This window comes from Phoxinus phoxinus, assembly GCF_949152265.1.
Source record: "Phoxinus phoxinus genome assembly, chromosome: 7".
Taxonomy (NCBI): Eukaryota; Metazoa; Chordata; class Actinopteri; order Cypriniformes; family Leuciscidae; genus Phoxinus; species Phoxinus phoxinus.
In genome coordinates, this window is record NC_136882.1 from 9,123,321 (window position 1) to 9,255,091 (window position 131,771).

General features: G+C 40.8%; 2 protein-coding genes across 4 annotated transcripts; one reads left to right on the top strand and one right to left on the bottom strand.

Annotated features, from left to right (window-relative positions):
• The first annotated feature begins 7,305 nt into the window (after positions 1–7,305).
• On the top strand, positions 7,306–118,171 carry galnt13 (polypeptide N-acetylgalactosaminyltransferase 13). Of its 3 annotated transcripts, XM_079619939.1 has the most exons (14): positions 7,306–7,736; positions 11,705–11,949; positions 22,569–22,737; positions 25,919–26,085; positions 28,256–28,463; positions 34,647–34,817; positions 36,901–37,018; positions 37,201–37,381; positions 50,438–50,577; positions 51,263–51,361; positions 54,669–54,803; positions 56,168–56,197; positions 57,975–58,186; positions 77,073–79,000. In XM_079619939.1, the coding sequence occupies exons 2-13, from the start codon at positions 11,808–11,810 to the stop codon at positions 58,158–58,160; spliced, it is 1,746 nt and encodes a 581-aa protein (XP_079476065.1). In that variant the 5' UTR covers positions 7,306–7,736; positions 11,705–11,807; the 3' UTR covers positions 58,161–58,186; positions 77,073–79,000. The 3 variants fall into 3 exon arrangements, with proteins under 3 accessions (XP_079476065.1, XP_079476067.1, XP_079476066.1); XM_079619941.1 differs by lacking the exons at positions 56,168–56,197; positions 57,975–58,186; positions 77,073–79,000 and adding an exon at positions 118,011–118,171; XM_079619940.1 differs by lacking the exons at positions 56,168–56,197; positions 57,975–58,186 and having other exon boundaries at positions 77,073–78,999.
• LOC307001685 (uncharacterized protein) lies at positions 91,704–95,151 on the bottom strand. The gene is made up of 2 exons (XM_079618498.1): positions 94,491–95,151; positions 91,704–94,352 (listed from the first exon to the last, which is right to left on the bottom strand). The coding sequence occupies exons 1-2, from the start codon at positions 94,801–94,803 to the stop codon at positions 91,903–91,905; spliced, it is 2,763 nt and encodes a 920-aa protein (XP_079474624.1). The 5' UTR covers positions 94,804–95,151; the 3' UTR covers positions 91,704–91,902.
• Positions 118,172–131,771: the final 13,600 nt, after the last annotated feature.

A 131,771-nucleotide genomic window follows, 5' to 3' on the forward strand; every position in this document is an offset into this window, starting at 1 on the left:
GCCACGGCGGTGAAGACCCCTCGGATGGCCACGGCGGTGAAGACTCCTCAGGCGGCCACGGCGGTGAAGACCCCTCGGGCGACCACGGCGGAGAAGACCCCTCGGGCGACCACGGCGGAGACGACCAGGGTGAAGACGACCACTCGGGCGGCCATGGCGGTGAAGACCAAGGCGGAACAGAGACAGACCCTGGCTCAGGAACAGTCACAGACACCACCGGCTCAGGAACTGGAACAGACACCACCGGCTCAGGAACTTAAACAGACACCACCGGCTCAGGAACTGCAACAGCAACAGACACCACCGGCTCAGGAACTGCAACAGCAACAGACACCACTGGCTCAGGAACTGCAACAGCAACAGACACCACTGGCTCAGGAACTGCAACAGCAACAGACACCACTGGCTCAGGAACTGCAACAGACACCACCGGTTCGGGAACAGACACGGGCACCGGCTCAGGAACAGACACGGGCACCGGCTCAGGAACAGACACGGGCACCGGCTCAGGAACAGACACGGGCACCGGCTCAGGAACAGGCTCGGCAGGCGTGACGTGATGCTGGATCGGGGCCGGCAGGGCGAGCAGCTCGGGCGGGGCCGGCAGGGCGAGCAGCTCGGGCGGGGCGAGCAGCTCGGGCGGGGCTGGCAGGGCGAGCAGCTCGGGCGGGGCCGGCAGGGCGAGCAGCTCGGGCGGGACCGGCAGAGCAGCATGCCTAACCGGCGCGTCAGGGATGGCAGTCAGCTTTGGGATGGTCTCTGGGTTAGGAACCACCGGAGAGTCCGTTGAAGAGGCCTTTCTCCTTCTCCTCTTCCGTCTCCGGACCACCGGAATCGGAACCACCAGACCCGACTCAGGAACAGCAGACACTGGCTCCGGCTCTGGAACAGCAGACACTGGCTCCGGCTCTGGAACAGCAGACACTGGCTCCGGCTCTGGAACAGCAGACACTGGCTCCGGCTCTGGAACAGCAGAGACTGAAGGTCTAAGGGGCGTTTCCAGGATCCGAGCTAAACGCTCTAAATAGCCGATCAGTGACCCCCCGGCCATGAGAATGGGCATCTCCCGATCTGTCTCCGACTGGGCAGACGTGGCTTGAACCATCTCTGGCTGGGCAGACGTGACGTGCTTCCTCCTTCTCCGCCTACGATGGCAAGACGGTAGCATCGAGCCCACCGCCTCAGGCGAAGTTCCACTCACCGGCTCAGGTGTGTCGGTCATCTTCTCAGGAGACCCAGACGTGACTGCTGTATCCCACTGACTCCGATGCTCAAGGTATCTGGTAAAACCCCAAAAGTCCAAGACTTCCAGACCCTTCATTTCCCACTCCGGCAATGGGTCATCAAGACAGGTATTAAAAATTCCTTTTAATGCTGCCTCATTATATCCCATTCCCCTCGAGAGCGTCCAAAATGACTGAGCTATGCAACCCACCAGCAGGCCCTGCTGACGAAAGCTCATCATATTTTGGACACGCCCCATCCTCTCTTTCTCCGTGGTAGGAGGGAGGATACCGTACCCCATAATGCTGGATCTCTAGGTGACGGAGTCCTTCTGTCACGGAACACACACAGGAGAGAGAGATCCAAATGCAATATTTATTTTAGGGTAATCCGTACTCACAAAACCAGTCCAGGCAAGGGTCAAAATCCAATAGGGCAATCCAAAGACACAAAACATGAACAAGAAACAGGCAGCAACAGGAACGGAAGTGTGGGGACATTAAACAAGGACTCCGTGACAAACACTGAAACAGACAGGGTTTATATACACAAGTGCAAACAAGGTGACGAGAAATAGCTGAAGGAAATGAACAATCAGTGACAGACAGGATTATGGGTAATGTAGTGAAAATGCCTAGACACCGTGAAAACTGAGACCTCTAGTGTTAAACCCAGGGAACCACCAGACACTGTGACACCAACTAGATCTCTGAGCGAGAGGCAAATACTTTTTTTTACTGTTCTTCCTTGGTTAGTGGGCAGAGCATGAGACAAGCGCATAAATGTTGACGATTGGCTGAGGTAGAGTAAAATTTAATTTTAAGCCAATCAGAGGTAGAGTTGGGCGGGTGTTCGAAAGCACGCATAGTAGTGATGGGCATGCGGCTCTTTTGACTCAGCTCACTGAAAAGAGACGGCTCTTTTGGCTCACAAACAGCTCTTTAAATGACTTTGACTATAATATTTCAATTTTATTACATAATTATTTAATTTCTATAGGCTAAATTTGTAAAAATAGAGTCGTCTCTTCAGATATGCGAGTCAGCTCCCGACGTTCACCTAAAAGAGCCGGCTCTTAGAGTCGGCTCATTCGCGAATCGCGAACGTCCCATCAAAAGCTCATTCGCGAACGAGTCGATCCATAACGCTCATAACGCATAGTCGGACAGGACAGGACACACAAGGAACAACACAAGCCAGTCAGTCAACGAGAGACAGGTATGGCGACGAGCCCAAATAATCTAAAAGTAGCCTTCTCTAAATGGAAGTATAGACATTACTTTTTCCTTCAAGAAATTAGAGGAACGAATGTAATCGTGACATGCACATTATGCCCTGGGCAAAAGTGCCTATCCACGTCAGTGTCAAGTAATTCAAACTTACTCAAACATCTTTCAACGTTGCATGCTTCCACGAAATTAGTGGCCATGACCAACGAAGGAGAAGGAGACAGTGCCACAAAACCTAAGCAACTGAAGCTTGATTTTAAGGCCCCACCAAACATTTTGTCTCTGACCGAACTGAACAAACTGGTAGCCAGGTATGTAGTGGAGGATATGCTGCCATTATCTATGGTTGAGTCAGACTCATTCAGGGCACTAGTTGCCAAAATACTGGTCAGAGGAGGGGTATCCCTACCGTGTAGAAATAAGTTTTCAAACTATATAGACGCCCAATATTCTCAAATGAATGCGGAGCTCAAACAAACGTTTGAGAAGTTAGAATATGTGTCTACCACAGCAGACATATGGACTGCATGTAACAAGAGCTATCTAGGCGTAACGGCGCATTGGATAAATCCGCAAAGCATGGAGGGAGGTAAGGCAGCCCTGGCATGCAGGAGGTTCAAGGGACGCCATACATATGACAAAATTGCAACGGAGCTTGATCATATCTACTCATATGGAATATCATTCAAAATCACCACAACAGTCACAGATAATGGCTCAAATTTTGTAAAGGCCTTCCAAATGTATCAGATGGAGCGGGATGATGGTCATGAAGCCACTTACAGTTGCTTTAGACATTCTTCAGGGAGAAGATCATTGTTTCCATGGAACACTCCTACCCACGCTGGAGACATTGATATTCAAGACCCTGCAACTGAAGAGTGGCCTGCACATCCTAATTGACCTTCCAGAGGCAATTGTCACAGTAAGAACTTTAATTTATTTTAGATCTTCAACACATTACCCAATAAATTCATTTTATTTTATGAATTGGAAAAGAAACTCTATTCTATTCTAGCCTAGCCTTTACAGTTATGATACATTATGACTACAGATGATGGACCTTTAAAGCCTTGTTGTAAAGTAATGAATGTATAGGCATATAGGGAAATAAATATAGGCTAATGTAAAATTAAACATCTATAAATATGTTCATAATGGTCTATAATGCTCTCTCTCTCTCTCTCTCTCTCTCTCTCAGATAATATAATATTATTATAATAATTATAATAATATAATATAATTACATTCTTATGTATCATTTCAGGCAATCAAGACAAGATTTGCAGAGGTGCTGGAGAGCGAGTGTGCTGTCTTGCCTGCTGTGACTTTGCCCAAGTTCAAACTGCGTTGGCTGCGGACACAGGACAGGAAGGACAAGGCCAAGGCAAGTCTGCTGGAAGAGTGTCGGAAAATTGTCCAAGAAGACCAGCAAGCAGGTACCAACCCACCAACACGCCACCCCAGCACAGACTCTGCCACAGAGGATGAGTTATTTTCCTTTGAGGATGAGGATGACACCTCTGCTACTGCTGAAAGTCAAGTTGCAGACTATTTAAAATCAGGAGAACAAGGGATAGACTCTCTTAATGGTTTTGCACTGATAAAGAAAATTGCACTCCGTTATAATGCAGCGACTCCATCCAGTGCCCCAGTAGAGAGACTTTTTAGCCTGGGGAAGCTAGAGGAACAGGCTCTCTGACCAGAAGTTTGAGAAGCTTTTGGAATTGAGATACAACCACTGGTTCAATGACAAGAATGGGTAGATGGATAGCTAGATAGGGTAGCTTGGATGAATGGGAGAATAGAATGATGGATGGATGGATGGATGTATGGAGATAATAGAATGATGGATGGGGAGAATAGAATGATGAATGGATAGATGAATGGATAGAATAATGAATGCATGGATGAATAGATGAATGAATGAATGTTCAGGAGCTAAAGTTGGATACAGTATGTCTAAAGTTGTGTTGCATCTTTTTACATTTGCAGTTTTGCACTAAAAAGAGTGTATTTTTTTTGTTTTATACATTTTTGGTACATTGCTTAAAGAGCATAATTTAATTTAGATTGTCAATGGCCAGAGTACGAGATTTATTTTTATGGAGATGTATTTTTTTATTTTTTATGTATTACCTACCTGTTTATATCCTTCGTTTAGCTATATATTGCACTTTCCAGTTACATTGAAAGCACCTAATATTGTCACACTGTTCTACTTGAAGTACAGTATTTTTGCAGTTTTTTCACATTTTTTTTTGTTTTTTTTTGCACTACAAAGAGTATATATATTTGTTATTTGTTTTTGGTATATTGCTTAACAAGCTTAATTTAATTTTGCCCAGTTGTGGCCTGTTGAGGGGCAATACATATCAAAAGTTCCAAAACATCTATTGTGTTATTTGCATTGATCCACTACAGTATATAAACATAATATCTACATACATGGCATTTGATTGGAGGCTAGTCTCACTTTGTCCCACAGCAACATTTTTTTTTTTTTAGATGTGTGTACAATGTTTCATGTTTCTGTTAATAATGTATTGTATTAAGTGTCCATTTCATTATAATATTCAGATTTATCATAAATAATTGAACATGCACATGTATTTTAAGTTCCGTTAAAGAGGGGTAGAGGTGGGGTCACATTTGAGCATTTAAAATTTAATTTTACTTGAAAGTAACGCAATAGTTACTTTCTTAAGTAACTAGTTACTTTTAAAATTTGTAACTGAGTAACTAATTTAGTTACTTTTTGGAAGAAGTAACTAGTAACTGTAACTAATTACTTTTTAAAAGTAACTTGCCCAACACTGGTGAACGCACCATAAGACTATGTGCCATATTACTAGAGAGAAGAGTGGCACAACCCATGAAGGATACATACTGAAACCATTTCTTTTCAGCAGGTCAGGTCTGCCCCAAAAACTTTTCCAATTGTATTTGAACCTTGTATTATTCTGTGGACATCACTTAGACAGCCAGCCAGAGTGAGGACAGTCTGCCACGTATACTCATCACTCACCAGGGAGGGGGCCAGAGCATATTATACTGTCTGAATACAACATCATCATGCAGAAGAACAAATATTGCCTTTCTATGTTTACTTTGATGTGTTTTTTATGTGGACAGCCTCAAAAAAAAAAAAAAAATGTACATGCATCTTTCTATTCAGGAAACTCACTTGGTTGTTGTAGCCAGTGATCTCCCGGCTGAGAATAAAACTTAATTTCTGCAATTAAGAATTTACACGACACGCTTCATGTCAAAAAAAAGAAAAGAAAAAAAAAAGTGCCCGGTGCAGCTCTGAGCTCTGTTGGATGGGTTTGCTTTCACGCTTGAAAGAGTTTAGGCTATGTACAGTTTGTCTTTGTTCATGGACTCTTATTTTGATTATCTTTTGTCTTGATGTGCCTGTTTTCAGTTCCTGTGTATTTGGTATCTGTTTTCTTGTTTCCATTGCCATCTTGTTTGTTTCCATTGCAACCCTTGTTAATCTCCATGGCACCAAATCTTTTGTCATCTGTCATTGTCATCCTGTATTTAATCCCTCAGTAGTCTTCTGTTCATTGTCTTGTGCTGGTGTTTGTCTTTTATGGTTCCTGATGTTTATTACATGTGAGTTCATCGTTCAAGTTTAACGCTTAATTTCACATAGTCAATAGTTTCCCTCAACTGAAGCCCCATTAAGATAATGCATGTTTCAGCTTCATCAATTTACTGTTATCATTACATATAGCCAGATCCTGCAGTGCAGAACACATGGTAACACAGAATAACACCTGTGTAACTTGCCAAAATGTATTAGGACAATGTTTTTAGACGTTATGCCAGTCAATGCCAGAGGATGAACCTATTTAAAATTTTAACCATGTATGGAGAAGAACACAGCAAAAAAAAAAAAAAAAAAAAAAAAAAAATCTAAATTGGCAGTTGGCTCATGTATTTATGTTATTGTATCATATGTCTTAAATATTATATATCTGTTGGAAATCAATCCAGTCTAGATCATTCAGATGTTCTGAAATTTATTTGCAAATTTATCTTTGTAATATTTGTACAAATTTTGACCAGGAACATGAAAAACATAATAATCTGCGATGACTTTATCATCGTTTTCCGATCAGACAGCAGACAGTTCACAACCAGAAACGATGGGGAAATTTTTTTGTTGAAATATTGCATAGGCAGAACAGGGTAAATTGGACATTTTTAAAATATCATCTGCGTCTAGTTTCTACTGCGTACAGCAGGTGTCGCTGCTGTGTCTGTAAATTTCACTGTGGGCAGCAAATTTGTGAACCATGTATGGCGAATTTAAAATTAATGCAAATAATTATATCTTAACAATTATGTAAAAATCATATAAAATTATTGTAATCATTTGTAGGTTATGACACATACGATACTTGGTAAAATGTGCTGTCAAAACATAATCATGTCCCGTGAAAAAAAGTAATGTGGGTAATCAATTTCTATTATAGCCTATATCATAGCCTACTTATTATTATTTATTTATTTTTGTGAATTATAAATGGGAATGGGTATTATGGATTAAGTAGTAGCTACTGCAGGTTCTAATTAAATACAACAACACTACCCATATAGTTTTGTAACGTTTAATCGTGGGAAGAAGAAGTCATGCGTTTGCAGCAGTAAAAAATAGCCTAATATTAACCACTGAATTATTATGATTCTGAATGATTGGTAATAGTGTCATCATGTCATGCATCAGTAGAATTGTCTTTTTTTTCTTCAACGAGAGATTACTGCCATTAGAAATAGCCTACATGTACCAGATGTCCTCGGCGCACTTGCGCATTGGTGTTTTAAGATGGACACGCCTCTTGTCTCCAGTCATCCTAAATCCAATACCCCAACCGGAACGATTTCGACATCATATGAAAGCATTTCTGAGGACAAGCAAATGTTTTTTTTCTTCAAATGAAGACACAACCTGAGACCTGGTGCAGGACATATAGGTCCAGCATCCGCATCTGATTCCAGGAATGACATCTGGCCAGTGATGCAGTGGACAGATGCAGCATCATTTGTCACACAGAGCTGTAAGGGACAGCTCGAGGTGTATTTGGCCAAATAAATCCGGCCTGTTACTCGTTTAATTACTCATTCATTCTTTTTTATCGGGAATATGTCGTTGCTCGTACCAAGAGATAGCCTACACATGAAATCGTGTTGGAATTATAAATTATAGGAAACGGACGCAACACGTTGTTGGCTGGTCATCGGGAGCTCAAGGTGTCATTCAGCCTTTATTCAGTAAGTACAGAAGTGGCATTGCCTTACATGATGTAAATATATTGAGAGCACATTTCAGCATTCACGAATCGATCCAAAACCACAGATAAGCAGTCATCGTTTTGTTTTCGCGTGTAAACCAACCCACAACATTTATTTATTCATTTAATAGCTACAACCTGAGCATTTTATGTCTTTAAAACTTACCTTTTTTGGGAGCTTGTGATCCAAACATATTTTAAAATGATCACGTCATCAGCATTATGTTAGTTTGTGATTGTTATAACATTTATTGTCAAAACAATTTTGATTTTTGCAAAACATAACTAACTTAAAAATTATAATATTCGGGTTGTGAGGGGTTATTGGTGGGTGTGGACAGTTGCTCCAGTCAACTTGACAAGAGCTTGGATAATTTTTTGGTTGTTTACAAAAGATCATGTTTATCAGAAAGGAGTTAACATTAAATACAATTGGCTTTTTTATATCCTATTCCCGGATATATAATGTTATGATGAATTCCCCAGCTGTCATTTACTGAGAGAGAGAATAATTCTCAAATGTTGCCTTGGGCATCTGATGGCATCACTTACTTGAGTCAAACAGGTGTGTGTGTGTGTGTGTGTGTGTGTGTGTGTGTGTGTGTGTGTGTGTGTGTGTGTGTGTGTGTGTGTGTGTGTGTGTGTTAGTCATCTGATGCACAGATGTATGTCGACATATGCAGACCACCATCCCTGCATGAAAAAAACGCCTTAAGGAAAAATCGTGTTCGTCTTTAATTTGAAGTGAAAGCTGCTGACTCAGGAACTCAAGCACATTTTCTGCCACTGGAACTGATTTTAGTGTGAGTGTTTTGTAAAAGGAAATAAAAGCTAAAGGATCAGAGGATTAGTGAGTTAACTAAGCTCTGAGACATGCTCACTTGGTGACCTATGTAGATAACCAGGGTAGGCCTATGTCATAAACTGCTTATTTTTCTCAGATCTTGTGGCATATTCAATACTGTTATGTCAGTTGACTTTGGAAATATGTAGGCAATATTCTGCAAAATATGTGTAAATGATGCACTGTGCTGTTTGATCATGTCTGTGTTTTATTGTGTTGCATAGTTCTGTGCTTCTTAACCTTTGTGCAGTGATAGTTGTTATTTTGATACATTGAGACAATCTGTAAAAATCCTGCAGAGCTAAAATAGTCAGTTTGTTACTAGTAAACTCTTAGCAAATGAATCAAATAAATGATGACTGCAAATTAACAAGGTCTCATTTGCTACAAAGCTGTGACTATCAGACATTCAAAGGCCCAATGTGAAGTGAAAGCCTCTTAATTAAGACCCAATCAATGCTTTCTTTGGGTTTTCAATTTCAGGAGACTAATGGTAATAGCTTTGTGGTAACTGTACACCACAGTCTGAGTTTTTAGACTTTACACCAGTCTGCTGGTTAATTGAAACACTGGATGAAATCAAACAATGTAAACATTTAAAAGGAAATGAGTTCAATTTCATCTCTGTTATTTTATTAATGTTTAAACTTCCCAAAGAAAACGTGATTAGCCCTTTACCAGGTCTACACCAGATGAGGGAATTGCATTTCATCAAAAGCAAACAGAACTCATTATTTATAATCAACGAAGCTGTCCATACTGGAGTCCCGACAGAAAACAGTTCAGTTTTTAAACCATCTGGAATATTTTTTTTAATAGACGTCAACGTAAGGGCATTACTGCAGATGTTGTTTGTTTTTACAAACTGAGGGACAATTCAAAAGAACATCATAGATGCTATATTGTATTTTAAACATGAAGCATTCCTTTAATCATAATTCATAAACATGTCTTGGTGCTATGACATTTTTTATCTAAACGAATTGGTTTTCTGATAGCTTTCACTTTTACTTTTTGCAGCTTTCATTGTCAGCTTGTGCTTTAGAGTGTATATATATAATGGATTCAGGGGTTTGTGTTCACTGTGTGCTGTCCAGGCATTCCCTGAAGGAAAGGGACATACAGTCTGGAGTGAGTGTACTGTTTCCAGACTGCAGGAAAGAGAGAAGGTGGAGAGAGGGCACAGAGAAAACAAGAGAAGCACCTCGTTCATTATAACAGGAGTGATCTTGTGTCACACCTCTTGCTTGCAGTGTAGACAACTAATTAAAAGGAAAAAAAAGGATTTAAAACATTAATAATAACTAATTTTATAGTAGCTCAGCTGATGGAGTTTTGGTTCCTACTGTTGCATTTTTCACCTTTGTTGCCCTTTTTCACCATTGTTGCCATTGGCTTTTGGGAAGTGTTTTTTGCTAGTTTCAGCCTGACGCAGTTATCATTTTCACGCTTAGCACAATGTTGTTTAAGCGCCCATTTGTGGACCCATGGGCTGCTGGTCTATCAGGTGTGTTTTTGGCTCGTTGCTATGTTCAAGCAACTGAAATAGACTGCGCCAAAATATTTTTTTTTGTTATTTCAAGAGCGCATTCGTAATATGCGCCTATTGGAGGGTCCACAATGCGTGAACACTCTGCTTATTACACACACAGGGATGCACAGCAGCACACAAACATGCATTCAAAATAAAAGGATTACAATGTAAGATTATTATTGTGCACATAAAATTTATGTTTAATATATGGTGGAATCTGGCTTGTCCCGTAGATGGTCTGCTTGCGCGCTTTAACCTCGCGCACGAGCAGATCCGTTTGCGCTCTGGAGAAGCATTCAGTCTTTCTGGCTGCAAATTCCGTCACGGCAATCCACCATGGTGCGAGCACAACTGGCTTTTAAAGGGAATGAGAGATGAGACTCTGATTGGTTTATTGCATGTTACACGCAAAACACACCCATTACTCATTAAGAGAATAGGAACAATACTTTTTGACCATTTTTCCCGTCGTTAAACTTGCAAAAGCGGATTCAGACACGCCATAGACCAGTGCCCGGTTGCATAAAGCACCTTAAGTGAAATTTTCCCTTAAGTTTGCCCTTATGTTTCCCTTAAACCTAAGGGTGTTGCAGAAAAATACCCTTAAGTGTTACTTAACGTTTTTTTTAAGTGAAACGTCATAAACACTTCGAATTTCCCTTAAATGCTGTTTTTTCACTTAAGTAATCCCTTAAAAAGCGTTAAGTGTTGCATAAAACCCCATAACGGTCATTTCCCTAAGTATAACATAAGGTTTGGAAATCGTAACCTTAAGAGTAACGCAGACAAAAAATAAGACGACATGGCTGAATTTATGGAACCAGCTGAAGATCATTATGTGCCAAGAAGAATTTTTAGGGATAGGGAGAACCCTTTGGACCATCTTAGCAATGAAAAATTGTTGCAAGAATACCGCTTTGATCGACGCTCAATATTTGACATCACTAACAAACTAGACGGCGACCTTGACCGTGTCACACATCGCAACCACTCTTTACCTGCGGTGTTACAACTGCTTATAGCACTGCATTTTTTTGCAACTGGGAGTTTTCGACGATAGTGGGAGATGTTTTCCACGTTCACAAATCGTCTGTCAGCAGAGTGGTTCACTGGGTTGCGGGGGCTCTTTCCCGCTAGTGTTAGTGTTTTGCGTATCTATGGCAACAACAGACTTTTATAACGTGAATCCAGGATCGCTGTCGTGAAACACTTAAATGTTTCCCTTACCTAAGATAATCGTTTAAGAGATTATATGCAACACCCTTAAATTATTCTCTTAGGTAAGGGGAAATCGCCCCTTAAGTGTCATACTTAAGGGAAAAACTTAAGGTGCTTTATGCAACCGGGCACATGCACTTAGATCATTAAAATATCATGGTTTATGTCAGATCAACCTGTTATACTCAGCATATCTGCAATTATGTCTGTAATTTGGTCTTTAACTCTTGCTAGTCTTGTTATGTATCATTTCTGAAGACTAAATGAATAGTGTGTCTGCTCTATGTTATCTGAGTTTTGCAAAGAAGGATTTCAATCCTATAATATTTATGCATTTCTTGTCTTCTTCCAGTGGGATGACGTCTCAGCGTGTGTCCTGTCACAACTCCCCCTGTCCCATCTCCTGTATCCCTCTCATCTGCCCATCTGTGAGGTCCTGACGCCAGCAGGGGCTCATGAGACGCTTTGTGTACTGTAAGGTGGTGCTGACCACCTCTCTGGTCTGGGTGCTAGTGGACGTCTTCCTGCTGCTGTACTTCAGTGAGTGCAACAAATGCGATAGCAAGAAGGAACACTCGCTCCTGCCTGCGCTCAGAGGTGAGTCAGACCGTTTAACAGAATGGTATGGGTTATTCATTACCTCCAGGAGTCCACTGTTCATATTTACTGCCTCCTAAAGGAACACTCCACTTTTTTGGGAAATAGGCTCCTTTTCCAATTCCCCCAGAGTTAAACAGTTGAGTTTTACTGTTTTCGAATCCATTCAGCCGATCTCCGGGTCTGGCGGTAGCACTTTAAACATAGCTTAGATTATTGAATCTGATTAGACCGTTAGCATCTCTCTAAAAAAAAATGTCTAAAGAGTTTTGATATTTTTCCTATTTAAAACTTGACTCTTCTGTAGTTACATCGTGTAGTAAGACAGACAGAAAATTAAAAGTTGCGATTTTCTAGGCCAATATGACTAGGAACTATACTCTAATTCCTGCGTAATAATCAAAGAACTGTGTTGCCGTACCAGTATCATTGCGCCTGCTGGTACGACAGCAGTTCCTTGATTATTACGCAGGAATGAGAGTATAGTTCCTATATATTGGCCTAGAAAATTGCAAATTTTCATTTTCTTAGTACACAATGTAACTACAGAAGAGTCAAGTTTTAAATAGGAAAAATATCGAAACTCTTTGGACATTTTTTTGAGAGAGATTCTAATGGTCTAATCAGATTCAATTATCTATGCTAAGCTATGCTAAAAGTGCTACCGCCAGACCCGGAGATCGGTTGAATGGATTCGAAAACGGTAAAACTAAACCGTTTAAAAACTAAAACTAAACTCTGGGCGAGTTGGAAAATGAGCCTATTTCCAACAAAAGTGGAGTGTTCCTTTAAGATGGCTCGTTGTGCACCCGTGCAGATGTGTTTGTGTACTTACTTATACACTCACTTTGTAAATATAATGATACGCATACAGCCTGTATTTGAAAGGAATAGTTAAACCCACAATGAAAATGGTTACCATTTACTGTCCTCCCAGAGCTGTCTGACATTCTTTCTTCTGTGAAACACAAAATGTCAGGTTTTTGTTCAGATTGCAGGTTGCTTTATTTTATACAACCAATACCTCTGAGGGCAAATGCAGACCTTGCAACACATCCGTTTGAATGTTTTCCAAAGCACAAATAACATTTGAGCGGAACATTTTCAGTAAATAATGGAGGCAAGTGAGAACGATGCAGGAGAACGATCATTTTAACTAATTGATATCACCATACTTCGCCAGTGATGTTTAAAAATGCAAATGGAGCCTTATCTAATTGAAAATGGACTCATTTACCGGTACATACATTATTCCAAAACATATAAATCTGAACAAGTCATGTTACAAATTCTTACTTAATTTTCATATTAGAGTTATAGGTTTTTACAGGGGGGATTTTGAATATCTCTTTTTCTCACTCCATAAAATAAAATAAAAATATTGTAAACAGTCAGTAGAAAAAAATCACTGTGTTTTTAGAGAAAAAAATGTATGCAAAATATGAAAAAACTTTCATAAAAACCTTTAGAGAATAGATATGAATAAAAATGTAAAGTTGTATGCAAGTGCTACTAAAGTGGAGATTTCTGGCTCAGTGCAGGAGAAAAATAAACTGCCTTAAAAAATTGTATTGTAATAAAAATCTTCTGACACAAAATATAAAGTGTAATAAAATAAACAGTTAAATATGTATTTTGGATGTTTTATTTCCAGTAGTCTGAAGTTTTACACAACACAAGGGTGATCATTCCTTTAAATGGGCATAACAACACAAAACAAAACAAAACAAAACAACAATAATTTAAATCAAGATACTTTTCAAGCAGAACTTTCAATATGAAGTGAATTGTCATTGTTTTCTGGCCTTGAAATCTCCTGAAGTGTGCTCACCAGCTGCTCATTTCTCACTGTTTAATCCCAGCATCATCAGATCCTTGTCCTCACTTCAATGCTCTGCCTGGTAAACAGGTTTAACTCGTACCGTAAGCTGCTTTCAGGTTTAGATGTGGCCCACCAACAACCATAATCACAGTCTTTTTCTGAGCCTCATCAAATGTCTTGTTATGTATTCAGATTCTGTGGTCTGCTTGTTGCTTCTAATGAAGTGGACAAACAGGAAGCTTGTGTCTGTCTGAAATACAATCTGTATCCATGCATTCAGGATTTAATAATGGCAGGAAAGCAATTAGGGTATTAAACAGTCAGATGAGGTCTAAGCAGCCACAATGCTGAAAGAGCAGGGCTTAGAAGCACTGCAGTCTGTCGGCTATTTGCGATAGATTGCTTTTTTCATAAGGACGGACCAGCTTAAAGATCTTCTCTTATTGAGGTCATCACCACTGATTAGCTAGCCCTGATGGCAAGAGGTGGTTATCTAAAGGTTATGAAATACCTACTTGAACAGGTACAAAACTTGAAAGTTCAGTTTCAAGCTGGGAATTGTATACATTTCAGCAAGCCACCTGTACAGTACAGTGCAGATACCAACGTGCAGTAGGCCTATACGGATTTTAGATCCATAATTGCTGGTTAATTATTACCTTTATATTTAAGCTTGAATTCTTATTACCTACTGATTCTCTTAATTAGTTTGTTAATTATAGAGTTTGACTTCATTGGCTAGCAAATATCTTATATAAAAATGAATTGGCAGTTGGCACAGTTCTTCACTGATTTTCTGATGTGAATCTATCCTTATTATGCCTAGTCTTCATATTATTTCATAATGCAGAACTATGTTTTTACATTTTCTGAAAAAAAGGTGAATGGCTATTGATGGTTTCCGTTGCACAGCTCATTGCCACAATGCTAGTGTGTTGTCAGTGGTTGCTAGGGCATTACTATAAGGTTGCTAAGGTGTCCTGAGTGTATTTAGATGGTTGCATGAAATTTCTATAGTGATTGCATACTAACTGGCCCAAGACAAAAACAGCAACCCATGCTCATTGGGAAAATTGGGGAACACTGCTAAATGACATTATGGTGCTTCAATCGGGACTTTTAAAATGGAATGTCCAGTGAGTGGAGCTTAAGCGTTTTCAGTTTTATCCAAAACAGATGAATGTAATCTTCTTGTAATGTGCAAGCAGACTCAAAAATCAAGGAGAGATGTATCTAAATGCAGGTTGACTTTAATGATATAAATGATGAAGGTAACAATGAAGGAACGCAAGGAAACTAAGAGATCAAACTGAGAACTACCACATATGACATCCATGGAAGGATAACCACCAATTCCAAAAATGAACATGTGAAACACAGGGGTATATATACACAAGCAAAGACTCACCTTGGAACAATCAAGACTAATCGATGGGATAAACTACAAAGAACTACAAAGATGACACCAGGAACAGGATGTAACTCAAGGTTAATAAATGTTCAAACGCAACACAAGGAACATGTAAAAGGGCGGCTCAAGGAGCCAGGGTGGAGCTCCACTGGTGGAGCTGGAAATCACCACGGTGGAGCCTGCGACTGCAGAGAGCCAGGAGGCCATGGTAGAACAGAGATGGGGAGACAAGAGTGTTCAAAGACGGCCTCTGTGACCATGACAGAGAGCACAGAGAGTTCCGAAACGGCCTCCCTGGCCCTAACAGAGCTGTCAGGGGGCACAGAAGGATGGCCTCTATGGCTGTGGTGGACAGCCTCTGAACCAACAATTTGGAAGGATTCGCAGCATATGACGTTATGCCTACTTTGTCTGGATCCGAAGAGTTGGTGTTGACCCATCTTTCAGAATCAACTTTTTTTAAATCCAGCGTTGAAAAGCAGACAAAATGATTGCCGCAAAAGTATAAGACTTTAGCGATTTTCTTCGGGACATTTCCTTCTAAAAATATTTTTAACCACCATGTCCTCAGTGACTCAGTGATGGTGGGAGTCATTGGAGACTCTTATGTTCATTGGTGCATCCCATACCACAACACTTGTAATGCCTATTTGGCGCAGACACTGTACATCTTCAGCTGCTACAGCGAGGATAAAGAAATGGTGGACTCTGTGCTTCTCATTCAGGGCTGTGTTTGTGCTAATGGGGCAGATCCTCACCGTGGGGCAGATCCTCACTGTGGGCGGGGCTTCTCTCTACTACAATGATGTCATTGTAGGGGGGAATCTGATTTAGCTTGTTTGAAGAGACTGCTTTTGATTTATGGGAATTAAAAAAATATATATGTTTTTTACTATTATAGGCTGGTTGTTCTCACTCACTGTGGACACACATTGGTGTTCAAACATCTTATAAAATGGAATTTTGCATAATAGGTCGGAGGTCCCCTTTAAGACATGTTTTTTTGGGGGCATTACATAATGGCGAATATACAGTAAATTGATAAGCACAAACCTTAGTAAATCACCTTGCATGGTTCATTTAAATACTCTCCCATAAATTTTGCATCTGGAAGGGAATTTTCTACAAATGCATATCCAATAAGGGCAGCTGCAAAAATAACCATGTCCACACCTTTTCAGCACAATTTCTTTTCACTGTGTGCCATTAGTAGCCTAAATCCTGACAGTATTGTTTTTACGCCAAAAGAGGGTTTGCACTGGCGCAAGATTGTAGTTAATCTGGCCCTAAGTGTAGTAATAGTAATGGAAACACCACTAACTAATGTGATTAGTCTTGTCCAGTCTTTAGAGTTTCCTTCTATTTCATGTCTCTGTAAAATTATATCTACTGGAGATACATTTTCAAATATCCTATCTAAGGAAGATTTGACTTTTAGTCTGTTCAAAAGATAAAACAAGTTTTTTTTATTTTTAGCTTTACTGTGCAGCGAAATATGAAGTTGTTTTTGCTGCAGTAGATGTATCACAAAACAGCCACATTAAAGAGAGGACAGAGATTGCTACAAGTTTTGATCCTATTGCTTAATAAATAGTGTACTGGGATCAATATAGTAATGCAGTGGGGTATTGTTGCTTCCACATTTTAATTGCTACACCATTAAGTATACATCAACCTCTTCCCAGACTGAGAATGCAACAGAGCTTTACATTCTAATAAAACTGCTTAGTGAGTATTAATTATTTAACATATTTTATACATCTTTATGGGTAACTCTAGAGAATCTATTTAAAAGGGTCAGATCGACTCTTTTTTTTCACTTTGTCTGATATCTTGGATTTATATTTTTTTATTATTATTAAAACAGTACATTTTGACACAGTACATTGTCTTCTTTGCTGCTTTGCAATTTATCCAGAATGTGGTGTCTTTCCTTTTCAAAAAGCTTAAAATACTGCTTACGAAGCAACTCACTAGGTTTTGGAACAGAGAGTATGGGACAACTTTTTCAGATAAATTTCAATGACATGATATTATGGGCTGTCCTTGTGCTCAAATGGATGCTATTTTTGGATTAGGCAGCTAAGTAAGAGAGCAGTGTGTAAGGGTATATGAAATCCCCCGGTGTTCTGCTTTGAAATATTGTGAAGGTTGAAGACAGACGATAAGAAGCGATGCTGCAGAGTTTCATTCTTGCAGTTATTGTCAAAGACCTTGATAAGTTGCTCTTCGTCATACTGCAGTCACAGCACTCCTTCTTATATTGTTGTGTTTAGCTGCATCATATGCGGTTTTCTGTCAGTATTCATAAAGCCATAATTTCATGCATACGCTCTGCAGAGTAATCCTGTCTAAACCTGCCACTGCAGACCACCAGGTTCACCCTGACCTCTTAACTGAGAAACCCAACAGATCAGACAAGCCATTACTGAGGACTGTGATTGGCTGAGAGAGGTTTGGATTGAACCCTCTTAACCTGGTCTTCTGCAGATTGATTTATCGCTCTGGGAGAGCTCAGACTGTACATGTAGGTTTATAGAAGACAGTGATAAAAACCCTCAAATAATATTGTAGAATACAAATCACAGTGATGTGACGTAAGACGCTGATGACGTGTTATCTGGTGCGCCCGAGCTTCGTTTACAGTCTGAGGGAGACGCACGCTATATTCAAGCTATTCTACATTGTTTGCGTGGATATCATTTTTTTAATGGTGCATAAATGTGCATGTCGCGGATGAGACACTTTTACAGCGTGCGTTTCCCTCAGTCTATAAATGAAGCTCGGGCGCACCAGATAACACGTCATCAGCGTCTTACGCCATCAGCATAACTGTGAACGATTGACAACAGACCCGGGAGGGAATACAATGCTGAATAAAGTCTTATTTTGTGTTATTTTTGGATCAAAAAGTATTTTCGATGCTTCAAAAACTTCTAACTAACCCACTGATGTCACATGGACTACTGTGATGATGTTTTTATTACCTTTATGGACATGGACAGTATACCGTATATACAGTTTCAATGGAGGGACAGAAAGCTCTCGGACTAAATCTAAAATATCTTAAACTGTGTTCCGAAGATGAACGGAGGTCTTACGGGCTTAGAACGACATGAGGGTGAGTCATTAATGACATTATTTTCATTTTTGGGTGAACTAACCCTTTAACAGCCACATTGTGATACCCTAGTAACCACTTGGAATGTATCCTAGCATTGTGGCAGTGAGTTTGCCCAGGGCAAAACCACTCACATTTTCTTCAGAAACTCAAAAAACTTATTTTTTGATAACAGTTCTTATCTGTTGGCTGTTTAAATGATGATGCATTTGTTTTTGTGTTTACTTGTATAAATACTATTTTTGTTTTCATTTTCTAGTAATCAAGATGCAGGGCAGTCTGTAGGAGGGTGAAAATCCTGGAAATGATTCACTAGCAAACGTGTGCTATTTTAATGTTTTTGAAGGAGCATCTTCAGTTACCACAGTGCAAATATGGGCTTAACCAACTCTATCGTGCTTAATATGCAAATTTCTAAGGCATCTAAATTATTAACAAAAGTTTTCTTAAAAGTCTGTTCTACACAATCTTTTCCATGCCTCCTGTCATCTCACTGTGTAACAGTGACTACGTTTACATGCAGCCAATAACCCGTTCAAAACCGGAATATTAGCAATAACCCGGTCGCGCACGGCCATGTAAACACCGGCAAAAACCCGGATATGCTCATATCCCGGTTTTTAAAAACCGGGATATTATACCTGGGGTACCCCTTTTCTAACCCGAATATTTGGTCATCATATCCCCATCAAAATGTGTGTTCTGCGCATGTTCTATTCGCAAGGAATCTTGGTCTTTTGAGTAGAGATGGCGCATAAAAAAACCCCGCGTGCAGTATAGCGGAAGTAAACAAGTCGAGGTTAACATGGCGAGACGCAGCACAGCACCACACTTTTGGAGCGAGGAGGAGACCAATTTCTTTATATGTGTGGCACAGCTCCAGCTACATTTCCCATCTCTTGCTCAATTTCTCTCCTTCTATTAATAAAGACCATGAGGCACAGTAGTGTCAAGTGCTGCTGGTGGATCAGTACCAGCGCCAAAGCGCAAACAAAGACTATCGCTATCTGCCCCAAACTATTCATTATCCGCCTGCTGCTGCTGTTGTTGCTGTTGTCTTTGGATACAGGAAGAAGAATCGGAAATGACGCATATTGCGTCTTAATGTTGTCCGTACGTCCAGACGCTAACGTGCGTCGCCGTTTACATCGGGATATTGGCGACTGATTACACATTCCAAGTATACAGGAGTAACTCTCTCTGCTCACGCATGTAAACGAGTTATCCCAAATGTTTCAGAAACTCGAATAGTGACCTTAACCCGAATTTTAACAGCTTGTAAACGTAGTCATTGTGGCTGCTAGCCAACACATATGATGAAGGATACATATTTAAAAAACGTATTACCATAAAAAAAAAACACGCAGGAGATCACTAGAGTATCAAGGAATAAACGCAAACCTCACATGTCAATAGTCGCATTTCCATTATCCTTCAAATTGCACAAATTGAAATTGCAAATTGAATATACGCCCAATGGAAACACGTAAATTTCGCAAAAACTCCCATATATCTCAAAACAGTGGTTTTCAATAGTGGTTTTTCAGGCAATTTGAAAAAGGAATATTTCGCAAACCTGCAATGGAAACAGTTTATGCGCATTTACAGGTCGCCTGACATAGATGGTGTGGTATGTTTGGACAGAAGACGAGACAGACTCCTTTATTAAACTCATAAAAGACAAAAGAATTACGTGAATACTGGATTCTAAACAACACATAAATGCTACAATCAAGACCTTGAAGCAGAGATGAGGGAGAAACACCTCATATGTGCTACTCACAAGTATAAGGGTCTTTCCTTGTCATTAATGCTTGGATAACACACCTATGTCTCCATCGATTTAAAACAATGGCTAGTGCGGTGGCTGAGATATATGTAAAGCTACCAAGATCTATTGCCATGATTTTTGGAATGAAAAAAAAAATATATATATTCAGTCTATTTTGAAATTTAATAGAATTTAAATTAATAAGTAATTAAATTAATAATTCGGTGTCATTAAATTAATGACACCAAAACGGCGTCATTTCGCAATAGTTTTTTTTATTGACATTTAGAAAATATAATTCTGTAAATCTGAAATTTTAATCCGCAAATCTGTAATGGAAATGCGTCTAATGACAACAAACAACTGAAATCACACAGTTCTTTAGTCCATTAGTTCATGCCCCATGTATTTACAGCCCATAAATACATGGGGCATGAACTAAAGGACTAAAGTACAGAATTTCAAAATAAGAGTCCACACATCAGAACGTAAACCTGGCACAACAACCCTCCTGCTGGAAGGCTTGTTCCCACGCTATAACCAAAAGTCCAACAGTGGAGGAAAGATGGAGCTTTTGGAGGTAGACGCAGGAGGGTGACTCCACCGCAGAGCCAATAGAAGGAGGAGACATGTTGGAGCCCTGGTGGACTGTTTGGGTAAAATCTGGGCTAGAAGAGGTGGAGAAGCTGATGGTTCAGGGCATAGACTTAAAAAAAAAAGACGGACGACGCCCCTTCACTCTCTTCCATTGATGAAAAGTGAAGCCGCCAGAGTCTTAATATGGCACTGACATCTTGCGCTGATTTGGGACCTGCTTCTGCGCAGTAGTGATCGCGTGACACAAGTCTGCGCAGTATAGTGTGCCAGAAGTAAAGCCACGATATCAAGGCCCCGCCCTCACTCCTACTGAAACGGTTACTACAAAGTTTACTGTGAGAAATAAACAGTTACGGACATGTAGAAATTAAGGTTGAAGATCCAATCTCCTCCCGAAAATCCCCCAAAAAGTAATATGGTGCCTCGGTGACTATTTCGTCTAGAGAAGCTGTCATTACAGCTGTCAATCATGACGTCACATTCCCATTTTTATATCAAATAACAAACCAAGATCAAACTTATTTTTTTAAAAAACTAACACTTAGGGCCCTATTTTAACGATCTGAAATGCAAGTATCAAACGCGAAACGCAAGTAACTTTGTGGGCGGATCCCAGGGGCTGTTGCTATTATACCGGCGGGATAAATTACTCTTGCGCCCCTACGCAAATCTAAAATGGGTTGGTCTGAAGTAGCTTCATTACTCATAGGTGTTGTTTGGGCGTAACGTGAAATAAACCAATCAGAGCGTCATCTCACATTCCCTTTAAGAGCCGGCGCGCTTGTTCCATGGCGGATTAATATTATAACGGTGGATTTGCCAGGCGCACGCCAGAAGCGGTTCACAGCCGAGGAGACCGACGTTCTCGCCAGGGCCGTAAAACACAGAGAAGTGACATTGTATGGGGATGGGAGAAGCCCACCAAAATAAGCTTCGGTTAAACAGGCGTATAATAATTTGGGTAAATGTGTAAGCTAGATTTATGCCTATTTTTTTCACATCTTCACGGACACAACAATGATTTCCCTAGTGTGTTTTTTGATTTGCAAAAATAAAAACTGCTGCGCCTGTTTAGATTAGAGAATCAAAGTGTGCGTTGTTCACACACTACATAATGGCCAAGCACGCACCCTTAAAATAGCATATGACTAACGCGCAACGCGCCACTATCTTTAGACTAAGTTTTTCCTGGTCAGTGGTGGAATTGTTTTATAAAACCACAAAATAGCACCAGGGAACTTTCGCGCCGGAACACGCCTCCTCTTTCCGCTGAACCAGGGTGACGATGAGCCAAGGTGGAGCTAGAGGGACGAGGGAGCTCGAGTTGCATATTTTGCTCAGATCAGTCCTCTGATTTTTTTTCTTTCTCTAAAGGTAAAAAAAATAATAATAATAATGTTGATTAGCTTGCTCTCTTTGCCATCTCTGTTTGATTACGGTGTTAAGTCAAATTTCAAGGACAGAAATTGTCTGTGTTGATAGATCCTATAATATGCATCAATGGTTCAGAACCTGGTTGCCAGTTTAGATTAATTTTAGATGCAGTGAAGGCTCTGAAAGTCTTCTTTGTGTTCATATGCCACATGTGTAATATGTGGTTGTGATATCTGAGCTTGAGTATTTACAAGCCATTTTATTTCCATATGTGAAGTAAATTGCAAATATCAAGTGAAAAGGGATGCTCAACAAGAAATAATGAAGGGCAGGACTTTATTTTATTTTTTTTCCAGTGGGAATTGATTAAATAATTACCTTTAATTTCAATGCAAATTGCTAATTTTTTTATGTCAAAACGTGTGTGCAATAAATATATGGGCGAGCACAAGGTTTAGACAGAGTGCCATGCAATTTTTATAAATAATCCACACTGAATGTCACCCTGCTTTCTCTGTTCCAGCGGTGATGTCGCGCACCTACGTGGCTCCAGGTGAAATGGGGAAGGCTGTGATTATTCCCAAAGATGAGCAGGACAAAATGAAAGAGCTCTTTAAAATCAATCAGTTCAACCTGATGGCCAGTGACATGATCGCGCTCAACAGGAGTCTGCCAGATGTTCGGCTGGACGGGTGAGGACGCGTGTGTTTGTGGAGACAAACGCTTCATGATCACATTAATGACACTAGTCACAGGATCCAATCTGCTGCCAAAATACCAAAAACACAAATCCTCTTTTATTTGTTGTCCTTTGTGTTTTATGAAGAAATATTTCAAGAAAGACAATGACAAGAAACTCAAATTAGACTTTTTCTGTTTATTTTTTAATGATATAAACAGCAATGATTTATCATTTTTATAGTGAAAACTACAGACACTGAGTTTCTGTGGCTAGTTGCATTTTGTGCATTTATTAAATGAATGGCATGTGTGGTTACCTCGAAATTCGTGGTTACATTTGCCATCAGCCCCGCTAGCCTGATTGAGTTAGACACTTCAAATTTTACATGAGAGTCCCTGTCTTCATAGAAACAAATTAGCCTCAAGGACTTTCCACAATGAAACAGTTTCAGTTTAAAAATAATATTTTGATGTGATTTTTTTTCTCATGAACAACTCATCAAAATGTCATAATATAAGGCCCCAGGTATGACATAATTTTTAACTAAATCTGGCCATAGCAAAGTTTGTTAAGAGTTTGCTTCCATGGTTCCAAACAGCTGACCAGTGCATACTTTCTAGAAAACTTTGTGCTGGCTGTCAAACACATTCAAACTTCTATTGGTCCATGATGATTGGATATAGGATATATTACATAATAGGTTGGTGTGCTCTGGATGCAATGAGGTATTTGTCATTGCAGTGTCATCAACGTTTTGTGGTTTTGTACACATATATTCTAAATCTAGCAATTTTTCTGGGAGAATAGGGTAAGATTATGAATTAATTAGATAGTCGTGTTAGTTGAGCTGATATATTGTGCGCAAATATCAACCAAAAATACACAAGCCCAATTAGATGACAAAATAAAGCAAACCATGGAAGTTTGGATTTTTTTAAGGTCAATACATATGTTTAATATGTACTGAAAACATCTGTCCGTCTGTTTTAGAAATTTTGATTTAAATGATTTAATTGAGTTAAAATGTTTTAAACATCCTTTTTGTCATGAGATATTTTTTAATTCACTTTCAACAAGAATAGTTTAAGGATTAAAACATATTGTTTAGTTACTGCTTAATATTATTATTATTATTTATAATTGTTAAAGCTCCAGAGTTTTTGTCGTACAGTAGTTTGTTTCCTGAAGCATTTAACTGTCACTACACATTCCCTTAAGATTTTAAAATGAAGCATTAAAGTCAAACAAATGGGAAGAAACGGCGAACAAAAATGCCATATCTTTCGTAAACTGCAGAGCAAATGCTTCTTCCAAGAGAATCATTCATCAATGAATGCAGGGAGGGGTGACATCCTTCAGTATGCTGAACAGTGGCATAACTCAAACGCGCCAGATGAATGTGGCATGTCTTGCTCTAACAGCTCTCTGGGATTTCATTATGTAACTCGAATGGCTCTTTGGATTCTGTAAACAAAGACCTTTTTCATTGCACTGAGAAAGAAAGAGGGAGAAGAACAACTAGATTTTTACACTTCCTGAAGAAAACGTCAGTGGTGCTTGCTTTAAGTTTGCTAAGGTGTTATTCTGAGTGGTTTTAAGCTTGCTACTATGTGTTTCTTGACTATTAAAGATCATTGGTAGTTGGTTGCTTGCTAGCCTAAGTTAATAGAGCCCACGTCCAAGTCTAGAAATTTTGGTTTAAAAATATATATTGCTCGGGTCTCTCCTTAAATTTAAGTCTGTGGAATAGTTTTGCTATTTTATCATCTACCGGGTGAAAATCGTCAGCTGGACAATGAAATTGTTGAAAATGTCAGATCACTTTCAAAACTAATAGCCAACAAGCTACTTGATTTGAGGAATCATTTATGACAATACCAAAGTGTGGATCGTGTGTTAAATAACATGCTTAAGTTTAATACTTTGTGGTAATGGGCATCTATGAGCAATAGAAATAGTGAAGCACTATTCATGAATATTTTAGAAAAACATGTAAGAAAACCTTGGGGTGATATTAAATCAATTTGTCTCCCAGAGCAACAACATTGGTATAATATTGCTGTAAAATAACTCAGCAGCTCTATTGTTTGTGCAATTCACTCACTGCCTACAGCAGAAATCTCCCGTGGGTCGCTGTGGTATTCATAGATAGATGCTGCATGCCATCATCTGTAATCTGTCTCCAGTTTGTACCCTTTTGCCCCCACCCTGTCTGTGCACACAAAAATAATCAGAAACCTCCTTCCCTAGCTGCTCATCCATCTCTTTTCATTCCCTCTCTCATTCTTTGTTTTTCAGCTCACTCCATCTCCAGTGCAGTTTCATGGTTTATTCTCTTGGTGATGCTAGACCACTAGCTAATGTGGCTACATTAGGACAGCAGCTGAATACACTTGTCAGTCATGTTTGAAGTGCTTGATATAGTCCTTTTTATTCACTTTATGGAAGAGAGAGATCTGATTCTGTTACTGAAGTGATTTTGGCTTTTACTGTATAAAGAGAACCATTTAATGCTATTTTCAATATCGGTATTTGACGAAGAGGGTAAATATCTTGCTTGATAGATAATTAGATACCATAATTACCATGTTTTTAGCAAAAAGCATCTTCATTGAGAGCCATTCAATAGTCATGTATTCTAATTAAAAATTTGCAAGCAACATATATTTCCCAGTCTGCTGAAGAGGAGTTAGTTTTGTGTTTGAATGAAATCAGTGTACACTATCATTGTCAGAGATCAACAATGATTCAATGTTGTATTAATGCAACCTGGGGAAAATGTGCTTGAAAGCTATGCACGAAATGATAGAATGATGCACAAAATACAAAAAGAAAAATTATTGAAATTTTAACCTTATGGTTTTAAGGAAACATTCTTGTCCTGTCACCACATAACTATGTATTAATACACAACATAATCCATACTAAATAGCAAATATCATCTGCTAGTTAATATTGTCACAAAATGTAAACTATATTATTGCCCACCCTTATGTTTACTTGCATACATTCAGTACACTTGCGCAAAACAATATATACTCTCTATATATATAGCAAATCTTGGCTGCTTGATTGTTTGTATCGCCACAATATATTTTATATATTTATATTTATTTGTATTGTGAAAGGTCAAATAAAACTGACTGACTTGACTCAGTCTAAACATGTTTCTGTTCTTGTCTGTTCCTCAGCTGTAAGACGAAGACATACCCTGATGACCTTCCAAACACCAGCATTGTGATCGTGTTTCATAATGAGGCATGGAGTACACTCCTAAGAACCGTACACAGCGCCATAAACCGCTCGCCCAGACACCTGCTGCTTGAGATACTACTGGTGGATGATGCCAGCGAGAGAGGTCCTAATCACATCACTTAATTTACTGATTACCGTATATTAATTATGCTTCCATGTTGATCTGTTCCTTTGGTATCACACTAGCAGTCAATGGCAGAATAACTTTGTGCAATTCTGCAACCCCTAATCCAGAAAAGTTGGGACATTTTGTAAAATGAAATAAAATCAAGAATCTGCGATTTGTTAATTTTCTTTAACCTTTATTTAACTGACAAAAGTACAAAGAAAAAATGTCCAATGGTTTCAATGTTTTAAGTGTATTTTGTACATATAAACCAATTTAGATATTGATGGCTGCAACAACACTCCTACGTTGGGGCAGAGGCAAAATAAAAGTGTAAAAAGACTATAGAATATCTAACTTAAACTGTTGAAACAGTCCACCATTTACAGGTGAACTGGTAATAGGTGAGGGTATCGTGTTTAGGTATAAAATGACCATGCATCAAAGACCCAGTCGTTGCAAGAAAGGCATGGCTTTGCGCCAAATTTCATGAGAGAATTGTCAAACAATTCAAAAATCACATTTATCTATGCAAGATTGCAAAGAATTTTGGTGTTTCACCTACTACCATATATAATGTTGTGAAAAGATTCATGGAATCCAAAGAAATCTCAGTCCATGTAGGGCAAGGCAGGAGACCTCTGTTGAACGTGCATGACCTTTGACCCCCTCTGATGGCATTGCATGAGAAACCGTCATGCTACTCTGTTAAATACAGCCACATGTGCTCAGGAGCACTTTGGAAAACCGTTGTTACTTAAAGGGGAACTTGGTAACTCTAGCCATTTCTTCACTGATTTTCACTTTTCTAGTCACATGTTTTCTCAACAAGCTCCCCCTACAGCTGTGGAGCTTATATTTCACAACACTGTTGTAAATAAAACTCACTTGTGGCACCCTCCTTTCTACCGCTGCTCATGTGCATTTGTTATTATCGGAGCCGGACAACTTTATCGTGTGTAGCTATGTCTACTGAGGTGGGTAATACATCATACACACAGTATCATAAAACATGTGTTTATGTCGAATTGCCGTAAAGCACTTTGTGTTTCTCGCTCGTTCTCACTTCTCACAAGACTTCCTATTTCCAACTTACCGGGACAATTGTCCCCATGTTGCAAGGTTGGTTTTCCGCCTGGGAACGCTAGGGGGAGGGTGGGAAGTCACCATTTTCACCAGAACAGGTTATTTAACCATCCAAATGATTTCTAAACGGGTTTATTAAGTTGAGATACTTGCCAAGTTCCCCTTTAAAACAGTCTGCTACTGCATCAAGAAATCCAACTTGAATCTCTGTTACGCAAGGAGAAAGCTATACATCTGATCAATGCAGCGTGTTCTGGACCCGAGCTCCTCTCAGATTATCAAAAACATAGTGGAAATGTATTCGGTGGTCAGATTAGTCCATGTTTCAGCTTATTTTTGGGAAAAAAACTGACTTTGATTTTTCATTCCCAAAGACGAAAAGGACCATCCAGACTTTCATCAGGGACAGGCACAATGTCCTATTTTGTTATGGTAGGGGGTGCATCAGTGCAAACGGCATGAGTGGTAAGGCACCACTTATGTGGATGCATATTTTAAGATTGTACATAGATATATACAGCCATCAAGATGACATCTTTCCTGGGAAGCAAGACAATGCCAGGCCTCATTCAACAGAGTGGTTTTGAAGACACTTACACCATAGCATGGATGTGTTTGACTGCCTTCCTTCAGTCCAGATCTGTCTTCTACTTAAAACTTGCACATTCATGAAAAGAAGAATTACACAACAGCCCCCAATGGACTGTTGAGCAGCTGTCTTGTATCAGTTGAGATTGGACAAAAATTCTACTTGCAAAACTTCAACAATTAGTATCCTCAATTCCCAAACATTTAAAAAGTGTAATTAAAAGGAAAGGTGATGTGACAGAGTGGTAAACATGACTCTGTCCCAACTTTTTTTTAGAGTGTGTTGCTGCCATAAACTTAAGTTGGTTGGTGAAAACCTTTGAACAAATCACAGATTCTTGAATGTCCCAACTTTTCTGGATTTGGGGTTGTACTTTCTATACAGTCCATTTAGTTCATAAACGTCATCCAGCTTCTTAGATACAGTAGGGCAACATTAACATGTGTTGTCCACCATAACTCATGTAGATGACATCATCTTTTTTTTTTTCAGATTTTCTAAAGAAAAAAATGGAGGACTATGTTGCAACTCTGGAGGTTCCAGTCCGAATTTTGAGGATGGAACAGCGATCCGGTTTGATTCGAGCACGGCTGAGGGGTGCAGCTGCCACGCGAGGGCAGGTCATCACCTTTCTGGACGCCCACTGTGAGTGCACTATAGGGTGGCTAGAGCCACTGCTGGCCCGAATCAAAGAGGACAGGTGAGTGTACTCTGCAGACAACACTATATTCCTAGTCTAGAACTTTGAATTCTATCCACCTTATTTTTAGTGTAACTTGAATGTGCAAGGTTTCCGGTGTTATTCACATTATTTTACTGATTACACTTTATCTCGATAGTCCACTTTAGACATTATACTTACTATAAGCAACTTTGCAACTACATGTCAACTAACTCTCATTAATTTGCAACTACATGTCAACTGTTATACTTTTATAAACTAAAAAGTGGGCCAATTTAGTCCCAAGTAGGGTTGTAACGGTATACTGGTATGGCGGTTTATCACGATATTGACATATGAGCGAGAGAAAGCACATCAGAACCCGTCAATGGCAAATGTGCTTCTAAAGGTGCTGTTAGTTAGTTGCGCATCGGAGTTATCATGTGCGTCACCAACAGTGTTGGGGTAGTTACTCAAAAAAAGTAACTAGTTACTAGTTACTAGTTACTTCTGTAAATTGTAATGAGATTACTTTACTAGTTACTGCATTTGAAAAGTAACTTCACTACTTATTACTTTACTTTCCCGTTTCTTAATTTACCGTGTAGATACATGGACAAACATCATAGCCCTATCATCATTTAGCCTGCATGTCCGCATAGTGTTTATAAATGTAGCCGATAAAAATGGCATGTAAAACCATATAAAATAACTATCCCTGTCTGCACAAAGAAATATGCCTCACTGTAAAATCTACAAACAACAGGATTATGTCCGTGGTGGTAGACACATGATCAGGGCTGGACAGAGATAAACATTGTATTTTATTTTGACGGAAACTGCAAAACTGAAACTTTCTTCTCCATCTGTATTTTGACCATAGACCGTATATAAGAGATTTTGACAGATACACTGACACTGCACGCTCGCTCAAAGCCCAAGGGGGGAGGCGTTTAAAGATGTGATTGGGCCAGTCCAGTGTCAATCAAGAAAATAACCAATGGGCCAATCTACGTGTTTCATGGGCCGGTCTGTCAGAAAAAAACTAATGCTGACTTTTTTTAACCAATGCATTACACCAGCACTTACCCAGCGCCGCCAATTAAGCAAAACAAAACGAATGGGCCGCCGATGTACGAGTTTTATGAGCCGTTAAGACAAACGAACAAAAAAGTTTTAGATGCATCGGATCGGCCCAAAAAGCCGTGAATCTCCCGGTAGTCCCGATGTCCAGTACTTGCCTGCCAGGGCATAGAGTGAATTTCTGGCAAATATTTTTGTCCTTTCGAGCAATAAACTGAAAGTAATGTGAATATCGCCACTGGCCGAAACTCGCGTCTCCGTCTCCATCTCCATTCCTCTCTGTCCTTCGCACCAGCAGCTACGTCACTCAAATCGATCTCTATGGCAACGGTGCCCAGGCAAGCACACACACACAGGCATGCACGCACCACTTCGACAGATCAGAGCTTTACACACATGAAAACACGGCTTGGGTAACGCAGGAAAGCGCGTTCCTATAGTCTAGTAAAGTAGTATAGTTACTGATATTTTTAGTGTAATGCGTTACTTTACTTCGTTACCCAAAAAAGTAATATCGTTACTGTAATCCGTTATTTTGTAACTCGTTACCCACAACACTGGTCACCAATATGTGCCCCTTATAAAACATTCTGCATAAATGGTTCCAAATATAAATAATTATGTACAATGTACCTTATAACTCAGAACACGAATAAAAAATAAGTACGTTTTGATGGAATTCATTACATTGATTTTTGAACCAATGGCAGTAGCCTATATCGTACTGAGTAATTAGATTCCATAATTCCTGAAGTTTCATTAACTTCAGGAAGTTATCAAACAGCTTACACCTGGACTTTTTTTAAGCTTATTTTAAAGTTTGTTTTGTCTCATTTTAAATAATTTTAAGCCACCTTAAAAGTGTACTGAGTCCCCTGATCAAGAAACACTGCACCACTAGGGACCAGTGTTGGTCAAGTTACTTGGAAATAGTAATTAGTTACTGATTACTTCTCCAAGAAAGTAATCCAGTTACTTTACTGATTACTTATTTTCAAAAGTAATTAGTTACTTTACTAGTTACTTTATTTCAAAAACATGATGCACGACCTGAATACGCTATAAAAGCAGACCTTTCAGCCTAATTCTATTCTTTCTGCATATTCCATCTAAAATGTAATCAAATTAAACATTTTCTTTTTTTAAACTTGTTTTATTAGTTTCAATATTTTAACTTTATGCACATTGGATCAACCAAAAATTTAATTAAATGCAACAGTCTCAGACTTGAAGAAAATTGTTGAACATTTAACCAATTTCTGCACATTCCACCATATTTTAACGAAATAAAGAAAGTCCTTGTTCTGTTAACTTATATTTCTGCATATTCCAGCATATAAAATGCAAATATTTTTTTGTAAAATCCTTTATTCGATTAGGTGTAAATAAAATACAGCAATAAAATAATTAAAATGAAAGTCTCTCATGACTGTATTCCAAATTATTAACATTTAGGTCTTTTTACAGTAAAGTGCAGATTAAGTTTTGTTTTTGTAAATCGTCTGACATGTTTTTACCATTTCATTAAGTTTTGCTTTGTAGAAAGCCTTTCTTTAAAGTGAATTTCGTTTTGTATAAATTGTATCATAATTTGAATAAATATTTAATCAACCAATTGCATGTATTGAATAATTTTCAAAATAAAATACACTGTGATCATGGCGGATCATATTTCCCTACACTACACCTTGAAAATGGATGGAAAAGTTTTCCTGGTTTGGTGGTTCTGTTTATCGAAACTACATATTGCGCGATCACACGTGAATTAGCGAGATCTCGTGGGTCCTCGGCCGCAGCCGTTCCGCAACAAATCCGGACCTGGTGGGTATTGAAGGACAGTGGAGCACGGAGCCGACACGCAGCGGAGTCGATCCGCAGCCGTTCCGCAGTTGGTGGAAATTCGGGGTGAGGCGCCGCGTTCACTTGCATTGTATTGTTAAAAGTCTTTCTTTAAAGTGAATTTCGTTTTGTATAAATTCAATTGTATCTTATTTTAATAAATGTTTCATCAACCATTTACATGTATTTAACAAATACAAGGCAAATATAGCAGACAATATAATAACCGTGACATGGAGGAGCCGGCGCGCCGCGTTCACTTTCACTGTTAACTAGAGCGCGCACCTCATAAATGTATGAAACTCAGCGTAGGCCTATGTCTCATACATTAGCATTAAATATCTTTGCTGCATCCTTTCTAGAACAGACAAGGGCTTTCTCGCGGCTCGCATCAGCAGAGCATCGTCCATAGACCGCAAAACAATCAGCGGATGGCGGGCGGGAAATTAGAAATTTGGTCCAAAAATGTTGGAGCGGATGATGAGTTTTGTGATGCGGTTGCGGATGAAATACCCCATTCGCGCAGCTCTGTCGATAACAACATTCAACACTAGGCTACACAAATAGTATTTTTTAATTTATTTTTATTTAGGCGATTCATTTTCCATAGTGACATAGGAGGTGCCGGATCCAATAAAAATGGTTCCGTATCCAACGTCGGGCGTGTTCCGGCTCAAATTAAGCCACGACTCACGAGACAGTCTAACGAAACAAAATCACAGTAACGCAGTACTTGAAAAAAGTAATGGGATTACAGTGCTAGGGACTTACAGTACACTTGCAACTGCAGTGATTTCTGTGGTGTAATAATGTAGAAGTTTAGGGAAAGGGTGTACATGTTTTGAAGTTTAGGTGAAAGGCCACAGAAACATACTCAAGTAAAATGTAACCTATTCAACTAGCTTAACAAATATTAAAAGGTAAAAATTGGTAACAGTTGAGCTTTCTTTGAATGCTTACCTTTCCAGCTGCTTAGTTTGTGGTTTCTCAAAGTATAACCCTTTTACCCATCAGTAAGTGTGACGTGTTCTCCATTTGTAAAATGACCTTTATTACGTTCACACTGATTCAGGTAGAGAATATAGATTGAGAATTACATTACTGCGAATATCCTGTTACTCTAACAAGAACACACTCTTAGACACTCACATTCTTGGAAGCTGTGTTGCTCAACCTCATGCCAGTGCTTTGATACCGGAAACCTCTCTTTTCAAGCATGTGTTGTGTGCTGCATGCTTTAAAGATTTTTTACTGCCATGTCTGGCCGAATCACTGAGCAGTAAAGGATGGTCATTTGCGGTTTTTGCATTGAGTTTGGATTGATCAGAATCAGTCTAGTATTGCTGAAGCTGGAGGTGTTAATCCAATTAACATGGAAGCATGAGCTACAATGTGGACTGTTTCTTTTTGGAAATGTATTTGGGATAATTCTGCTTCATAACAGATAATGTGAAGTCAGCATGGCATTATTTGCTAAATAATTCCAGACATGTTGATCAGGACCTGAAATCTTATCAGATTGATAAACCTGAAATCCACTTGAATCCAGGATCTTAGGGTGGTATGATCGTTTGAGCTTTCTTTAGGTGTATTTTTGTTGATTAAAGCTCTGAAAATACAATAAATTAAAATGCAAGTACTGTTGTTGTTTTTTTCAATTAGTGATATTCAACATGCTTTTTTTGTTTCAAATGCATTTTTCATTATTTTTCATCCGTAGTTATGTATCATGGAAATGTATCAAAGACTGGCAGAGAAGACTGCTGTGACTGTCTTAGGGCCCTATTTTAACGATCTCTAAGCGCATGGTCTAAAGCGCACGGCACAAGTCCGAATCCACCTTTGCTAGTTTAATGATGGGAAAAAAAGTTATTCACGCCCGGCGCATGGTCTAAAAGGGTTATCCCTATTCTCTTAATGAGTAATGTGTGTGTTTTGGGCGTAATATGCAATAAACCAATCAGAGCATGAGGAACGACAGAGACGAGTTCCCGGCTCCCGGACACACTGCCACTCGGCCCTCAACCAGCTGAGAGACTCATTCGTGGTGTCATGCGATGGTACTGGACTTCTGGCGGACGGAGATGGCTCCTCCAGTCGAGGGCAGCCATCAGCGAGTCCTCCAGGCGTACGGCAGCAGGCTCCGGCCCACGGCAAATGGGAGCGACTCCTCCGCTCCCTCTCGGAAGGCAGCCACCCCTCCTCGACCCAGGAGCACGGCAGCGAGCTCTCTGTCCCACCTGCTGTTCAATCGCTCCAGCATCACCTCCTCGGGCAGCCATTGGCGGTCACCGCTGCTTCATACGGCCCGACCTCCTCAGCACTGCGATCCCCCTCAGCAACAAGGGCTCTCCGACAGCATGTTCCTCCGTCCTCCCTGAGGAGCGACAGAGACGAGACAGGGGAGAGAGAAAAAAAATTATAAATCTTGATCCGGTTCCCACAACGCATTGCCATTTGGTTCTACACCAGCTGGACAATCTTCTCCCCGGTGTCTGGCGGTGGCGCTGGATAGCCTACAACACTCCTCCGCGTCCTGGTGGACGGCGACGTCTCCTCCGGATTCGGGCAACCAGCAGGAGTCCTTCATTCCCTGCTCCTCCCTATCATGGCGGATGGCACCAGGCTCCGGCCTCAGGCAAACGGCGACTCCTTCGCTCCCTCACGGACAGAAGCCGCCCCTCCAGCACCCAGGCAGCAGGCAGAGAGCTCATCCGCCCCCCTGGCAACTCACTCCAAGGGTGCAGTCTATTTCAGTTGCCTCAAAATAGCAACGTGCCAACAATGCGCCTGAACACACCTCGTTTTCAGATCAGCACGCCCATGGGCCCATATGCATTTGCTATTTAAACAACCTGGCGCAGGACGTGAAAATGATAACTGCGTCGGGCTGAAGCTGGCAAAAAACACTTCCGTTGCGCCTGGCGATGCATTGCTCTGGGTAAATGACAGAGCCCATAGAGTGAATTATAAATTATTGGTATTCCACTGGTGTTAACTCTATTAACAGTTTTTGCTAACTGCAGAAGTCGCCTACAGAAGGTAACTTACTGCTGGGCTGACATAATAACAATATCAAAGGATTTAATTCTAAGTTTGTAGAACTTAGTGAAAAGAGACAGTTAAAAATATGACCATGATTAGGGGTGTGTCCATGACTATGGCTTGTGTTTTTTAGCTTTTCCATGTCTTGTTTATCATCATCAGTGATTGGTATGACTGAAATGTTATATATTAAAAAATAGAAAATAGTTGACACCCGGTTGAAGGTGAATGGGTTATTTGTGTTTGACATTCTAGGAGGGCTGTGGTCTGCCCTATCATTGATGTCATCAGTGATGAGACATTTGAGTATATGGCCGGCTCAGATATGACCTACGGGGGATTTAACTGGAAACTCAACTTCAGATGGTATCCAGTTCCTCAGAGAGAGATGGACCGACGCAAGGGGGACCGGACCCTTCCTGTTAGGTAATACAATTTCCTTTGAATTACCGTATACGTTAAATATATAAAATTATGTAAGTTCGGTATCCTGTTAATTGTACACAAATGGCACTGATATATATATACATATACAAATGTTCTGTGCTATATTGTTTCTTTCAAACAAACAGAATTAATGACAACAGCTTCATAAAGACACCCAGCCTTCATTCCACATACTGTATTTCGAAACCCTCATATAATAGCCGATACTTCTTGGTTAATTGAGCTGACAGCATGTAATGTAGGTGGCATAATGGTTTAGCTGCTGTCACTGCAGGACGACCAATTTTTAGTCCATTAACCATTAAGTAAGATGTAAAAAAATAATGACAACTCACAGAATAGATTTAAACAGCATTTATTGATAAGAATGAAATGTACATTGGCTTAGTCTTGGAGAACTAGATCTACTATGTTGCTGCTTTTGCATGAGTGAAGGCTACTGCAGTAACATGTACATAAATACGGTTAAAGTCAATAATTGTATCCCTTAAAACTCACCTTCGATCACCAAAATATCATATTTAAAATTGAGCTGGTGCTGGGGAAGGTGGAGGGCTAGGAAAATCCCCATGGTGTGCTGCACTGAGTTGAGACTAATAGAACAAACAGATCTATTGGTCAAAGCAGTCGGCTTTAAGAATACCAATAGCCTAAGTTGCTTGGTAGAGTTTCATGAATTAACTATGTATTTCTTTTATTAATTTGAGAATTTAAGAAATTGCGTTACCTTTCAATTTCATTTGTCTGTCAAATCTGTTATGCAAAAAAAAAACATGAAAAAACATGAACAAATTAAATCAAACGTTTCATTGCGATACAGTCCGACATTGATTATCTTAGTCAATGATACAGCATTTGCCAATACCTCAAACCATGGTGCGATTTGATTCGATTCAGAATATCAATAAATCTAATGATACTATGTGCATATTTTACAAAAACCAGCTAATTTTTTATTAACTCACAAACGCAACCAAAATATAACAACATATAGGGCCCTTTCATACACCCGGCGCAATGCAGCGCCAGGCGTAACGCAAGTGTTTTTTGCTAGTTTCAGCCTGACGCAGTTATCATTTTCACGTCCTGCACCACGTTGTTTAAATAGCAAATTTACCCCATTTGTTCACCCATGGGCTGCTGGTCTGAAAACGAGGTGTGTTCAGGCGCATTGTTGGCGCGTTGCTATTTTGAGGCCACTGAAATAGATTGCCTCACTGACCAATGACCAACTCAAACCTGGTCAATGGCGCAGTATTTTTTTAGTTCTTTTTGTTATTTAAAGTGTTTAATGTGCGCCTATAGGCGTGTCCACAACACGCGTTCACTCTGCTTTTTACACACGCATACGCAGCAGAACAAAAACTAGCCACATATTACAAATAAAAGGAATACAATGTTAAAGATTTTTATTGTGTACCTAAATATATGGTGGAATCCGGCTTGTCCCGTAGATGGTCTGCTTGCGCTTTAACCTCGCGCACGAGCAGATCCGTTTGCGCTCTGGAGAAGCGGTCAGTCTTTCCGCTTGCAAATTCCGCCTTGTAAATAGCGAATCTGCCATGGCGCATGCGCAACTGGCTTTTTAAGGGAATGGGAAATTACACTCTGTTTGTTTTTTTGCACGATACGCCCAAAACACACCCATTGAGAGAATAGAGACAACCCTTTTTAGACCATGCGCTGGGCGCGCCGACCATTTTTCCCGTCGTTAAACTAGCAAAAGTGGATTCGGACACACCCTAATTGTGCTTGCGCCGTGTGCTTAGTTTAGACCATGTGCTTAGATCGTTAAAATAAGGCCTATAGTTATTCTCTAAAAATTGCATATCCTGTATCCCAATTGAGACATCCACAACAAAACAATACACTGTTGTCTGATGATGACATTTCATCATTGGCTTGCAGTCAAGAAAGTCTTTCAGTCTTCTGTGGGCTCTAAATTGTTTACACAGTATACAAGTGAAGGGATCACATCACTTAATCTAGCTATTGTCACCGTACATATATAAACACTGTCAGATTTTCTTTTTATGCTTGTTTGTTTGAATCTTTTCCACAGAACTCCCACAATGGCAGGAGGTCTGTTCTCAATTGACCGGACTTATTTTGAAGAGATCGGCACTTATGACTCAGGAATGGACATATGGGGAGGGGAAAATCTTGAAATGTCTTTTAGGGTAAGTTTAAGATATTAGTAAGAACACCAGCAAGGGTCATAAATGTCTCGCATAATCATAATGTCCTGGTATGCCATATTTGTGGTCATAAATACACTTTGTGTATTTCTTTTTACTGTAATTGTATGTAACCAATTTGTAAAACGATTCTGATTTCATTCCATTTGTATGTGTGAAAATAGATCTGGCAGTGTGGAGGATCTCTAGAGATAGTTACATGTTCTCATGTTGGGCATGTATTCCGGAAGGCCACACCATACAGCTTCCCTGGTGGAACTGGTCAGGTGATCAACAAGAACAACAGACGACTGGCTGAAGTCTGGATGGACGAGTTCAAAGATTTTTTCTACATCATCTCACCAGGTAATACTCTTCAGGAAATCTTTAAATGACACTTCACAGAGATGGACCATCGCATTATCTTTGATAATGGTTGTTGTTTCTACTACTTTCTAACACAACTAAAAGTAAAAGTGAAAATAAGATGATGCCACAATTCTACTTAGCCAATTTTTTTATGAAGCAGTAATCGTGTTCTCACAGGTCTTTAATAGTGTCACCATGAGGTATGGCTGTCTTTACAGAGATGGTTTCTATAAGTAGCGTGCTGATTTGCACATGTGGTCATGGTTGTTGTAAAAGACTACAAATATCTTATTCTACAAATATTAGCTCCATCTTATATCTGTGACTTAGTCACCCAGTATGTGCCTTCTCGTTCCCTTCGGTCTTCGGATTCTCTTACTCTTCAGCAGCCTCCCTGTAGATTAAAATCTATGGGGGAGAGAGCTTTCTCTGTTGCGGCACCCAGGTTATGGAATGCACTTCCTTTTACAGTCAGAGATGCTCCTACATTAGCCAGTTTCAAGAAGTTGTTAAAAACACATCTTTTTAAAATTGCTTACATAGACTGTCATGATTAGTATTTTTAGTGGGTTGCATTGTAATGATTATTCTGTATTACTCTTTTACTTTTGTATTTTACTTGTTTTACTGTCTGTAGCGCTTTGGGTTTTAGAAAAGCGCATTACAAATAAAATGTATTATTATTATTATTATTATTATCGTATAGCCTCCTGGGCCATTGTTGTGGTCTTTTATTTGCTTTCTATATCCTGGCACAAACACATTGTAGCAGACTACATTTCTTCAAATGCAATTCCTTCACCACACTTCCTCTTGTCTTCCTCTTTCATTTTCCTTTTTCTTCCTCTTGCCCACTAGCACAAGTTTACTTCTTAAAAACCCTTCTGAAAAATAAGTGCACTTTAACAAAGTTTTAAAAACAGTACTTCTTACGGAATTAATATATTTGACTCTTAATTGAATGTTATTTACAATGAATTAAAAAAGAATATTATAGTTTAAATATATATTAAATGCAATTAGATTTACTTAAAAGTGCTTTTTGATCCAAGTACATATGTATATGTCATTTCCTAATTCCTTATATAATTATATGGTTTTACGTATCAGGACAACATAAAAAATCTTCTGGTCCTTTTTGCAGGTCTTACAATTAGGTAAATACATCCTCATCAACACATGACATATTACACCGCGCCATGGTTTATTTAACAAAAACTTGGCCCTAATGGAGAAGCAATGTGTGACAAACTAAGTACACTCTTACTGCTCCATAGGAATTAAGAGGGAAAGTCGTATTATTCAGGCACTGATAATCAAATGACTTTTATTAATTGATCATCAGCAAGCGGGACCAACAACTTTCGGCAGTTTGCTGGTCTGGAGCATTCAGGTGTATGTTAACACAGTGCCAAGGAGGAAAAACATCAGCAATGATCACAGAGAAGCAATTGTTGCTGCCCATCAATCTGAGAAAGGTTACTAGGCCATTTACAAACAAAGTCCATCATTCTAATCTACAGTGAGGAAGATTATTCACAAATGGAAATGTTCAAGACAGTTGCCAATCTTCCCAGGAGTGGACGTCCCAGCAAATTAACCCCAAGGCCAGATTGTGCAATGCTCAGATAAACTGCAAAAAACCCAAGAGCTACATCTCAGACTCTATAAGCCTCAGTTAGCATGTTAAATGTAAATTTAACATGAACAAAAAGACTGAACAAGTATGGCTTGTTTGGAAGGCCAGGAGAAAGCTCTTCTCTCTAAAAAGAACATGGCAGCACAGCTTAGGTTTACAAAGTTGCTACATATTTGTAATTACACACCAGTTTAACTCGAGCAGCCTTTAACGAGTCTATGACAAATTTACAAATTTGGGCATGAATGTCACAGGTGTGATCCTAATTTTAACACTATCTTCAATAAAATAAAAAACACTCAATTTACGCATTTCTTTAGTGATTATTTTTGTTGTTGGTATTTTTTAATTTATTAACCTCTAAAATTACCAAATGTTTCATGTAAAATATGATTATTTTTATGATATGCTTTTTTTTTTACTCATTCAAGTTAGTTAAAACCGCCAAAACCTCAAAATTTGACATACGTTGGTTGGCTATATCTGCTGACATATGTTGGTATAAAAATAGCAATTACACGAGATATCAATGTCCACTATATGGCTGTAGTACTCACTGGCTGCATAGGCTGAAATCTATAAATCAATGGCTGCGTTTACACTTGGCATTAACATGCGATCAAGCAGATCGGATCATTAGCCAATCAGGACACCATGCGTTTACATTTGTTCATATTAAGTAGCCTCTGTATCTGGATAACCGATCGGATTTCTGTTTCCTGCATAATATTTAAATTAGGTCTGTAGCACGACACCAATAAGAGTAAAGATAGTACAAATTAAGCAATGTCCCAATTGCTTTCACTCACTCACTTTCACTTACTTTCCTGTGCAATCTCCATCCTTAAATCAAATTACGTTTTTTGAATGAATTGAATTGAACAACTTTATTAATCCCGATAGGGAAACTGCTTTGCCACCAACAGTATAGCCATCAAACATAGTACACAACCAACAGACAAATAAATAAATAAATAATTCTGCATTAGGAGACTGATAGACCCTGATTATGAGACACAATTTGAAGAAAGATTCAATTTCACAGCTTCACAAACAAACATTATAAAAGACTAGAATAATTACAATAACAATTAACAGTGTTGGTTGAAGTATCTGACCGCTGCGGGAACAAAAGACCTTCTCATGCGCTCACTAGAGCACCGAGGCATTACCAATCGATCGCTAAAAGAGCTTCTGAGTCCTTTAAACAAGTTGTGTAGTGGATGGCCTTCAAAAAGCAGGACAATTTTTAATTTCGAACTAATCCTCTTCTCCACAGTAACCTCCAATACATCTGGGTTAAGACCAATAACTGAACCAGCTCTCTTGATCAGCTTATTTATCCTATTTTTGTCTTCAACAGATATACTGCCCCCCCAGCAAAGTACAGCATAAAAAAGAACACTAGCTAAAATCCCTTGATAAAAAACATTTAAAAGCTTTGTGCTGATGTTAAATGATCTTAGTTTTCTCAAAAAGAACAGTCTCGACTGAGCCTTCTTCATTAAGACATTAGTGTTCTCTTTCCAGTTTAATTTTTCATCCAGATGGACACCTAAAAATGTATATGACTGCACAATTTCGATTGACTGACCATTAATTGTGACTGGAAGGACATTCTCTTTTTTCTTTCTGAAATCAATCACAAGTTCTTTAGTCTTCCCTACGTTCAGTTTCAAAAAAATTGACTCACACCAGCTGTAAAAAGACTGAACCTCCCTTCTGTAAACAAGGTCATCACCCTGGTTAAGTAGACCCACTAAAGCAGTGTCATCAGATAATTTTTGTACCCAGCAAGATGGCTGACTATGCCTATAGTCAGCAGTATAAAGTGAAAACAAAAAGGGGGATACAACTGTACCCTGAGGTGCTCCAGTATTAGTTAGAATGGTATCAGAATATTCGTTACCAATCCTAACAAACTGTGGTCGTGCTAAAAGGTACTATAGAATCCAGGCAATGGTTGTATTGTGCAATTTAAAATCAATTAATTTATTAGCTAAAATATGTGGCTGTATAGTATTAAAAGCACTCAAAAAATCAAAAAACATGATCCTAACGGAACTGGCAGTAGTTTCTAAATGACTGTAAAAATTGTGAACCATAAATAGTAATGCATCATCTACTCCCACACCCTTCCTATAAGCAAATTGCAAAGGATCCTGAAAAGCAGACACATGCCTAGTCAGATGATCCAATACAACCCTCTCAAAATACTTCATAATCTGCAAAGTCAGAGCTATAGGCCTCAGATTAGAAAGATTGTTAGACACCTTAGCTTTTTTGGGAATAGGGACCAGACAAGATGTTTTCCACATAACCGGGATTTTGGCAGAAGACAGGGACAAAGAAAACAATGAGTGGAGGACCTCTTCAATGTTAAGAGTAATTGCTGGACTACATTCCTCAGAGCTGCTCTGCCGAAGGTTAAAAAGAACATTCTCATGAAGTGAAGAAAAGTCTAATTCATCAAACCTTGCAAAAAAAGTATTGGCATCGTTAGCCTGTAAACCCAAATTACATAAACTGGGTTTACTGGTCCCATATCCAGTAATAGACTTCATACCATTCCATAGACCTCTTGTGTTACAACAGGATATATTTCCTTCAACCTTTTCCTTATACTTTAATTTGCTCTGCCTGATACTGACTTTCAGCTCTCTTTGTGCATTTTTAATCCTATTTTTATCACCACTGTAAAAATAAGCTTTATTCTTATTAATAGCAGCCTTAACTTCTCTGGTGACCCATGGTTTGTTATTGGGAAAGATTTTGATTAGTTTACAAGGAATTATGGACTCAACACAATAATTAATATAACAAGTCACTTTGTCAGAAATACTGTCCAGATCACTGTCCCCATCAAAAAACACAGTCCAGTCTGTGCAATCAAAGCACCCCCTTAGTGTTTCACAGGCATCCTCTGACCAGATGCGCACAGTCTTTGACGTTACCGGCTGTTTCCGTATCATCGGGGTACATTTAGACATCAAGGTTATCAGGTTATGGTCTGATTTAACCAGCGGAGGAAGCACTTTGGCAACATAGCCATCCTTAAAGGGCACCTATTATGACATTTAAAATGTTCCTAATGTTGTTTAGGGAGTCCCCAACAACAGTGTTACGTGCATGCAATGACAAAAAACACTTTTGTTTTCGTATAATATGCATTAATTTTTACCTGATTTGCTCACCGACTCCCAAATGAATCGTTCAACGACTCGTTTTTCAAACCCCTCCTTTGCGCGACGCTAATCTGCGGTGATTGGTCAGATGACCCAGCAGTGTTTACAGAGATAATACTTATTGTTTAACACGGAGTACAATGATGCTTTTATCAATTAAATTGTATTATAATAATGATTATAGTCCACTGCTTTAGTTTGTAGTAAAAAACGAAAAATAAGATAAAGAATTTAATATGTTAGCAAGCATAGCCCAGAGTTCATATTGTAAAAGCACAATCAGTCTTTGTTTGCATTAGCCCGATGCATAAACATAACGTTTTTACAAAAAAAAAAAATGCAGTTACGTTACTATGAGGTATTATTCTATTCTTTAGACAACTCCGAAAACAACGACAAACACTTCACATATCTCAATACAATTGTCATTGAAGACCTAGAAGCTAAACGGTGCTTACACAACAAACAAAATAATTATTAAGCATGCTACATAAAATATAAAAGCAAAAATTATTAATAACACTTACAGGTTGTGATACGGAGGAGGAAGCTGATGCAAATACACTTGGAACTGAACCTTCCTTCAATATCAGCCGGCTCGCGAATCCAAGTTTGAGTGCATTTAAAAAGCAATCGTCTTCAAAATGGCGCGAACAAAGCACAAGGCTCGGACTATACTTCTGTGGTATACAGTGCTATGCATAAGTTTAGGCACCCATGCTAAAGTTGACTAAAAAGAGGAATAAAAAATCATCTTTTGGAAATTGAACTTAATGCCTTAATTTAAAAAAATAGGAAAAATCCAACCTTTAAGGACACCAATTTTCTTTGTGAATGAATAATGTATCGTAAATAAATAAATGTTCTTCCTTAAAATACAGGGTGCATAAGTTTGGACACCCCTATGTTAAATTCCCATAGAGGCTGGCAGATTTTTATTTTTAAAGGCCAGTTACTTCATGGATCCAGGATACTCTGCATCCTGATAAAGTTCCCTTGGCCTTTGGAATTAAAATATCCCCACATCATCACACACCCTTCACCATACCTGGAGATTGGCATGGAGTACTTTCCATAAGATCATCTCTCAATGCAAATCAAACTAGCTGTTAGGCTAACTGAAATAAAACCATGCCAATCTCTAGGTATGGTGAAGGGTGTGTGATGATGTGGGGATATTTTAATCCCAAAGGCCAAGGGAACTTGATCAGGATGCAGAGTATCCTGGATCCATGAAGTAACTGGCCTTTAAAAATAAAAATCTGACTGCCTCTATGGGAATTTAACATAGGGGTGTCCAAACTTATGCACCCTGTATTTTAAGGAAGAACATTTATTTATTTACGATACATTATTCATTCACAAAGAAAATTGGTGTCCTTAAAGGTTGGATTTTTCCTATTTTTTTAAATTAAGGCATTAAGTTCAATTTCCAAAAGATGATTTTTTATTCCTCTTTTTAGTCAACTTTAGCATGGGTGCCTAAACTTATGCATAGCACTGTAGCTGTATATATGAATTGTAGCCACTTAGTCTTCAAATGCTCCTCCTTGGGCAGATGAAAAAAGTTTGCTTTTGAGCCGCACTTCAGAACACAGCGTCTCGTCGCCATGATGTTTCCCTGCTGGCCTTGGAGCGCAATAAGTGGGCGTATCGTATTCAAATAACTTGACAAGTTGACGTCATCTAGTCAGAGAAAAAGCTTCGGTCTTCTAACGATTCATAAAAATGACTCAGAGTCGACTCTTACTTTTGAAAGACAATAACTTTATATACGGTGCACTTTCATATTTCAAACTTTGCAGGATGTTTTTGTTCACTTAGATCTATGTTACACACTACATGAAAGGTACATTTCAAAATTCCATAATAGGTGCCCTTTAACGTTCGTATAAAACAAGTCAATAGTTTTCTCACCCCTCGTAGGACACGTAACCATTTGTCTAAGAGATGGCAGAGTGGTGGAGAGAGAGCTGTGATTAAAATCCCCGTTTAAGATAACTTCCGTTGCAAATATAATCAGTTATTAACTTAGGGGCCGCTAACATGACATCATTCCAAAAGAAAACCCTTAACACGCCCCGGCCTGCTCATATGCACAAAACAGTGTCAGGTGGCTTGAGAACGCAAACCTTGAAATAGGTTCCAAGGTGAAAGCCTCAAATGTTTGGAAAAATAGTTATCTTTGCGCAAACTTCAAAAAATCAAACCTGCGAAAACGCTGACGCCGTGCACACGCGTACCACGTGCCCAGTCCGTAGGTATAAATAAAGTCTGTTTGAATATATATGCACATGCGCGTAGTATTTCTTTACAGATTGACCTTAACAAATTACCTGTCTGGCCTTAAAAATGTATAATACAGAATTACTTATCGCTTCCGCGTAGCCATGTGAACCGGAACTATCTCGACAATATTTGATCTGTACAGAGGTGAAGGGAAGGGAAGGAGGCCTTCACAGGGGAGAGACTAGTTGACACTTCAGGACTGCGTTGTCGTCGTGTCCAGGCACAGATCCTTCATCAGATTTGGATACGGCCTGGATTCGGCGGACTGCGGTAAACCTTGGGATAAACAGAGACACTAATATTAGCGTAGATGATGTAACGAGTACATCAGGATTTATGGGAAGTGTTCCCAGTTCCGGCTGACCTAATCTATGCAGCCTAACATTGAATTGTAGAAGTTTATAATACATTATGTGTACGCTATAGCTCAAAGATTGTTTTTAGTCAAGATTTGAACTGACAGAGTGTGTCTGCTTCCTGGACAATATTAGGAAGACTGTTCCAAAGTTTTGGTGCTACATAGGAAAAGGATCTACCGCCAGTTGTCGATTTTGATATTCTATGTATTATCAACTGGCTGGAATTTTGAGATCGCAATAGACGTGAAGGACTATAATACGTTAAGAGCTCGCTCAAGTACTGCGGAGCTAAACCATTTAGTGCTTTGTATGTGATCACTAATCAGCAATATTTTAAAATGTATACGATATTTAATTGGGAGCCAATGCAGTGTTGACAGGACCGGGCTAATATGGTCATACTTCCTGGTTCTGGTAAGAACTCGAGCTGCTGCGTTTTGAACTAGCTGTAGTTTGTTTGTTAAACGTGCAGGGCAGCCACCCAGTAGAGCATTACAATAATCTAGCCTTGAGGTCATAAACACATAATCTAATTTTTCCGCATTTGTCATTCAGAGAATATGGCGTAATTTAGATATATATTTTTAAGATGGAAAAATGCGGTTTTACAGATAGACACGTGACTTTCAAATGAAAGATTTGTATCAAAGAGCACACCCCACAAACTTCTTTTTCACAAGCCTTGCTATAAAACAACACTATTTTACTTTACACTTGTTTAAATACAAAGGGTGAATATGACAATGAGATATATTGTAACACTCTGATCTACAAATAAATCTAGCTTAGGTGAGTAAATAAAACATGTAGGGTCAAAGTTAAAAGTAAAAACATAATTAAGTTAAACTGTAATAATAGTCCTTGCTGAAATTATTTGAGCTATTCAAATAGACATGACTCTTCTTCAAGTTTCAGTGACAGATGAAGGGAGGCAAATTAAATTAATTAAATAATCACACTGTCATAAGGACAACATTTTTGTGGCACCCTGGTTATACTCATTGTGCTACCATTCACAAGTTCTGTTTCACAAACTTCAATGAGTGTTTTTTTTTCCTACAAAAGCCTCTTATTCCTACCATGAAACATAAATATTTGATCCCCATTCAACATTAACTGTGCCATATCCCCCTAAAACATTTTACATTCATCTATCTTGCTCGTATTTGCTGATATGGACTTTTGTCATGACAGTCCGCAAGCAGTTCTGCCATCGCAGATCAGCCGGACAGATATTTCACTCTGATGAGAGATTTTCCATATTTTATTCATGCCTGGCATTGTGCTAAGTGTCTGAGTTCTAATCTGCTGCTCACGTATTCATGACAGTCCTGCTATTCTTATCTGCATCTCACCCCTAGGGAGACCTGGGAAATGTAGTGCTATAGTGGGGTTAGAAAGCCATATCCTGTACAAGGACAATAATGAGATTAGCCTTTACTGAAACCTCTGTCAGTTCACTTGAGAGGGAACGATTCAGGAGGAACTCTGTGGTAATGTGGAGCACAGGAGGGAGATTGTTCCTGGAAAAGCATCCCAGTGGCGGTGTGTGTGTGTGTGTGTGTGTGTGTGTGTGTGTGTGTGTGTGTGTGTGTGTGTGTGTGTGTGTGTGTGTGTGTGTGTGTGTGTGTGTGTGTGTGTGTGTGTGTGTGTGTGTGTGTGTGTGTGTGTGTGTGTGTGTGTGTGTGGTCTGGTATTTCTGAGTCTTGGACAGTGACTGTTCTTAGAGAGATGGAATAAGAGGTTATTTGGAATAAGGAGGTTTGCGGCTCAACAGAATGAAGTGTCAAATCTTTGCACATTTAAAAGGAATAGTAAAAAGAAGGTCCTGTCACCATGTACTTACAGTATACCCTAATGCTATTCAAAATGCTTATGAATTTCTGTGTTCAGTGCATGGAATACACAATCAGATGTTTATCGCAGTATTCACAATAGAGGTCTTCTAGTTCTAAGATCTGTGCCTGACCCCAATCACTTACATTTACATTTGGCAGAAGCTTTTATCCAAAGCAACGTACAGGTGAAACTCGAAAAATTTGAATACTGTGCAATAGTTTATTTATTTCAGTAATTCAACTTAAAAAGTTGAAACTATTATATAGACTCACTTGCAAAGTGAGATATTTCAAGCCTTTATTTGTTATAATTTTGATGATTATGGCTTACAGCTAGAAACCTTTTCACAAAATTCTAATTTTGAATTTGGGGTTATCATAAGCCATAATCATCAATATTATAACAAATAAAGGCTTGAAATATCTCACTTTGCATGTAATGAGTCTATATAATATATTAGTTGCACTTTTTAAGTTGAATTACTGAAATAAATACACTTTTTCACGATATTCAAATTTTTCGAGTTTCACCTGTACCAACATTCAATGTACCCAATTCATCAGTTCATGCATTCCCTAGGAATCAAACCTTTTATGACCGTAGTGTTGCTAGTGCCATGCTCTACTTTTTGAGATACAGAAATGCTACACTTCTGCCCCTAACCCGACATGCATACATTTAATAAAAATAAAAAAAGAAGAAAAAAAAGAAAGAAGCAGAACCTTGTTTGAGACTGGCCTATTAAAAAGAACATCAAAAAGTCTGAAGAGCCCTGTACAGGAGTGGGGAATTTTTCAACCAGGTTTCAGCCAAAGTCACACATGATAAATAAGAAATTATAGACGCATAACATGCAAAAGTATGCCCACCTTCCTAGTTGTAGATTAAATTAATTATCTGATCCTTTTTTAACGGTTATGTTAGCTATGTTTTTAACCCATGTTGCCAGACAATGTAACCTTTGTGTACAGTATATGTCAAAAATGGGGGGAATATGCTTGCTTTGTTTTTTTATAGTTTTGTTTGAGGAAAACATGAAAATATACACTTACGGTTACATTTCTGTTAATTTTATTTAATCGATTAGTTGGACAATAAATCACTTAGATGGTTTACTGTAATTAATATCTGTCAACAGTAGGCTACATTGTTTTTCTGCTTGGGCGAGCACTTCCAAGTAGATAAAACACATAAGTTTTATGTTGCATCTCAAATGACGGAAATTAATATTTATGTTAATATTAATATATCCCTGCACTCAATGTCTCGGGTATTGCAGAGCACAATTAATATGGACCACATGCTGCTGGTTCACGCACCGCAGTGTCCTGTAGGGTCCGGTGATTTACATAGAAGCACGGCTTGACAAAGAAGAAGGGGGATAGTCATGTTATAAAATTATTTATATGTTTTGCTTCAAATAAAAATGGAACGCTTTAAACGCCCAAAATAATGAAAAGTTGGTATGTTTTAAGAGTATTCACTTCTTAGTATAATGTAACGACGCCACCTTAAGATAGTGTAACCGCACATTTATTTAAATTAACTCAATACCCAAGGCTACTAATATCAGACCCGACTCGTGTCTGAGGCACTTATCAAAGCTCAGGTCTTGTGATATCAAGGTTCTCAATACTCTTTTTTTTCATACAATAAAAATGGTTATTCATACAGTCAGTCTTGAAAAAGGTCAAACAGAACTATAAACCCTCCATTCAAGTAGTCTGATTCATGGACTATATTGCTCTATTATTACATTATAAATCCAAACAATAGAGTAGAGAACAGAGTGAAATTTTAGACATTATTTACTGAAAATCTTCTACTCTGCTATATGTCATTCAACAAATGTGCTGGATCACAAGGTTTATGTGTTTCAAAACACATGTGATGTGACAAGTTTGAATATGTGGAAATATTCATGAGATTTGAGAGCTACTACAAAGATTTTCTGTGAATAATGGCATGAATTTCGGTTTGTTAAATTTCGACCTAGTCGATACTGTATATTGTGGCTTATTTTTGTCCTTTCGAACACCTGTCACTATCTCGTTTCATCTTATGGAAAACAACAGACTGTACATTTTGTTTTTCCTGGAACAATAAGAGTAAGTTATTTTAATTGAGGCCTGAGCTCAGAGGGGAGAGATATAACAGGGGACACAAGAGCACATAACTTCGACCCAGTCATCCCAACTGAAAGCTCTGCCCCACGGCGTCTACTGAAACACACAAGATCATTTATCATCTGCACCACACACAGAGAGAGAGAGAGAGAGAGAGAGAGAGAGAGAGAGAGAGAGAGAGAGAGAGAGAGAGAGATGTCACATAACGCAGCAGAAAATGTCAAAATGTAAAGAGAGAAAACATTAGACTATGGATGAAATGCAGAAAGTTAACACTCAGCAGAAAGACACAAATGCCTGACGCTTCAGCTGTCAGTGTGTGCTTCGATCGCTGAGGCTTCTGGGACGTCAGCTGCTCTGTATGTGTGCCCTGCAGATGTATTGTACCCCCTCTGCAAAGCCACACATATAAGAGACCACCCGTCTTGAAGATTAGATAAAGAAGATAAGCGGTTTGGTGAATGTATGGATGACATTTTAGTGTGAGCAGATTTACTGGAAAAAGTGATGTTGACGCTCCCTCTAGTGTCTGCTGTTTCAAACCGAGACATCTGAGGTTTTTCAGTTGTGCCACTGCTTTTTAATGTACCGGTAGGCATATGCTGTTAATCTGGGAATCTGTATCTGTGTTGTATTTATTTATTTATTGCATTAACAGTTCATGAAACCCTCCTTTTTTCAGCACCAGTTGTTCTCACTGCAATAAATAACTAAATAAATACAAGTAAATAAATAAATAATTCTTAGTATTTGTTATATCTTGTTTTCATATCTAAACATTCTATTAAGAACCATATTCAAAAAGGCTGATTCCTAAATGTCTTTAGTGGTGAAAAAACTAATTTCTGTTAATTGTGTTTGAGCATCTGTATATAAAACATAAAAAAAGAGAGATTTTATGATAGTTGTTAATGAAATTGTCCACTATTAAAACGTTTTTAAAAAATTGGATTTGTTTTACAATGTCTATTTTGAAAACACATATAATAGAGCATTTCTAACATTTCGGGTATTGGCAACATGCTTTTCGGGTAACTTGGGGCATGCTTCTCTTCTCCACTGCTTGTCACAGAAGAGCACCCCTTTGCTGCTACTCTCCTCCTGTATCAGGTTCTGAATTATATCCATATCGAGGGGAGAAAAACAAATTGCATCAGATTTTCAAAGTTTGTGTTTGTGTTACGTTTTGAGTTTGTTGTTTGTGGATGTTGGCATATGGTTTTGCTTTGAGGGGTTATCGTTGCTCCCTCTTATCCATGCTAGCATGCATGGATGGGCAGGGAGTTCTTTCCCAGAATGGAAGCATACCGCCAATCCAAACTGTATGCTATTTGTTAATCATCTTTGACAATATTGGTCCTGACAGAAATTACTTGAATAAACGTAAACATGTTCGCTAATATGTATATGGGAGTTTTTCCAGCTATAGACTCATTATCTGTATAATGTCTTCCGCATTTACACTGTGTCATGTTTGTAACTAGGTCATTTACATGTGTTAATTTAGCAAACACTTTTATCTCAAGTGACTTCTAAATGAGGGTCATGCATTCACATTTCATTGATTTCAAAGGCCAAAATATTATGAATTTCATGGATTATTTGTGTTTCTTCAGGTGTGGTTCGGGTGGATTATGGGGATGTTTCTTCTCGGAAGGCCTTGAGGGAAACTCTGAAGTGTAAACCCTTCTCATGGTACCTGGAGAACATCTACCCTGACTCTCAAATTCCACGCAGATATTACTCACTCGGGGAGGTACGAGACTTTCATTGCTTTCTTGGTCAATATGGTCATTAAAATAATTCAAATTTTTAATAAAATGTTTAATTTTCATCTTTCGTTTTGCACACATCTAAGGGCCAGATTTACTAAACAGGTCAAATTACCATGAAAACACAATCCCATAAAAACGCAGATGGAAATGGAAAGTTCTAAGCATGATCTACTGACGACGTGCAAATGAAAGTACACAGACGCAGCTGGATAATTTCCGTAATGACCAGCGCAATTTACCAAGAGCAGCGCAAATTAGCGACATGCTTTTTTGGGGGCGGTTAATAATGGAGCAAATACCAGTAAATTGACTGGCGCAAACCTTAGTAAATCACCTTTCATGATTAATTTAAATAATCTCCTTCCATAATTTTTGCGTCTGAAAGGGAAACTCTTACAAGTGCATATGCAATGTGCAAGGTCAGCCGCAAAATGAACTGTGTCCACGCCTTCAGTGCTAATTGTCTTTAGTAAATCCTGACAGAAGTTTTTTAACACCAAAAGAGGGTTTTAGTAATCGCAAGCTGTTAGTAAATCTGGCCCTCAATGTGCAGGTTTGTGTGTGGTTATGCTGAAATCTCTGCAATATATATAAAATAAATATTTAATTTAATTAAAAGAATATTGCATTGAACAAAGTCCTCAGACATTGTTCTCTTGTTAATAGATCAGAAATGTTGAGACAAATCAGTGTGTGGATAACATGGGCCGTAAAGAGAATGAAAAGGTTGGCTTCTTCAACTGTCATGGAATGGGCGGCAACCAGGTAAGAAAGCTGTCAAGTCACATTTATTTATATTGTGCTTTTTACAATACAGATTGTTTCAAAGCAGCTTTACAGAGATAACAGGAATATAATGATACAAAGCTTGTTTCCAGAAGAAAATAGCGTCACAGTCCAGTTTAAGTAAATTCAGTGATGTTTCATTTTTGTTGTAAAAAAGTGATTAATTTATATATATGGCCGCTCTGGAGAAAACCGTGATGTCATCGCCCAGCTCAGTTCAGTTCTCATATAATGGTGTCAATGCAGGTGGATCAATAATATTGTTCAATATAAAATTAAATGTCCCCAACTAAGCAAGCCAAAAGCCAATGGCAACAAAGGTGAAAAAGGCGACAGTGGCAGGGAACCAAAACTCCATCAGGTGGCAGAATGGAGAAAAAAAAACCTTGGGAGAAACCAGGCTCAGTCAGGGGGGCAATTCTCCTCCGGCCAACGAACGAACAGTGTATGATTGAGATTCAGGCAGCATTATAAGTCAGAAGTCAGATTGGATTAGAACATTCAGAATATTATCCAGTTCCATCTTGAAGATCTGAGTCACGCCGGTATGGAGACGAGTTTGTTGAGGATCAGTGCCGATGGCCGTCGTGTCGATGAGGCCTTCACAGGGGAGAGTCTAGTTGACACAATCTCTGCTGACACTTCAGGGATGCGTTGTGGTCGTGTCGAGGCACAGGTCCACCATCTGATCTGGATGTTATGGTGGCTCAGTAGTGCACAACACAACGAATTTTAAAAAGCAAACACAAGTTCACAACACAACTAATTTAAGCCACATCATAAAGAAATAAAGCCACAACACAACAGAAATGCTCCGGACCACTAGAGGGCTCTCGGAGCGCGGTAAAGTTAGCTTTCCTTGTCATTGTTCTATAGAGTCAGCAGTCTTAAGATATCAATACCATGATTAGTTTTAACAGTATGTAACCATTGTATATCGACATAAAATATTTCTTCAAAATCACCTACATGAATTATAGCTGCATATTTATACTTGAGAATGCTTTGGCCTCCACCAAGTGGTTAAAATGTATAATTTATTATAATATAATTTGATAAATAAAAATAAAAAACATTTGGAGAATTGCACAATTATAGGAAAGTATTGGCACAATTTCACCTGTAATAAGTCAGTCTGGTCACTAGGAACCTACCACAAGCTTTGGGACATGAGAAAAAACCTTTAGGTGAATTACAGTAGGCCTAATGTTTTTTATAAAAAACGAATTGTGTACTGTGCATACAGGGAACTATACGTTTTAACAACTTGGAGAAATTGGCAGACGTTCCCTTAGGGATCATGCGCAATGGTAGTGCGTCAAAGCATTCTAGAGTATAAATATGCAGCTATAATGCACGTAGGAGATTTTGAATTAATAAATGTCGATATACAATGGTTAGCTACTGTTAAAACTAATCGTGGTGTTGATATTTTGTAGACTGCTGACTCTATAGAACAATGGCTAGGACAACTAACTTTACCGCGTTCCTAGAGCCATCTAGTGGTCGGGAGCATTTCCGTTGTGATGTGTTCAATTCCATTAAACGACACCTGTGAACAATTAAACAATGAACCAATGACGACATGACACAACAGACAAGTGAACACATGGAAGGATCACATGATAGACAAGAACCAAGAACAATAAAAAAAAAAACCGTGACATAGCCCCCCCCTCTATGGACAGCCCCCGACGCCCATCAAAACAAAAAAAACAATAGTTCAGAAGGGGTGGCCATCTCGGGACGAGACTCTGGAACGGCGGCGGCCATCTTGGCATGAGACTCTGGAACAGTAACGGCCATCTCGGGACGAGAGTCTGGAACGGCGGCGGTCATCTCGGGACGAGACTCTGGAAGGGCGGCCATCTCGAGACGAGACTCTGGAACGGCGGTGGCCATCTCGGGACGAGACTCTGAAACAGCGGCGGCCATCTCGGCACGAGACTCTGGAACACGGCTGCGGTCATCTCGGGACGAGACTCTGGAAGGGCGGCCATCTCGGGACGAGACTCTGGAACGGCGGTGGGCATCTCGGGACAAGACTCTGGAACGGCGGCGGCCATCTCGGCACGAGACTCTGGAACACAGCGGCGGTCATCTCGGGACAAGACTCTGGAACGGCGGTGGCCATCTCGGGACGAGACTCTGGAACGGCGGCGGCCATCTCGGCACGAGACTCTGTAACACAGCGGCGGTCATCTCGGGACGAGACTCTGGAACGGCGGCGGCCATCTCGGCACGAGACTCTGGAACACAGCGGCGGTCATCTCGGGACAAGACTCTGGAAGGGCGGCGGTCATCTCGGGACGAGAGTCTGGAACGGCGGCGGTCATCTCGGGACGAGAGTCTGGAACGGCGGCGGTCATCTCGGGACGAGACTCTGGAACGACGGTGGCCATTTCGGCACGAGACTCTGGAACGGCTGCCCACACACTCAATACTGCCACGGCGACTATGATAAGAGCTGCATCATCCGGAGTTGACTCAGGCGCAGCAACCATCTTGTCGTGAACAGTGTCTGGCTGGGAAGGCACGACGTGAACAGTCTCTGGCTCGGCAGGCCTGACGTGAAGCAGCTCAGGCTTGGCAGGACTGACGTGAAGAAGCTCAGGCTCGGCAGGCCTGACGTGAAGCAGCTCAGGCTTGGCAGGACTGACGTGAAGAAGCTCAGGCTCGGCAGGACTGACGTGAAGAAGCTCAGGCTCGGCAGGACTGACGTGAAGAAGCTCAGGCTCGGCAGGACTGACTGAAGCGGCTCAGGCTCGGCAGGACTAACTTGAAGAAGCTCAGGCTTGGCAGGACTGACGTGAAGAAGCTCAGGCTCCTGCCTGACTGACGTGAAGAAGCTCAGGCTCGGCAGGACTGACGAGAAGAAGCTCAGGCTCGGCAGGACTGACGTGAAGAAGCTTAGGCTCGACAGGACTGAGGTGAAGCTCAGGCTGAGGGGATGCTGTTGGTTCGCGGGGCTTCTCATCTGCAAAGTCCACAGTAAAGGACGAGCCATTTAATAAAAGGGCAAAGTCCATGTACTATTGGCAGGCATGAGATAATAAATAATACATTTAAATTCCTCATCATTGAAATCCACCCCATGGCAAAGTCCACAAAACTCCTCCACATAATCTTCAATCTTTTTTTTAATCTTTATTACTGAATTGAAAGATTGACTAATACAGATATTAGTGAAATCACAAGTAAAATTATGAAGTAATAAATGCATAAAAAGTAAGGAATTTCGTTATTATTAACACAATTAATTCCCAGTTGATCAACCTGTTTGCAGGTGTTCTCATATACTGCTGATAAAGAGATCCGTACTGATGACCTGTGTCTGGATGCATCACGGCTTAATGGACCTGTTGTTATGCTGAAGTGCCACCACATGAAAGGAAACCAGATGTTTGAATATGATGCAGAGGTACATATTACACCGAATACACCTCACACAACAACCACATCACTCTTGCACACACTGAATCGAAGTCAATGGAACATAGAAATCAAATTATGCAAATGATTCCCTCAAAAAAAAAAAACTAGTTTATTTAAGTTGTTGGTATAATTATTAATGAAAAATAAGAGAGTTTACGTTTTGTCTACCTTTTATGTAGATATATACTTAAAAAAGTATAGTAGTATAAGGTATAGTATATAGTTAAGTATACAGTAAACCACATTTGGTTTATACTGACAAGTATACATTCAATTCTAAGGATACTTACCCTATACTTGTACTTCTAATCTTTTGATCGAGATATTTAAGGGTGTACTCACACTAGGCAAACTAAACCGTGCCCGAGCACGTTTGACCCCCAAAGTCTGGTTCGTTTGACTTGTGCGATCGCTCCATACCGTGCCGGGGCGCGGTTCACCTAACCGCCCCTGTCCCGCTTGGAAGAGGTGGGCCAGAGCACGGTTCAGTTGGGCTCGGGTGCGGTACGCATGTAGTGTGATTGCAAACCACACCGGAGCACTGCACATTTACTACTCTTGTGTGCTCTGCTGTCATCATTACGACAGCAAACATCTTCTATTACTACTTGGACAGTACACTTTTCAATGAATTTAATCACAGCTTATTTAGGATTATAACGGGTCTGGTTCTCACCTTTATAGACGAACAGGAGTTTGCGAATAAAGCTGCAGCTGCCTCCATAATAGTCTTCTGATACTTGCAGTGCAGTCAAGTGAAAATTGCTACGTGGCATAAATGATAAATCTATTGGTGTGATGCAGTGGAAAAGTCCCAGGACTAGTTATCAAAAAGTTGTAAGTTTGAGCCTCACAAAGATAATGTAGAGTGGGCTGAGACCCTAAATGAATGCTCAATCAGAAATAAAAAATTGTCATCTTTCATTTTTTTTTTTTTTCACTTCTGTTAAAGCTCAAAAATCGAATTCTCGCTTCAGCATATTCAAGCTTGCAATGTATTTATTTAGTCATATGAAACATTCGTCGTTCACTAGCTCACATATTTATGGAAAGAACAAATGATATATAAATGAAAATGTTTACTCATTTTTCCAGATTTAACATTGTTATTGCCCTGCTGTCCACAACCAAATCACATCAGACCTTCAACTAGTTGAAAATCTCTGCTTTTAACCACCAGGTGGTGCTGCATATCATATTATTATCCACATTGTGTGCTCCTTTATTTTTGTAGTGTGTCATATTTGTTCCTCGTCTGGAGCAGAACTGTGTATTTGAGATGCTGTGCACATGTTGGCCCTGAAAATGATTGAAAGCTTATTGAAACTATTCTTTGTGTGCATGTCTTAGTATGTTGGCAAATGGGAGTATGACTTTAAGGTAAGATAATCTGAATTGTGTTTTGCTGCGTGTTGTTTCAGTATTCTGGTGGTGATGTTTGTGAACTAGACTCCCACTGTATTTGAGTCACATTGTGGATGGTTTAGAAACACACTTGCATAGATTCATATACAGACATCTTTGTAAGCCTGTTTAGAGAGATGACATGGAGGAATACATTTGTTTACTATACAGCCCTATAACATCTCCTCTTAGCCTCCGTGGGCATTGATTTTCAGTGAAAATTACATAATCAATATCTGAGATTCATTACAGCATACTCAAGATATTAAGAAACACATATCACATACGCCACAGCTGAATAAAGAAAAGTTGGAGATCTTTGATCTCATCGATACTTCTGTTAATATAACAGACACTTCTTTGTCAGCTGGGTCGATTCGGGTGCTTATATATCAAAATAAATGAGTCATTTGATTAAAAAGAAGACATCACACTTGAGCCGTAAGGGACGTTGGTGCTGAATCACAAAGGGGCGCAAGAAATCAGAAGCATCTAAAAATAGATCTCCATCCCCTCGGTGGCTTTGGTTTTAATGTTGGACACAGACATGCATCCAGTGTTTAGTTTTCACCTCTAAATTGCCTCTAATGCAGGGTATTGTATTTATTCCATCTCCTGGAGACTTTTGCGGCAGGACTTTAGTCATATAGATGATCAAATCACTTAAAAAGAAGGTTGATATTGACATAATTTCACATCCTAGAATTTGCCACCATTAAATTGTGATTCAGTTTCCAATTTATCCATAGACTACTCGATACTTGGCAACCAGAGAGACAGACATTTGCTTTAAAAATAGCTCTCAGGTCTTTCTCACTGCATGTGGAAATTGATGATTTTGGTTTACCGAGATGCCATGTGCTCAGTTTCTGGCACTGTTTCCAATTAGCTATTAAAAAATAACTGTTTTAGAAGGAAAAGAGCCATTAACTCAGCATTGCTAAGTCAGCCCCATTACAGTTGATTTCTGTCATTACGAGACAACAGCAAATACAAACTACACACCAACACTTTTTTCATGACTTTCCAGCCATACATTTGCATTTCAACATCTGACCTTTTCCCATGACTCCTTTTAGTTTGTGCCCTTGTTTAGAACATATCTATCTATCTATCTATCTATCTATCTATCTATCTATCTATCTATCTATCTATCTATCTATCTATCTATCTATCTATCTATCTATCTATCTATCTACTGTATACAGTAGGGTCTGGGACCACATTGAAAATACGTTCAACACCTAATTTAAACCTGGAAATAAAGGTTTTTTTTTTTTTTTAGTTGCATAGTTGTAAAATGAATACAAATTAATTCCAACACTGTACTATTTATAGATCACTAATCACATAAGAAAATGAGTGCCATTAATCATGTGAACGTTCTACAATATGCCAGATTTTGCTCTTTGAAAATATTCTATAGTCATGTCAGTTCAAGTACTCCTGTCATTAAAGCAAATACATTCTGAAATTCATTCAAATTTTAAAATTAATTTGTAATGTGTTTTATTATTAACGATAGTATAATATCATTTGTGGTCTCAGTTTAATTTAATTTATTTTTCGGACACTTAATTGCATGTTAATTGCAATTCAATAAAATGTATATGCAATTAGCTGTAATTTTTAAGTGCATCTTTTTATTTAATATTAACAGTCATTTAAATTGTAAGAGACTGGGCCATGTTTTGAGCTCTTTTTCATCAGTACCCATACCTGGTTTATTGTCATGTTACATGGGAACCATCAGAAACGCACCTTCCTCCACATCATCACCCAGTCCTGTCTAACCATCAGTCGGCTGGAGGATGGAACGTACGGCCCAACGGTGGAGTACTGTGATGATAGTCCCCTTCAGGCCTGGACCTTCCGCAACTTCACCCGACAGGAGGTCTTTAAGAAGCTCTACTACAGTCCAACTGATTACTTTCTGTAATTACCAGAGCGTCCTGTTGATGGCAGGTCAGTACTGAACGAGTCAGCAACCCAATCCAAAACCAGACCTTAGAACAGTTCCTTAGAGGTTATGAGGATTTAGGTAGGCAACCCATAGTTATTAGAGCTGTCGTGGTGTATGGTGTCCTTTTGACCACATGCACATAGTTGTTGAAATATTAGGCATATCTGTCTTGCACATGATTCTGGATTTAGTTTGTATGCTATTCTATTTGGTCTCTCTAGTGTTTGGATATGTAATGATGCCATGGACTGTGTATTGGATATTCTCAAGATATGGTACTGTTTAAATTAATTTGAAAAGGTTACTGCTGATTTTTTGTTTACCAGGCATTTGGAAATCATGATGGGGATGTGTCCCAGTCAATATACAAATGAATGATTGGCAAACATGGGTTTGAAGAGTGTATGATTCCTACATCAGTAGTTAGGTACAGCATTTCAGTAACCAATCTCCAACCAGCTAGACAAGCAGCAATGGTTGGCAGAAATTTACAGAAAAATATGCAATGAACATTTTTGGTATTACAGATATGATTTAAATTTACTGTAAAATATGTTGGTATCTAACTTTATTTTGATGGTCCACTAGAAATAGACTAGTGGACTAGTGGAAAGATCAGTTTATTATTTTGTCATTAATAAATAACTACGCAGGAACAAATGAGTAACACAATATTAACATTCTAATAACTGATATTAACTAATAAGAAACTTTGATTAACAAATTAGTAGGTAGTAGCACTCAGTTGAATGTTCACGATTAGCTAATCAATAACTGCTATTTATTCCATAACTCCTGAAGGACTAGTACTACTAATAACTACTATATGCAGGTTCATATTTAATGTGATTAATGCATATATATGTATAATTACTTCTAATCTAACGATCATGGTAACCCATTAGTAACAACTCGAGTATTACCAAATTCCTCTTATTATTTACTTATTACTTATTAGCTTTTGAGTTTTTTTAAGATTTTTGATAGTAATTGCTTCTGATGGATTTGGTAACATTTAAGTCATTACTAGTGGGTTACCATGATCTTCACTTTAGAATACTGATCCAATTGGCCAGTAATTCCTTTAGAAAGATGTACAGTAGTAACATTTGAGTCATTACTATCCAACACTTTACAAAAAAAGCTTACAATGACTTTGTCATTATAGGGAGTTTTTCACTTTAGAATACTGTTCCAAATAATTAGTAGGCCAATTCCTTCTGAAAGATTTGGTAATACTTTAGGCATTACTACATTTACGCAGAATCAGGGTTATTGTAGTTAACTGAAACCATAAATATTTCAAATATTTTAAATAAATATCAACTGAAATAAAATAAAATGTTAAAAAGGTTTTCACCTATAGTCGCCAAAGCAACATTTCTTGTTTTAATTTAATTTGGTTCATTTAGTTTGCTTAATTTAATTTAGTTCAATCAAGTCGGCATCAAACGAAAGTTGCGATTTTCTTTTCTTCCCTAATGTGACATATTCAAGAAATGTTTTCTTGAACGAGAAAAAATTATGTAGGGCAGGATCTGATTGTCAATCAGGAATTGATTGGATTGTTGGATCATTGTGGTTTGCTATTGGTGGATCTCATGTGAGTGATTGTCCTGCCCTTGCATGGTAAACACATTATCAGAGAAGAGAAGAGATGTCACTGCACGAGGGAGAGGAAGTTATTTTGATTAAATAAAACGAGGGCACAAATAATAATAATAATAATGATGCAAGGATAACTAATTTATATTATATATATATATATATATATATAGCTATATTCCATAAAAAAGACTTTAGCTTTATAAAACTTATAAATATTAATATTCTATGACAAAACACACAACAAAATTATAAAACAAAACTAAATATAAATGAAAACTCAAAATATTAATTTTATTTAAAAATAAAGTTATTTTTTATTTTAAAGTTCTTGTACATTTTAGACTAGAATATGTTGTAGTTAAATATATGAAACATATGCTGTTAATCAGTAATAAGTCAAAGGAAGTTGCATAGAATACAAAACATAATTGTTCATTTTTATTTGTGAATTATTTTTTGGTTTTAGTTAGTATTTATTGAATGTGAGGCCTTTTTTATCTTAAATTGGTTTACGGAGCTCAGGCTGTGCTGTGAGTCTACATTCAAGGCAGGTTTCCATGCGTTTAGGAGCAATTACTGCTGACCTTTTGAGGGAAATGTGAGGGGACAGCAACTCAAAGACAAACAAATGAAATAACAGACATCACAGGAGCAGCTGGATATATACCACTTTTTCAACGACCTTCATAGCACCTCTGAGTCAAAATAAATTTGATTTGAAATTTGATTTTATTACATAAATATTTTATGTTGAAATGGAAATGTACTGGCAGCCAGTATTGCGACCTATTCCAGCTATTATTTAGCATCAGATCAGAGAAGGCGGTTTTATTTAAGCTTGATTATATGTTTGTGGTGGACTGCAATGCGCCTGTCTTTGTCTACAATCTCTTTTGAAGTGATCTCATTGTAAAAGGTTTCTTTCATGGCCCGGGCTTGCATTAACACACTCTCACGGTCACACGGCAGCTGCGCTCAGCACAAAAAGAATGAGGTTTTCTATTATTATTTTATTTATTGTCTAAACCCTGAATTTGAATGGCCACTCAGCATTTTTAATCTGCATTTTTTTTCAGCATATGTTCGGCCACCAACGCTTCATCAATGCTTGTGTCTTTATGAATGCTGTTTTCACTCAAAGGTTTTTCTTTTCATCATTCAGTTGTCTTCTAACTGGTGCATATGAATGACAGCATTACTGTATGATTACACACTGCAAAGAAGACTCCCAAAGCTGAATGTCTTCCAAAGGATACAGCATTTAACTTTTATTCTTTTGAATTTCTTAATGCATATTCAATTTACAGAGTGGACACCAAAATATATCATACATTCATGCACATATATAAATATATTATACCACCATTTGTTTTGTCTATAAATCTATAAATCAGTATTTTAAAAATTTAATTCATACAAGATAATGACTTGGTATTGTCATGGAGTCAACGGAACCATCAATCCAACCATCAACACCAGATCACTCCGCCCACTCGATCACTATCACATGAATTTTGATCACCTGCCCCTTATCATCACACACCCTTTATCTTCCACCGATCCCTTCTCCTCAGTGGCTGGTCTCTATGCCTGATGCCACAGACTACTCTCCCGAGACTCCTTCAGTCTGAACTACTTCCGTTCTTCTCGTCATCACCTATCTTCATCACCCTGGCTCTTCCCATCGTCATCTGCCCACAAACAAACACATCTTTAACGTCAGCTAAGTCTCCATCAGTTCAACGATCTCTATCAATCGCATCTGCATTCCTTCCCTACATTGCTCTCCCCTCTGCACATCTAAATAAACTTGTTATACTCACTAAACCTTGTCTGTCCTCTTCTGATTGTGACAGAAGACCAGACCTCTAACATGCAGAGCACGAGCACGAGCGAACTGGTTCACGCTGTATGAAAGTCACTTCCGTCTACATCCACTTCTTCACCTGCTGCCTCTGCCGATCCCATGGCCCGACCAGCGGTATACAGCGGCGAGGCGGAGGATTGCAGCGGGTTTATATTGCAGTGTAATCTATATTTCGAGATCTAGCCCCATCTCTTTTCAACTGATCGAGCACACGTTGCCTTTGTGATATCCCTTTTCTCCGGGCGTGCTCTTCAGGGGGCTCAATCGTTATGGCAAGCAAACGCTCCAGTCACAAATTCATTGTCTGTCATCCTGCTTCACTTCAAAGAAGTCTTCAGCCAAACCACATCTGCCCTCTCTGTACATGATCAACTTTTTCAATTTCATCAAGGTAATCAATCAGTCAGTTCCTACTCATTGCAATTTCGCACTCTCGCAGCTGCCAGTGGATGGAATGAAACGGCCCTCCTCACTGCTTTTCGTTAAGGTCTAAATACTGCCGTTCGTCAACTGATGGTGATCCACGATGATTGTTTGGGATTAGAGAATTTCATCCAAAAGACCATTCGAGTCTCTCAACGCCTCTCAGCGTGCTCACTACCTTAACCTGCTCTGCATCCTCTGCCTTCGGTACCATCTGTCGCCCTTCCAACACCAGAACCAATGCAGGTTGACTCGAACCATCTCACTCCTGCAGAGCATCAAAAAAAAACATTGTGGGGGAAAAGGACATATCATGTCCAACTGTCCCATTCGACCCCCACGCCCAGCGGTGAGTACCATCCAACTTCCACCTAAAAAATGCTTCTCTAACTCGTACCACAGTATACATCATAACATCTTGTACTACTGTTCCAGCCCAAGCTCTCATCGACTTGAGCAAATTCTCTCGCCACCTCCTTCAGAGGCTCAACGTCAAGAGGAAATCGACTTTCTTGTCACCTAACGACCCGGACACAAGAACTGCAAGGCCGACACTCTCTCTCGTCTTCACCATCCCGATCCGGACTCCACTGATCCAGAGCCTATCTTCCCTCCAGCCATGATCATCAGTCCCATCCTCTGATCCCTCGATGACGAAATCCACCAAGCTGACCAGACAGAACCTGCTCTGCCGGGAGGTCCAGAAGGGCGTATCTACGTCCCATCATCCTGTCGTCTACCCCTTCTGGACTCAACTCATACCTCTCCGGGCTCTGGACACCCAGGTAGCCAGGGAACTCTCTCGCTCCTCAGTCAACACTACTGGTGGCCCTCTATGACCCAAGATATCTCCCAATACATCAAGGGGTGCTCAGTCTGTGCCATCACCATAACTTCCCGCCGTTTACCTGCAGGAAAACTAGTTCCTTTGCCCATTCCTCATCATCCCTGGTCACATCTGGGAGTCGATTTCATGACCGACCTCCCACCTTCAAACTCCAACACCTGCATCTTTGTAATCGTCGAGCGCTTTTCCAAGGCCTGCAAACTGATCCTTCTCAAAGGCCTACCCACAGCCTTCAAAGCAGCCGAACCACTGTTCCAGAATGTCTTCCATCACTTTGGTCACCCCGAAGACATCGTATCCGACCGTGGTCCCCAATTTATCTTCCGTGTCTATCAATCCTTCTTCAAGCTCCTAGGAGTATCCATCAGTTTATCCTCCAGTTATCACCCACAGACCAACGGCCAGACTGAGCGCAAGATCCAAGAGATCGGGAGGTACTTGAGGTCATATTGCCACCAGAACAGCTGGAGACGGTTCCTTCCCTGGATGGACTACGCCCAGAACTCCCTTCGCCAGTCCACCACTGGGATTACTCCGTTCCAGTGTATACTAGGATAACAACCACCCCTATTTCCCTGGTCCGGCGAACCATCGGAGGTTCCAGCTGTAAATCACTGGTTCGAGCAGAGCGAGAGGGTGTGGGACTCAGCCCATGCTCATCTGCAGCAGGCAATGCGAAGACACAAGACCCAAGCCGACGTCCGGAGATCCGAGACCCCTCTATACCAGCCTAGACAAAAGGTTTGGCTATCTACCCGGGACATCCGTCTTCCCCTGCCCTGCCGCAAGCTGAGTCCCCGCTATATCCCTTCACCATACAGAGGCAGCTCAACAACGTCACCTACTGTCTCAATCTCCCTGCACAGTACAGAATATCACCATCTTTTCATGTCTCCCTCCTTAAGCCGTACACTGAACCATTGTTCTCTCCCCACACAGGAACTGGTGATGATGAAGTACCTCCTCCACCAGAAGTCGCTGACGAGGAACTCATCTACCGGGTCCGATCAATCATCAACTCGCGACGACAGGGTAACCGACTCGAGTACCTAATCGACTGGGAAGGGTGCAGCCCAAAGGAACGCTCCTGGGTAGCTCGAGACGATATACTTTACCCTTCTCTCTTAACCCAGTTTCATCAGGATCACCCCGACCTGCTACCAGAGGTCGCGGTCACCCCCGTCGTCGGAGTTTCCGGCCGTCAGGAGCCGGCCGTGGAGGAGGGGGTACTGTCACTGAGTCAACGGAACCATCAACACCAGATCACTCCACCCACCCGATCACTATCACATGAATTTTGATCACCTGCACCTCATCATAACACACCCTTTATCTTCCACCGATCCCTTCACCTCAGTGTCTGGTCTCGTCTATGCCTGATGCCACAGACTACTCTCCCAAGACTCCTTCAGTCTGAACTACTTACCTGAGATTCCGTTCTTCTCGTCATCGTCGATCTTCATCACCCTGGCTCTTCCCATCGTCATCTGCCCACAAACAAACACATCTATAACGTCAGCTAAGTCTCCATCAGTTCAACGATCTCTATCAATCGCATTTGCATTCCTTCCCTGCATTGCTCTCCCCGCTGCACATCTAAATAAACTTGTTATACTCACTAAACCTTGTCTGTCCTCTTCTGATTGTGACAGGTATCTACACTAATCTTGATGATGAAAATGTTGTCATATTTCTGCAATAGTATTTTAGATTTGAATGTATACTGTTTATATATTTTTATATTTATATAATAGTATTTTTATATTTTATTTTATATTGTTTATATATTTATATGTGTATAATAATTATAATAATATAACATTTTGAGATTTAAAAAAATGTTTTGTTCAAAGGATGACAAAAATATTTCTTAAAAGAAAAAGGTTTTTTTTACTTTGAATTAGATTTTGTGGGCAAGAACATTTAAAATATGTTAGTGTTATGTGGTCAAGTCAAGATACAGTATATATAGCACTTACGCTATATAACACTATACGATACAGATTGTTTCAAAGCAGCTTTACAGTGATAACAGGAAAATTATGCATTTCAGTCAATTCAGTGTTGATTCAATTCCGTTGTAAAGATCATCAATTATTAATTTAGTTAATTTCATCTATAAAGCAGTTCTGCAGAAAACAGTGATGTCATCGTCCAGCTCAGTTCAGTTCTCATACAACAGCATCAGTAAGACAGATCAATAATATTGAATATTAAGTGTCCCCAAATAGTGTACTTTCCCACATTGTCAGTTACCAACATGCAGAAAGCCATTTTGTTGTCATATGTCTTATAATTTTATTATATTTGATATGTCAAGGCAATGCAGTTTGCATTAGTATAAGCCCATTAAAAACATTCTTTAAAAAATATATATAGTATAGCTTTGAAAAAATCTCTTAAGATGCCACTGCTGTTGAAAAACGGCATGGACGTGTTTTATTTTGATTGAAAACCTACATGAATATAAAGAACACATTTCAAAGAACTGTGGCAGATGAATTTTAAATATTTTTTTTTAACATCCTTAGTTGCTGTGTGTGCAATGTGTAATAATTTGTGCTGTCCTGATCTCAAGGTTATAATTGAACTCTGTATAAGAGGAATGCTGTTCTATGTAAAATAGGCATCAGTTTAAACGAGTGTTATTGACTTTAGAGAGGACGGAGCATTAGTTTGAGCTCGCAGCTGATGCCGTCAGTCAGCGATGCTGTCTGTGTTTGCCGCTGCTCAGATGCACACAGATAAAAGCATCTCACCTAGAGATCTATGTAACCCCCCACACACTGAAACTATATCTGCCATTGAGAACCACACAAGCTATGGGTACCATTTTTGCAACAAAAAAAAAGATCTAATGTAATGGCTCCTAGTAATACTGCTTATTATTTTCCTCACCTCCATCCATGTATCCACCCCTCTGTGACAAAGGTTGCTCTCAGACATGCAGCATTAACACATTTCCAAACATTTGTCATTTTGTTACTATACAGTCTATATGGTTCATTCTCAGTAAATAGTGTAAATTGTGCCTGAAATTTTCATTGTTTATTATTATTATTATTATATTTTTCTGGGTCCGTAATCTCAATAGACATTGGGCTACTATTATATAGGGAGATGTGTTGGATTTTAGTGCTCAAAAAGTGGGGGTTTTTTAGGGGTTGATTATTAAACGGTTTCACTCAATCCTAAGTTTGTGCATGGAGTCTTGCAATGGTTATGTATCATTACAAGCCTAAAGCCCACTTTATACTTCTGCGTCGAACTCGCGCCGTAGCTACATCGTAGGCTGTGTGTAGCACACGTACCCTTCGGCGTACCCTGATGTGCACCTCTCCAAAAATGTAACAACGCGGAATTTTTTTTTTCCAACAGACTTAACTTGCATATACAGTATTGTTGCTCCACGCTACACTATTTCTAGTCCCCATACTTGTGCTTTCTGCCAATAACAGTATTTTTTTCTGTAAAATATTGATTATTATGATTTTTGCCAGAATGAAACCATGTAGCACTGTCTAATTTGTAGCTGTATGTGGTCAAACAATGATGATACCACTCCAGTCATTAAAAAAGTATGAAAGGTCAAACCATTATTTTAATGCATGTGAAGAGTTGATTCTGGAAGTTTCTGGAAATTGTTAATCCCTGTGTGATTTCTTGTTTATCAAATTTTTTTTTTTTACATCTATAAATTGCCATTCATTTTTTCCACATTGATTTATGGCAGTAAAAAATGCTCAAAAGAACTTGTGACATTTAATATTATAACTCCCTGGGATTGTCTTGGTCAGATGATCTAGTTTCAGACACGAAACTTTAGAGGTTGCAGGTTCACATGCAATCCGCTAGCCATCACTTCATTACCGCATGGCTGATTGGCCCCTGCTGATCCTGCAGCCAATGAGATTGCTTGCTCAACTTTTAAATAGTCTGGTTCAGTGTTTCCTTTGTTCTAGTTTTATGCCAGTCATTAGTTGTCATGGACATTCATTTATTAACAATTTAGTTAATCAACATGTCTATTTAAGTTCCTTATTTCTTTTCACTCATTGTCCGGTATTGTTTGTGCTATGCACACTATTTTGTTCGTGTTTCCCCGGATTTGGATTTCCCCCCCGGACGGATACCTATATATTTATTTTGTTTAAATAAAGAACTCTTTTACTTTGTTAATCAACTCCATTCTTCTTCTTCACCATCATCATCATCGGACTACGCATGACAACCTGGTTCTTCTACTATTGTTCTCAGTGAAGATTTCTCCTTTTTATTGCAGTTTTAATAGGCTTTTAAAGAGACCATAACAACCAAATAAACATACCATTCAACATTACAACAAACCATAACAACATTTAAGAAACGCAAGTCAAACATTTAGATATATAGCCCACAGTATATATGTAAGAAATAATTGATGACTGGCCAATGAATTAATAGAAAAGTAGGCTAATACACACCCGAGGTGGTAATGTGTGAGTGTGTCAGTATATATGTGTGTGCGTGCGCGTTTGAGTGGGAGAGAAAGTGGGAGAAAGAGAGTATAAGCTTTCCGTACATAATAAAAGGTAATGTTGTGTGCAAAGATGTGTAGCCTAAATAATTTGTCGTTTTATCCCATTGTTTACTATATTTATTTGCTTGGTCAGAGTCATTGTGGGTTTTGGTTCTTTTGCTGTTTGGAATAGCTGAAATCATTTGGCGAAGTGAATACCTGCCTGAATACCTGCCTGGAACTACTTTAGCCGTGCGTTTCCCTAAAAAAACTGCACACCTTAGAACGTTCGTCAACCAATCCACACGCACACACACACACACACACACCTGGGTAGGATTCAGGTAAGCAGTTTTGAATAGTTTACCCAAAAATAAAAATTATGTCATTATTTATTAGTTATCACCCCCAATGTCTTTCCAAACGCATACTTCTTTCTTTAAATGTTTATCGGAATGTGGATCTTACAATTAAAGCAGACCGTAACCAGGGGCTATCAAACTCTAAAAAGCACCATAAAAGTATCATAAAAATACAATGTAAAAAAATGCTTTTTCAAAGTTGTAAATTGATTATTGGAGTAGTTTTTACAAGAAAATACCATTTCAGTCTTTTTACTTCAAAGTTTTGTTTTATTCAATGTTACTTGCCATTTCTTTGTAACTATTTTTGAAATGTTTTAGCCATTTATGAGTAAAATTTGTTTCAACACCTTTTTGTCCTTGCTGTATTCCAAGTCTTCAATGATATTTAATCATTAGCTCTCTCTTCACTCGTGTGTTCTATGTTAAACAGTAAAATCAGGGCAAGCATCGGTGAGCTGTGAGAGCTCTAAAACACAACACATGCTTCTTATGTTTGGATATTAACTATCTGCTGTTCATGACGAACACAAAATGCTCAGTGATTCATACTAAACCTGAGACCGCATGCGGTCAACTCATTTGTCTTGCTGTCTTCTGCATGAACTGTAAAATAGTGTCAGAGTCTGAGCAGTCTACAGTTGAGGGGAGGCAGAACAGTGCATATTCTCACCTATCTCTCAGGGTGAGACAGTGACTGATTACCTTCATTCAGAGCTGTTGGGGAGCAATCACCCGCAGGCTCCAGGCTTTTTGGAAGGGTGTCTGGACTCAGCAGGGCAGCAGCTTTCATTATCCGCTTCTTGGATGGCATGAGGCATTGGAGACTTTATTGAATGCCCACTCTGAAGACTCATATAGCTAAACGGTGCAAAAATGGGCTTGGTTTGAACTAAATCTACCCATGTAACTGATAACTTACCCCTCCCCCACGGCAAATATTAGATAAATACAATTTTGAAATATAATCATTTTAAAATTAGAATTAAACAGTGTGACCAGACATTAATGTAAATTTGAATACTTTGCAAAAAAATATGTTTTTGTAAATACAATATTTAAATAATGTAATCAAATAATTCTGTGGGCTGTCTTTGACATTCCTGCTCTACACATTTAGAGCATGCTCTAGGAGGATAAAAGGAGTGACGACAGGACGAGAGAGAACCAGGCCTGGAATTTACATTTTGTTTATTGTATGATTAAAATATGTTGAACGTTTCGCCGGTTCCCGCCTCCTCCTGTCGTATGACGTCTGTCCATGCTTCTCCATTAGCTTGGTGGTCATGCATGTTTCATTAGCATGCATCTCTGAGGAGTCTACAAGGGGATGAGGAATGTTAGACAGAGGCTGAGAGTAGTTCACACTCTCTCGTTGTTTACTCCGATATAATATCCCCCTGTTTTTTGTAGAACAATGTGGTCAGTTGATTCTATGCCTGGTGTGATAGATTACACTCATCTCATGCCCCCTTTCAGCACTTTAGCTGGAGGGGATAATGTGGACTTGATACAGCTTGCACAATTCTCCAGTGAAGGAGGAAGAGGCATATTCAGTCCAGCAAAGTGGACAGAGGAATACCCAGTACTGTGCTGGAGGTGAGAGTGTAGATGTAGATGCTTTCATGTGGTACACTCCCTGTAGGAGAAACAGAGTTGAGATAATCATATTTATCTAAAGCCGAAACCTAGAGACGTTAGCTGTGCAGTAGCCTGAACTCTTTCAATTGAGAGTTGTTGGCGACTGCTGTAGCTGCAGCCTCCCTGGCTGACTCTGCTACTGTAGTTGTTTATCCTGTAAATAGGATGGCGGCTTGGAGTGAGGTGGTGTTGCACTCGGTTTGACCTGGGATGGTACCTCTATAGTAACCTGCCCTCTTCCATTCCAGTTGTTGGTGAAAATGTTCGTAGTCACAGCCTCACTAGTTGACTAAGTTTCCACTTCCTTTATTGCCCCCTTCAGTATTGAAGCGGGAGGTGAGAGTATAAATGTAGATGCATCCATCTATATACTCTTACATCGCAAGGTACTGAATGGACAGATAGGTATACAATCCAGCTATATCTGTCATCCTCCCCAATCATTTGTTGGTGTCGCTGTGTGGTGTCAGCATGCCACCTTGCTAGAACTCTCCATATATAGAATCCTTTAGCCGATCAGGGTGACCATGTTGGCTGACCCATTTCTCAGATGCCCCTCCAGTCTTCTTTTGGAGGTAGTAGCTTATACAATTGATATTGGCTTACTTCCCTAAAGGCAGTGTCGAAGTTGGGTGGGTTTGGTGGTTGTTTGTCAAGTCAAGTCACCTTTATTTATATAGCGCCTTTACAATACAGATGGTATCGAAGCAGCTTAACAGTGATAACATGAAAATAATACAAAGTTGTTTCTAGAAGAAAATTGCGTCATCGTCCACCTTAAGGAAGGCAGATAAATAATATTGTTGAATATTAAATGTCTCCAACTAAGCAAGACAAAAGCCAAGGCAAGGTATGTGTTCGGGCATCCTGACCTCTGTCCCTTCAAGCTATCTTGGAGTACCAGTGTGGAGATAGGATGGTGACTGTAGTTGCTTAGACTGTAGATGCCTAGTGCATTCTGCTTATTGCTTATTATCTAAAACTGAATGTGCGAAAAACAGCCAATCAGCACTTTCACGTTAAAGTGAAAGTAAGAGAAAGACAAAAGGAACCGAAAAGAGAAACACGAAACACACTTTAAACGCCCCTAAGGATGTAACACCAGGCATTTTGCAGTATGGCAGCGTGTATTGACATTCCCATAGCGTCAATCTAACGCAGCGTCGAGTTCCTTCGAAAGGGAACTTTTTAGGGTACGTATCTAACCCTGGTTTCCTCAGAAGGAAACAAGATGCTGCATTGCTTTGCCATACTGCATGAACACCTGGGCATCTTCTTTCAGACAATTACAATCGGATGATGTATGTTTGTGCGTCTATTTATGGTCTTGCTGACTTGCTTACCAGTCATCACCTGACTACTTAAAAGGCCAATTTCATTGGTGTGTTGGCACCAGTGTTGTTTTTGGCAGCCCTTTTAGTTTTAGTCTTAGTCTTAGTCTTTTTGACGAAAATGCTTTTTAGTTTTAGTCACATTTTAGTCACTTATAAACTTGATAGTTTTAGTCAAGTTTTAGTCGACGAAAACTTAAAAAGGTTTTAGTCAAGTTTTAGTCGACGAAAACTTAAAAAGGTTTTAGTCAAGTTTTAGTCGACGAAAACACAAAAAGGTTTTAGTCAATTTTAGTAAAAAAAGAAAGAAAAAAAAAGTAGTCTCTAACAAATTAATTTAGGTTAAAAGTATTGGAAATGGGCTGGTTTGACAGGTTGCAGCAAGTGTTGCAATTCATAAAACAACAGTTAAAACCTGTGCATAATAAACTAGACTTTCTGAATAATTCGATTAGTTGGGTGACAGGTCCTTACATGCGCTTCGTGAGGCACACACGCACACTAGCACACACACGCAAGGTCTCTCGCTCCCTTTCTCTGCTGTGCGCACGCTACACGTGCGCGCTCTTGCTCGCTCGACCTAGATTCCGGGAGATTTTAACTAATTTGCGGTCAATTCTGAAATAATCATACATTATGGGTGTACAGCTTTTTTTAGCTCAAAACAGACCGATTTCACGCAAAATAGGCAGAAATAACATGCATTGTGAACGTCAGACTTATAATCATTTTCGTTCCATCCCGTCTCGTCAACGAAAACTCGAAAACGTCTCGTCATGTTTTAGTCACCTTAGAGCCATTTTTAGCTAGTCATCGTAACGTTATCGTCATAAAAAAAAAGGTGCGTCAACGAAATAATTGCGCTATCGTCATCGTTGACGAAAACAACATTGGTTGGCGCACGTACTTCAGACACTGGCTCACACAGAGGCGTTCCAATAGCAACAATCTGACATAGCGTCTCGCTCCCTTCTCAGGCAAAAGTGGCGTTGCGTTATCACTTGTTATTCTGCATTTAGACGAGCGCTATTCGGGGGAAATCTGCATGCATATGGTGACGCAAAAGTGTTTGAAATTCGATGTAGTATGCACTCCAGGCGGCTACGTGGCAATGTGAAGCACTGAAAGTGAAAGAGACGCTAACACAGTTTTTCATGTTAAATACGGTAAAGCTGCTGCTTTAACCCTCGGTGCTCTTCGCGTGTCGCTCAAAAATGACAGATTAAATTTTTTTCAATGAAATTAATGCTATATTTTAGTTTGATAATGTTTTGTTATTTTCCTGTACTGGCGTATGCCTGTGACGTAAACGCGTACGCGACACCTTCACTGTCTAGCAGACTTTTGCGTTTTTACCCTTTAGACGGGAACGCGATGGTGGAGCGTTTTTAAGTTTACACGAGAACGCTCGCGGGTGAAAACGTAAAAATATTTTGTCGGATGTGCCTTTTGTTTACACGGCGACTGTGTTTTTGGGGCTTAAAAAACGCAAAAAAGTGAAACCACCCTCCAGTGTCTTAAAAACGCTCCACCATCGCGTTCCCGTCTAAAGGGTAAAAATGCAAAAGTCTGCTAGACAGTGAAAGCGTCGCGTACACGTTTAATTCACAGGCATGCGCCGGTACGTTTTCACCCGCGAGCGTTCTCGTGTAAACAGGGCCTCAGGCATACAAGATGGTTTCACATGTGTTCCACGTTTGACCACATGTGTTTTTGCACATGTAAAATGCATGTAGTTTTTTTGTAAATAAAGTGATGGCTAATATGCGCATTTATATGTCACAAGCTTCAAAAAGTATTTGATCTTATAAAACTGGCTCAGAAAAAAGCTTAATCATAAAATCAGAGAAAGTCGTAAGAATTACAGAGATTTCATTAATAGTGATCTGAGTAAAAATCCATAAAAAAGTTGTGGTCTAAGGTAAGGTGTAACTATTATGATACCCAAAAGGATAAGTATGCATGATTTAAATGAGGAGACATTGGTAAATGAGCTCAATGATTTTTACTGTAGGTTTGATGTCATTTATTATGACTGTATGTACTGGGGGCTATTAGGATTGATGATTCTGTATCTAAACCACAAATGAGTTTGGCTGATGTTGTTCACCCTTTAGAACCTTTTTGACTGTACAATTTTAAACCAATGTGCTATCTTCAAGTGCAAGGTGTCATCTTTTTCATCAAAAATGGCTTTCAATAAATTGTGTGTGGTGAGTTTGTAAATAGAATTTAAATAGACAAAAAAAAACATAAATAAATTTCAAATCTGAAAAATCACAAACAAACACTTTACCGTTGAAAAATAACCTATAATAGATATATTTTTTTTTGTCTTTTTTGTGACAGGGTTGCAGTTTTTACCCAGGAGGCTTTTTTTCATACACACACAGACATAATACACATGCATACATGCATACGCACACACACATACACATGCACAGACCACATGCTAAGATGCATGTAAGAGTAATGCTCAATCCAAAACACTCTAAACTGCGCGCTCCATATCTCTCTGTTAAAATCCTTCATTCCCGCTTTGCCAGAAAGCTGCTATCATTTGCTGATGGAAAGCATGAAATGTACGTAATAAGCCGTAGATTGCCAACAAGTGTATATTGTCTACTGTCAGGGGCAATTTGAATGGTTTTGATAGTGCAAACGGTTGAAGAGTTATGGTAACATGAAAACAGCTTGGTGGTATGTGTCGGCGACGACAGCCAGTTTTAAAAGGGTAAAGGTTTTTATAGCTCTTGACATTAACAAGGCAACTGGGCCAGGTGGACTTTCTGCTTCTATTTTGAAATCCTTTACAAAGGAATTATCCCCTGCATGGGTGGACACTTTTCAGAGGTCTATTGATTTACATATTATTCCAGATATTTGGAAAAAAACAATTATTATACCAGTTCCAAAAATACCTAGTCCTCAAGAGTATTACGACTATCGCCCAGTCGGCTTAACCTGCATTGTGATTACGTTTTTGGAGAGGATCATGGTGTGGAAGCTTAAGGAAGAGGTTAGGGACCATCTTGATCCTTATCAGTTTGCTTATCAAATCAAATAGGAGCACTAATGATGCTATCCTTACTGTGGTCCATCATGTTTTAAACCATCTAGCGGATCCTAAGGCTTATGCCAGGTTGTTCTTTCTTGATCTGATCTCTGCTTTTAATACCATGCAGCCACACCGTATGCTCTCCAAACCAAATAAAAATAATCCATATAGCATTAAATGGTTCCGTGCAATTCTTACTGGTAGGACTCAGCAAGTTAGAGTCAAGCAGATGTCCATTAGTATTGGTGTCCCCCAGGGGTGCGTATGTTCACCACTCTTATTTACACTGTACACCAATAAATATAGGAGTTACCATCCTGAGAATATTGTCATAAAATTTCTTAGAATATACTGCTACTCTTGGTCTTCTGTATAAAGATAAGGACATTCAACATTATACTACAGAGATTGCTAACTGTGTTACATGGAGAAAAGAACACAGTCTTGTAATTAACGTTAGAAAAACAGAGGAAATGTTTTTTGATCCCAAGTTAGGAGGCAACCACTCTTCTATCATGATTAACAACGAGACCATTAGACAGGTTGCTTCATACAAATACTGAGGTTTGCTTATTGATGATAAACTTTCATGGGAGGTTCATGTGGATAATCTGTGTTTTATCATGCCTGTATTGAATCCATCTTACTGTATAGTATTGCGGCCTAGTTCGATAATTTGACAGTTACTCCTAGATCCCGGTTGAACCGTTTGGTGTGTACGGCAAGAATGTGGATGGTCTAAGGCTATACACCCACCAGTGATGCGCGGGTTGATCCAAAATGAGCGGGTGCCTGCGGTCATCCGCGGTTACCCGCGGTTACGAGTCATCCAAAAATATTTTTAATGATATTCGGGTCGCGGTCGGTCGGGTCGTTTGAAATTAAGATGCCAATTAAACCTTTGTAATTTATATAGTAGCCTAGGCTACTAGACACAATTTTCTATGAAATACATAGGTCTAGTATCTAGCCTACACTTTATTGGCTGAATAACTGGTGCGAGGATGGCGCATGAGCTCAGTCTGCAGGCAGAGATGAAAGTGGGAAATCCTTATTTACCTTTTGAATGTTGAGCGCGTTATTAACTTTTGAATAAAAGCTGACGCGGCACGTTGAACTGAGCAATGCCTTTGTGCCATTTTAACAGGCTATAGCCTACTTTTAAACGCATATAGCTCAGTAATGTCAGTTTTATGTAGCCATTTTCTGAGAGGGGGCGGGATTTTTGTTGGGAAAGTCGGGGGAGAGACACACACTTCGATTAGACTGGATAAACACATGCAGCGTCTTAATTGTTAAGAAAATGAAACGAAATAAATGAATAAATCACGCCTTTATTAAACTCTAGGCTATATCATACAGCATTCAGAAAAATGCGCACCCCTAGTTCCTACGTCTATGGCCCAATGACGCTACGATGAGCATTTAGTTAGCCTACTTTTAAAAAACGCAGGTCAGGAAGCGGGTCGGGTACAATATTTTCTTTCTTTTTTTTTGCGGTCCGAGTTGCGGGCGGGTTAGTTGAAAACGTTGGTCGGGTGCGGGTTGTTTATACATTGACCCGCGCATCACTGACCCCCACCATTCTTTCAGTCAATTTTTTAACAAAATTATTTTTAAACAGGCAAGGAAAATGACTCTGGACCCTTCTCATGTGCTTGATCCAGAATTTGAACCACTTCCATCGGGTCAACGTTTCCGTATCCCAAGGTTTAGATATAAACTTTTGCTCCTTTGGTTACAAGGCTGTTAAACTCTAGTGCAAAGGACACGACTGTGTGATTGTTATTTATGTGTGTATCTTGTTATGCAGCTTCACCTGTATTGCCCAAATCACAAGAAGCTTTATGCAGTGCTGCTTAATCTTAGCAAGCAATAAAACGAAAAACACCCCTTCCCGCAAACCAAAAAAAGTCATCTGTGGATGAGAGTCTGAAGCAAGGACTGCCGGGATGACATTCTCCTGCAGCAGCGATAAGTGCAATGAGAATGCCATGACAGTCATTTATTACACTATAATCAACAACAACAGCTCGTTCTTTGTGTCATTTGTCATTATGCCATTTCTATGTGCAAAACTTTCCAGTGTCAGTTTTCAATCAGATCACATGTTTAGGCCTACATATCTTATCGAATAGATAAGGGGTTTTGGCCAATTCATTGAGATTAAAACGGTTGCATGTGACCTTTTTTTATCCCAACTGTGCTACTATTACATATGGATTAATAGGGTCCATGTAAACGCAGCTATAGTATGAAATAAATATGCTCAATTAGTCACGAGCAGTGAGTGAGTTTCTCTTTTTCTTTTATTGTTCGATAAACATCAATGATACAGACAGCAGCAGCAGGTATATTGGACTAATTTCATGGATCCGATACATTTTCTGACAAGCATCCCGTTTTCTCCCACCTTTTTAGAAAATTACGAATGTGTGTTGTCTGTCATACTGCATCACTTGCTGTCGGTGTAGATGCAGCATTCAAATGCATTAATTTTAATTAAATGAAAAGACAGTGCTTTAAAAACAAACAAACAGTGCTATAGCAATGGCTGCTCATTACTGGATACAAGGTTTTATTTTCTATACTTTTGACAGTTGGGCCAGAAGAGCCCCACTGACTTTCAGCACTGATTATATACATTATATTTTTGCCAAGTCTTATTTTTACTTGCTAACTTTTCATTTATTACAAAATATATTACTGTTAATTAATTTGACTGTGTTGGATAGTTGCTACAAATTTAATCCAAAATCTGGAGTTAAAATCTGCTTAAATGTCACAAAAATACTGTCAAATGCAATCAAGCCTGCTGGTCCTACTAGGTTTATGTTATTGGTAACATTTTACAATAAGTCTCATTTGTTGACATTAGTTAATGCATTTGCTAACTAAGAATGATCAATATTGTACAGCATTTGTTAATGTAAGTTAATACAAATACAAGTGTTTATTTTGTTCATAATGCACTAATGTTGAAAGATACAATATTTGATTAAAAAAATGTTGTAAATGTTGGAATCAACATTACGATGAATAAATGTTGTATTAATAGATTAATAATATAATGTTAACATGAAACCTTATTGTGAAAGTGTTACCATTTCATGTAAGCATTATTTAAATATTTAATGAAGCTTATTATTATTATTTTATGGTGGAATATTAGCCAGATATGTTGACAGACTTTGTGAGATTCATCCACACTAGTTTGTTTTTCATTCTGCTATAAATTTGTGTTCCCCCACAGCGGCTGACTCTGCTCCATGTGAACAGTAACCAGTGTCTGGACATGCCTTCTGAAGAGGATAAGATGGTTCCCACACTCAGAGACTGTAGCGGCAGGCGCTCACAGCAGTGGATCCTAAGGAATATGTCGCTAAGTGTCTGACAGAGCCGGCAACATCCAGTTCAGACCTGAATCTCAGCACTCACCACACAACACGAGTCCTGGAGTCAGGTTTATGGCCTTCTTCACAGCTCTGTGAACTGTCATTTGCTGGTTCATGATCAAGTCCAGCCAGGCTTTGATCAGAAGAACCACACACAGCCCATTTACTGACCCAATTGTGGCTAGGCTTGTGTCTCTGTTCATTTCTGGACTGCATCTTTTAACTCTCATATTCACTGGTCTAGGGTCAGATCACAGCCATTGACCAGCTTGGTGAGGTTTAAACGCATGCTGTCTCTGATCTGTGTCACTGGTTATCTATGCTGCTCATCATGTGTGGGAGTTATGGTGCCTCTTAATATCTTTTATGTCATATCTTTTACAGTAGCCTATATGTTTCTTTAGAGATGGAGTGATTGTGTCAGCCTCCACTGTGCTGAAGTGCATTTAGCACTGGCCTGAATCCTCAACTCCACTTTCTTTAAAGCACCTGAAGGGATTGTGTGTTTGTCAGTGGATTATACATATTACTTGCTGCTGTTTCTCAAAACTATCTTGATCTCTTTTAGCGAGGCTGCAATACTTGACCTGCCTTAAGGAAACTTGATCAAAAAAGCATGTAGACAGCAAAAAAAAAAAAAAAAAGAACCTGTAAAACCAAACATATCCAGATATTCAAGGGAAGATCTTTTTTTTTAAACAGCAGCTAATTTTGAAGTTGCATTTCATCTTAATGCATAGTACAGTTCATGTGATTTATGGGTGTATGATGTATCTGTGTTTTATCTAGTTTATCTGAATTTAGTTAGATAATAAGACATTAGAAATTGCACATTTTCATAATAAATTGAACCATTGAGGGGCCGGGGGGTTTGATGCAAAAATTCAAACACTTTTTTTGAAAAGAAACATTTCATTATTTCTTCACATTTCTTTAGGTTATCATGTACAAAAACAAAAAAAGTGGCTTCATATTTAACCCCAAATCAAATGACCTGGATATTTCTGATTTCAGGATATTTATCCAGTGTCTATTTTATTTTTTATCAAACATTTCAAATGTAGTGATTGTGTGTCTACATTTGGTAATGTGCTACCATGTGTGTATAACAATCATGGGAGAATTGTAGGCAGCAGCATCTCACAGGCAAAAATAAAACAAATCATTTGAAGCCTCACCTTAATCATCTCCATAAACACAGGTGTGACAGATGGATGTTCCTGGACACACAACTGTACAAATTATGAACCAGGCCTTTTGAGCATTGATGTACATATTAAAGCAAATATTTTTTTAAGATGAATTCTAAAAACTCCAGTGGAAAATCGATACTGCTGTAATACTGCTTGGTGTATATAAAATGTTTGGAAAATACTGTACAGCTTTATTCCACTGCTCCTATATGTACACATCTAATGCATCCACCATGTATTGTCAATGTTCTATCGATGTATGTTTAACACACACACACAAACTTAACTTTAATAATATTGATTCTTGAATTGGAGGTTTAATGGTTTTGTGTATTTAGTTATTAAACATGCTCTCAATTGAGAGGGGTGTCATAAAACTATGTATCAATGATTAATATGAGCTATCGCATGCATGGTACAGTCTGTACATTTCTGTATTTTTTTTTTAATCTTCATAAAACCAGAAAATGTGTGACTTTGTAATTGACTTAATGTTTTGTACTTTTTTTTGTCACAGCTTTTTCTCTCAACTGACCTCATGTTTAATAGATTAATATAACTGCTAACTGTAATAAACCATTGTTGATAAATGTATCACCTTCTTATTAATAAGATTAGCACAGCAAAACTACTATGTCCGCATGGGTTTCCTTTTTTTATAATCCAAATTTTAGGAAGTATCTGGACTAGGTTATCTATTGTGGTTTTGTAAGTTATCTAAGTGGATTGTGAAATGAAGAGAAATACATACATCACCAAAACTGAACTATAATTTGTATAATTCTAATTCAGTCAAGTCACCTTTATTTATATAGCACTTTATACAATACAGATTGTTTCAAAGTAGCTTTACAGTGATAACAGGAAGATTGTTGTTCTGCTGAAGTCAGTTCAGTGCTGTTTCACTTACGTTGTAAATACCCATCAATTATTCAATTCGTTCATTTCATCTATAAAGCAGTTCTGCAAAAAAATTATGTCATCATCTAGCTCAGTTCAGTTGTCATACCGCAGCGTCAGTACAGTCAGATGAATAATATTATAAAGTATTACGTATCCCAAACTAAGCAAGCCAGAGGCGACAGTGGCAAGAAACTTAAACTCCAGAATGGGGAAAAAACCTTGGGAGAAACAAGGATCAGTCGGGGGACCACACTGACCTGACTTAAACTATGTTTATGGAGATTTTCCTGTGAAACGTATAGCTTGGGCTATGATCGTAGGGAATACTGTCTCTTACAGCCCAGTGTGACCTGAGGGTGAGTGGTTCCGGCATTTCATTTGAATTTGCTGGTTCTGACAGTGTCACTGCCACCTGGCATGCACTCCCGTTTGCATGGCGGCGTGGGTATATAGTTCCCCAAAGCATAATTTGACGCAGTGCGAGTTCCCTTTCGAAAGGGAACGTCTCAGGTTATTACTGTAACCTATGTTCCCTGAGAACAGGGAACGAGACACTGCGTCTTCTCGCCATGCCTCGGGGTTGCCTACCAAACAGTCCCTTCAGATGAAAGGATACTCTCATGTTTGCAAGGCACCCTTATATATATATATATCCAGGTCACACGTTAATCATTCATGCTAATGATTCACGGGCTGTAGCCAGTCAACATGATTGCCATGATTTGATAGTGATTTCAGACACGTCATGCCTGAGGCGTTCCCCACAGCGTCATTCGACGCAGTGTCTCGTTCCCTGTTCTCAGGGAACATAGGTTACAGTCATAACCTGAGACGTTTTCCACATTGGAGAGGATTGGTTGAGGAATCATTCAATATGGATCAAAATTCTGTACATCACATTCAGCCACTTTCATGACCAATGGACTAACATCACATAGCTTCACACTGCACCGGGGGACTAGACAAGGATGCCCCCTCTCCCCCTCACTATTCACCATGTTCATTGAACCATTAGCAGCAGCCATCTATCAAAACAGCTATATTGATGAATTCAAACACTGATAATATACATTATCATCATTATTACAAGAAACGATTTTACTCGTTGATTCGTTCTCTAATATTTCAGAATACTCAATTGAATAATCAATTGGAGTAAATCTTCTATTCTTTCATTACATTCCAACAGCTTGGATGTGACATTCCAGACATCACCTATCCCTTTATGCACCAATCATTTAGGCATTAATGTTTCCCCCAGGCTGTCAGAGTTGTCTGGAGTTAACTTTACTCCATGACTCAAAACAATAGATGATGATCTTCAACGCTGGTTGAACATAAAAATTTACATTGAACTTAAAATGACTAATTTATTCTCAATTATTCCAACACAACCCACCCTTGCCTGGTTTAAATCTCTCGACTCCATCATCAAGAGATTTTACAGGAAAAATAAGTTAATGATTAAATTGACTACCCTACAGAAACCAAAAACAAAAGTAGGACTGGAAGCACCACATTTATACCACTAATTTATGTCCAATCAGCTTCAAAATGTAAACAAATGGGATTCATCCAAACCCATCAATAAACACATGGTCAGATGTTGAACAAACAATTTGTGAGAACATCCACATTTCACTTACCTTTCTACAGTCAGAAAATCAAACAATTAGGCTAATTAATATATACTGTATACCAAAATATACAGAATAATATTAAAATATCAAAAACACATTAATTTTTACACCAAAAATTTCCGGAAGTATATATATTTTGTTCATATTTTTTTTCCCATAGGGATTTTAAAATAGTCTTTCTTAAAGACTTTTAAGCCATGAACCAAGCCAATCAGCCACGAGGTGAATCACAACACTACAAACTTTGATTTGAATTTTTTTTGAAAATCAGACAAAGTTGCAAGATGTTTACTTTATGATGTTTTATAAACAAAGTTCGGGAGGAGCACGATCAGATAACCAATCCAAATTACTTGTCATCAAACAATTACGTCTACCCTAATCAGCATGACAAGAAGCATATATATATCCATTCTGTCAACTCACCTAACATTCCTTGACAGTTTTCCAGCATCCCTCCACCACCCCGACTCCTCACCCTTGGCTCCTCTTTTACAGCCAGGAATACGGGGGGAGTACTCTGGGTTCGGGCCGATTACCGAGCCCGGAGCCCTCTCCTCGGACAGCACGCCAAATATGCATACCATTTATTTCATCTGACTTATTTTTAAGTGTGAACTCGTGAAAAGGTTTTAGTGGGACGATCCCATGAAGCACTGTGAACTGTAAAATGTGCAAACACACGAACGTTTCAGTATTTTGAAAGCAGGGAAATTGACTCAATTACATCATTCACAGTGTAAAACCAAATTTCAAGTTTGAAAGAAGAAGAAAAAAATCGCTGAAGACACTTTTTTACTATTTACTTGTTTAGTTTACTCGTTTTCCCTCTTTTCTTTGCTTTCCTGCATTTTCACTATTGTTAACCCTCTGGGGTCTGAGGTGTTTTTTGGGCCCTGGAGGTGTTCTGGCATGCTCTGACATTTGTGCTTATTTCTATTACTAGTAACATTTTCATGGTTAAAGTCTGGTTTAGAGTGTGGATCGGGCCGCATTTTTCTGTCCGAGCCCGGCCTGCGTCCGACAGAGCAGTAACCGAATCCGACCCGAGCCTGACGGGCATAAAGATATTTATGTCCGAGCCAGACCCGAGACCGACAGTTAAAATCCCATTGTTTTCTCATACTAATGACACATGTACGTTTGTTTGTGAAGAAAGCCGATTTTATTAAGCAACTGTAGGAAGGCATTCGGAAATGTCAACAGGATGAGCAAATCAGCAACAAGCACACATAACACAGGCATGTATGTACATGTTTCGTTGTCACGGCTACATAAACAAATTTCCGCACACAGAAAAATTGTTATGCTAATATTTTACATGTATTTTAAGCACAAAAATTAATGATTGCATCAAGTGAAAGCATCAGGCACATTGGCTACCTACATAATAAGCTGTTTTACATCTAAAATGTTCAATGCCTTATCCCGCTGACGTGACCGAGCCCGACCCGAACCCGAACATATCCATCCTCTCGGGTATCCATCCTCTAGTCTGGTTACACTGTATTCAGCACAAACTTTGCTACTGTACAATAATATGTCAACAGCATGTATGTAAAAGTTTTTATACTGAACAAAATGATAAACTCAACCCTTTTGTTTTCCCCCCCATTTTTAATGAGCTTTTTCTATATACACAAAAAGCCTATTTCTCTCAAATATTGTTCACAAATCTGTCTAAATCTGTGTTAGTGAGCACTTCTCCTTTTCCGACATAATCCGAATACCAGTCAGTATCTGGGGTGTGACCACCATTTGCCTCAAGCAGTGCAACACAACTCCTTCGCATAGAGTTGATCAAGTTGTTTATTGTGGCCTGTGGAATGTTGGTCCACTCCTCTTCAATGGCTGTGCGAAGTTGCTGGATATTGGCAGGAGCTGGAACACGCTGCCGTATACGCCGATCCAGAGCATCCCAAACATGCTCAATGGGTGACATGTCCGGTGCGTATGCTGGCCATGTAAGAACTGGGATGTTTTCAGCTTCCAGGAATTGTGTACAGATCCTTGCAACATGGGGCCATGCATTATCATGCTGCAACAAGAGGTGATGGTTGTGGATGAATGGCACAACAATGGGCCTCAGGATCTTGTCACGGTATCTCTGTGCATTCAAAATGCCATCAGTAATATGTACCTGTGTTCGTTGTCCATAACATACGCCTGTCCATACCATAACCCCACCGCCACCATGGGCCACTCGATCCACAACGTTGACATCAGCAAACCGCTCACCCACACGATGCCATACACACTGTCTGTCATCTGCCCTGTACAGTGAAAACCGGGATTCATCCGTAAAGAGAACACCTCTCCAAAGTGCCAGACACCTTCGAATGTCAGCATTTGCCTACTCAAGTCAGTTACGACGAGGAACTGCTGTCAGGAAACCACGATTGTTTGGATTTATTTATTTATTTAACACAATATAATCCAAAGATACACAACACAGGTCAAAAAAGCACATTACTGAACACACTAATCTAAAGACGGAGACTTGAACAGTCACACACCTTTGTGTCAATGAAACATAGTACATACCTGTCATTTCCAAGGTGTTTTAATGTTACTATGTTCATGTACAGAGACTCATGTGAATGTTTGAGTCAGCAGGACTCATCAGTGGCATCTGATCCCTGTGAAAAAAAAAAAACGAAACAACTGTGAACATGCTGATATCAAGAGAAACTAAAGGGCTGCATGATTTTGGGAATACGTTTTAGATTTTTCAGGTTAAAATTGCGATTTAAAATGTATTTTTTATTAAAAAAAAATAATAAAAAAATAATAATAATAATATATATTTATATATATATATATATTAGGGCTGTCAAACGATTAAAATATTTAATTAATCGATTAATCGCACATTTTTATCTATTCTAAATGTCTCTTGATTTAATTTTGTCCCATTATTTTGTCTCATTGTAATGCTCTTATCAACATGGAAAAGTGGATCAGCTTGCTTTGTGCAAATGTTTTTTATTGAAAACAACATTGGCATATACTGTGTTCAATTTCACACTAACATTCTCACTTGGAGCAAATAATCTCTCACACAATGTAACACTGTCCATCAATAAAAGGTTGAAAGAAATACTGACGAGGTAACGTTACTGATATTGACGAGTGGGCGTAGAAACGCATCAGCTGTGTGTGTGATCTTGACCATCACGTGGTATTTCAGACTGGACGTGCTGCGATGATAGCTCAGTTCACAACGACAAAACACACAGATCACTTTGGTCTTGTCAATTGAACCATTTGGCAACTTTTTAAAAGTAAACTTTCCATTCAGAATCTTATTGGCATCCATTTCGGCGTCTCGCGCTCATCATTCATCCACTCAAAACGTAACGTTAAAGAGGGTCACTCACCGAACGAGAAGCGCAGCTCCCCATCGCGCAGCGCCTCGTATTCGAACACATTATTCTCTACGAGTGTACACACACCGGCGGCGCCATTCCGCGTTTTTATTGCTGGCCATAAACTGAGAAAGTGCGCGTCCGATGTGCGATACGAGTTGTCCTAGACGCAGCTCGGCGCTGCGCTTCTCGTCCACTCTTTGGCCGGTTGATTGATTAAGAGTCAATGCATCAATCTGGTGCACTTTGAGAACTCAAAATGAAGAGCTTCAACCCATGAACTGTGCACATTGAACAAAGAAAAAGCAATGACTTGTACCTGGAAATTAAAGAGGGCTCAAACATCTTTTTAGTTATGATATAGAGCAGGGGTGGGGGACTTTGGTCCAGGAGGGCCATTGTCCTGCAGAGTTTAGTTCCAACCCTAATTAAACACGCCTGAACAAGCTAATCAATATCTTCAGGCTACATTCAGGTGAGTTTTTTTCAGGGTTGGAGTTAAACTCTGCAGGACAATGTTCCCCATGGGCCTATATTTCGGTCTTTCGACGCAGGCCACAAAACTTTGGCAGGTTTTTCGGTCCCTGGCCAGACTCATCCAGACTCTGTCTTTTCTAAACGAGTCCCGCCATCGGGTTGCGGGGCGGCCGAGCGGTCTTTTAATGTCGAGTGGCAGCCATTCGGTCACAGCCCACGTCCATCGCCTGTCCGAATTCCTGGCCACGTGTCTGGCCCAGCGCTTCTTGGCCTGTTTGGCCTGGTGACGGCGTCCTTGACCTTGCTCGTCTTTCTCAGAAGCTCGTTGCTGATGTGGTCCGTCCTCTTGACGCTGACCATCCGCCGCCTAAGGAGGCGTTCGGTCACTGCCAGCTTCTGCCTGTTGTCCGCGGTCAGCAACCAGGTCTCGGCCCCGTAGAGCATGGCTGGTAGGACGGTGCTGTTGAACAGGTGAGCGCAGGGGGGCATTGTCCGTGTTGGTGACCTCCTCTGCTATGGACGCATAGCTGACCCAGGCGGCCCTCCGTCGGCGTGCCAGCTCACGGTTGTTCTTGTGCCCAGCAAGGATCTCCTTCTGGCCGATGTGGATGTTTTTGAACGTCGAGCTGTTGAAAGATGTGTTCCAGACACGCCGTGAACAGCTTGGGCGAGATGGGGTCGCCCTGCTTGACGCCTTTGGTGATGGGGATGTAAAGTGGCTGTTCGAATAGGGTGATGTTGGTGGCGCATCCACTGTTCAGCTCCTGCAAAAGGCCTGGGTACTCGTCTGCGATGCCCTGTTGTTGGAGGGCAAGCAGTACGGCGTTGATCTCCACGCTATCGAAGGCCTTCTCATAGTCTACGAAGGCCAGCACCAAGGGCATCTTGTACTCCCGGCAGCGTTCGAGCAGTTGATTCAGCACATGTATGTGGTCCATCGTGCTGTAGCCAGACCGGAAGCCGGCCTGTTCGGGTGGCTGTTGTTCGTCCAGTACCTTGGTGAAGACTGTGTTCGTCTTTGCGTCATGTAGTGACTGGCAAATGCTGCCATGAGCATAGGTCTGCCCACCTTGAGCAGCTCGGCCTCGATTCCGTCCAGCCCTGGCGCCCGGTCTTTTTGGATGTTCTGGATCGCGTGCCTGACCTCACTGGTCAACACTGACTGGATGGCTGGTATGGCGTCGTGCGGCATTTCGGGCGGGTCAACTGGCGTCTTGCTGGCGAACAGGTCCGTGTAGAAACGTCTGCACTCAGCCTCGATGCCCAGCCAGGTTCTTGTCGTCCGTCCTTCGGCTGAATGGCCTTTAGCTGCATCAGCCGTCTGCACCTCTTCAAACTCCTCTTCTGCTTGGCTGCCACTAGCAGGCGGCAGCGCTTGTACTGCTTCAGGTCGGTTTTTAGCCGCGCCCTAACCAGCCCTGACTAGCTTGCATATATCCCACATGGTATGCACCGTCTGATCTCATTTGCCGCCTTTTCAGCAAAAGGGCTTTGGTGTTGTCCGATATTCGGATGATCTGGTCTTTTGTGCGTGGCTTTGCAGTAACGTTGCGTGCCTTTCGCAGCAGCTCTGTGAACTGGTCCCAGTCGCTCGTGATGTCCTTGTCGGTCTGTGCCCAGTCGGTCTGTGCCCAGTCGGTACTGTCGACATAGTGCCGGAAGACGATCGGGTCAATGGCTGTCTGCCATTGTGCCTGGTTGCTGGCTGCAGCAGTCGGTGGTCGCTGCCTGTGCAGTACGCTTTGCCGAGAACAGAGATGTCTTGGAGGAGGCGGCGGTGGCTGCAGAGGATGTAGTCAATTTTGTTTTTAGAGATATAATACAAATTAACAAATGATAAAGCTTGGGTTCCTGTATATATTTGATCCCTTACTTCAAAGGCACTTATTGTTAATGATATGATTACAGACTATAACTATACAGACTATAGATGTGCTGTGTTTGACAGAAACCTGGCTAAAACCAAACAATTAGAAGAAGAATATAAGAATGAGGCATTTATATAGCGCTTTCATATGTACTACTGTACACTCAAAGTACTTTACAATCATGTCGGGGTCTCTCCTCAACCACCACCAGTGTGCAGCATCCACTTGGATGATGCGACGGCAGCCACAGTACAACGGCAACAGTGTGCTCACCACACACCAGCTATAGTGGAGAGAGGAAAGAGAGTGATAGAGCCAATTCAATGGATTGGGATTATTAGGAGGCCATGATTGGTAAGGGCCAATGGGTGGAATGTGGCCAGGACACCGGGATTACACCCCTACTCTTTACCAGAATTGTCATGGGATTTTTAATGACCACAGAGAGGCAGGACCTCGGTTTTACATCTCATCCGAAGGACGGATTACATTACTTTAAATGAGTCCACCCCCCAAGATTAGGCAAAGTGTGAGGTGTTGCTGTAATTTATAGTAATATTTTCAGAATTACTAAGAAGTCTAGTTTCAAATATAATAATTTGTAAGTGTTGTTGCTTAATATAACAATATTGAGATTTGTGCTGGCTACTGTATACAGGCCACCATACAGACTTTATAAAATAATTTGCTGACTTTCAATCAGAGTTAGTACTGGATGCAGATAAATCCCTAATTGTTGGAGTTAGACAACACGTGTCAGGACCTACTCATTGTCGTAATCATACTCTAGATCAAATATTATCGCATAGAATCAATGTTGATGCCATTGAAATTCTGCAGCAGAGCGATGACATCTCAGATCATTTTCTAGTCTCGTGTAAACATTTAGCCAAAGCTGCAAAGCAGACTCCGTGTTACAAATATGTTAGACCTATCACTTCTGCCACTAAAGATTGCTTTATCAATAATCTTCCTGATCAGTTTCATCATCCCAGATAGCATAGAATAACTCGATATTGTGACGGAAACTTTTAACTCTCTTTTTAGACCCACTATAGACACAATTGCTCCTTTGCGCTTAAAGAAGATTAAATAAAATAGTCCAACGCTGTGGTACAATGAGCACACTTAAGCCCTTAAGAGAGCAGCCATAAAAATGGAGCCTAACTGGAAGAAAATAAAACTAGAGATATTTCACATTTTATGGAAAGAGAGCACAATTGCATACAGAGCGGTCTTAAAAGCTGCTAGATCTGCTTATTTGTTAGAAGAAAATTAACAAAGCCCTAGGTGTTTATTTGAAACAGTGGCTAAACCAACTAAAAATAAAGCTTCAAGCCCAGACGTTTCCAAGCAGCACAGCAGTTATGACTTTATGAACTTCTTTACTTCAGAGATTGATAATATTAGGGAGAAAATTATAACTATGCAACCGTCTTCTACAGTATTGCATCAGGCAGTACATTATAGTCTCCCTGAAGAAAATTTGCATTCATTCATTCTTATAGGAGATGAAGAATTTTCTAAACTCGTTAAATCATCTAAATCGACAACATGTATATATGTTAGACCCAATACCGACTAAGCTGATGAAAGAAATTCTTCCAGAGGTCATAGATCCTCTTCTTAATATCATTAATTAATCTTTGTCATTAGGATATGTAACAAAAACTTTTAAGCTAGCTATGATTAAACCGCTTGTTAAAAAACTGCAACTTGATCCTACAGAATAAGTTAATTACAGGCCAATCTCAAATCTACCTTTTCTGTCAAAGATCCTAGAAAAGGCAGTAACTTCACAACTATGTTCCTTTTTAGCAAGAAATTATATCTGCGAGGATTTCCAATCATGATTTAGACCGTACCATAGTACTGAGACAGCTCTCATTAGAGTCACAAATGATTTGCTCTTAGCATCCGATCGTGGTTGTATCTCTCTATTAGTGTTACTGGATCTTAGTGCTGCCTATCATACCATCGACCACAACATTCTTTTGAATAGACTCGAAAATTATGTTGGCATTCGTGGAATTGCACTAGCATGGTTTAAATACAGTACTTATCTGACCGTTATCAGTTTGTAGCAGTAAATGAAGACATGTCTTATTGATCAAAAGTTCAGTATGGTGTACCACAAGGCTCAGTACTATGACCGTTGCTGTTCACTCTGTACTATACATGCTACCCTTACGAGATAGCATTAGGAAGCATGGCATTAGTTTTCACTGTTATGCTGATACTCAGCTCTATATTTCTTCACGCCCTGACAAAACCTACCAATTCACAAAACTGCATTGGCTCCCTGTTAAATATTGTATACATTTTTAAAATATTGCTGATTACTTACAAAGCACTAAATGGTTTAACTCCCCAGTACTTGAGCGAGCTCTTAATGCATTATAGTCCTTCACGTCTATTTCGATCTCAAAATTCCGGCCAGTTGATAATACCTAGAATATAAAAATTGACTGCTGGTGGTAGATCCTTTTCCTATTTAGCACCAAAACTTTGGAACAATCTTCCTAACATTGCCCGGGAATCAGTATGTTCAAATCTAGACTAAAAAAAAACATCTCTTTGGCCTAGCATACACATTATAGACTTCTATAACTCAATGTTAGGCTGCATAGTTTAGATCAGCCGGAACCGGGAACACTTCCCATAAGCCCTGATGTACTTGGTACATCATAAGAAGAATGGCGTCTATGCTAATATTAGTCTCTCTGTTTATCCCGAGGTTTACCGCAGTATGCTGGATCAGGGCTGTATCCGGATCTGATGAAGGACCTGTGCCTGGACATGACGACAGTCCTGAAGTGAGGCGGCGAGGCAGCGCGTAGCAGGGCAGAAGCAGCAGTGCCGTGATTATTTATTAGTCTAAAGATTAGTCTATTTTTGCCTCCGGGGCCATAAATAGACCAAACGCTAACGCGTGCAGTGTAAAACTGGCGTCAGAGATCTATTGGTATGATAAAAAAACTGTTTAAATTATAGTAACGCGCCACATTTTTTGGCAGTAACTGTAAAGCCTAATTTAAGTCGTAGGCTGTGTGTAGCGCACGTACCCTTTGGCATACCCTGACATGCACCTCTCCAAAGAAATGTAACAACGAATCAATTCTACGCGGACGCAAGTGCTGTGATTGGTCTGCTAGAACCCCTCCCTTGGGTTTCACATGCTCCCTATGCATGTGTAATTGCCCGTTAACGTGGACAACGGTGCAGAAGTATAAATGAAAACCAACACGTAGTCTATTGCGTAGATGCTCCGCCGTAGGTCCGACACAGAAGTATAAATCAGCCTTAACGACGTTATTAAGATGGGAAGAGTGTCGTGTCGTGTTAGCGGCCCCTAAGTTAATAACTACAGTAACGTCTCGGTTACGTATGTAACCCTCGTTCCCTGAAGGAGGGAACGGAGACGTAGGTCGTGACCGACCAATAGGAATCTCGCTAGAGAGCCGATCTACTTCGAGTGAAACTAAACGAGCCAATACACATTGGCGTGCAATCATTTGCATCAGCTGCGCAGCCTCGCAGCGCGGGTATATAACGAGCAGCTGGTGATTGCACTGTAGTTTTTTGCTGAGGAGCCAAGCCGATAAGCTGGCTGCCCCGGCGGGCGGCAGCAGATGTGGCGACGGGACCTACGTCTCCGTTCCCTCCTTCAGGGAACGAGGGTTACATACGTAACCGAGACGTTCCCTATCAGTCGGTCACTACTACGTAGGTCGTGACCGACCAATAGGAATCCCTACCAAAGCGCCACAGCTGCTGCACCCCATCCAGCGCCCTGTGCAAGCCTCTACACCTTCTTGCCTGGAAGGACGATAGGAGGCGGCTTACACAGAGTGAACCTGTCACTGTTGTTCCGTGATAACCCATACAGTGATATTATTGGATAACACTGGGAAAGCGTGCCCGAACTGAAGGAAGGGAACGCTGCGGAAGCCACATTCTCAAGGAGTTAAGTGGAGATAACATATGGACTAACCCGAGGGTTGTACAGCATATGAGTAATGGGTGACTTAGCCCAAGGGAAAGACACGGGCTTCCGTTTAGGAGCAGCCGTGGAGAATATACACATATGGGATCCCCGTAGGGTCACACATATGGGACCCAGCCTATATCCGGTTCTCAAGGATTCAGCGGATACAGGCCTGGCACCGGACGCTCCGCCATGTCCGGCCCGAGGGTGTTTGGAGGACTCACAGGTTTTTCACACTGGAGAATAAGAATGCACAGTAGGGTGCAGCAAGCCGACAGAGCCGGGCCTCTCAGTGCTTCTACCCGTCTAGGGTGAGAACACGGGAGGAGACCGGCTCTACACGTAGGCTATAGTATCTAGCGAACGTGTTAGGTGTCGCCCAGCCCGCAGCTCTACAGATATCTGTTAGCGAGAAGCCACGTGCCAGCGCCCAGGAGGATGCAACGCCTCTCGTAGAGTGTGCATGCAACCCGAGCGGGCAGGGCACGCCTTGAACTTGGTAAGCCAAGGCGATGGCATCCACTATCCAGTGGGCCATCCTCTGCTTGGAGACAGCCTTTCCCTTCTGCTGGCCTCCGTAACAGACAAAGAGCTGGTCTGAGGTCCTGACGCTTTGAGTTCTGTCCACGTACATACGCAGAGCGCGAACGGGACAGAGCAAAGCCAGGGCTGGGTCTGCCTCCTCCAGGGGCAGCGCTTGCAGGTTCACTACCTGGTCCCTGAAGGGAGTGGTAGGAACCTTGGGCACATAGCCAGGCCGGGGTCTCAGTACAACATGGTTGTCACCCGGCCCGAACTCTAGGCACGATTCGTCGACCGAAAATGCCTGCAGGTCCCCTACCCTCTTGACCGAAGCCAGTGCAACCAGCAGCAAAGTCTTCATGGAGAGAAGCTTCAAGTCTGCTGATTGCAACGGCTCAAAGGGAGCATCCTGAAGTGCTCGAAGCACCAGGGAAAGGTCCCAAGAGGGTATGGAGGGGGGTCGAGGAGGATTTAATCGTCTCGCCCCCCTAAGGAACCTGACGACCAGGTCGTGCCTTCCAACTGTTTTACATTTACATTTACATTTATTCATTTAGCAGACGCTTTTATCCAAAGCGACTTACAAATGAGAAACAATAGAAGCAATTAAACTAGCAGTAGGACAACAGTATGTAAGTGCTATAACCCTTCACAGTACAAAAAGTTTTTTTTTTTTTTTTTTTTTTTTTGTAGAACAGAAAAGAAAGTGTTAGTGTTAGTAGTACTGGATCAAGTGCTCAAGTGCTGCCGAAAAAGATACGTCTTCAGCAGTTTCTTAAAGATGGCTACAGACTCAGCAGCTCTGGCTGAGTTAGGCAGACCATTCCACCAGCAGGGAACAGTCATGGTGAAGGTCCGAGAGAGAGATTTCGTGCCTCTATGAGATGGCACCACCAGACGCCGCTCACTTGCAGAGCGTAAGTTTCTGGACGGCACATAAGTCTGAATTAATGAGTTCAGGTACAGGGGAGCAGTGCCAGTGGTTGTTCTGTAGGCAAACGTCAGTGTCTTGAATTTGATGCGAGCGGCAACCGGCAACCAGTGCAATTTCGTGAGGAGAGGAGTGACGTGTGCTCTCTTTGGCTCGTTGAAGACCACTCTAGCTGCAGCATTCTGGATCAGTTGCAGAGGTTTGACAGTGCAAGCTGGGAGACCAGCCAGGAGAGCATTACAATAGTCCAATCTGGAAAGAACAAGCGCCTGAACAAGGAGTTGTGTAGCATGCTCTGATAGGAAGGGCCTGATCCTTCGGATGTTGTACAAGGCAAATCTGCATGACCGGGCAGTGCTAGCGATGTGGTCTGTGAAATTCAATTGGTCATCAATTACAACTCCAAGGTTCCTGGCTGATCTTGATGGAGTTATGGATGACGAGCCTAGCTGGATGGTGAAGTTGTGATTAAGTGCTGGGTTAGCCGGGATTACAAGTAGCTCTGTCTTCGCAAGGTTTAGTTGAAGGTGGTGGTCCTTCATCCAGCCAGAAATGTCTGTCAGGCAGGCTGAGATGCGAGCGGCTACCGTCGGATCATCAGGCTGGAATGAGAGGTAGAGTTGTGTGTCATCAGCGTAGCAGTGGTAGGAAAAGCCATGTTTTTGAATCACAGATCCTAGTGATGTCATGTAGATGGAGAAGAGAAGTGGTCCAAGCACTGAGCCCTGAGGCACACCAGTGGCTAGATGTTGGGTCTTAGACACCTCACCCCTCCACGACACCCTAAAGGACCTACCCGAGAGATAAGACTTGAACCACTGGAGTGCAGTTCCCGAGATGCCCTTCATCTTTAGGATAGACAGGAGGATCTGGTGGTTAACTGTGTCAAAGGCAGCAGACAGATCCAGCAGGATGAGAACTGAGGACTTGGAAGCTGCCCTAGCCAATCTCAGAGCTTCAATTACTGAGAGCAGAGCAGTCTCAGTCGAGTGTCCCCTTTTGAAGCCAGACTGATTGTTGTCCAAGAGGTTGTTCTGCGTAAGAAAGGAGGAGATCTGGTTGAAAACAACTCGTTCAAGTGTTTTTGCGACGAATGGAAGAAGGGATACCGGTCTGTAATTCTCTAGATGTGCTGGATTTAGAGTGGGTTTCTTAAGCAGTGGGGTTACCCGAGCCTGCTTGAAAGCTGTGGGAAATGTGCCAGTGTGAAGAGATGTGTTTATGATGTGTGTGAGTGTGGGTATAACAGAAGTAGAAATAGCTTGAAGTAGGTTAGTGGGAATAGGATCAAGCGGACAGGTAGTAGGGCGATTGGAAAGGAGGAGTTTGGAGACTTCGGTCTCTGAAAGCAAGGAGAAAGAGGGTAGGATGTGTGTGTTAGCTGGTAAACTGTGTGTGTTAATTTGTGGATTAGTAAATTGGCCGCTGATGGTGGTAGTTTTGTTTATGAAGAATGTGGCAAAATCATCAGCTGTTTGGGTTGATGAAGGAGGAGGAGGAGGAGGGTTAAGAAGGGAGGAGAAGGTTTTGAAAAGCATGCGAGAGTCAGAAGAATTGTTAATTTTGTTGTGATAGTAAGTCATTTTAGCAGTAGATATGTTAGCAGAGAAGGAAGAGAGGAGGGATTGATAAAGACCAAGGTCAGTATGATCTTTGGATTTGCGCCACTTCCTCTCTGCACCCCTGAGTTTAGCACGATGTTCACGGAGAACATCAGATAACCAGGGGGCAGAGGGAGAGGCGCGGGCTGGCCTGGAGGAAAGGGGGCAGAAATTGTCCAAGCAGGATGTTAGAGTGGAGAAAAGAGTATCAGTTGCACTGTTAGTATCTAGTGCTGAGAGCTGGTCTGGTGGAGGAAGTGTGGACGAGACCAAAGAGGATAGACGAGAGGGTGAGAGTGAGCGTAGGTTACGCCGAAAGGTGACCTGTGGAGGAGTGCATGTTGTGTTCTGGGGCAGGTTGAGGTTGAGAGTGAGGAGGAAGTGATCTGAGGTGTGCAGTGGAGTGACAAGAGCATGGTCAGTGGAGCAGTAGCGTGTGTAAATAAGGTCCAATTTGTTACCTGATTTGTGAGTAGCAGCAGTCGATACTCGTTTGAGATCGAATGAGGCAAGCAGAGTGTGGAAATCAGCAGCTTGAGGTTTTTCAAGGTGGATGTTGAAGTCTCCAAGAACTATGAGAGGAGTGCCATCCTCTGGGAAGGATGAAAGTAGCACATCAAGGTCCTCTAAGAAACTGCCAAGCTGACCTGGGGGACGATATATAACTGCACAATGAATTTTAATAGGACTAGTGATGGTAATAGAATGGGATTCAAATGAGTTGTTGTTACACAGAGGTGGTAAAGTATTAAATTTCCAATCGTTTGAGATGAGCAGACCGGTACCTCCACCCCTTCCAGTCAGACGAGGGGTGTGTGAGAAAGTGAAGTTAGTGGAGAGGGCAGCCGGTGTGGCAGTGTCCTCAGGTCTGATCCAGGTCTCAGTCAGGGCCAGAAGGCTGAGACCTGAATGACTAGAAATAGATGTAATGAAATCAGCTTTGTTAACTGCGGACTGGCAATTCCAGAGACCAATAGGAAAAGAGAAGATAGTACTAGAAGACATGGGAAGGGTACGAAGGTTGTTAGGATTGTGCCGCCTCCGTCGTGTGACATTGGATTTACGAATGTTAGTAATAGTAGGGATTGTAAAACACATGGTGTAAAAACTCACAAACAGAAAGATCAGTTGAAAGTTGAGTAGAAGAGAGAGAAAATAACAAGATGATAAAACAAACAGCGAGAAAATAATACTCAAGTGCCTTGTCGGTGTCCTTGCTCGGTGGAGTCGCACAGGTAGAGTCGTTGGTCTTTACACTCTTCGGTCTTCACACGATGAGGGCTTCACGCCGCCGCGACCGCTGCCGCGGAGCACTAAACCTATTTATACACGCCTAACACCTGATTGTTGAATACAGCTGGCCACTCCCCGCAGCGAAACTCAAGTCACGACCCAAACAAATGCCACGTGCGCTCGCGTTTTGCCCGAGTAAAACACACTAAACAATACAAAGTTTTGCCATCTATGTGGTCGTGATAAGCTGAAATAGCAGCAGCATGTACTTTGAGGGTGGAGGGAGACAGCCTTCGCTCCAACCCTTGCTGCAAGAAGGAAAGCACGGACCCTATCGAACATCTTCGGGGGTCTTCTCGGCGAGAAGAGCACCACTCGACGAACAGGTTCCACTTCAGGGCGTACACACGTCTCGTGGACGGCGCCCTTGCAGAAGTGATGGTGTTAAGTACCTCTGGGGGTAAGTCACCTAGAACCTCCGCATCCCGTCCAGGGACCAGACATGGAGTTTCCAGAGGTCTGGACGCGGGTGCCACAGGGTGCCCCGTCTCTGAGTCAGAAGATCCTTCCTCAGAGGAATGGGCCAGGGAGGGACTGTCACGAGGAGCATGAGTTCCGGGAACCAAGTCCGGGTGGGCCAATAGGGAGCCACCAGAAGGACCTGCTCCTCGTCCTCCCTGACTTTGCACAAAGTCTGTGCAAGTAGGCTCACTGGGGGAAACGCATATTTGCGTGGGCCCCGGGGCCAGCTGTGTGCCAGTGCGTCCGTGCCGAGTGTTCCCTCGGTCAGGGAGTAAAACAGCTGGCAGTGGGTGGTTTCTGAGGAGGCAAACAGGTCTACCTGAGCCTCCCCGAACTCTCTCCAAATCAGCTGAACCGCCTGGGGGTGGAGTCGCCATTCTCCCGGGAGCACAGCTCGTGATAGCTCGTCGGCCACACGGTTGAGCACTCCGGGGACATACATGGCTCGAAGCGACCTCAGATGCTTCTGACTCCAGAGGAGGAGATGGCGGGCGAGTTGCGACATGCGACGGGAGCGTAGACCACCTTGTCGGTTGATGTACGCAACGGTCGCTGTGTTGTCCGTACGGACCAGCACGTCTCTGTCCTGTAGCGGCCTCTTTAGGCGGCTCAGAGCGAGATGTACTGCTAGCAACTCGAGGCAGTTAATATGCCAATGCAGTTGGGGAGCCGTCCACACCCCTGACACTGCATGCCCGTTGTACGTGGCGCCCCAGCCGGTGGCAGAGGCATCTGTGAATACCACAGCATGCCTGGACACCTGTTCCAAGGGCACTCCTGCCCGTAGGAACGAGGGATCTGACCACGGGCTGAAGGTCTGGCGGCACGCCGGTGTGATTGCCACCCGGTGAGTGCCGTGATGCCACGCCCATCTCGGGACTCGGCCGTGAAGCCAGTGCTGAAGCGGTCTCATATGAAGCAGCCCGAGCGGGGTTACCGCTGCTGCCGCTGCCATATGCCCCAGGAGCCTCTGAAAAAGTTTCAGTGGGACCGCCGTCCTGCCTTTGAACGTGTTCAAGCAGTTCAGCACCGACTGAGCGCGCTGCTCTGTGAGGCGCGCTGTCTGTGCGACCGAATCCAACTCCATACCGAGAAAAGAGATCCTCTGCACGGGGGCGAGTTTGCTCTTTTCCCAGTTGACCTGAAGGCCCAACTGGCTGAGGTGCCTGAGCACGAGGTCCCTGTGTTCGCATAACTGATCTCGAGAGTGTGCTAGTATGAGCCAAGATAGTTGAGGAGGCGAACGCCCTGTTCTCTCATGGGAACAAGGGCCCCCTCCGTGACTTTCGTGAAGACACGGGGAGACAGGGACAGCCCGAAGGGCAGGACCTTGTACTGATATGCTCGACCCTCGAACGCAAAGCGCAGAAACGGCCTGTGTCGAGGAAGAATCGAGACATGAAAGTACGCGTCCTTCAGGTCGATCGCTGCAAACCAATCTTGGGGACGGATGCATCCGAAAATGCGTCCCTGCGTGAGCATTTTGAACGGTAGCTTGTGGAGGCTCCAATTCAAAACTCGCAGATCCAAGATCGGTCGTAACCCACCACCTTTCTTGGGTACAATGAAGTAGGGACTGTAGTGTCCTGACCTCATATCGGCTGGAGGGACCGGCTCTATCGCGTCCTTCGCCAGTAGGACTGCGATCTCCGCACGCAAAGACATGGGCATCGGCTGCTCTCACTGTAGTGGAGTGGATGGCCCGAAACTTGGGGGGATGCCGGGCGAACTGAATCGCATAGCCGAGCCTGATGGTCCGAATGAGCCAGCGAGACGGACTGGGGAGCGCTAACCAGGCTCGCAGAGACCGTACAAGCGGGACCAAAGGGACCGTAGGCGTACCCGGAGTGGGGCAGCGAGGTGGAACACAGGGACGCGGCCCGGGAGGCTCTCTTGGGGAGGCGGTCCGTAGCGTGGTCTAAGTGTGCTGTGCAGCACTTACCTGGTTCCACGAGGCAGGAGGTGCAGGAGGAGGCTTGGTTGCGTTCTCGAACCACACACTGCGCTGCCCGCTGGCGACAGAAGAGGCGGATGAGGGTGGTGAGGATTTTCTCCTCCCACTACTCTCCAGACCCTCTTCAGACCCAGAGATAGAGGATCTGCTCTTTTTTTTTTTTTTTTTTTTGAGAATTTGGGAACCACTGTGACTCCAGTGGTGGAACAGAATTTTAACTCAAAAGATTAGTTTCCCAGCCCTCTACTGGGAGAGAGCAGCTCCATCCATCTCCGGGTCACCCGTCTCCAGTGATTGTTTCACCGACCACTTAAACAGTGGTTGAGACGGGTGGTGTCATCCTCCTGCAGCGGACACAGTAGAGCAGGCTGTGCCGGAGTTCTCTCTTTTTTGCAGGGGATGACACCCTTGGCGACGAGTAGACTGAGGGGCAGCCCACGAGGTACTCTGGTGGTACGTCAGGGGAACCGCTTCAGTCTGCTGCTGACTGTGGAGAACTGCTGGGCCAGTTCTCAACAGTGTCGCTGAAAAGGCCACCTTATGAGATGGAGCATCGAGAAAGCGTACTTTGACGAGCTCTCACACCTCTACAAGGACAGCCAGGGGGGTTTCTGGACCACCAAGGTGGACATCGTCTGATCGAGGGCCAGCACTGTGACTTGAACACGGTCAGTCGACAAGCGCAGCTCAACCCCGGCTCAGAACTACCCTCGTGCAATAAGAGTGCCTTGGCCTCGCATGCAGGGTAGAGGTGGCCTGCCAGAGGCACAACCACCCCACCATCGAGGGTAGTGAGAGAGGTGAAAACTTTATGCAGAATTTGGCACTTTTGGCGTTCCATATTTTTGGCACCAATATAGCTCCATACTGCTAAGTTTTCAATGCACGTCCGAGAAAGACCCGGGAAAGCATGGCTGTCCGCTCTGAATCTGATTCAGCATAAGCACACACACTATTACAGTGGGAACTTAACATCATCCTCATTTCCAGAACGAAACAGCCCCTCTCTCCGATGTAGCAATCGACATCTGCCCTCAGCTGGAGCCTTGAATGAAACGCTAGGTTCCTCCATTTTTTTTTTTTTTTTTTGAAGGACCAGCAATCTCATCCAGAAGCTGCACAGCTTGTGATGCGCTAGAGAGGGAGGGGCCCTAGGGGGTTGGTTCCCCGAAGGAGAAGCCCTCAGCTCTCAGGATCACCCAAGCTATTCTACTGAAGTAGACCTCTCCTGGTGGCCACCAGGGAGGGCGCTACAACGGAGAATAGACATGGGGACCGCGCACCTAGAGCGCCGAGCGAGCGCTGGGTTGCCGTGACAACCCGCGCTGCAGCCCGGCAGCTCGACGGCACACGACACGCTGGTGTCCCAGAGTGTCGAGCAGACCTGCAGCTGTGCTTTCACACACAAGCAGCGGCTGGCCAACAACAGTGGGGACTCAAGCTTTCCGGAGAAAGCAGAGTCAACCGGCGTGCCGACGTGGTCATGTTCCCGTGAAAACATGAACCACCCACGAACACAGTCTCACATGTTTCCCAGGCATGCGAGAGAGTGATCGTGGCCGTCAGTGAGGACAGGAAACGACCGCAACCAGAAACACACGGGTGGAATGTCATCTTTAGAAAGACGCAACTCACACCCATGTAAGCTCTTTCAGGTGAATGCTCTTCTTGGTACTGAAGCACGCAGGGGAACGGTCGCAGCGGACACAGACAGGAATGTGCAACCTGTCGTGCGCTGTCTCTCTTCACGGCGGTCTTACCAGCCGTAAGAACGGCTATTTAACGCTCTTGGCACACCGTTACCAGCTGTGAAAACAGCTTTTTTTTTTTTTTGCTTAGTAACACAAAAATAAAAGAGAAAATAAAGTCGACCCCGCTGCCGCGCTGTATCGCCCGCACCAGACACGAGAGACCTTCCTGAAGAGCTTGCTCGTTGTTTGATCACTCAATATTAGATAGATTAAACAGCATCGGTTGGCTCCGAAGCAAAAAGCTACAGTGCAATCACCAGCTGCTCGTTATATACCCGCGCTGCGAGGCTGCGCAGCTGATGCAAATGATTGCACGCCAATGTGTATTGGCTCGTTTAGTTTCACTCGAAGTAGATCGGCTCTCTAGCGAGATTCCTATTGGTCGGTCACGACCTACGTAGTAGTGACCGACTGATAGGGAATGATCGTTCCGACGGAAGTGAATCAATCAAACTAACTTTAGCTGGACAATAACTTTACAGTATTCTAGAGCTGCTGTAAATCCAAAACAATCGCTGTTACTTTAATTTCACTGTAAAGCTACTTTGAAACCATCTATATTGTTAAAAGTTAAAATAAATGAGGGTGACTTGACTTGACTTGAAATTACTATATTAGGTATGTTTTTGGAGCTATTAAAAGTGTCTCCATGAGAATGTCGCTTTAATTTGTTCATGATGTCATCTCAATGGATAGACAATCTTACTGGTGTCAGATGTGACCTGATTTTACATTTAAACTGTATTAAGGAGAAGAGATCAGCAAATGAACTGACAGACCTCCTGTCTAAAACAGGCTGGGTAATAAGACCCTCTGTTTCACGTTTAGACTTGTTTTGTGTTTCTTTAAATAACACTGCAAAATAACTGCTGAAGATTATTTCTCCAGGGAGAAAGACAGTGAGGCAGAGGGAGACATGATTATAAATACAGTGTCTGGACATTTTGTGATTTGTGTGTGCATTTTGTGTGTGCATCTCCACGGGTGTTGTGGTTCCGTAAATTTGAGATGATTATAAAAATGTAAAAAAACAAAACATCTCTCTCTCCCACTGATCTCAGAAATGTTGCTGCTCTTAATTGGGGTGGGGGCACTTGGTTCGGTTGGTTCACAACAAAAGTGATTTTAATTAGTGGGTGTTACAAGTGTGAGTCTCATGGGAAGGGTCGATCCTGAGCTTACAGTGAAGCTGGACACATTCTCTTAATCCTCAGTGTGGCAAAAGCGTATAGAAATGAGACTCATTCTTAAAATGAACCCTTGCATTTTTGTGAGATTTGACTTAATACTGTCACACAGTGTGTATTAATTCATAGTATACCAGAAAGTACTACAGTAAGTGGTTCTCTATTTACAGTGATTCACTGTGATAAACGTATACTGCTCCCTAAGAACAGTATAAATGGGAATATAACCTACCTGCATACGAATTAGCCACCTAGTACTCACTGGTACGAATTCGTACCCATTGGTCGTGAGATAGTGTTGATAAATAGGAACCATGGTGAGGCTGTTATGGTGTGTTCAAGTCCTCCTGGGAAGTTTGTACGCACGATATAGGAAGTAGTGTTTACGATGGCCGGTGCATTCAAGTCACTTTCGTCGGAGTAAGATGGCGGAGTACTTTCTCTTAATTACACAAAAATACATTGAGGTTCTTAAACTCTTGTTCTAGAAAAAGAAGAACAAAGATTTGCATAAGGTGTGCTTTAGTTTTTTATGTTTTTAGTTAATTTATGAAGCCACTGCAAACTTTATCGTTACATATTACATTGTTATTTTATAATGCTATCATATTCTGTGCAGGCAATTAGCTTACTGTGCTGTAAAGTAAATAGAAAAGCCTGACAAGACTCGGGAGGGGACTCGGGAGGAGGATGAAGAGCAGGTGAAGGGCAGACCGAGGGCAAGAGGGACTAGGGTGGAGCAGATGGTGCAGGTGGCCAGGATGGAGCAGGCTGTGCAGACGGCTAGGGCGGAGCAGGCGGCCAGGGCGGAGCAGGCGGCCAGGGCAGAGACGACAGAGGGAGGAGCCATGGTGGAGGTAGGGCTGACGACTTCAGGGGGCTGACTGACGGGGGTGAAGCAGGTGGGAGAGGAGACCAGGGTGGAGCTGGAGAGCCGACGAGCCCAGGCAACGCCGAGGATCCGGTGGGACATGGTGAGGCCGCCAGCTCTGGCGACTGAGGTGGAGGCGGGGAAACAGAAGGGCATGGTGGAGACAGAGGGAGTGAGGACCAAGGAGGAACTGAAGGGAGTGAAGAGTCCAATGGAGCCGGGGGGACGAAGGGACGAGGCGTAGCCAGAGGAGAGCAGTCCAGAGGTGAAAGAAGGTTGATGAGCGACCAAGGTGGATATGGAGAGATGAGGTAGCCTGGTGGAGCTGAGGGAGGTGGGGGAGACCAGGGATCCACCGACCAGGCTGGAGCTGTAGGCCGGCAATCCCACGGCGACTCCACCTCCCCGAAGGAGGTTAGAGGAGCTGAGGGGCTGACAGGCAGTGGTGGAAGAAGGGTTGAGAGGTGGTAGATGGGAGGATGAGAGGAAGGCTGGGTGGGAATTCAGAGACAGACTCAGGTTCGGAGACAGACTCAGCCTCGTGGACAGAAGGCTCAGGCTCGGGAACAGAAGACTCAGGCTCGGCAGGACTGACGTGAATCTCAGGCCTCACCTACGGTGAAGGTTGAGCCACTCAACCACAGTACATGATCCAGGTATTGAGCTAAGGTGCCTGGGATAGCAGCCGCTGGAGCTTGCTGGTGCAGATGATCGTCCATTGCTTACCAGAACACAGACTTTAGGACAACATCTGCCCAGTTTACCCCTTGAGAAATCTCAAGGAACTGCTCAACATACACTTCAATCTGGCGGCCGTCCTGGAAACAGGTTACCAGACGATTAGTGGGATTTACGAGGGTGCGGAGAACGGCCATCTTTTAAATGTGTGGTCTGTTCTTTTCAGGGTGTGGTGCAGGCAGAAGAAGACGAGGGAGAATAAAAGTTCCAATGCAGAGTTTTCTTGCCAAGACACATTTTCTCGTTTTAGTTTAGTTTAACTTTAAAGCTAGGGTCGGTAATGTTGGAGAGCTAGCCAGATTTGAAAGTGGCACCTCTTCTAAGCTCCGCCCCCTCCTGTCAGTGCTCCGTCTAAAGCTCCCACAAATTCACACAAACAAATCTCCCCCACAAACATGAACGCGCATCCACATTTGGAGTCAGCTGCATGCACCTACCAGTGATGCGCGGGTTGATCCAAAATGAGCGGGTGCCTGCGGTTACGGTTATTATAATTTATATAGTACTAGACACAATGTTCTATGAAATACATAGGTCTACACTTTATTGGCTGAATGCGCGAGGATGACGCACTAGCAGTCTGCAGATGAAAGTGGGAAATCCTTATTTACCTTTTGAATGTTGAGCGCGTTATTCACTTTTGAATAAAAGCTGACGCGGGACAAAATGCCCGAGCTGAGCAATGCCATTGTGTCATTTTAATAGGCTACTTTTAAACGCATATAGCTCAGTAATGTCAGTTTTATGTAGCCTATTTGCTGAGAGGGGGCGGGATTTTTGTTGGGAAAGTCAGGGGAGAGACGTACACGTCGATTAGACTGGATAAACACATGCAGCATCTTAATTGTTAAGAAAATGAAAGCAATAAATGAATAAATCAAGCCTTTATTACAAAACACTAGGCTATATCATACAGCATTCTGAAAAATGCACACCCCTAGTTCCTCTGTCTATGGCCCATGACGCGATGACCATTTACTATAGCTACTTTAAAAAACGCGGGTCGGGTACAATATTTTCTTTCTTTTTTTTTGCGGTCCGAGTTGCGGGCGGGTTAGTTGAAAACGTCGGTCGGGTGCGGGTTGTTTATACATTGACCCACGCATCACTGCTGTGCACGCAGTGGTGCTCGGGCACGAGACATGAAGGCATCTGATTGGTTCTTTACATTCGCACCGAATGGCAGTGATTGGTCAGAGTTTTTACTGTCCTACAGCTGCTACAGAGGTCAGATTTTTTTCATTCCTTTTTCTGAACACATAATGTATTGACTACTATCAGAATGGAAGGACTATTTCACCCAGTATAAAAAAAAAAGTTTCTGAACAGGATTACCTACAGATGGTACTCAACCAGAATGCCTATTACCGCCGCGCCAGGCACCGCAGCGAAACTACCGCGGCAAAAATAATCCAGTCGCATTTCAAAGTCATTCGCGAAATGACCGCCAGGTGGCGCAGAGGGACATTGTGCAAAACAGCAGAGTTTGCCGTATTTTGAAATGTAAGCGGGGTTAATGTCAATTAACAGATGAAATAGCCTACTATAGAACATTGTTTAGGACAGAAAAATAGAATCATAATTTAAAAATAGAGACGAGAACAATGTAGCCTTTAGGCTATTTCATATTGTAGCCTACGCCTAGACGTCGGTGGGCGACATAAGCCTATTGCCCGTTGGGAGTAGCGTGATAAATTTTTTATAATAATAATAATAACAAAAATAATAAACAAAAATAAATTAGGTGCAATGAAGCTGATTATTTGTTTTACTATTCTATTGAGCATGGGCGTCAGTTTGGTTTGAAATGTGCTGGGGACAGAGACGCATTCGGAAGTGCATTTTCAGAAGTGCTGGGTACAATGACGCATTAATTTTTTTTCTCTTTAGCACAGGTCATGTTTTGAAAGACGACGTCATGTAGCTTACTAATGTAGCCTAAGCAAAAAGGACTTATCCATCTGGCATGGCAGCTCGCTCTAACTTTAACCTAGATAAATGTTCGCTATTATATGGATATTAGGTGCATATTCAAAGTGTGTGTGGGCACTGCATGGCACGCGTCGGAGCAAACACTTGCATTTTCCTATCAACAGTGGAAACAACTTTAAATAGGCCTACTTAATCTTTTCTGGTCATACAGAAAGGAATAATGCTTCTGTCGCAAGTACTTTTATTTGGGTAAACTCACAATAACAAGAAAATGTTGTGCTTTTGTAAAATAAAATAAAACATTAATGCCTAATTATATAGCCTATTTATCTCCATGTGTGAACTGGAGTGCGTCTCAATAATGAACTGAAATGCAGTGTATAGCCTCAAAAACATGATGAATATTTCTATATAAAGCTCGAAATGTACACTTTTAAACTAAAAAATTCGAATCGAAAGCAAATACCGGCTGATTAGGCTGTAATCCATATGAAAGGTGCATTTCTCTCTAAAGGCGCATCCACTAGCGGAGATGTATTGTACTGATTTAGAAATATATATTTTATTAATAAACAATAAAAATGCCTCATTTTTTCAGACATATTATCAATAGTCTGCTTTTGCCGGTGCTTTGCGGCAAGATTTATGCATGTGCTTGAACGCGGAATAGCCATTCCTCCATGCACTCAGTAGCCTATTTAACCAGAAAATAATATAAACGTTTGAAAAAATAAAACGAGCTCCACAGAACATAAAATATTCATTTTATTTTATTTTTCGTGTTCGCATTTATGAGGAAAAAACGATGTTACGGAAGTGACAGCTCGGTTACGGACGTGACTGCTCTGAAATCGGCACTAAAATATGCTTTAAAACATTCACAGACCTCAATCAGAAAGCACAAAGCCTTTCTTTAAAGTGAATTTCGTATCGTATCTTAATTTTAATCAATGTTTCATCAACCAATTGCCTGGATTTAATAAATAATAAGTAGGCTAATGCAAATAATAGATATCTATCACGACGACACGGAGGCGCCGGCGCATGAAGTGGAGCTCGTCTCATAAATGAACCGAAACTCAGCACAGCCTATGCCTCACAGACCTGAGAAATATATATATTATCTACAGAACGCTTTAAATCATACTTTTAAACAGAACCATTCAAAACGAAAGAAAATTATGTAATCCGTATGAAATGTGCATTTCTCTCTGCCGTGTTCACTAGCCTAAGATCGCGAGTCAGCATCGTCAACTTCATCTTAGCGAGACAGAAAACACTTGTTTATTAATAAAAATGTCTCCTTGCTATATTTGACATATTCAGATTACTTTTGCCAGTTCTTTGTGACAGCTTTTAGGTGCTTCATTGGCAGCGCCACCATTATAGCCTATGTTACATGAACGGGTCACCACTGCATCAGCACCGATTTTTTATTTATTTTTTTATCCCCCAAAAAATCGTGATACGAACTGAATCGTGGGTCAAAAATCGTGATACGAACTGAATCGTGGGTCAAACATTGTGATACGAATCGAATCGTGGGTTTTTTGTGTCACTTACAGCCCTACTAGAAACCCTAAAAAGTGGTGGGTACAAAATGACTCATGACGAAATCTGGTGGGTACGCGTCCCCACCATCCCCACCGAAATCGACTGCTATGCTATTGAGGAATGAGACGAATGAGTAAATTCATGGCAGAGTGGTAGAACTTACGTATCGATCATTTGGATGACACTGGTTCGAATCCCGAACAAACATATACTATGCATTTTATATTAGCCTATTAATGCATGTCGTAGCCTATTATTAATGCAGACAATCAAAAAAAATTTTTTTATACAGGATAGCCTTTTTTTTTTTGGTTCCTAGCCTATACATTTTTTTTAAAAACATGGTTTAAATAAGGTGCGATTTGCCAGGGGGGACGGGGATTTCCTTCTGGTCTAAACATCCCTGCTTCTGCTGAATTATTTTAATCCCCCCTCCCCCCACAGTAATCAATGCTATACATTACTTCACCAATAGACCATTTAAAATATATAAAATAAAGATATGCAACAGACACGTTTAAACGACAAACAATAAAATCAGAACCAGTTTCTGTTACGTTCATGGTTCCAGTGGCCTTAATGCAAGCACGGCTTTCAAAATGTTACAAAGCGTTTTGAGATTATTTTGAATGAAATATTGAAGTTTATAATTAAGTATTTTGGCATACCACGCCGAGTGGTGCTATTGTTCTAAAGTCATGTTTTATTCTGGCATGTTGAATTAGTGTTCGGCAGACGCGGCAGCGCGTTCATTTGGATTTATTTTTCTCATAACAGACAGCTAAAATAACTTAGGCCCTAATAGGCTACTCCGTAGTTTTTTAGTCATACAGATCAGAGTAGAGTAGCCTACATCGTTCAAAACTGTAAACTTTTATTCATATTAGGCTAACGACAAAAGTTTATCTGTCGTCTCTGTCTCCGGGAACTGCGAGTCATAAAAATGAACCGAAAGCCACTTGCCTCCGCTCAGTCACAATAAGAAATCGGCTATATCTAAAGCCTTTAAACGTCTAAATATTTAATAAATGTTATCTGATTAGGTAATCCGTATGAAACCGAGAGGTGCAGAGGATCTACTCAAACTAGCTATTATGTGAGCGCTTCCCAATGAGGAACGGACAAGGGTAAAAATCTCGCTATGATTAAATGTAGTCTAGGCTAAATCGCCCTGAATTAAATTGTAAAAACAGATCAGATAATATATTTGTCGAAATGTTGCGATATTGTTTCATTTAAGTTCATAATTATTCTATAAATATTCTGAAGTTTCTTAAGTTTCTTAAGTGCTGGTTAAATAGTAATCACTGTGGGGCATCGATGAGAATGCACAAAGTTCCTTTTAATGGCTTTTATTTGATGGCTCAACATGTTCAAGTTGTGTGTGGTTACTATAAAAGAATAACAACATTGCCATCAGTTACAAGTATGACAAACATCAAACATTAACACAATGATGCACATAACAAGCAGGTTTCACCAGATTTAAAAGAGTTAAACAACAGATCTAAATCCTCAAGTGCCCAATTGCAAGCAATATACAATATCAACATTCAAATACATACAACAACATTATCATCCATGTATAAAGATAAAAAGGTACCCACCAAACAATCTATACACATCATCATCATCATCATACAATCAACAATATATATATAATACAAAACTATCAACTTACATTTGATGCACGCACACAATCCACATATCAAAAACCCCAGTCAAGGCCATCACTGTCCATAGGCCTCAAACACCATTCGATGGCTTCCACCATGTCCATGTGCTCAAAGAGGAAGAAGGGTGACAGATATTTGAAGGAACTTTCAGTATCGCCCTCTACTGGCTCATTTCCTTCAGAACAATAAATGTTATTTAGTTTAGCAGCACCACGAAGCACTGTGGTTCGAGATTTATATATAAAAAATAATAATAATTCACAAATCGCATGCAGGTTGTAAGGATCCAAAGATCCCCGTGGAATTTAACATGGAGTTGAACATTGTATTCATGACAACAAATGAGCATGCGTTTGAACAAATGAACATGCGTTTGTATTTAGGTTTGCTTGGAAAAAGCTGGCCCAAACCGAGGTAGCGTTTTATTTCTTCAATTATTGAAATACTTAAATGTTTAGTAATACACTTTTATGACAGAAATATTAGCCTACTAGCCTACATGTAGCCTAAATAATTAAATTATTTCATTATCAACACTTTACTAGCCTAATGCTAATGTCTAGAATTAAGTGTGAATTGCGACTTCTCTTTGTTTTCAGTTGGTCTCAAACTCAGATCGCCTGTGGGGGGTTGGGGGTTCAGGAGGTGTTAAATGTTCTGTCTTTCATATGCAGAGTGAGTCTGATGACCAGGCAAAGGCAAAATACTTTTAAAGATAAATCTCTCGATGTGTCCAAATGTAGGCCCTTAAATTATAAATATTGTAGTTTTATGTATTGTAGGCTATTTAAAGGGGTTTCACACAGCATTTCAGTTGAAGTGTTCAATCCATTTGTTTCAACTAGTTTTGTATAATTTTAACATGTTTGAGCAGTGTGTTTGTCAATAATCTGGCATTATCTAAACATGAACTATCGACGAAACGCGTTCTTGCCAACTTAACGAATGCGAGTGAGCAGCAGATACAGAGCTATTTTATTCTCGATCCACCTCGTTTTATTGTACGGTGAATTCAACCAGGCATTCTGTTTCTTTGAAGCAACAAAGGCTAAATCATTTGTTACAGTTTTTTTTCGTGATTTGTATGGATGACACACAGCGATACATCAGCTGTATGATGGGTGGAGAGAGACCCGGCGCGCGCAGTGCAGGGAGACTAAATAAACTAAAATAAAAGAGATTCAGCGCGAGAGAGAAGCAAAGAAAAACGCATTATCTTAATTTATGTTGCTTTGAACTATTTTCGTTTTGTAGACTAGCCTACTGTTTTAATTGTTTATTTAGCTGCAATTTCTTTGGCAATACAGATTTAAAATGTCGCAAGAATAATATTCTGAAAATAAACTCTATGCAATGTTTTAAATAAATAAACTGCCCCTGACACTTTATTTAAACCTTGAAATGTCCAGGATCTATTTAAAAAAAATTCTTCCTTTGCTATGGCGGGTATCAATGTCAGTCATCTCAATTTCGTGAATGATTCACAAAACAATAATTTAGCAGATTAAAGACTATCTTCATCATTTTCATTTTCTGACGCGATCGGCTGATAATCTTCCTTCATCAGTTTTGTCGTCTGTGCATCGGCTCTACTGGAATTTAGCAAATTTATGTTGAAATGTGCCATTGATAATTAAACAAAATGCTTGACTTCAATAAACAGTTAGTTACCTATCTAAGCATCAAGAATGGTAAAAAATGTAACGCTGCCTGTCAGCCAAAGCTAGTGAGATTCCATCTCATCGCTTGAAGCTCGTGCTGTTGCGTTGACCACTGAGCTATCATCGGCCCGCTGTTAACATCACGTCTTACCCCCAATTTCCACCAGATGCGGAACGGCTGCGGAACGGCTCAGCTGCGTGACAGCTCCGTGTTCCGTCGTCCGTCAATACCCACCAGGTCCGGATTTGTTGCAGAACGGCTGCGGCCGAGGACCAACGAGATCTCGCTAATTCACGTGTGATATGTAGTTTCAATAAACAGAACCACCAAACCAGGAACAGTTTTCCGCAATGATCATCATATTTTCCGCCAAATATGATCCGCCATGATCACGGTGTATTTTATTTTGAAAATTAAACGGATATTTTATTTTGTTTTGGTTTGTTCTGTTTTTTGCTCGACTTCCTGTCCTGCACACTCTGCCCCGTAGTGCTGCGGAGCTCTCCGGCATCCGGCAAAAATAGAAGCTCTGCGTATCAGCTCCGGAGGGCTGCGGATCGCCGGAGTTGGAACGCAGCTGTTCTGCATTCAGTGGAAATACACACATTGACTTTAATGGAAACCGATTGACTCTGCCGCCGTGCGCGAGCCGTAACGCAGCCGTAACGCATCTGGTGGAAATTGGGGGTTATGCTGTTCTAAAGCCTCATTGATGTAGCCTAATATTTTTCTATTGCAATGTTTTGTGTGTTGAAATGTTTTCATTATTTATTAAATGTATTAGGCCTACATTTAATTTCAGTCTTGTGATTATGAATTCGTTTAACTACATGTTTCACTTGAATTGATCTGTTACCACACTTCAATCACTCTCAATGAGCCGCGGCGCGGCGGCAGATTACGCAATAGAGAGAATAAACTGACACTTTTCAAAGTCTGCAATTGTAGCGCCTCTTAGCGGTCAAAGGCAGCAAATACACACCCGCACGTATTCTGGGTGAGTACCATCTGTACCCTAGCTTTAAGTATTAAAATAACACAAACAAAAATTTAAATAAACATTAATACGAACTATAGACATATAATAAAACGAATACAATTTATAAAACACTGCAAAATTACTTAAATTAACCCTCTGGGGTCTGAGGTGTTCGCGCGTGTCTTCCAAACTCGGCAAACAGCAGAGGACTGATGAGTCTATATATTTTGCGCGTGTGGGTGTGGTCACATTAAAAATAATGAGCAAGGGTTTGAGAAACTGGATATCTTGTTGGTTTTATACAAATTACTTAAACAGAATATTTGTTTTCTTTTTTAATCAGGTCGTTTAAAACTACACACTTAAATTATTATAAATATAAGGAGCTCATAAATGTGACAAGTATTCGCTGAGTTTTGTTTATGTTTAGAGACGTGCTCAAGAAAAAAAAGTTCACGAGACGGAGAGGCAGAAAGCACACCCTGTTTTTTTTTCTTTATTTTACAAAAGCACTACGTTTTGTTTTGATTGTAAGTGGACACATACAAAAGTAGTTATCTCAAATATTCTTTTTTCATATTTCTTAAGTCTGTATGACCATACATGACGGAGTATTTCAAGTCTATGTTGCTGCTATGTAAAAAATAAAACAGCAAAACGCGCACGCGCGTTTGCCGACCCCAGAGGGTTAAAAATAAAAACTACTTCAGAATATTAATAAAAACTATAATAGTAATGAGAGTGAAATAACACTGATGCCTATAAATACTAAGATCGGGTTAAAATCACGGTGGTGCTGAACAGTCCCAATAAAGTATGCCAGATGGTGGTAATATGCTGTATTCCTCACAACCTCACATATTTAGAACTGAAACATGCAACAAATGACTTGCATGGCACGAATAATTTTTTAGTTAATTGTCCCTGAGCGCTATAGTGGATACAATGCATTGTAAACAGAACAGTAAGCCATGTTACTACTGATCTTTGGACCCACTGAAATGCAGTCTTAACTGCAACATTACAGAACAGAGTTTTAACAAAACAGCAAATACATTTCAGAGAACATTGAAAATAGGTTTTGTATAGCATTTCCTCTGTGAAGATGAAAAACTGTGACCCAGAAAGCTGTTATTGGTAATCAATACCTTCACAACAGAACAACGGATTCCAATATCTGCGAAATAGCTAATCCCACACTACCCCACCAGTCTTTGAGAGGTACTAAAGAAGACTCTAATAGACCTTTTCTGAGCTCACAATGGAGGCAAACAACCTCATGCAATAACTCTGATGAGAGTGATTAAGGCACGCAGTGGGAAACGAGAGAATGATTGTCTGGAGTGATTGGCTGAGTGACCCTGCATGGAAGTGCTGTGAGAGAATTGAACTCAGTCATTTTGTGTCCCCTTTCCTGGCTGATTATATTAATAAGATAAATCCAAGATCCCCTACCAGGCCTTAACCCGGCAATTTTTATGAAATGGGTTACACAAATCTCTTTCCCTGGTCTCTGGAGAGTAGATTATTAGTTTTAGAGAGGAGATATAAGGGATCATTGCTCTCACAGGATTTGTCAAAGATCGAAAATAGAAGACGAATCGAAGTCAGAAATAGATAGAATTGGGGTTGCCAATCAGAGTTTTCTGCCCCAGAATGGCAGAGACCTAATTAGTTGTGTTTGTGCTACTGACATAAATGATCCCTCAGATCATACGGCTTGACAAGTAGAATGTTTAGTTGCTTTTCCTCGTGGATGATGCAATGGGTGAAAAATCATAAATGCCATTGGACATGCAATGAAGGTGGATTCCAAGCATACGCGTATATAGAGATGAGAATATCAAAAAGACGTTGAGGTGGGCTCCAAACACTAAAGCTGCAGTCCCATTTGCCATTGCTTGGTGTAATTTTAACAGCGAAATTAAGTAATAGGAATCTGTGAGATCATGGGGTTTTGCGTGAGGGCAAAAATGTTCCCCACACAGATTTAGCTTATGTTCAATTTGGTCACATGAAAAGCTGAAAGCTGCTTGGTTTGAAAGTGACTTCTGTGTGTGCTATGCCTTAAACATCCCTACAATATTGACAACGGACATTGGACAGGTTTTTGCAAGCAAATTTTCGTTAAAGTGGCTACACTTTATTTACACTGCAGCATAGTGAGTGTGGCAGAGCGGCATTTTCATTCCATTCCCTTAAAAGCTGAGTTGCATTTGCGAGGTTACCTGTGGGATTGACAGCAGACGGGATAAAGTGTTGAGAGCGGCCAAGAGTTCTAAAATTGAGAAATGCTCAACTTTATGCAAATAAAGAGCAAAAAACGGCTGGTGGCAGCTGTAGCTGTGAGGTTAAGGTAGTAACATCTGTCTTGAGTGTTTGAAAATACTTAGATTGTGGTTGAGTTTCTGCTGGATTTAGTGCATAAATAAGTGTTTACACATTGAATGCATAAGTTGTTATATGTATGTTAAATATTGCGGTTAGGGATATTTTCATTATGAATAGATTGCCTGTGTTTACAAAAGATTGTTAAATTTACACTTATCTTTACTTTGGCCATTCGGAAACAAACTTTGCATCTTAAAATGTAATTGCATGTATATTTAACGATTAAATTAGCTGTGCACTGAGGCGTTTAAGCATTGTCAGACGCATTGAGCAGAGTTTTGCCTCTGCAGTGTATGCAGGTTTAAGAACACATTAGCAGCCGCATAACAACACCCTGAAGAATACTGGAAAACCCTAACATTGTGGTGCACATTGTATCTCTTTCTTGTTCAGCTAAATCAATCTGTCTTTATTTCATGCTCTTTTTCTTTTCTGACAAATGGTTCATTGGATATTTCTGACAGAATCTGTATAATTTACAAAAGAGTGTCTGTACCGCAAAAAGATTATTCAGTCACAGAACCCCCTCATATCTGGAAGATTTTTTAGCTGCTGTGTTAACTGCGAAAGTTTAAAAATGCATTAATTGCTCCTCGCTGATGGGAGATAATCTGCACAATTAAAATAATTGTTCTGCTGGAGCTGTGCTGGAAGAGTCCCCTGTCACAGCTCTTGCAAGAGGCTGGCCATAAATAGCAAGATGCTCCTCACCATATGCTGTAGAGCTCCAGTTCAGACTGTCCTTATGCGCCACTTAAGAGCAAATCTTAGAGATAACAGCAGTCAAATTACATTTGTAACTGGCTGTTTTTGAGCATGACAAAGATCAAGATAACGTGTAAACTAAAAGTATTACCAGGAAGTGTGTGTGTGTGTGTGTGTGTGTGTGTGTGTGTGTGTGTGTGTGTGTGTGTGTGTGTGTGTGCGCGCGCACACGCTCGTGTGTGTGAGTGTAAAGTATGTTATTCTGTGTACTATGTATTGCCAGAAAGTAGAAGCCTGAGATTCTTTTCAGTCTGTGTTATGCTGCTTGTCATTTAAAACTAGAGATGTTCCGATACCCTTTTTTCCTTCCCGATACCGATTCCGATACCTGGACTCAGGGTATCGGCCGATACCGAGTACTGATCCGGTACCTGGGTGTGTATCTGTACAGCTGCAATTCATACTAGCCCTGTATGAATTGATAGAATTAATTTATGTTGTGCTTCAGACTTATCCCTTAATAAAACATGAACAAATACACACAGTGAACTAGAATATTTTTTATTATCTGACATACATCTCACAGTAGTATATTATTTATTTTTAAGTGAAAAATAACTTCAAATGCAGCCACAAATCTAATACTGTAAACGGAAAAAGGTATTTTAATTTTACAATATAACTGTATAAAAAAACAGTACAACAAATAAATCTAGGAATCAAAAAAATGATATATGAATAATTTAAGAAAATAATCTCTTTAAAACTTAAAGATGACAGCGTCACTGTGCCCACCCAGTGTGCTTGTCAAACTCAGTAAAGACAGCGCGTCGCGTCGCAGCTCCAGATGTTCAATGAAGCGGCAAAATCCAACGTTTTTGACGACTGACAGTGGCTGGTCATCCAGAACAATAAACTCGATCATTTTGTCGGTTATATTCATAGGTTATATTGCCAAACAGCGGACATACTGCTAGCGCGTGCATTTTAATTTCTTCTTCACTGCTCTAAAAGGTGTTTAAAACTTCGTTGCTCTAAAAACTGTTTAGAGCAACGAAGAAGACTTGATCTCCGATTTGCAGCGTTAAGTAAAGCTAGCGTGCAATAACTAGGTATTGTTTATGAAAATGGTATCGGATCGGTACATGGGTACAAGTACTCGCCGTTACCGATGCCAGAATTTTTATTGGTATCGGCGGCATTTCCGATACTAGTATCGGAATCGGAACATCTCTATTTAAAACGAAACTGTTTTTAACCCTAGTCAGCTAACTTCTATGGAGGACACTTTACGGTAGTGTTGTAGTCAAGACCACCTAATCTGAGACCAAGACAAGACCAATAAATTGAGGGGTTGAGACCAAGACAAGACCAATAAATTGAGGGGTTGAGACCAAGACAATACCAAGACCAGAAAAGACCATCTAAAAGATCCACATTATTTATGTCCTGTGAAATGTCATATTTGTAATCACTAAATACAACTATAATAATAAGACACTATATAGAACTGTTACCAATCAAATTAAATTACTAAAAACAAAAGTCATATTTGCACTGCGGAGGTGTCACATGTCACGTGTGGCTGAGTAGAAACACACAATGTAGGAGAATATTAAGTTATGGGAAACATGCTGAAAGTCGCTGTCGAAACAATGCTGTGTTGTTACAAAGTTTAGATCAGATTCCAATCGGATTCACAAATAATCGGATTTGGACTGACAGTATGAACGCAGCCTAGATCCATTTAGGACAACATGAACAAACACAACTGAACAGAACATAATCCTGACATTACCCCCCTGGAAAGTCACATTCTTGCGCCATACAAGGTCCAACTGAGGAGAGAAGGCGGGGGTTCTGGAGGAGGACGTGGAAGAATCCAGGAACAAAAACAGTCAGCGGGCAATCAGGAGAAAGAGTGGTGCTGTAGAGCCAAGAAGTTCAGCCAGCCAAGAAGGAGGCACACGGTGACGACGAGTGAGGGAGGAGCCATGGTGGAGAAGGGGACGGCATCATGGGGACACAGCGGTGACTGTCCGAGGAGGAATCGGGGTACCAGAGTGCTGAGGTGGAGCTGGAGCAACTGAGGCCTAAGGTGGAGCCAGAGTGAGGGCGGAACCAGATGGAGCTGTAGGGGAGTTGAGATTTGACACAGCGTACGGTTTGCAAGTCTGTGGCACAGGCGAGGCGACGTCTAACAGAAGTGAAGCCAGAGGATCGAGGAAACCATGTGGAGCCGTAAGACCGATGGTCCCAAGTGGAGCAGAGGGAGGAAGGAGCCAAGGCTGAGAAGTCTGGACAACGGGCCGAGGTGGAGTGACAAGATTAGCTGGAGGCAGAGTTAGGGGACACCTTCGTCCATGAGGAGCTGGATGCCACAAGGCCCTTGGTGGAACCACCCCGAAGAGGGGAGGGAGAGGAGGAGCCGAGGGACTGACGAGAGACAGTGGAGACTGGGCAGAGGAGCTGGCTGAGATTTGAAGAGGAAGTGGGAGAGGGATGCTGCGAGGGGTCATGGGAGACGCAGGAGACTGGAGCTGGGTGGGACCAGCGTACATGCAGGAGAACTGGAACTGGACGGGATCAGCGGGGACAGGAGAGACAGGGTAACATCTTCTTCAAACAGCAGCAGCTCGCCCTCAGTGGCAGGAGTGTGGGTGGGGCTCCAATCCATACCCTCGAAGTCCACTAATACTCCCAAGACTTCACACGGTGTTGCCGCTCACACCCCTGGTCAGATGTTTAGAACCACATTTAGAAACAACCACATTTAGAAACAATATCGAGTCTATAAAAGTCTAATATCACTATAAGTCTACAGTACACCGTGTCCTTTCCAGATATAACAAAACACGCGAGAAAATTTATATTTTCCATGTTCCTTGTGTTTTTTGTACTAACCAGCGTTTTCTGTGTACCTTACACTACAGCGAAGATGGACTTGCACTCAGGAGTAGAGCGGACGGATTATTTCAAATTTCAAAAAATTCTGTATGTATTTCTACACTGCAATGGTCACAATATGACGTCACACTCAGCGCATACATTTAAAAAAAACATTTCAACATATAAATAACACTTTTTAATAGCCTACTTAAACGTGTTTATTACAAATAAATGAATAAATGCTAACAATGAATAAATGCATTTACAATCCTGCGAAAACAGGGGGTGCAGCAGTACCCCTAGCACCCCTACTTCCCACGCCCCAGTTGCCCGCTCTACTGTTTTCCAGCACCCACTCAACAAACTCAGCGAAATTCCCCATGGACCCACACCGGGCAGGCGTGCCTTCGTCTCCGTGTTCAGGCTGGTTAAATAGAACATGCACAGTTATCGATCTGGGAAATTTATGAGGCACGTCAGTTGTTTAAATCTCCGGGTATGGGACTCTTTATTGGTTTGCTTTATCAATAATCTTCCTAATCAGTTTCATCATCTCAGCATCCCGGATAGCTTAGAAGAACTTGATATTGCAACAGAAACTTTTAACTCTCTCTTTTCCAGCACTTTAGACACAGTTGCTCCGTTGCGCTTAAAGAAGATTAAAGAACATAGTCCAACGCCGTGGCACAACGAGCACACTCAGGCCCTTAAGAGAGCAGCCAGAAAAATGGAGCGCAACTTGAAGAAAACAAAACTAGAGGTGTTTCGGATTTCATGGAAGGAGAGCTCGATTGCTTACAGAGAGGCTTTAAAAGCTGCTAGATCTGCTTATTTTTCAACCCTATTAGAAGAAAATAAACATAATCCTAGGTATTTATTTGAAACAGTGGCTAAACTAACGAAAAAGAAAGCTTCAAGCCCAGAAGTTTCCAAGAAACACAGCAGTAATGACTTTATGAACTTCTTCACTTATAAGATCGATAATATCAGGGACAAAATTATAACTATGCAACCGTCTAATACAGTATCGCATCAGGAAGTGCATTGTAGTCTCTCTGAGGGAAAATTTGATTTATTCATTGCCATAGGAGAGGAAGAATTTTGCAAACTCGTCAAATCATCTAAATCGACAACGTGTATGTTAGACCCTATACTGACTAAGCTGCTGAAAGAGATGCTTCCAGATGTCATAGATCCTCTTCTTAATATCATTAATTCATCTTTGTCTCTAGGATACGTACCAAAAACCTTTAAGCCAGCTATGATTAAACCGCTTGTTAAAAAACAGCAACTTGATCCTACAAAACTAGTCAATTACAGGCCGATCTCTAATCTGCCATTTCTGTCAAAGATATTAGAAAAAGCAGTATCCTCACAACTGTGTTCTTTTCTTGAAAGAAATTATATCTGCGAGGATTTTCAGTCCGGATTTAGACCGTACCATAGTACCGAGACAGCTCTCGTTAGAGTCACAAATGATTTGCTCTTATCATCCGATCGTGGTTGTATCTCTCTATTAGTATTACTTGATCTTAGTGCTGCATTTGACACCATTGACCACAACATCCTTTTAAATAGACTCGAACATTATGTTGGCATTAGTGGAATTGCACTAGCATGGTTTAAATCATACTTATCTGACCGTTATCAGTTTGTAGCAGTAAATGAAGAGATGTCTTATCAATCACAAGTTCAGTATGGCGTACCACAAGGCTCAGTACTAGGACCGCTGCTGTTCACTCTGTATATGCTACCATTAGGAGATATCATTAGGAAACATGGAATTAGCTTTCACTGTTATGCCGACGATACTCAGCTGTATATTTCTTCAAAACCTAACGAAACCTACCAATTCACAAAATTAACGGAATGCATAGCTGATATAAAAAATTGGATGACTAGTAATTTCCTACTACTAAATTCAGAAAAAACAGAGATTCTAATTATTGGACAAAAAACTTCCACACATAATAACCTAGAGTACTGTCTAACACTTGATGGCTGCTCTGTTAAGTCTTCGTCGTCGGTTAGAAACCTGGGTTTGCTCTTTGATACCAATCTTTCATTTGAAAGTCATGTGTCTAGTATCTGTAAAACCGCTTTCTTCCATCTTAAAAATATATCTAAATTACGTCATATGCTCTCAATGAATAATGCAGAACAATTAGTTCATGCGTTTATGACCTCAAGGCTAGATTATTGTAATGCTCTACTGGGTTGTTGCCCTGCACGCTAATATTAGTCTCTCTGTCTATCCCGAGGTTTACCGCTGTCCACCGGAACCAGGCCGTATCCAGATCTGATGAAGGACCAGCGCCAGGACACGACGACGCCGCTGACCTGAAGTGTCAACCAGTCTCTCCTCCTCTCCACTCCGACTACAACCAACCGGAACTGGACAAATACTCTGATTCATTCTGAACTTCTGACCTGTAATGCTCCTGAATCATAATCATACACTGTTCACTCATTGGCCAGAGGAGAACTGGCCCCCGACTGAGCCTGGGTTCTCCCATTCTGTCAACTGATGGAGTTTTGGTTCCTTGCCGCTGTTGCCTTACCTTCTGGCTTGCTTAGTTGGGGACATTTAATATTCATTATAGATCTGCCTTAAAGGTGGACGATGATGAAATTGTTTTCTGTATTATTTTCATGTTATCACTGTGAAGCTGCTTTGATACAATCTGTATTGTAAAAAGCGCTATATAAATAAAGGTGATCTTGCAAGTAAAGAAATGTATAAAGTCATTACTGGTGTGCAGTTTGGAAATGTCCGAAATTGTTGAAGCTTTATTTCTTGCAAATTTAGCCACTGTATCAGATAAATACCTAGGGTCGGTCTAAAAGTAAAGTAAGCAGATACAGTACCTTTCTGTATATGCAGCAACACTGTCCTTCCATGCAATGCGTAATATTTCTAGTTTTTTTTTCTTCCAGCTGCGCTCCATTTTCCTGGCTGCTATCTTGATGGCGCAAGTGTGCTCACCAGGCGTGTAGCCAGTAATGGGCCAGGGCGGCACTGGCCCGCCCAAATTATTCACTGGTTTATACACAAGTTTGATCAATATACATTTTTAGTTTTCAAATGTAGGCTATTTAAGAAAATGTACAAACCTGATTTATTGTTGACTGGTGTGTGTGTTTAATTTGTTTTCCGAATAAAATGGAACTGTTGAAGCAAGTTGTAGAAAGCCTCCCTCCGGAACGTAATTGGTTGCTAGGGGTTCGACAGGAAGACTCTCTTGGTGGCGGGCTCTGGCAGCCTTTTTAAGGGGGTTGCACACCGGAAGAGAAGCGCCTCGTCTTAAAAATTCGAACACATTCTCTATGAGTGTACACACACCGGCGGCACCATTCGGTGTCTGTCCACGGCGCCCAGAAATGGCTGCAGGACCTTGTTCAAAATCCTGCCGCGCCACAAAGCGCTATATAGTCTATATTAGGGGTGGGACGATACAGGTACCTCACGATTCAATTCTGTGGCGATATGTGGTCCACGATATGATAATATCACGATTCGCAATATCTACGATATTCAATATCGGAAGAAATTTCATCAACGACATATCACGATATATGTGACTGAAAAGAAAAAGAAGGAATATGGAAATAAATAAATTGCATGCATTTATTAATGCCAACATTTCCAACATTGTGCAAAGAATTATGCATTTTCATAATAACTCACTGCCTCCTGGTCTTAAATCTAAACACTGTACATCTAGACAGATAAAAGTGCATGAACATTACAAAACAACATGAACATTAACATGTGTAAACCATAATACTGAAACATCAGTAGTAAGTTACTGTAAACAGTGGACACATCAAGGCATATTCTTCTTGAGGAACACTAACTGATCAGCATGCTCAGATGTAAGAGCACACCTCTGAGCAGAGATTATGTCACCGGTGGTAGAAAAGATTCTCTCTGATGGCACGCTAGTTCCTGGCACACACAGGTACCTGTGGGCCAGCTTGGCAAGGTGTGGGTACTTGCATGCCTCAGATTTCCACCAACCCAACGGCTCATCTGACAGTGGTAGAGGTGAGGATTCTAGATATTGCTGAACCTCCTTTTCAGCCTTGGAGTTAGGTGATGATGGGGTCAGGGAAGATCTGGCATGCTGGAATGTTTGTCCAAGGAGGTTTGCAAGTGCGGATCTCCTTTTTTTGGTGTGTGTGGTGGTCGGTCCTCATCACTGGTGTCATCAGCAGGACCACTCTCTTCAGTGCTTCCTCCCTCCTCTACATTACCATCAGACTGCATTCCCACATCTGCATTCCCCTGTAAGACAAAAAAGAATTTGGCACATCTTCACTGTTATTTTTGTTATTAATGAAATAACATGTTCATCACAACAAGAAATCATCATCAGCCCCTAATCATTTTAAAATTTAACACATCTTTGCACATGGTTAGATGTGTGGATGACATTTTTCTACCAGCAGTGCAAGAGTTGAAAGTTTAAAAGGTACAAATACAATGAGAATTTCAATGACCTAAGTAACTGCTGTTCAGTTTTTACAAGTTGTAATTACCATAAGGGCAGCAGCCTTGGACACAACCATGGCATACGTCTCCTGCACTTCTGAAGGCGACAAGAAGAGCATCGACTTAAACCTGGGGTCTAAGGCGGAGGCAATGTAGAGGAAGTTTTTCTCCTCTGCAGACATGTAGCGCTTTGATAGGTCTCCATGGATGGCACACTTTATGTCCTTGACGAGAGGGGCATCCTCAATTGTGCTGAGTGTGTCGCTCAGAAGTTGGGCGTGAAGAGGAGCAATGTTGGAAACAGTTGGACTTTTCTCCTCACACATGCTCTTTGTTGCTACCAGCATTGGATGGAGGGCTTTCACAACCTCTTCTGTATTCTTGATGTCTCCATCAGTCAGGGTAGAGATGAACAATAAACGCCTTACCTCTGGAGATAAGAGGGCAGCAGTAACAGCTGGCTGTTGCTCAAGAAACCGGCTGATCATCTCATAGGCACTGTTCCAGCGGACAACAACATCAGTTATCAGCTTGTGGTGCGGAAGGCCTAACATCTTCTGGTTCCTCTTCAGTGCCTCAGCTGCTGAGGTGCTCCTGTGGAAGAATGTGCAAATTCTCCTAATTCTCCCGAGCAGTCGAGCAACATTTGGCAGTTTGAGGACACGCTGCACCGCGAGATTCAAAACATGAGCGAAACAGCGAACGTGCGGATATACAGCAATCTTAACAGCTACGGACATATTCGCTGCGTTGTCAGTCACCACTGCTGGCTCTTTCTCGGTGAGCTTCCACTCGTCTACAGCCTTCTTAAGCACCTCTGCCATGTGAGCGCCAGTATGACTGTCATTCATAGCCCGAGTCTGAAGGACGTAGCTTTGGGCATTCCAGTTGTCGTCTATGAAGTGGGCAGTAATAGTTACGAAGGACTCGGTGGCCCTTGACGTCCAACCCTCACAGGTTAGTGCAACTCGTTTAGCAGACCGGAGCGCACCCTCCACTTTGGCTCTGGTATCTGCATACAATGCAGGGATGACTTTGTCTGTAAAGTGCCGACGACTCGGTATCTCGTATCTCGGTTCCAGTGTTGTCAACATTCTGCAAAATCCATCATTCTCGACCACGCGGTAAGGGCGAAGGTCCTTGCAAATAAATTCGCCGATGGACTTAGTGATACTCTGTGCCCTCGGCGACCCAAAGGGGAGCTTTGCTTTGAACGCAGTAGTGATTGTCGGCTGACTTGGTTTGCCCTCATTATCACCTGAGAGTAGTTCACCGTGATTGCGAACGAGGTGCATTTGCAGATTCGTAGTGTTGCTGTTATATTTTATCTTTGCAAAGCAGTTCTTGCAGATTGCATAATCTTTATCCAGTGCCTTTCAGTCGACTGTCTCGTAAAACCCGAAGTGTCTCCACACTTTAGAGTGGAAACTAGCGGGTGGGTCTTTGATTAGTTTTTTATTGTTTTCTGCCATTCTTCTCGCTTCTCTTTTTTTTCTGCAATTCTCTGTTGTTGTTAGTTAACTTGTGTTCTTCACCGGCCGCTGTTTGCGCCACTTTACCCCTATTTACTCGAACAGCGCCCCCCGCAAACAGAATGGTAGATATTGGGTAGTGACAGTGACACTGACAACGGGTAAATTAATCATTATGTGTTGTAATAAAATATCGATATTGGGCGTTAGTGTATCGATTATTTATTGCGATAGAGAGCACAACAATATATTGCAATATCGATTTTTTTTCCACCCCTAGTCTACATAGTTTTATATAAAATTTACACTTATTTGTCTCAAATTGTCGTTAATAGGCTATACTGACTTCACCCTGTTCTGCAATATACATTTAGTTTTACATTCATTTACAGAAATCAGCTGCTTTAATGAAAATTCCTGATATTGGATTTTCAGGTGATATTCTCAATTCATTCAGTTTACGGACGCTCTGAGGTAAAGTGTTCAGACTGCAGACTCAGCAACGATTCTATTTAATTGTACAGTAAAATAATCACATTAGTGTAGACATTATCTTAATTCCATAATGTCCTTAAAGTCGGCATGAAATTAAAATTGACCCTATTTACTTTGCTAGCGGATATTACTAGTCTTGTGGTGAACAATTAATCCATGCAAGTTAATACACAGAAAAAAATAGTTTGGTTATCTTTAATCAAAGTCTGAAAAGTTACTTCCGGTCTGAAATGGTTCTTTTTCTGATGACGTAGGTTTGACGACTTGGGTTGCTTAAACGCTTAACCACTCCCCTCAAACCGTTACTCTGCTATGGGCGAGAGATGGAGAGGAGGAGCGCTAAAGTAAAACCCTGCCCTCTGTTAGATATTCAGTTTCACTCGGAAATGCGTCACAACACTTGAGAAAAGTCGTTTGCAACTTCCGGTTCACGCGGACTTTAAACATAACAATATTGCTGGCCATAAACTGAGAAAGTGCGTTTCCGTTGTGCGTAGGGTTGCCACCCGTCCCTTAAAATACGGAATCATCCCATATTTACAAGTAAGATGATGCGTCCCGTATCTAATCAATAAGGGGCGCGATTTGTCACGTATTTTACATTAGGCCCACATATAGTTGAATAAAAACATAAGGATTTTGCAGTATGGATAATACTAATAGCAAATATAAAGAAATCAATTTCGTAGTAGAGAAGCTCATTGCGTGATTGCATTTTAGCGTCTTTGTTTCTATAGCGACTGAGTCTGCAGAGCTGCAGGCTGGGCGACACCCAACACATTCGCCAGATTCTATAATCTCCGAGTGGAGCCAGTGTCCTCCCGTGTACTCGCTTCAACCAGCCGATACTAGGACCCGCTCAGGTGTCTTCGCTTGCTCGCCATTCCACTCCACGGACTGGATACGTGTGATATTTTCCTCAGGTGAGCCTGATAAGCCCTGAGTTCCTCCAGCGCTGTTGACGTCAACGCCAGAGTTATGCCTCTGGCAGCTTTCACATTGGCTAGGTGCCGCCATGTGCATGGTTCCCCCTCTGGGCAACCCCCACGTGTGTATTTCCACTGTAAGCCTCTCTCGAGCATGTGTCTTTCCCTTGGCAAGCCAGTCTACCACCACTGGGGTTGAAATATTCCACCCTGCGGGCTGGACACCCCAGTGTTCTCCGTATGCACCCCCCTCTGGGTCATATGTGTATTTTTTATTAATGAAAATGTGCTTGAAATGTTTTGAATTTAAATATACACAGCTTAAATATACAACCATGTTGAATTTCAGCCCATAAAAATGCAAACCCTAAAAATACAATGCATTAAAATGCAAGCATGGTTAATGCAATGCATTTTTTTTTCCAAGTAGTGCAATTCAACAGGCTTTTTTTATTTCAAAAACATTTGCCATTATTTTACTAATATTTATAATATTCATGTTAAGGGTTAAGGGACATGTTAAGTTTAATGTTATTAGATAAGTCTCCTAAAAATGAGGAAACGAGAGAAAGATTTATGAATAATACAAACCCTCACTTGTGGTATTTGCACTTCACCACTTGTCTAGTTACATGATGCATTTCCTGTATTTGGCCCAAGAGAGTGGTCGCAAAGACCACAAGTGAGCGTATAACTTTTGATTAGCCAATAAAACATGCTTATAACACAGTATTGTAAAAATGCAAGATATTTATTTTGAATAAATAATAAGCCATATTTATTCATTTTGATTTCCAATACTCTTTAAAGGTGCTCTAAGCGATCTCGCGCGTTTTTTAGGCCAAAACATTTTTTTTTCACATACCGCAAACATCTCCTCACTATCCGCTAGCTGCCTGTCCCCTGAACACACTGTAAAAAAACGCGGTCTCTGCAGAGAGCCCAAGCTCCACAAACAGCAGCAAAAACAAACTGAGCAATAAACAGAGCGACCCGCACCACGAAACATAACAAACTGTTCTAGCCAATAACCGACAAGAATGATGTGGGGTTTGGGGGGTTATTGCGTGGATGAGGAGGAGGGAGGGTCTAGCTAGCCTCCGTTTTGTTTGATAATAATTCAAACATCAACAAGAGGTTACGCCAACCGAGATCGCTTAGAGCACCTTTAAAATAACATATTTACCGTATATTGTCTGTTCAGTCCATGTGTAACAAACACAATTTTAAAAGGTTAAAATATTAATTGTGCTTATAATTAAGCGATAAAAAGTAGTCTCGCATTTTTTTTACAAAATACACATATCTCCGTACCAATACAATTTCCAACACTTTACATTTCACTACCAGGTTATATGGAATATCTAATTAATTTACCTTACACTGGAACGTTTTCCTAGACATGTAGCAAAAATCATGGCATGCACGTTCCTGAATGTGATATTAGAGATATCATGTGACCCAGGTTGGCGATTCATTTAAAAGGACACCAGGCAAGCCTGAGTGTTTTTTTCTCTATGAAGCTCCCCCTAGTGTTTGGTAGTAAATGCTTTCAAACACAGTAAAAAGGAACTATTGTTCCTCCCCCCTGGCCACGAGCAACCCAGCTGAGCATAGGAAGCGGCTATATAAAACCAGTTATGTCTACCGAGGTAAGTAAAGCAATATTTTCTTTAAACTTTCAACTGATGGCGATTTTTATTTATTTATTATTGTGTTGTCATGCATGCTAGTATTTTTACCGGGAACGAACGATATGAACGAGGCTTTCGTGTTTTACATCGCAAGACCTGATATCACGCAATACTTCCTGACGTTGCAAAGTGAGTTTTTTCCGCTCTCGACACCAGGGGGGTGCGAAACCACCACCATTCAACCCGAATTAAGTAATATAACCATTCCACTGACTCCGAAGCTGTTCAGTTAAGGTAAAACAATTACTTGGATCACCTTTAAAAAAATATATATATATATATTGTGATGATTAAGACTGCTCAATCAGAGCCTGTCTCGGTCACTCACGGCGTTCCGCAGGGGTCTGTTTTGGGTCCGCTTTTATTTATTATTTATATCCTGCCCCTCGGTTATATTTTTCGTTCCTATGGTATTTATTTTCATTTCTACGCCGACGACACACAAGTATACATATCCACAAGACCAAATGCTTCTCATCCCCCTTCAAACCTTACTAAATGCTTGCAGGATGTTAATATATGGATGACTAATAATTTTTTTAAGTTAAATACAGGTAAAACTGAAGCCCTTCTTGTTGGATCTAGGTCTGTTTTATCTAAAGCTCAATCTTTCCCCTTGCTCATTGATAATTGCCCAGTTAACTTCCCTAGCCAGGTGAAAAGTCTTGGCGTTATTTTTGATGGTTTGCTTTCTTTTAGTTCCCACATCAATAATATTTCACGTACTGCATCTTTTCATTTACGTAATATTACAAGACTTTGCTCTTCACTTTCTCAACACTGTACTGAAGTTCTCATGCATGCATTGGTTACATCTAGGCTGGATTATTGTAATTCCCTTCTATGTGAGATTCCGAAAAAACAACTTCACAGACTACAGTTAATACAGAATTCAGCAGCCAGAATTGTAACTCGTACACGTTCTTTTGAACACATAACTCCAATTCTTTACCATCTACATTGGCTTCCTGTTCATTTTCGTGTACATTATAAAATATTACTCCTTACATTTAAAGCACTTCATAATCTGGCTCCTCAATATCTTACAGATCTTCTTCATTTGTATACACCTCTTAGATCTTTGAGATCATCTTCGGCAGACTTATTGTCTGTGCCAAACTTCAGGATTAGTTCCTTTGGTGGTAGAGCTTTTAGTTGTGTGGCGCCTAAGCTGTGGAATGCACTACCCTTGCACATTCGCCAAATGGATTCAATTTCCTGTTTTAAAGTTCAGATAAAAACCTATCTTTTTAGAATAGCTTTTAATTAAATGACTGTATGATGTGTATGATGTGATTGCATCGATCTGTTTGTGTGTTTTATATTTATTGCTTTGTTCTATATTGTAAGATGTCCTTGAGTGCCTTGAAAGGCGCCCATAAATAAAAGGTATTATTATATATATATATATATATATATATATATATATATATATATATATATATATATATATATATATATATATATTGTGATATATTACACAGATTTATGCCTCTGTACCAGCCCGGTCTCACCCCAAAACGTCATATACTGACGGGTCTTGACCATACGTCAACATACGACGAAAAGGGTACCCCTATAACGTCAATATGAGACGCAGACATAAGCGCACCAGCAGCGCCTCCTAGCGGTACCCTAACGCATACCTAAACCCAACCATACCCGAATCGTCACACATGGACGTTAAAGGGTACCCTTTTCGTCGTATGTTGCCGTATGGTCAAGACCCGTCAGTATGTGACGTTTTGGGGTGAGACTGTGTTATCTGTACAGGATGCTGCCTTAGATTTAGGCTAAAATAATTTTTAATTTGATTTGCTTATTTCATCATTATCTTCTATTAATGTTGACAGATTAATGTTTCATCCTTCAGTATGCAGATATGAAGCCTTAAAATTCTGTATTTTTTAGTATTTCACAAGGGTTTGAAACAAAGCTTGTTTACAATAAGATATAGCTACAATCAAGTTATGTCACACTTCTCTTTTTTAACATTTCTGCATTAGGCTAAAGTTTTCTCTCTCATCTTGCTGGCTTCAGAATATATTGTGATCTTAAACTGCTCCATGAGATGGTGTGAAATTCTTTTGTTTAGAGTCTACCATTAGCAGATATGCAAGAGACAAACAGAACCTCTTCTGCTCATTAAGGAAGGGAAGAGCAGACGTTACACTGACCCGCTCTCACCCGGAACTCATTAATATCACTGACACTTCCGTGAGCCGGGGCTGCTGCTCCTCTTATCTGACATCTCACCATATTTAAGACTTAGAAGACTGGCCACAGGAAAGTTCATTATCTCTGAAGAAAAGGAAAAGGCCAAGAGAAACTGAATACTAATTGGATATATCTGTATATTATTTAAATCAAAATATTCCTTGAAATTTTCCCATTACATAATGCATTAGGCTGAGTAAGAGTTAATAGCAGAGCATCTGGACACTTCTAGTAACAAACAATGTGTAATTATTTTTCATTTTATTAAAACTTTCAAAAATATGAAGATTTTTAATTACAGACATTAGTTATCTAGTTAGTTATTTCATTTAGAATGTTATGAAGAATTATTCCCACTGTTTTCTGTACTGATATGTTATATGTACTACACCACTATACTGTATATGGTATTCATCCCTCCTTGGATGGTGCTGCTCTTCTCTCTAGTAATATGGCACATAGTCTTAGAGCTCAAACATGATGATTTGGCTCAGGTCAGGAAGCAGACAGACTGTCTAAACCGCTAAAATGTGCTGATTTTTATCTGAGTTAGTACTGGCTGCAGATAAAGTCCTAATTGTTGGTGATTTTAATATGCATGTAGATTTAGTCGCAACCCCAACATCTTTAACTGAGACAGAACAACATCTCGATGCCGAACTGCCGTCTGCTCAGATTGAGCTAGGATCAACCAATCGTCGATATATAGTATAATACACGAATGCCCTGGAGTCTCAGAGGAGCCAGAGCTGCATCCACGCATATTGCAAAGGTGCGGGATGATAAACCTACACTCTTAGAAGAAAAGGTTCTATATAGAACCTTAAAAGGTTCTATAGGCGCTTCGTATTTGGAACCCCTAAAAGGTTCTACACTCTTAGAAAAAAAGGGTTCATTGGGGTTCTATATAGAACCATAGGGTTCTTTACTCAACTCCAAAGAACCTTTTATGCTAAAAAGGTTCTATAATGACAAGAAAGAACCCTTTCTTGGGTTCTGTATAGAACCTTTTAGGGGTTCCAAATACGAAGCGCCTATAGAACCTTTTAAGGTTCTATATAGAACCTTTTCTTCTAAGAGTGTAGGCCGAATAGAATAACCCGATACTGGTATGCTTCGCCCCGAAAGCAAACTTCAGGAACCTCCTGTGATGAGGATGGATAGATAAGTAAGCGTCCCTCAAGTCTATTGTGACAGACCAGTCCGCGGGCTGAATCTGTGACACAATCATTAGCATAAGCATACTATGAACATGAGATTCTGAAACCTGCTGTTTAATTGACGCAAATCTAGAATAGGACGCAACCCTTCATCCTCTTTCGGAACAATTAAGTAACGGAAGTAAAACCCTGACTGTCTGCTGAGAGGAGGAACCCCTTCTATAGCTCCTTTTTGCAGAAGTGTCAGTACTTCCTGCTCCATAACCAGAGCCTGCTCGGGGTCCACCACTGTGGGGAGGACCCCTAGAAATCTGGGCTGACGAGAACCGAACAGAATTCTGAAACCCTTTTCTATAGTGTGCAGGACCCACTGAGAAATATGTGGCAGTAGTTTCCACGTTGCCAGAAATTCTACAAAGGGCACCAGTCTCTGTAGACTGGCCTCTGGATTTGGTTGAACAGTCACTACAGTACCCTGAACCGGCGAACCGGCAGGGAACAACCGAACTGACCGTTCTACGACCTTCCTCGGAGGATCGTATGGGGACGCTGACACCTCGGTGCCCTGAATGGAGGACCGGCAGAGAACAACCGAACTGGCAGCGCTGCGACCCTCCTCAGAGAGTTGCACCCCAGAGGTCGCCGAGGAGAAACGATTTCTCAAAATCGTCCCTGCCCCGGAGGAACCCTTAGAAGCCTGATAGCCTCATCGTCAGGACTTATTTTTTAAGTTTCATTAGAGATAACGACAGTCCTCAGATCTTGTCTACCTCTAACTAGCTTAGTTCCTACGACCCTCCTCGGAGGATCGTTGGAAAAAGCAGGCACCTCGGCGCCCTGAAACGGCGAACCGGCAGGGAAACCGAACTGACCGTTCTACGACCCTGTTCAGAGAGTCACACCCCAGAGGGGTTTCTCAAAACGATCCCTACCCCAGAGGGGACCACCCTCAGAAGCCTGCAGCCTCCTCAGAGTGCGACTCTCTGACCCTCCTCAGAGTCACCCCCCCAAGAGGACGCACCCTGCACCATTTCTCGAAACCGTCCCTCCCCCATATAGTTTATCTGTTGCGCGACGCAATTCTCGAATAGCGTCAGTGCTGACATCCTCACATTCATCCATGTCCTTTTATACTTTACTGACCAACGCTGCCTAATAATATTTATCTATTATTTATGATGGCTGGTGGGTAACGTCGGAGTACTGATGACGCCGAATCAGGAGAGAGATAGCTTGCAAGCGTCTCTTTAACCCGAGGGTCTGTCATACCATAATATTTAATACCCATAACATTACTATAGTACAAGTTTGGGGATAAACACATAAAATAGAAACCGGTTTATTCCATGATCTCAACACCTCGGTGTGGAGATGGGGAAAAAACAGCAATCCCCGACGAGGAGGCTGAGATATAGAGATTTACTTATATTCTCACTCTCATAATGTTTGGCTGGCCAGAAAATATTTAACTTAGCAACAGCACTAAACAAAACCTCCTTTTATAAGCTCCTCTTTATTCAACAGAGTTATGAGCTGACTTCTGTATGTATTCATTGAAAACTCATAAACATCTGCCTTATCCATTTTGTATATATATAATTTAGATAGATACAAATTTCTCGGAACTGGAAATCGCAGCATGAGTGCCTCATCCCGGGGAGAAGAAACCGCAGCGCGTGCTTCTCCCTGAGATAAGGCACTGGATCTAACACCTGAAGGCAGAGATAGGGTGAGGCCCGTTTCAAACCTCGCTGTTAGATCCATTTGCGATCCCCAAAATGCACGTTGCCACTGTGCCTCGGCAGCACTGTGCCTCGGGAGCGTGCACCGAACCCTCCTCCTCGAAGAACGCCCGGCGGGAGTGAGGCGTCCAAACAGACAACCTCCAAACAAGAAACGCACAGCTGATGCGCGTCCCCACCCGAGATAAAACGAGGGTAGGGAACAACACAACTTTTGAATTCTTGTTTCTCCATAAAATATATCTAGATACTGAGACCGCTTTTCCGCTCTCGGGTATCAGGGGGGTGCGAAGCCACCACCATTCATCCCGAATTAAGTAATATAACCATTCCACTGACTCCGAAGCTGTTCAGTTAAGGTAAAAAAGTTACTTAGATCACCTTTAATATATATATATATATACATATATATATATATATATATATTGTGATATATTACACAGATGTATGCCTCTGTACAGGATGCTGCCTTAGATTTAGGCTAAAATAATTTTGAATTTGATTAGCTTATTTCATCATTATCTTCTATTAATGTTGACAGATTAATGTTTCATCCTTCAGTATGCAGATATGAAGCCTTAAAATTCTGTATTTTTAGTATTTCACAAGGGTTTGAAACAAAGCTTGTTTACAATAAGATATAGCTTCAATCATTATATAGTATATACAATCTATATCTAGATACTGAGACGGACAACAATAAATAGACAGGGACAGATATACAGAGAACGCTTGCTGAAGGCAACAGAAGCTGTCGCGGTCTGTTTTCAGGGGTGCTTTATAGCTTCCTGGTCGATGACGTCACCCGCCTATGACGTCTCGTCTTTCCATTGGACTGATTATACACTTGCTTTACAATGCAATCATGCAGGGCGTTCCCACTGTGTCTCAAACGCAGCTCGAGTTCCCTTGAAAGGGAACCGCATTCTCACATCTTAAAAATATATCTAAATTACAACATGCTTTCAATGAAAAATGCGGAACAGTTAGTTCATGACATCAAGGCTAGATTATTGTAATGCTCTACTGGGTGGTTGCCCTGAACGCATAATAAACTAACTACAGCTGGTCCAAAACGTAGCAGCTAGAGTTCTTACTAGAACCAGGAAGTATGACAATATTAGCCCAGTTCTGTCAACACTGCATTGGCCCCCTATTAATCTATCTATTCAACTGTATGGAAATGTGTGTCATAATTTTATTAATTTAGACCAACAAGATATTTTCTTTCTGAGTAAATAAGACAATAAAAAACGAATCGAAAGGGAAAGGGAAAGGGAAAGAAACAAGGAGCATGATAGGGAAAGTGCAGATCAGGTCGCGCAAGGGGACAAAGATATCATTGGTTTGTTTTTTTTGGTGAGAGAGAAAGAAATGCACAGCCAGCAAAGATATATATCTAAACATAAGCTGGTTTCTTTTCTTTTATAGTGTGTACGATGTCACAATGGAATCTTTTAAAGCCTATTTAAATCTACTCAACCAAAGACTTTTCAGCCAAACATAAACTGTAATAAAAATATAAAGCATAAAATTAGGTCATTTAAAAATTTCAATTAAAATAAAAAATAATAATAATCCCTTGTCATGAAAACAGTCTAGCAACAGTTATCTTCATTATAAAACTCTTGTCAGAACACCAGAGCCGTTTTGGTGGTTTGGAGATCAAAATTCACTAAATATATTGTAATTTAATACTTAATTGTTTGAAACCAATATAGAAAAAAAAAAACACACTTCTTGATAACTGGCATTTCTGTAATTGGACAGTTGACTCAAAACCTTCCAGTTACTGAGATATAACTCTTGTGAAAACTTCCC

Coding starts and splice junctions, on each gene's coding strand:
- galnt13 (XM_079619939.1), top strand. CDS start 11,808: ATGAGACGCTTTGTGTACTGTAAGGTGGTGCTGACCACCTCTCTGGTC. Junction 26,086..28,255: donor GGATGATGCCAGCGAGAGAG/GTCCTAATCACA, acceptor TTTTTTTTTCAG/ATTTTCTAAAGAAAAAAATG. Junction 37,019..37,200: donor ATCTTGAAATGTCTTTTAGG/GTAAGTTTAAGA, acceptor GTGTGAAAATAG/ATCTGGCAGTGTGGAGGATC.
- LOC307001685 (XM_079618498.1), bottom strand. CDS start 94,803: ATGTGTTTTACAATCCCTACTATTACTAACATTCGTAAATCCAATGTC. Junction 94,353..94,490: donor TCTGACTGGAAGGGGTGGAG/GTACCGGTCTGC, acceptor ATCGTCCCCCAG/GTCAGCTTGGCAGTTTCTTA.